Source organism: Antedon mediterranea, chromosome 4, assembly GCF_964355755.1.
Source record: "Antedon mediterranea chromosome 4, ecAntMedi1.1, whole genome shotgun sequence".
Taxonomy (NCBI): Eukaryota; Metazoa; Echinodermata; class Crinoidea; order Comatulida; family Antedonidae; genus Antedon; species Antedon mediterranea.
The window spans coordinates 17,223,224-17,367,402 of NC_092673.1; the positions used below are offsets into that span (position 1 = coordinate 17,223,224).

At 33.6% G+C, this 144,179-nt stretch overlaps 3 protein-coding genes and 2 long non-coding RNA genes across 6 annotated transcripts; all 5 read left to right on the top strand.

Annotated features, from left to right (window-relative positions):
- The first annotated feature begins 9,086 nt into the window (after window positions 1–9,086).
- LOC140046073 (uncharacterized) lies at window positions 9,087–89,655 on the top strand. The gene is made up of 3 exons (XR_011844729.1): window positions 9,087–9,174; window positions 85,924–86,109; window positions 89,569–89,655. It is a non-coding gene; the product is annotated as an uncharacterized lncRNA (long non-coding RNA).
- LOC140046600 (uncharacterized) lies at window positions 17,833–34,026 on the top strand. The gene is made up of 18 exons (XM_072091293.1): window positions 17,833–18,026; window positions 19,320–19,467; window positions 19,871–19,956; window positions 20,309–20,373; window positions 20,654–20,738; window positions 21,734–21,891; window positions 22,497–22,586; window positions 22,718–22,897; window positions 23,050–23,307; window positions 23,627–23,821; window positions 24,511–24,705; window positions 24,899–25,204; window positions 25,369–25,440; window positions 26,128–26,341; window positions 28,817–28,861; window positions 29,505–30,044; window positions 30,324–30,381; window positions 31,048–34,026. Exons 2-17 carry the CDS (start codon window positions 19,400–19,402, stop codon window positions 30,341–30,343), a joined length of 2,577 nt encoding a protein of 858 aa, XP_071947394.1. The 5' UTR covers window positions 17,833–18,026; window positions 19,320–19,399; the 3' UTR covers window positions 30,344–30,381; window positions 31,048–34,026.
- On the top strand, window positions 36,292–69,304 carry LOC140046790 (uncharacterized). Of its 2 annotated transcripts, none has more exons than XM_072091521.1 (11): window positions 36,292–36,332; window positions 58,797–58,949; window positions 59,532–59,587; window positions 60,302–60,395; window positions 61,898–62,008; window positions 62,201–62,305; window positions 62,460–62,747; window positions 63,553–63,660; window positions 64,212–64,319; window positions 64,922–65,006; window positions 67,528–69,304. In XM_072091521.1, the coding sequence occupies exons 7-11, from the start codon at window positions 62,625–62,627 to the stop codon at window positions 67,581–67,583; spliced, it is 480 nt and encodes a 159-aa protein (XP_071947622.1). In that variant the 5' UTR covers window positions 36,292–36,332; window positions 58,797–58,949; window positions 59,532–59,587; window positions 60,302–60,395; window positions 61,898–62,008; window positions 62,201–62,305; window positions 62,460–62,624; the 3' UTR covers window positions 67,584–69,304. The 2 variants fall into 2 exon arrangements, with proteins under 2 accessions (XP_071947622.1, XP_071947623.1); XM_072091522.1 differs by having other exon boundaries at window positions 58,797–58,944.
- A 29,855-nt stretch (window positions 89,656–119,510) lies between the features above and the next one.
- On the top strand, window positions 119,511–120,993 carry LOC140047981 (uncharacterized). Its single transcript, XR_011845009.1, has 3 exons — window positions 119,511–119,553; window positions 119,770–119,862; window positions 120,979–120,993. It is a non-coding gene; the product is annotated as an uncharacterized lncRNA (long non-coding RNA).
- A 4,435-nt stretch (window positions 120,994–125,428) lies between these two features.
- LOC140048055 (uncharacterized) lies at window positions 125,429–135,132 on the top strand. The gene is made up of 9 exons (XM_072093060.1): window positions 125,429–125,456; window positions 126,906–126,950; window positions 127,588–128,127; window positions 129,066–129,128; window positions 129,441–129,554; window positions 129,776–129,874; window positions 132,906–132,930; window positions 133,634–133,665; window positions 133,965–135,132. Exons 3-9 carry the CDS (start codon window positions 127,596–127,598, stop codon window positions 134,027–134,029), a joined length of 930 nt encoding a protein of 309 aa, XP_071949161.1. The 5' UTR covers window positions 125,429–125,456; window positions 126,906–126,950; window positions 127,588–127,595; the 3' UTR covers window positions 134,030–135,132.
- Window positions 135,133–144,179: the final 9,047 nt, after the last annotated feature.

Below are 144,179 nucleotides of genomic sequence, written 5' to 3' on the forward strand. Positions count from 1 at the left end.
ATTTCTCTGTTAATTGCTCGCGAATTTGAGAGTAACAAAACACACTGAATAAAACAACGAGCTCAAACATCTATTCATAATTTGTTTCACACTTTAATTCTGTTTTGGCCGCGTTAGGCCCCGTGTCTAAACTAGCCTAGGCTAGGCCTACTACTACACAGTAGGTCGTTGTTAGCAGGCCTAATTAAATATTTTAATTTTTAGAAGTTAGTGTACCATATATTTCGGTGTAATAAGTCGCACCTGTGTATAATAAGACGCACCCGACCCCTAACTGAGAATAAAATATCGGTATTTTGTATATCGTCGATGTATAAGACGGCCGCGTCCAGCCTCATCAAGAAGGGAAGTCCCCCATTCCGTCAGTTCTTTCTAACTTGTTATGAATGAGTTTCGCACCCGCAACATCGAGTGCATGATGACCGCACGTGTGTGTGGGCTAGCCTCGCTCGATTCTTTTATCGAGAGGCGCACGTTTTCACGGACAATCGTATTCGATTAGTATCTATGTATCCTAGAAGTGTGTACCCTAGGTCTATGCTATAATCAACTGGAGAATATACTAGTCGAATACTGTGTACACAATGTGGTTGCCAAGAAGGGCTCGCTCGCGCTGGGGGTACGACGGTCGTGCGTATAACTATAATACTATTCCAATCGTAAACGTCGTTTTCAAATGAAATTTTATCGGAGCGCCTAAAACAGCTCCATAATGAACAAATCTTTTCATCATACTTGAAAACTAGCAGGTTGCTGTTACGCTAGTACACTGTAGCTAGGCTAGGCCTACTCTTTAGACTTTAGTAATACTAATAGGCCTAGGCTAGGCCTTACCTTAAAAAGCCCAGGCCTACCCAATGAGGTGGCGATCTGTGTGTTGAGGCATTTATGTTCGGTGTATAAGACGCACCCTTAATTTAGAGGTTAAATTTGCGTGTCAAAAGTGCGATTATACACCGAAATATACGCTACGTTATTATTTTTATTGTTTCATCCTCGCACACTCGATTTTTACACCTTTTCGGCCAAAAAAAATTATTAAAAAAACTTTTTTTTTAAAGCGCCCTCAACGTAAAAAAAAAACTTTTTCTTATTTCCGCCCCAAATTTTTGGCAAAATTAGGGGCGGCGGATGACAGCAAACAAACTATTTTTTTTTTTTGCCCTAATATACCGTCCACCTGGAAGTTGTATTGACCATTTTTCTGAATCACTAGACAGTGTTCTAAGTAAAATTGATTCTGAAAATAAGAAGTGTCACATTATGGGGGATATAAATATTGATCTAATTAAATATCATAATCATCCCAGCACTGGAAATTATCTTGATCTACTTCTTTCACATTCTTTTTATCCCACTATATCGAAACCTACCAGAATAACTACAACAACTGCCTCTCTAATTGATCACTTTTATACCAACCAAACTCATTCTAATATTTCCTCCGGTGTTCTTATTACAGATATTTCTGACCATCTTCCCATTTTTTAACTTATTCATGATGACCAATGCCATTATAACAAGCCTACTGATAGACAGTCTCCCCGCATACAGGATGTTAATGCCTTTTGTAATGACATCATAAACGAAGATTGGTCTGAAGTTTATAACGCCACACCTAATCTCGCTTTTGACACATTTTTATTAAAATTCTATAATATACATGATAAACATACCACCTATAAATCTGTACCCAAAACTAAAATGTCTAAACAACCATGGATGTCGCCTGGTCTTAAAAAATGTAGTAAAAAAAAGCAAAAATTATACAAAAAATTTATTTTATCACAAGATCCTAATCGCAAACTAACATACACAAAATATAACAATATGTTTAATAAGCTTTGCCGCACTGCAAAAAAGAATTATTTTTCTTTACAATTTGACACGGTCAAAGGCAATCTTAAAAAAACCTGGTCCATTATTAATTCTGTTTTATCCCCTAATAAGTCAAGTCGAAACTATCCCAAACAACTTACAATAAATGACAATACCATTACATCTGAAATAGATATTTGTAATCAATTTAATAAATATTTTTCTCAAATTGGCACTTCACTTAAAAATGCAATGCCAGATTCCTTAATTAATCCAAAATCATATCTTCCTGATCCCCTTCTCCATTCTTTCTTTATAAATCCTGTAACTGAACATGAAGTGATGATAATTATAAATGATCTTGATCCAAAGAAAGGAGGTGGCGATGATAGAGTTACACCATACATTATTAAATTGATTTCTCCATTCATTATTAATCACCTTACGTTCTGTATTAATTCATCTTTTTCTTCAGGTAGTTTTCCCAATTATTTAAAGTTAGCAAAAGTTATTCCAATTTTCAAGAAAGGTAGACAAGATATACTTTCAAATTACAGACCCATTTCACTACCTTTTCCAAAATCATTGAAAAATTAATGTACTCCCGTCTCTATGAGTTCCTGGATTGCAATAACGTACTCTTTGCTCATCAATATGGTTTTCGTAAATCTCATTCCACTTCACATGCAATCCTTGATCTCATAAATAATGTAACAAACTCCTTTGAAAAAAGACAATTTTTGTTATCTGTCTTTGTCGACTTATCCAAGGCCTTCGATATTATAGATCACCGTATACTTATTAATAAACTTAACAATTATGGAATCAGGGGTATTACCTTAAACTGGTTTCGTAGTTACTTAAGTATGAGGAAGCAATATGTCTCGTTTGGTAATTGTATATCACCAGAGGAAGAGATGACATGTGGGGTGCCACAAGGGTCGGTTCTTGGCCCTCTCCTTTTTTTAATTTACGTAAATGACTTATCCAGAGTCAGTGACACCCTCCATGTCATCTCCTTTGCTGATGACACTACACTATTTTTTTCTCATTCAGATTTAAAAGTTTTATTTTCTATAGTTAATAATGAATTGTCAAAATATAATGACTGGTTCATCTCAAATAAACTCCTTATAAACTCCATGAAACCAATTACATTCTTTTTCATACACAACGTCAATCGTTAGACCTTACTGATTACAATATATTTATTAATGGAGATAACATTAAACAAACGTCAGAGACTATGTTCCTTGGTGTTTTAATCCAGGAAAACTTGAGATGGACCAGTCATCAGAATCATATTGCAAATAAAATTTCTAAAACAATTGGGATTATAAATAATCTTAAGCACACTTTTCCCCGGCGTATCCTTCTTTCATTATATAATTCTTTAATTTTACCTCATCTTTATTATTGTAACATTATTTGGGCTGCTGACTATCCATCACATCTCGATAAACTTAATAAGCTGATTAAGCGTGCTATTAGAAATATTACTTGTACGTCTCGCATTACTCCATCTGAACCTTTATTTTATGAACTTAAGTTACTGAAGTTAGGTGATATACATAAATTGCAAAGTGCCTCTTTTGTCTTTCAATATTTTTCTAACAATCTTCCTTCTCCCATGATGAATTTATTTAACACTGCTGATTTCAACCATGGTCATAATTTAAGAAGTACTGTTCATAAGTTTCAGTTAACTATTCCTTTTGTAAGATTAACTAGTTCTTCCCACTTTATTTATGTTTCTGGCCCTTTAATTTGGAATCAATTAGATACTAGTATTGTTAACTCTTCCTCTCTCCCAACTTTTCGTAAAAAACTTAAAAGTAATTTGTTATCATTGTACTCAAACTAGACCTTCAAACTGTTTTTGTCATGACTTTTTTTTATTTTATTTAATAATTATATACAAATGTATTTTTTTCTTTTGTTTATGGGTCTTGCGTGACAAGTATTCTCTTCTTGCAAGAGCCTCTATTAATGGTATTTTTTGTATTTTCTCATTATAAATTATCATTCTTTTTTATTGTATTGTTATACCATTGATAGAAACTAATAAATGTTGAATTATTATGGCCACACGAATGTAAAATATAGGATTTTTATCTTTTTCGTTATTGCTCATCACATTCAATGGAGTTTTCTCCAAGATTTTAAAATTGTTTAGGTCAATCAACTATCTTTCGCATGAGTTAAAAATATTTTAATTTTTATGACGTCATCATGTCTAAAAATGTAAATAACGTGGTTCACTTATTTTCATCTTTACAGTAAATTTCAATCTGTTATAGCTCGTAAGAATAAAAAGTGATAATCATGATTAAAACGTTTTCTGGAAGCTATTGGATTGTAGATACGAAATCATGAGAACATTTTGCCAATTGGATATTGTGACATCATCATATGACCAGTTAAATAAAAAAAGTTGTGTTTTCGTCTTTTGCGTCATAGTTCACTACATTTCAAAGAGTGCGTATCAATATTTCACGTATTCAAATTTCTTCTACACTTTAATATGTTGTTGCTAAGATAATTTCCTTCCGAAATTGCTACCTTCGTGTTTCATTTTGAAACCATCAACATGTTAAAAATTTGAATAAATAGCGGGTCCCGTAATTTCACCTATTCTACACTGTATGTGATAATGATATGTATACAGATTATACTGTGTATAATATGACACAAAATAACAGAACGTAATTTATTTATTTTTCTCTGTTCTGGGTTGACCAACTAGCATTGGTCTTTCCGTGCTTCCTTTTATAATTGTTTTGTCTTCTTTGTTATGTATATGGCTGAAATTGAATAAAAAAAAAAAAAAAAAAAATTTAAAAATAAATAATGCCATAATCTTTTTCTGTGTGCAATATTCCAACATATGACGTGCACGTGGCGTTTGTCGTGCGGATAACTAACTCTTCAAAGTGACGAGTTTCATGTCTAGTTTTTATATTCATATTCATTAAATCAGCCATCATAAATAGGCTAAGTGTAGTTTCATTTACAACATAATAATGATATTTAAACCTATTTTAATGAAATATCCACTTTGGTAATATTTATTATTTATCAAAAAATCTTAGATATCAAAAATATCCTATAATTTGTTTTATTACATATAGTCTATGTGATTGGTTGAAACTGCATCACATGACTACCGCTGCGAGGATCGTAAATCGTATATATCCTCGAGTACGATGATATTGACTGAGTAATTTTCGCGTAATTATCGTGTCCCTGTCATTCGTTTCGTTTCGTTTATTTATTTTTTCCACTCACTAAACATATAAAACCCAGCAAATTCTCGAGTGCGATGATATTGACTGTAATTTTCGTGTGGCAACACTCGCGTCATCTACTGAGTCTTGAACTCGCGATGAAATTGTCATTCCATCGCAAGACAACGCCTCATGTACTGCGCCACGGAACTTGCTTGAAGAAATTAATCAACTAAACTATTTAAACTATGCATACATAGCGCCTTCATTTGTTATTAGTCCTCCCTAGATGTGATGAAAGACCGTTTGTGATTGGTCAGGGGTTTCGTTAGTAGCCGGCAACCGGCGCATTTGACCGTCTACTTTGACATTTTCGCCGGCTACTTTCTGTCTACCTAGGCCTACATGGCGCGAGTACTTTTATTAATCAAGAACAATACGTACGTGTTTGTTGTATTTATTACCTTCTCGCGACGACACGATGATGATGGATTAAAATAGGATTGTAATTAAATATTTAATCAATTATTTTACCATGTAAAGGGACCTAAAACTCCCTGTCTTTCTTTCTTTCTTTCTTTCTTTCTTCATCAATCATCAATCATCAATCATCAATCATCAATCCCCAGGATTCACATCAAGCGTCACGCTTCCGTCCCCCCGATTTTTGGTAATTGACACCCTAGATGGCCGGAAATTCATGCTGAATGACACCTCTAGTTTGGTCGGAAACGACACTTATAGTGCACTACCTACTTTTACGCGATAAGAAAACAATTTTTCGTTCATTACGAATGTCAGGGGGAAGTCCCCAATGACAAAAAATAGGCCTACTCGTCAGTAGGACAACTCTAATTGGCCGGAAACGACACTTAATAGCGCTAGCAAACAGTAAAACGATCGTAGTGTGAGTTTTTATATTATTTTAACAGAATATTTAATTTAACTTTACAGAATTGTGCTTTGTTTTATGACAATTACAGGAATAGCAATACTTTGTTTGGAAATGTTGGTTCATGGCAACCCAGTTGCATCCATTGAAGTGTTTCTCAACTATTTTATTTTTACAGCAAAAATTGCAATACAATAAAATTACAGATTTTAATTCGAAATTCAGAGGCTTAAAAGGTAATCTTGGTGAACACTACAAGGGTGATCACTATCTTTTGCTCAAATTCTGCCTAAGTTATCACTTACCTTTCAGGCTTTTCATTTAATAGCACATAAATTGTTCAATAAACTTGTGTTAAAATGTTAATATCAAACGTACTAATGTCTGTTGTTGGAGAGTACAAAGGTCACAGAAGTTAGGCTGCTGAATATCTTGTAGTACTAAGTATATATATATAGGCATATTTTGAACTTTAAAGGTCACTTCTTTTTAAAATTGAAAAAATGGATTGACACAGTTATTGCGCATCAGTTTTTTGCACGCAGTATTTTATTTATGCATTATGAAAAATGGAAAAAGTGGCTACCCTAAATCTGATTAAAATTGCCTCAAATGACGCTAGAACGCGTTGCTTCCAGGGGCTTCGCCATCTGGACCCCCACCGGGGGCCCTTGGCGGCCCCTCCCTGACACCCAGCCTAGAGAGAGATTAACCAAATTATTAACCAAATAACTGATACGTTTTTCTGATACTCACAATTGCCTACAGGGATGTTTTTGCCGTTTTTTTAGGGTGTAAAGTATAGCAGCCAAACTGAATGGCAGCCATTTGTTGTGTATTAATTAAAGAAAAGTCATAATTGCCGTTTGGGAAAATGAATCCACAAAACAATGTTTCCAGTTGTTGATCTTTCAATCAATTATTATGAACAAAATAATAATCTTCATTCAGTAACGCCAGCATACAAGTCATCTTCATTCAGTAACACCAGCATACAGGTCGTCTTCATTCAGTAACGCCAGCATACAGGTCATCTTCATGTAGTAACACCAGCATACAGGTCGTCTTCATTCAGTAACGCCAGCACACAGGTCATCTTCATTCAGTAAAACCAGCATACAGGAGTCATCTGCATGCAGTAACACCAGCATACATCTCATCTTCATTCAGTAACACCAGCATTTATACAGGTCATCTTCATTCAGTAATATGCAGACATACAGGAGTCATCTCAGGGCTCGAAATTTACTTTTTTTTCGACTAGCAAACTTTGCTAGTTGTAAAAAAATTAACTAGCAAAATCAGCAGCATAACTAGCAATCACAATTTTTTTCGGTAAAATAGTTAAATTCTACATAAATCTGAATTTATTTAGGTGTAGACCTAGGCCTAGCTTTTAGGTGTAGGCCTAGCTAGCTAGGCAAAGCTGTAGTAGTAGTAGTACTCTTTTTAGCCAAATTAAAAAAAGATCAAGACATGCTTTCATGCTAGCCAAATCATGGTCGTTTCGGCCTATGGACGATTCGTCCCACTTTTTTTAGGTTGAAACATCAAACTTTTAAAATTTGAAGCGGAACAAAATTGACTAGGCCTATGTATAAAATATTATTGCCGATGAAAAAACTGAGTTTTATATTGTTTATATCCAGACGTAATTAAAACATTAAATTTAATTGCCACCGAGCGAAATTGGTAGGCCCTAAACTAATCCGTCCAAGCTACGCCCGCCGTCTCTCGCGCTCCACTCGTACGTCTCTATCCAGGAAATTCACTATCGCACGAGAGAGGCATGATGTTGGAATAATAGTGGGCTGATCAATAGTTTGAAAACAGCTTACGGCATTTCTTAAGTGAATTTTTATTCAACGTATTCTTCTTTGATGAATCCTTTGCCCATTGCAGTGTATATCCATGGAGTATACTCCATGGTATATCAGTAATTAAAGTTGTGATGCGAAAGTGTGTGTAATTTAATTCCACAGGTAAACAATAGGCATAAGCAAATCCATCGCACAAACAACAGGTACCTCGTGGTGTGCCGAGGAGACGTTCTTCTCGAGCGCGAGATCATAAACAAAATTGGAAGAGTCCATTAAGTGGGGGGTGTTTACTATTTACGAATCTATTAAATACGCGCTTTGACCACTGTGTAGGCAAAATATTTATTTCGTTAAATCCCTAAATTGATAATCGCGTATTCTGTAATCACGTGACTGATGATGTAATCCTTAGCGACGTACTAAATGCACATGCTTTTGTGTTGGGGGAAAAGCTTGCTGTTTATAATGCACATCGTTAACAACTATGCTACCACATGATTCACGGTGCTATTCGCGTTTCCTTGACGTAAATTGGCGGCGTGTAAATGAAACAATTGTTTTCACCAAATTGGTTCCTATTAGCCGTTGTCGACATAGCGATTGGCGGCTAGCGTGGCTAAGCTAAAAAGTACGTATTTTTTCAAAATTCACACTAGCAAACATTTGCTAGTTTTGAAATTTTCAACTAGCAATTATCAAGAATCTACTAGCAAAATGCTAGTTTGCTAGCGTGAATTTCGAGCCCTGCATCTTCATGCAGTAACACCAGCATACAGGTCATCTTTCATTCATTTAATGCAAAGGTTTCTGTCTGATGGAATTATGTTTTACATTTCATATTTTCAGAAGAGAATGTGTAGGCTTACTTTTACACTAGAAGCTGTCGGCATTAATAATTGTTAAATGAAGACACTGTATTTTTGCAATGGAAAGGTACGTTTTTAACAATTATTTCAAACAAAAATAACCAGCTCCAATATGTGTTGATATTATTGAAATATGTAACTATTAAAAACAAATTAAAATGTTTGAATAGTTATATTGACATACATATATATAACATACTTTATAATCAGAATTTATAGTTCAAACAAAAAGAAAACACTTTGATTTTAAGATATTCTTTTGAGAAAAATACTTCAAACTTTCTTAAAAGATTATAAAATCCAAAATTATTTCTTTCTTTCTTTAAAAATTATGAAATCATAAATATTACAATTAAAGCGCTTATTCTCATTAAATATAATAATAATAATATTTCCATCAATCATCATTCTCATTAAATACACGGGTATAAATGGATTATTTCTTACATTTTAACAGGAAACATTTGGTAGAAGCTTTGTCAAGGAATGATTTGAAAACAATTAAACAAATCTGTAAGACGCAACCAGATCTTCTGAAATCTATCAATGAGGTATAAAAACAGATATATTTTTATAATATTATCAAAGAAGAAATTCTTTTCATTAAAGTTTAAAATTATAGAGGATGTAATTTTATTTAATAGTTTAAAGCTTTTTTACTTAATGAATTACAATTCTTTTGCATTATCACACTGATGATGGAGGTATAACCTGCATATACTGATTAACCACATTAGGCTAAAAATAATAATATAAATACACACTGATGATGGAGGTATAACCTGCATGTACTGATTAACCACATTAGGCTAAAAATAATAATATAAATACACACTGATGATGGAGGTATAACCTGCATGTACTGATTAACAACATTAGGCTAAAAATAATAATATAAATACACACTGATGATAGGGGTATAACCTGCATGCACTGATTAACAACATTAGGCTAAAAATAATAATATAAATACACACTGATGATGGAGGTATAACCTGCATGTACTGATTAACCACATTAGGCTAAAAATAATAATATAAATACACACTGATGATGGAGGTATAACCTGTATGTACTGATTAACCACATTAGGCTAAAAATAATAATATAAATACACACTGATGAAGGAGGTATAACCTGCATGAACTGATTAACCACATTAGGCTAAAAATAATTTGCTAGTGTAATAGGCTAACATTCTATAGATATGCTGTGGTAAACCATTCTATTTTGTTCTACTCATTTATTAATAATGATAATTATGATTATTTACCACAATATTTAGCAGCAATTGTTGTTGTTTGTATTGACAAAAAACAAACAATTTCACATAATGTCTGTTGTCAGTATTTATAAACTTCATTATGATTCCTTTCCAGTATGGTGACACTCCATTACATTCATATCTGGTGATTGGATATACACCTACCTTAGAAATAGTGACGTGTCTCATTCAGCATGAGGCACCATTAGCATTGCAAAATAAGGTAATGTACAGGGATTTGCTAGTGTAATAGGCTAACATTCTATAGATATGCTGTGGTAAACCATTATATTTTGTTCTACTCATTTATTAATAATGATAATTATGATTATTTACCACAATATTTAGCAGCAATTGTTGTTGTTTGTATTGACAAAAAACAAACAATTTCACATAATGTCTGTTGTCAGTATTTATAAACTTCATTATGATTCCTTTCCAGAATGGTGACACTCTATTACATTCATATCTGTGGAGTGGATATACACCTACCTTAGAAATAGTGACTTGTCTCATTCAGCATGGGACACCAGTAGCATTGCAAAATAAGGTAATGTACAGGGATTTGCTAGTGTAATAGGCTAACATTCTATAGATATGATGTGGTAAACCATTCTATTTTGTTCTACTCATTTATTAATAATGATAATTATGATTATTTACCACAATATTTAGCAGCAATTGTTGTTGTTTGTATTGACAAAAAACAAACAATTTCACATAATGTCTGTTGTCAGTATTTATAAACTTCATTATGATTCCTTTCCAGGATGGTGACACTCCATTACATATATATCTGTGGAGTGGATATACAACACCTACCTTAGAAATAGTGACGTGTCTCATTCAGCATGGGGCACCAGTAGCATTGCAAAATAAGGTATTGTACAGGGATTTGCTAGTGTAATAGGCTAACATTATATAGATATGCTGTGGTAAACCATTCTATTTTGTTCTACTCATTTATTAATAATGATAATTATGATTATTTACCACAATATTTAGTAGCAATTGTTGTTGTTTGTATTGACAAAAAACAAACAATTTCACATAATGTCTGTTGTCAGTATTTATAAACTTTATTATGATTCCTTTCCAGAATGGGAACACTCCATTACATTCATATCTGGGGAGTGTATATACACCTAACTTAGAAATAGTGACGTGTCTCATTCAGCATGGGACACCAGTAGCATTGCAAAATAAGGTAATGTACAGGGATTTGCTAGTATAATAGGCTAACATTCTATAGATATGATGTGGTAAACCATTCTATTTTGTTCTACTCATTTATTAATAATGATAATTATGATTATTTACCACAATATTTAGCAGCAATTGTTGTTGTTTGTATTAACAAAAAACAAAAAATTTCACATAATGTCTGTTGTCAGTATTTATAAACTTCATTATGATTCCTTTCCAGGATGGTGACACTCCATTACATTCATATCTGGTGCATGGATACGCTATCTTAGAAATAGTGACGGGTCTCATTCAGCATGGGGCACCAGTAGCATTGCAAAATAAGGTAATGTACAGGGATTTGCTAGTGTAATAGGCTAACATTCTATAGATATGCTGTGGTAAACCATTCTATTTTGTTCTACTCATTTATTAATAATGATAATTATGATTATTTACCATAATATTTAGTAGCAATTGTTGTTGTTTGTATTGACAAAAAACAAACAATTTCACATAATGTCTGTTGTCAGTATTTATAAACTTCATTATGATTCCTTTCCAGGATGGTGACACTCCATTACATTCATATCTGTGGGGTGGATATACACCTACCTTAGAAATAGTGACTTGTCTCATTCAGCATGGGACACCAGTAGCATTGCAAAATAAGGTATTGTACAGGGATTTGCTAGTGTAATAAGCTAACATTATATAGATATGCTGTGGTAAACCATTCAGCAGCAATTGTTGTTGTTTGTATTGAAAAAAAACAAACAATTTTACATAATGTCTGTTGTCAGTATTTATAAACTTCATTATGATTCCTTTCCAGGATGGTGACACTCCATTACATATATATCTGAGGAGTAGTTTTGTTTTGATTTAGATATTCATTTATAAGTCAACTATAATTGTAATGTGTTGTTGTTGTTTTAATATTTCATTTGTATCTGGATAGTATCCAAATATTATTTTCTTTGAAAGTTTATAGTAAAACTATTTGTTGTTTTATATTATGGCTCAAACATTTTAACACATCTACCTACTGTTCCAAAGTAAACTTTTATTCAATTTATCTCTCTCTCTCTCTCTCCTCCATCTTTCAATGTTGAAGGAGGTAGACTATAAACAGCAGCACTCAAGTTTTGGTTTGGATACAGGAGTTATAGGTGGCGCACTGTACAAGTTGATTTCATTTATTAGCAAATATTAATTTCTATTCACGTCCTAATTTACAACCAATGTTAAAAAATAGTAAATCTATGTGTTATCACGTGATGCTCTTTCATCCAATCTCTAGATGGTAAATGTTTGAGCAATGACTGTATGTATGTGATGCGTATTAAAGTGTGTTATATTGTATATCAATAATTTCTCAAAAACTACTAATAGTAACTAAACCCATTTTTTTAATAGGATGGAAATACACCTGTCTCTGTTTTAGAAAGTAACAGGCGGATCGGGGACCAGAGAAAAACTGAAATTTTAAACTTCTTTAAAAGTAAGTGAAGTTTTAATTATTAAAATTTTGGAATCAACTAGTTTTCATTACAAACGATAAAGATTTGATTTCTTGTCCCAAATGAAGAAGAATGTCCAGATAAAGAAAATTAACATTTATGATATCATTCACAGGTTCAGATGGCAATAGATTAAATAATCCACTGGGATTGTAGTAAACATGGAAGTTGTGATATGTTGCAAGATGTAAAAACCTTATTTTTTATGATTTGAAAATTGCAAATAAATTAGAAAAATTATTTTGCCATTACGATAAAAATACACAAAAATGCAAACTTTAAAATTCCTTTGAATTAACAATATTGAATAAATTTGGCCACACTTTTTTTTTATGGAACGTCATTTTTCACATCAAATCAATCTCTTTATTCATCAATACATCAAAACAATTATACATAAACAAATTAAAGATGTGAAGATGAAAGGGACCTCCAAGAAACCCAAAGGGACTTGTGATAAAAGGACCACTATAAGCTAGTTACAAAAAAAACATACAAAAAATAAATTAATAAAATTAATAAAAATCCTGTATAGACAAATACACGGGATGCGCACTGTTAAGGAATATTTGAACTTTATTAATTGCATATAAATGTAAATGTAGAATTTTTTTTTTTTAATGTAATCTATTTTATATATACCGTAGTTCCCCGGGTATAATCCCACCCCCCTTGTACGTGAAATTTTCCCGAATTTGGGAGGTGGGACTATACCCGGGGATTTTCCGGTGCATGAACTGAAAATGACAATATTTCTTCTGGCTACGATTTAGGCTATCTAAAGCTTCCGATGTAGGCCTAGACATTAGACTGCCAGGTCATCTAGGCCTAGGCGGCCTAATTGGTCTATGCCTACTGTATAGATTTTCTCCCAGATTTCTACTTAAAAAATACCCTAAAATGTGATCTGGGCCTGGCTTCCTAAATAATATCGACATAACTCATACGAGTTCTCCGTCTCTCCCGATTCCCCACGCTCGAGCTCTGTGCAAATCGCATGTTGTTGCATGTGACACGAACTACAGTACTGCTCCGGTCGGTATAGATGGCGGTGTTTTTTTTTATGGTAATCAAGCATGCTGCGCAGTAGTGTAAACAAGGCATGCAGTATGTACACGGCGAGCGAGTGTGCGGCGAATGCATGATGTACAGAACACGAAGATCGGGGCGATGATATTAAGGTTGTATTCAATTTTACGATGGCCAATGTTTGATGAGTTTTAAAGGCCAGGTGCGGGCAAAAAATTTCTATTGATCATACATTCCAATAATTATCGATCTATAGTTTCCCTTATGTTTCATATTTTTTGGGATTTTATTTGTGTTACACAAGCTTGTTAAAAATAAGCACTTTCTTATCAGTGGGGGGATAGTTCAAATTACACAGTAAAATCTCTATTCTTTTATACACAAATTTTGTAAATAGAGAGGCATTTTAAAAAGCTATGAGAAATAAACGGTGTGGTAAAAAAAGTTATCAGATGACTAAATATAGGTAATATAACTTGAATATTACATTTCTGATATTTTTATTCAACTTCAGATTTTTATTTTCATGCTATAGCAAAAATTAACCACCGTATATCCACCACTTTTTTCACCGTCTAGGGAGTCACCAGACATGTTATTACATTAGGTTAACTACCTAACTACTGAAAAAAGGTCTTCCTGGTTTTTATGGAAGAATTTGGCCAAATTTTGTATTTGACCATATTAAGGGAAATTCATGTTTTTTCGTCTTGATTTCTGTTACAAATATTTGATTTATGTACAATTAACCAAATATTATATTTAAAATTCATGCCTGTACCTGAGCTTTAAGTCAGCCGAATTCAGAGAAATTACTCTATTTTTGGGTGAGAATTTCTTTTAAAAAAATCCTAATGATAAATTATACACTGCGACTTTGCCCGGGGATATGCTTGCGTGCGAAGGTAATCGTAAAGTCGGGGGTGGGATTATACTCGAGGTGGGATACCCGAGGAACTACGGTAATGGTATTATTTAAAATACAAACAATTTACGATAGGAGGAGATAAATATTGAATTTAACAAGGCCATATAGATGTCTGCAGTCGCTTGCTCAAGTTAGTGTTTACCAACCGACCGACATAGTGAGTTGTAGAGTGGCGTTGCACGTGACTAAAAATCTAATTTTCTTGTTAAATCCCATTTTTTGTTTCCACAATGAATGAATTTTCTTCACATACTTTTAAGCCAGCTTAAGAATACTATTTCTCTGTATGTAAAATTAAGCATCATACATAATGTATTTTACCTTGGCTCCTACAATTGTATTATCTTACGACTTACTTCCCATGCAAATAGGCACAAAATATTAAGTAATATTTGAGCATAAACGCTTAAATAATTTTAAAAGTTGTTATAAATTAATGAGCTCAGTAGAGTACTTACACACAGAATAATAGAATATTGCATTCATATTTTGTTTCTTTTTCTTCCCAACTTTTTGTTACTTTTTTCTGGGAGCCTAGGCTTAAAGTTTTATACTTTTAAGGTTTCCTTCCACACATACTATGTTTTATTAATTATTATCTTACATGTTTATATAATTATTATTTTATGTATTTTTAATATGTGTGGAGAATATTTATTCAATATCTATTGAATATTGCATAAACAAATTGAATTTAATTGCAAATATTTATCCTTGGCTTGGTGTAGGCCTACTATAAAAGGTTGAGAATACAGAACCAAAACTGATAGTAATGTATGACAAAGTGAACAAACTTTTATAGAAGGAACTTTCTTAGCCAATACATACAAGATTAAACCATTAGGTAAGAGTTAAAAATCTATTTCAAAGACCCATTCCCTACAATTTTCGAGGTTTTGTAAAAATAATGCAATATTACTTTAAAAACATTAAACCAGGTTATTCCTTGTCTAAGATGTACGTTTTATGGTAATTTATGATAAAATGAGAGAAACAATGTACTCGCAGTTTATTTATTATTATATAGTTTATTAAAATCATTAATAAACTTATATTATATATTTGATACTTTCTGATCGTACCAGACGTAGCGATAGCCAGTGGAACAAAGCAAATCGTTAACTTGTTTAGCCCAACAATGTTCATTTTTATTAGTTTTTCTTAGTTGAAACGTGTAACATTTAAAAGGAAATCTATTTTTATCCATTTCAGTGATTTGTAACCAATAACGAATAATAGAAATAAAGCAATCAATGTTTAAGCGTAGTCTGCTTAATTCTGATCTAACAGCCACGCTGGGTGCGCTGTTTCCAATGCCTAAAATAAATCTTGAAAAACGTGTCTGTAAATGATCAATTGGTGATAAATTCGAAAAGCCCCATGTCTCACTCCCGTAAATTAAAATTGGTAAAACTTTGTCAAAAATGTGTTTCCATATATTCTCTGGTAGGTATTTTGTTTTGCTATTAATTGATTGTTAGTACGTACGTTATTTGCTTTTTGAAAATTGTTTTCAATTGTGTTATTCCACTTACCATTTGAATTGAAAACCACTTCCAAGTAAGTATACGATTTAACAACTTCCATTTTAATGTTTATGTAATACTGTACCATTTTTCATATTTTCTTAATTTTTCACCTTTTTTAAATACCACTATTTTTTATTTGTTTACATTTACACTAAGACCCCATGTGTCACAAAATATTTCCAATATAATTATTAAATTTTGTAAGCCTTTACTGTGTCTGCGAATAGTAATAAATCAGCAGCATATAGCAGATGGTTTATAAAGCAATCCCCGAATGGTATTTTTTCGTTATTTTGATTTAGCTAGTAATTCATAAATATATTAAATAGAGATAATGGCAGGGGTGACCCTTGTTGTATTCCAATTGAACATTCAAATAGGAGCGTTAATGAGTTTCTTATTTTTACATGCGCTAATAATTGGAAACTAAATAATAATATATATGACGTCATATATATTATTATTTACGCCTATTCTTAATTTTAATAATAGAAAATTATGATTTATACTGTCAAGTGTACGTTTTAGATCAACGAAGCCACTAAATATTCTACCCCTTTTTTTACGTAGATATTTTTGAATTATGCTGTTAAGAATGAAAATATTATCTAATGTGCGGAATCCCTTGCGAAAACCCGATTGTTCTTATTAAATAATGTTATTGTTTTCAGTATGGTTAGTTATTCTAGTGTTAAGGATGTTTAAAAATATTTTGCCAAGAATTGGAATTAGAGACATGCCCCTATATATATATACTGGGCTAGGCTTACCAAATATTTATTTTGTTTTCAAATTTAGCGCCAGCTGAACCGTTGCTTCAATAGGCTAAAATAGTCCTTGGCTGTACTGCTAATAACTAATTGTACTGTATATTCATTACATTGGTGGTGGGGGGAGGGGCGGTGTTCTTCTAAACACCAAGCCCTTTAAAGTATAACTAATCTCTACCAAGTGTATAAAGTGTATGTTTTACAAATATTTATATTATACAAACATTTAGAGTTTTTAATCAATTATGCAAGCAAGCAAGTATGACACATTGTACATTCTAGGCTGATGTTTAAATTTTTTATTTTTTAACAATTAATATTTACAAAAGTGTAGCGTACACACATAATGGGGAACTAACGACTGGGGACAGTGGGCACGTTTTCTGAGCGTGTTTTAGTAGGACCAGAAAAGCGCCCTTATTGTAAGTCTTTAAAGGTGCAATTCCAGGTCTATCTATATTGACAAAATTGTTTGACATCAGCCTAAACCATGGTTGGGCTCGAGTTATCTTTATTGTGTTTTGACAAACAGGTATAAAAACAAAATTGATTTCTGGTCATAAAACAGAATATAAATAAAAACATTCAAAAAGTTCAAAGCATATTGAAAACTTACAATAGATGTTTTTAATCGCATTTCCTACTGCCTCATTCTGAATCATACCAGTTATTCATTTCAGGATTACTATATTTGCACTTTACCCATTGAAACCATGCTAATCAACCATATGTTGCTATAATTTCAACGATTTAGATTCAGGATCGCTGTCAAAAAATGTTGCATTTACGTCTATATGTTTGGATGAGTTTGAGTTCCACAATTTTTTTTGGACATAATTTAAATTAATAACTGTAGTTGTTAACTGTATACATTGTAGTTAAAAATATACATTATTATTTATTATAGTATATTCAGAATGAATGATTGCTTATACACAATCACCCACAAGTGTTTGTAAGGCTTTGTATCACACAGAGCCTTTATATATAACCTTATACCATTGAAAAAAAAAGACTTTTAATATAGTGTTTTTTATGAAAATATATAATATGTAATATTTTTGTTTTGTGCATTTTTTTAGATTTACCAAGTACTACTGTTGAGCAATTTCAAACACAATTTCAGAAACAGACAAGTGACGAACAGAAAACAAAACTTCTTAAGCCAGAGAGTGGTGAGTTTAAGAATAAGACCTGCTGTATGTTTTATGATTGTATCTATATATAATTTAACAGAATTGTGATTAAAATGGGATTTCAGTAAAGAGAGAATTAGATGCTAATGTTATTTAAAAAATCATTTCTGAGCGGTACTGTAAAAAGGCGAAAAAGTGTGCAACTGATAACAAATAACAAATGGAGAGATTTTATTTATCATAAATAAAACAATTGATTGTTTCCATTTAAAATACTGTAATAATGGAATGAAGCTAGTTTGCAGATTTATGTGGCATGCTTGCTTGATTTTTGCTTGATTGTTGATTTTTAGGTTATATGCATTATCATGCGATCACGCGATGTACGCGCGATTTAACGAAATCACGTTTGTAATCATATCTTCACAAGCATGAATCACTTTTAAACAAAATTTTAAAAATAATATAGATCGTCAGAATGCTCGGGAACACGTATTTTTTATTTCATTTTCTTGAAGTGTACAGTATGTATAATATGTATGATTTGTTATGAAATTAAGAGAACAAAAGTTGATAAAGTCATCATTAATTGCATTTTAAATTTAAAAAAATTTATTTCGACAATCAAAAAATTATGACATTTTCTTAGGCCGAAATAACAAACGTTCTTCTTTCAAAATAAAAGTTCATATATTAAAGTTAAAACTATATAGTTTGACAGTGCATCGTTTTTTAACATTTTTAAAGATGCATCATAGTAAAACATTATAATTCATTGCGGTATGTAATAATCTATCTGCGCCAAAGTGGTTACTGCATAGCAAATACATGGAGGAATCTTTCTACAACTTTTAGTCAGTTGTGTATGGCTCGGTGGTCTGTGCTCGTGTCTATGGCATTTAAGGTACCGAGATCGAGTCTCACATTGGGAAAGGAAATAAGATTTTTTTTTATTATCCATATTGTTTGTTCAATTTTATTTTTTAGTGTATAGATTATACACATAATTTATAATGAAATCTAGATAAAAAGTAAGTAATGTCTTTATTATTATGTAACAATGTGGTTTATGACATTATACGCAGAGGGATCTTTGATCGGATGGTGATACCGGCTATTGTATTCGCGTTAGCAAGATCCTATATTATAAATAATTAAAGATTCTGAGAAAATCAATCAATCAATATATCTTTTAAAAATCAATTATCTTTATTTAAATCAATGCATATAACCTATAATTCGTCATAGTGACGAATTAAATTCTAGTTTTTTTTTTACTTTATTTACTCCAGATGTTGAAAAAATCTATTAAAATCTTGATTCAATTTTCAGATATTGCTGCACGTGAATTAGATTTTCAGAAAGCATACAATGAAGCCTTGAAAGATGGATCCGTCCCAGTCAATCTTGGAATGCTTAAAGTGATTGGGCAAGAAGGAGTTGGTAAAACATGCCTCATAAATGCGTGTCTTGGAAAAGAGTAAGTAGTAGTAGTAGGACAATGAAATGAACATTACAAAATATTTGTGAGTCAACTAAGAATTACAAACCAGCCAACTTTATTGATTTGTTTTTGATAAACTACCACTTTTTAAATATTGCAGTGATAGATAACAATAGTTGAATAAAAACGTCTATAAATATATAAATTGGTTTCTACAATTATCATAAAACCATCAAATTTTCTATAGAATATAGAATTTGCTTTTAGGCTTGTATTTAAAAAAAAGATCATTCGAATGGTCGGATAACTTGACTTCCTAAATGTATAATTAATGAATATATTAAAATGGTTTTGAAGTAAAAGGAGAAAAGTGCATTTTTTACAGTACCTGTACTTAAAATGACTGAAGTTCATTGTTGGTTTCAAATATTTTTGCCAGATTTGAGGAAAAGCATGTAGTTACAGATGGCATAGCGGTGATAAGAACAGCAAGCACAACATGGACAGAGGCTAAAGCTGATAGTGGTAAACATGAATACAAATTAGCATATTACTCTTCCCATCATCATACGTTATGTAACCATATTTATCAATAATTATTATCATAGACACAAACAAGTCCACAATGAAATGGAGACATAGAATGGAATTCAATAAATGTATACAACCGTAGTATGGATTCAACAGTCATATTTTCACATACATTACAATTGTTACTCTATGATCCCTTTATAAGGCACAAGTTACTGTATGTTACATTCTTTGATGATGTACTGTAATTGTAATTTTACTTCGACAGTAGTAAAATATCCAAAGTATAGTCACATATGAACGTATGTGCTGAAATAATATGTACACACTTTCTCTTTCTCTACAGGTGATCCTTCAAAACAGTATACAAAAATGGTCACTGACAAATTGAGAGCAAAGGAAACTGTAAACGTATGTCAATAATAATGAATAAAGTAGCACCTACAGGACTATTGCAAACCAGTCACTTAGGCTTTCTTTCTAAATGAATCAATGATGCATTATGAGTGGCTATTTCATTTTTTTTGCTTCAATCCTTTTAAATTTACTCTAAAAATTAATTTGGTTTTGCTTTTGAGAGTAAATAATATTAGTTTTCTCTTATATTAAATTTTAAACAATACTGTATTTCACTTTGAATAACATTTATTTCTTTTTTCTATCCATTTATTGCTTTTGTTTTATGTGTTAGATTGACATGAAACCACCTGTAGATGATGATGATGATGATGAGGATGGAATTGTTGTTGACTACAATAACCATGGCAACAATGATGGTATGTAACTTTCCATTAAATTCTAATTATTCTTACATTTTTGTAGTAAAAGCACTAATAAATAAGTTGAAATTATCAGTTTGCAATTTCTGTCATATTAAACATCTATTGTCCCCAAAAAACATGAAAAATAAAGATTATTAAAATCAGACTTTGAATAGATTATTTTGTAGTCAATCACTTCTGTAGAAAAAAAGGAAACACATACAAAATAACAAAAAATAAATGGTTAAATTCAAGCAAAAACCCATTGGCTGGCAGTCAATTTGACTATTTTTTGCTTAAAATTACAGTTTTTTAGGTAAATACATTTTTTCTCAATCCAATTTTTGGTCAAAGTGGATAACTATTAGATGACATTAAAATTGCATATTTTTCAAGGGGACATATTTAAGTTCATAGTTATTTAAAATAATATTAGATTATAAGATTATTAAAATTAGATTTTCCTATTTAATGTAACTAAAGAAGTATAAAATTATGTTATCAGATTTATCTATCTGTGTAACAATTATGGTGACGGTAATTTAGAGAAAACATGGCAGCGGCCATCCCACTCCTAGACAGTCCAAAGACGCTGTACATGCAGGCTTGATGGGCATGTTTCTTAGTTAGCAAAGTTAAACAAAGATGAACTAAAACACCTAATTAAAACCTTAGGAGGGGCTTACAAAGATGCTTATTTTTTTGTATGAATCTAGAAGAATCAAAGTGAATTCACAGTCTACACCTACTATATAATATACATAAATATATACTGGGCTTATACAAATGTGCAGATTAATAGTTTGTACATATTAAAGTATCCTTTCATATCTACCATCCCCTTTCACTTACCTTCCCGGTGCGAAAGCTCATATGATGATAATGAAGACAACTATACTCATAGTAACTTTTTAACTGACTGATTAAATATGATGAATTAAAATTTTTGAAATAAAATTATGCTTGTTACGCCGTTTGTGGAATGACCACAAAATTTGTTTCCACTACAGGTACTGATACAGCTACTCAAGCTGTTCCATTTGATACAGATCAACAATTAGATAAGGATGTAATCAAGAAAGTTGAGGAAAATAAGGAGGAGACTTTGGAAGAAACATTCAACATCTGGGACCATGGGGGACAATTAATATACCATGGTCTACATCGGGTAAGTAGGTTTCTGTATAGACTAACATGATTGTATGGCCAAGGTATAGTTGGACGTCTCCCGTTGTGCTGATCTGGTAGGCGCTTCACTGCTGGCTGCCGTTGGTCAGTGTCAGTGGTCAAGCTCACTTTTCAGTTAAGCTTGAGGACAACTATTAATACCTTTACCTTTACCCTTTATGAAAGTCTTTATTATATTAATATGTATTGTCCCCTGAAAAAATAATTCTTAAATATTTTTTTTTTAATATTCCATTTTAATGTAACATCACTTTGACCAAAAATTGGATCGAAAAAAAAAATTTATTTACCTGAAAAAATGTAATTTAAAGCAAAAAATTGTCAAATTGGCTACCAGCCAATGGATTTTTATATTTTGTCATTTTATAAGTGAAAACATTGTTTTTTTTTCGTTTTTTTTTTTCAATGGAAGTGATTAACTACAAAATAAATATTCAAATTCTGATTTAATTAATCTTCATTTTTCATGTTTTTGGGGGACAATACATCTTTAAGGTCCACATACAATTAAAAATAATATTTGTTCATATGTTGTCAAAAGGCCTTCAAGAATATTACTCAGTCAATACTTAAATATTTTTGCAGATGTTCATGACACTTCAAGCACTATATATTGTTGTGTTTGATCTCAGTAAACCATTGGATGATCTTGCTACTTTCATTGATTCATCTGGAGTAAGTATTTCTAGAGCATGGCAGCAGTAAAGTATTGTGATTGAACAAGTCTTCTAATTTATAAGAACAGTTTTTAAAAACTAAGCATTTCAAATTTAACTGTGGTTAATTGTTCTGTAATTCTTTTTCAGAGGAAATTTCAACATCATTGGACCAATCTCCAGTTCATATTATCTTACATCCTGTCAGTTTATTCTCATAGTCGTATTGTGGAAGAAGATGAGGAAAATGAAGTTGACAAACCAACTATCCTTATTGTGGGTACACACAAGGGTAAGCTTGGTAAGACTGAAAAACAGCAAAATGATGAGGTTAATACTTCTTTTGTTTCTATCTTATTATAAATAGCCACAATCAAAGATACATTGCAGTTGTAACTGTTTTTAAATATTACTTAAAATAAATTACCAAATTGACACATTCTTATTATGCGTAAACTGTTATTAAAATTATATACAAACAGGCAGAAAAGGTGTTTAAAATTATTCAAGATGTGCTTAAAACTAAACCATATGGAAATCATGTCTACCACAAATATTTTGCCATTGAAAACAGTCAACCAACTACAGATAAGAGCTTTAGTGATCTCAAACAAGTTATTGATACGCTTATGAAATCTTTAGAACAGCCTTTTCCTTTAAAGTGGATGCGTTTTCGATGTGATCTACATGATCTAAGAGGAAAAAAACAGCCCTCCTTTTCTTTGTGTCCTTTAAAAGAGGTAAATGTTATTTGTTTTGTTTACATTTTTCGAAATATTAAGTCGCAAGTATCTATCAAGTATCTAAAAAAAAAAATTAACGTTTCTAAATATAAGTACCTTTTAATTAAAAAATGTCCATAGCCTAGCCAATTAGATTACAATATCCAAAATCAAATTTTCATCTCAGATATTTGCTGCCATTGTTTTATTTATAAATTGTGTGTTTGAAAATACTGAGGTAATTAGCCATTGAAATTCAATATTTCAAACTATTTTTTCATGTAATACCCACATTTTTTATTTAATTCTGAATAATACTAATTATTATTTCTTTTAGATCAAAATTCTGACAAGTAAGAATGGTATTGTTGAAGAAAAAAACAAATCAGTCCTGCTTAACTTCTTGTACGATCTTGGTGAAATTGTTTACATGCCTGACAACAAATTATTAAGAGATAAAGTCGTGCTAGATCCGATGAGGCTGGTTGAAATTGTCACCAAATTTGTAACTGTGGTTCCCCCAAAATATCCCGTAAGTAGACTCATGTAATGTCTTGCATTGTAAAAACGTGTTGCCGTAGTATAATTACTCCTGTTCTGTGTAATTTATTATTCCTTAGCAAAGAATTTGTCATTGATAATATTTGATAGAGATGCTTAACATTTTCTATAGATAAAATAAAAGTATGCCGTAAGGCATCATTTGTAATTTACTGTAATTTTTTTACAAGTTTTAATTAGTTCACTTTTAATATTCTGCTTTCAATCTATTATAATTGAAGAACTATAAAAGTGAATAGCAAACTAAATTGGAGTCATTTCACAGTTTAACCCTTTTACTGCGTGTACCCGGTATTACCGAGTATAAACATGTCGTCCAACTGCATATAACCATCATTACCGGGTATGCCGGTATTAAACTATTTTCCTGCACTACATGTGACCTCTATATTTTTTAATATCGTCTTCTGTAATGATGTCATTAGTATGCAAATTACCATTTTTTTATCCACCACAAAAATATTTACAAAATTATCTCATTTAGTAGGTTTTTGCAATTTATTAAAAATCACCTGTCTCTCATTGTTACGCACAGTGAAAGGGTTAAACCACAATACTGTATTATACCAAATACCAACACATGGTTCATCTATATTCTAAATGCTATTTCCGTCATCCTCACAAAATACGATGCATGGTTGATAGTTGGTTTCTTTTTAGACCGCTAAATTTAGAGAATCTTTTGATAAGCTGGACAAAGGCATACTGGAAGAAGACTTGTTGCAAAAATTATGGAAAGATAGTAAAGTTGACAACGGAAAGAATTTTGAGTTCCTTGTAGCACTGATGATTCAATTAGGTTTCATTTGTGAGAGGGAGACAACCAGCAGCCAAGAAGTGGCAAGTACATCTACAGTAGGTTTTGTTTCTTTAATCTTTCATTTTATGCATGTAAGATTTGGGATAAAAAGTATTATTTTAATAGTTTGGATGTTTAATGTTCAGACAAAGTTTGAATAAACTTTCTAATGAAAATGTCTACATGATAGAGTATCTTTAGTTTGCTTAAAGTAATCTAAATGGCATTGTTACAAATTAACAATTTCAGAAATCAGTTGGAAAACGATCCTTTTTTGTGCCACTGCGACTTGCTATCAAGACAAGTAAAGTGAGACAATTACCTGATGATTCACAATCTATCAGCAGGCCTATCTATTATGACTTTGAGGGATATCTGCCAGACGTGTTGTTTCCGTATTTAATTATTGAATTCCTTAACAAATTTCAAAAGGAAGGAGTTAACCCAATACTCGCATGTAATTATGCAGAACTTTACCTCGACGAAAATCATCATGTGACTTTGTCTCTTGACAAATTTATTACTAAGAATGATGAGCGAAAGTTCTTGTTAAAGGTAATATATAATCTCTAATGTTCAATAAATATCACTAAATTATGAAAGTTAAATATTGTTTCTTAGTCTTTCCCTAATCTGTCATGTCAGAATCTACTTTAAATGCATATAAAACTAAAACTAAATTCTGATAACAAAACATTACATCTATTTTTACTTTCTAGATGGCTATTAAAAGAACAGATTCTTTTGATGAAACGAGTAATGAGGAGCCTTCAGCTGAAGCATGTAAATTGGTATGTATCTATACCAGTTACGTTATCTATCTATTTGGAGGTAGTTTATGAAAATGTCAGGTTTGCTTGATGTCTGAAAATGTCTGCATATATACAATGTATTTTAAAAACCAATTACAAATTACTTTCCAACATTGCATTGTATAGTATAATAATGAATGTTTATGAGATGGATGGTAAGAATATTTTATGAGTTGAAAGATTGACTGCACTATTTTTAACAAAGCAGAGCCGAAAATAGAGCAGTCAATGAATAACATATTCTCTCCATTCAACGAATACAAAACATTCATTATTTATTTTATAACACACCTATTTTTTATTAAATTTATCCATCGTAAATCAGTGACGAATGTTAGGTCCGGGAAGCTAGGTCATTTAAAAAGGCGATGATCCAACTTTGGACACGGAGTAGAACCGTAAACAGCGTAAACAAATTACATCCATGTTCTCTTTTATTTTTGTAATTGAATTAGTAAGTAATTTTAATATGTATCTGCCTATTAAAAGATTTATTCCCAATCAAGTTTTCAGATTTACACCATAAATCTGAAAACATTGCCTGCCTCACATTACATAAAATGTCTAACTTTGTAAGCTACTGCATCATTGATGCTTTCATATTTGTTGATATGATATGTGTTAAATTCAATTAAATTCAAATCAACATTAAATTTATATCTTTAGGTTTTGTCAACAGTTGAGAAGTCATTCGAGCAATCTAAAGATGGTGGTAGAAGAGGGATTCCATTTAAGAGATGCATTCCTTGTCGGTGTAGTGATCAATTAGACAAAAAGCATTTTCAAATTCTTAAAGATTTCCAATGCAGGAAGTTTACATGCACAGAAACTGGCAAGTCTGTTACGATGGATGTCACATGTTACAAGCGGCTGTTTGGAGGTAAGAGTCATTAAATTTATTTATTTTTATTAAGTACATTTTCAATACACTACTTTCTTCATGAAGGACTCTCACTCATCCCTAGAGCACAGGAAACTGAAAAACAAAAGGCTATTTCTGTTCTATAAACAATTTGTGACCTATTTCTGCAAAAAAGTGACATGTTTAAATAATTATAGAATAGAAAAAGAGGATACTGTACCTTATTTGAAAATAGACATATTTGATAATACTCTTCCAGTAGTAGTACAACAATCATTATTGATAATCTATACATTGTTACAACATGCTGCTATTAGCTGTGATATCTTCATTCATCTTACCAGTAGTAGTACTATCATAATCATTATTGATAATCTATACATTGTTACAACATGCTCCTATTAGCTGTGATATCTTCATTACTCTTACCAGTAGTAGTACTATCAGAATCATTATTGATAATCTATACATTGTTACAACATGCTGCTATTAGTTGTGATATCTTCATTCCTCTTACCAGTAGTAGTACTATCAGAATCATTATTGATAATCTATACATTGTTACAACATGCTGCTATTAGTTGTGATATCTTCATTCCTCTTACCAGTAGTAGTACTATCAGAATCATTATTGATAATCTATACATTGTTACAACATGCTGCTATTAGCTGTGATATCTTCATTCCTCTTACCAGTAGTAGTACTATCAGAATCATTATTGATAATCTATACATTGTTACAACATGCTGCTATTAGCTGTGATATCTTCATTCCTCTTACCAGTAGTAGTACTAGCAGAATCATTATTGATAATCTATACATTGTTACAACATGCTGCTATTAGCTGTGATATCTTCATTCCTCTTACCAGTAGTAGTACTATCAGAATCATTATTGATAATCTATACATTGTTACAACATGCTGCTGTTAGCTGTGATATCTTCATTCCTCTTACCAGTAGTAGTACTATCAGAATCATTATTGATAATCTATACATTGTTACAACATGCTGCTATTAGCTGTGATATCTTCATTCCTCTTACCAGTAGCAGTACTATCAGAATCATTATTGATAATCTATACATTGTTACAACATGCTGCTATTAGCTGTGATATCTTCATTCCTCTTACCAGTAGTAGTACTATCGGAATCATTATTGATAATCTATACATTGTTACAACATGCTGCTATTAGCTGTGATATCTTCATTCCTCTTACCAGTAGTAGTACTATCAGAATCATTATTGATAATCTATACATTGTTACAACATGCTGCTATTAGCTGTGATATCTTCATTCCTCTTACCAGTAGTAGTACTATCAGAATCATTATTTGATAATCTATACATTGTTACAACTTGTTGCTATTAGCTGTGATATCTTGTAAAGTGGACACCTCCTATAACAGAAAGGGACACTCAATTGGCACTATTAGCTGAATCCGTCATAGTTTAGTTTAGTTATAATGGGAAAGTTTAGGCGATGTGCCTTTTTAACCCCATATCAACTACATTGTGTCGATGCGATTCTTGAAGGTGTTAGTGGTCTCAGAATTGACAACGTCGGCTGGTAAACTGTTCCAATGGTTTATTACGCGTTGCGAGAAGGTATGTCTTCTACAGTTCAATCCTTTATGGAAAGTAGGCTTGAAAAATCTCAGGTGATGCCCTCGAGTAATTCTGCTAATGTTACTTCTCATTTGGAAGAAGTCATCCTTGGCTACACCCTCGAAATCTTTAACAATTTTATATGCTTCAATCAGGTCACCTCGAATTCTTCTGTCATACAAGGTTGTTAGGCCAAGAAGCTTTAAACGATCTTCATATGAATATGAACGGATACATGGAACTAATTTAGTCGCACGACGTTGTACTCTTTCAATTACATTTATGTCCTTTTGAAGATACGGATTCCATACTTGAACACAAAATTCGAGATGTGGGCGTACATAATGCTTGTAGATGACGTTAAAACAATCCTTATCCATATATACGAAAGTCCTTCTGATGCTTCTTAAACAGTTCATGGCCCGCTGAGACACTTTGGCACAGTGTTGGCTTGGTTTACAGTCATTAGTAATTAGTACTCCTAGGTCCTTTATTTTCTCAACTGTTTCCAGTTCAACTTCATCTATTTGGTATTTAAAATGAACATTTGAATGTTCGAAGTGCATCACCATGCATTTGCTTTTATTAAAAGCCAACATCCATTCTTTACTCCACTGCAGTGCATTGTTTAAAGTTCTTGCAATAATTGTCCATCATTTCTGTTGTTAACTACTGAGTAGATCTTTGTATCATCAGCAAATAGCTTTATATGACTAGACACATACTTTGGTAGGCCATTTATATATAATGCAAACAACTGGACACTGACTATAATAACAGACACCAGCTGAATCTGTGATAAGTGGACTCCTCTAAAATCAGATACTTTTCAATGGTGTCCACTTATACTGTAGGAGGTTCAGTTGTAATTTTTTTTTTCCAGACAAAAGTGGGCCAAAAGAAAGAAAAGGAAGAGAAACAGATCAAGGTAATGGATCAAAATATATGTTGGAAAATAAGTAGAGTGGAGAGAGAAAATAAAAACTGGTTTTGATCAGAATTGGGGGGAAACAATAATGATATATATCTCTTGGTATCTTTAGTTTAATCCTTAAACATAAAACATGCAAGACAAATAAAAATCCATAGCAGCCAAAAAAGCTGAATTGGGGATTTTTAACAAAGGCCAAATTTTTACAAATTTTAAATTTCACATACTTTTTCAAATAAATATTATAAATATTAAACAATTAAAAAATTACACATAAAAGCGAGCAAAATGCACAAAGAAGTGTTTTCTAAGAAAAAAAACATGTAAAGTCATTATTATTTAACAATTAAGCAGACTAGTGAGACATAGAAGAAGCGGGCATTTATTATATCTTGATAATGAGACACCAAATTGTCCATGCATTTTATCATATTTTAACTTTTAGTCGCTTTTTAAACTTAAGATTTTGTGCAATAATTGGTGTGTTCTATATTTAAATTTTTTTTAAATATTTTATACATATATATCGGTTTTTTATTATACTAATATTTGCTGATCTTTAAGAAGAATTTCTATTGTTATTTTATTATGATAATAGACATTTCAGTATTTCAGTAATTTTCTGTAATTTTATTTGCAGGAAACACAATGGCATATTCTGAATCTTTGAACAATTTCAGAGACCTAAAAGCTGGTCTCAGTAGGTGCTTTGATGGTGAAAGATATCATTGGATAAGGTTCCTACTATTTGATCAATTGAATGTCGGGGACCTTACAAATAAAGATTTCAATGGACATAACTTACTCAATGCACTTGAAGACAAAGGTTTCATCTCATCAACTAATGTTAACTTGCTGTTAGAGATTACAAATACATCTGAAATCCAACAGGCCAAAGATCTTGTATCAGAGTATATGAGAAACAACAACATTCTGAATAGACATACTGGTAAAGCTAAGTTGTCACCTTACAGAAAGCGACTGTTCAAGGCCCTGAATCAAGTTGACCCAGATGCATTACGTAATGTTACTGCTTACTATGAATTGACAAAATATAACTTATCAAATGTATGGGATGCAGTTCTCAGGCTTGAAATTGATGGAGAATTATCTGATGATCCAGAAAAAATAAATTGGTTTGCAGATCGTCTTAGCACAACAGCAAGTAACACACTACTTTGTATGCATTTCTACTTTATATTGTATTAAGTTATTTGTAATATTAATCTTTCATTTATAAACAGTTTAAGTATTTGTAATCTGATTAAATTTTTTTTTTTAGGTCATCAACCACGTACAATCTTTTAGCTTTTTGTTGATGGATCTTTTCATCTTTTAATATATTTTTTTCTATATTTTTAGTGATATTTTTTATTTTCTTTTTGCATGAATACATGAAATGAAATAGTTTAATTTTATTCATTAAAGTTGATTATTTGCATTAAATGATTATTTGTAGGTGATAGTGAGAAGAAGTGAGACGGCATCATCAAGTCACCAATGTGAACAAAGTGAAGGTAAATTATTCATAAATATTATGCAGGATTGGGAGATAAACATAAACATTACACGATTTTAGTATGATTATTGACATGATGATAATGACATAGAAGTTATGAGGAATACTATGAAAGGTATGATTTATACAACACAAAGAATATAATTACAATGTTGATTATTAATATAGGAATAAAATAATAAGAGTGAGTAGCTTTGTTGTACTGTAGTTGTTTCTTAAAGCTGATTATAGATAGAAAATCATTGAATTATAATTATTATATTATAACCATATTCAAACAATGATTATGATTATTAAACAATAATTATAACAATGCTGAATTTATTACTTAAAATTGGAAATGATTTTGTGGTTTTTCATGAATTTTTATTCATAAATCTTAAAATTTTAATTATGATAAGAATGCTATCTACTGAATTTATTAAATAAAATTGGAAATTATTCTGGCGTTTCATGAATTATACTGTAATCATATTCAAATAATGATTATGATTTCAACAATGATTATGATGCTAATCCACTGAATTTATTATAGTGGGAAATATTGTGGTGTTTTATGAATTTATATTTATTATTCATAATCTTAAAACAACAATTACAATTTCCACAATAATTATGATAACTGTTATACTAAATTGATTGATACTGTTTTTCATTTGTATAGATCTCTCAGAGGAAGATGAATACTTAAGTCACAGACTTAGCCCAATGATGCAATAAACATGGACATTCTATTCATACAAATGTTATTTAGAGATAAGACCATTTTAACTGTTTTTATATTTTTTTGTGCATTTATATTAGAGTCTCTAGGTTGAGATTACAGGCAAAATCAAATGACAAACATACATTTTTTTAGTAATTGATTTAAGTAAGAAGAATATGTGCTACCCCAGACCTCAATGCCATAAACGAGAGTGGATTAATAAATGAGTTGTCAACATATTGAAGCTGTAACTCAGTTGTCAATTGTGTACTCAATGTTGTAGTAGACAGTTGTCAACATATTGAAGCTGTAACTCAGTTGTAAATTGTGTACTCAATGTTGTAGTAGACAGTTGTCAACATATGTAAGCTGTAACTCAGTTGTCAATTGTGTACTCAATGTTGTAGTAGACAGTTGTCAACATATGGAAGCTGTAACTCAGTTGTCAATTGTGTACTCAATGCTGTAGTAGACAGTTGTCAACATATTGAAGCTGTAACTCAGTTGTCAATTGTGTACACAATGCTGTAGTAGACAGTTGTCAACATATTGAAGCTGTAACTCAGTTGTCAATTGTGTACTCAATGCTGTAGTAGACAGTTGTCAACATATTGAAGCTGTAACTCAGTTGTCAATTGTGTACTCAATGCTGTAGTAGACAGTTGTCAACATATTGAAGCTGTAACTCAGTTGTCAATTGTGTACTCAATGCTGTAGTAGACAGTTGTCAACATATTGAAGCTGTAACTCAGTTGTCAATTGTCTACTCATTTATATGTCATTTCACATTGAAAACCAATTGCTCTTACTATTTGAAAATGGATGTTTATATGATTACAGTTTAGATATCTAAAGTTACATAATTAGCATACACCTTTTGATTGGTAGGATATGGGAACAAAAAGTGGGGTTTTTTCAAATATTGATACAATTAGAGATGCCCCTACAATCTCAATTTTTTTTCAAAGTGTATATTGCAGTTATAAACATTTTAAAGTAAAGTAATAATTTGATAAATTAAAAAAAAATTCAAATTAATAAGGGGACGCGACAGGATATGAGGGCAGCAATTAGGTGTTTGATATAATGATACTGATGATAATAATGTTGCTATTTGTTTGTATTAATAACTATGGTAGTTATGATTAATGATCCTAAATTGTATTTAAATCAAGAAATCATGTAATAATTAGACCATGACAATCTAAATTTATTGTGACCAAGACAATCATATTTTCCACTCAACAACACAATTTGTTGTGGATAAATCTAAAAGCTGTAGGAATCACTGTATTTATAGTACAGGGATTTTAACAACACAATTTGTTGTGGATAAATCTAAAAGCTGTAGGAATCCCTGTATTTATAGTACAGGGATTTTAACAACACAATTTGTTGTGGATAAATCTAAAAGCTGTAGGAATCACTGTATTTATGGTACAGGGATTTTAACAACACAATTTGTTGTGGATAAATCTAAAAGCTGTGGAATCACTGTATTTATAGTACAGGGATTTTAACAACACAATTTGTTGTGGATAAATCTAAAAGCTGTAGGAATCCCTGTATTTATAGTACAGGGATTTTAACAACACAATTTGTTGTGGATAAATCTAAAAGCTGTAGGAATCACTGTATTTATGGTACAGGGATTTTAACAACACAATTTGTTGTGGATAAATCTAAAAGCTGTGGAATCACTGTATTTATAGTACAGGGATTTTAACAACACAATTTGTTGTGGATAAATCTAAAAGCTGTAGGAATCCCTGTATTTATAGTACAGGGATTTTAACAACACAATTTGTTGTGGATAAATCTAAAAGCTGTAGGAATCATCACTGTATTTATAGTACAGGGATTTTAACAACACAATTTGTTGTGGATAAATCTAAAAGCTGTAGGAATCCCTGTATTTATAGTACAGGGATTTTAACAACACAATTTGTTGTGGATAAATCTAAAAGCTGTAGGAATCCCTGTATTTATAGTACAGGGATTTTAACAACAATTTGTTGTGGATAAATCTAAAAGCTGTAGGAATCCCTGTATTTATAGTACAGGGATTTTAACAACACAATTTGTTGTGGATAAATCTAAAAGCTGTAGGAATCCCTGTATTTATAGTACAGGGATTTTAACAACACAATTTGTTGTGGATAAATCCAAAAGCTGTAGGAATCACTGTATTTATAGTACAGGGATTTTAACAACACAATTTGTTGTGGATAAATCTAAAAGCTGTAGGAATCCCTGTATTTATAGTACAGAGATTTTAACAACACAATTTGTTGTGGATAAATCTAAAAGCTGTAGGAATCACTGTATTTATTTTATAGTACAGGGATTTTAACAACACAATTTGTTGTGGATAAATCTAAAAGCTGTAGGAATCACTGTATTTATGGTACAGGGATTTTAACAACACACTTTGTTGTGGATAAATCTAAAAGCTGTAGGAATCCCTGTATTTATAGTACACTGGATTTTAACAACACAATTTGTTGTGGATAAATCCAAAAGCTGTAGGAATCCCTGTATTTATAGTACAGGGATTTTAACAACACAATTTGTTGTGGATAAATCCAAAAGCTGTAGGAATCACTGTATTTATAGTACAGGGATTTTGACAACACAATTTGTTGTGGATAAATCTAAAAGCTGTAGGAATCCCTGTATTTATAGTACAGGGATTTTAACAACACAATTTGTTGTGGATAAATCTAAAAGCTGTAGGAATCACTGTATTTATAGTACAGGGATTTTAACAACACAATTTGTTGTGGATAAATCTAAAAGCTGTAGGAATCCCTGTATTTATAGTACAGGGATTTTAACAACACAATTTGTTGTGGATAAATCTAAAAGCTGTAGGAATCACTGTATTTATAGTACAGGGATTTTAACAACACAATTTGTTGTGGATAAATCTAAAAGCTGTAGGAATCCCTGTATTTATAGTACAGGGATTTTAACAACACAATTTGTTGTGGATAAATCTAAAAGCTGTAGGAATCCCTGTATTTATAGTACAGGGATTTTAACAACACAATTTGTTGTGGATAAATCTAAAAGCTGTAGGAATCACTGTATTTATAGTACAGGGATTTTAACAACCCAATTTGTTGTGGATAAATCTAAAAGCTGTAGGAATCACTGTATTTATGGTACAGGGATTTTAACAACACACTTTGTTGTGGATAAATCTAAAAGCTGTAGGAATCCCTGTATTTATAGTACAGGGATTTTAACAACACAATTTGTTGTGGATAAATTCAAAAGCTGTAGGAATCACTGTATTTATAGTACAGGGATTTTGACAACACAATTTGTTGTGGATAAATCTAAAAGCTGTAGGAATCCCTGTATTTATAGTACAGGGATTTTAACAACACAATTTGTTGTGGATAAATCTAAAAGCTGTAGGAATCCCTGTATTTATAGTACAGGGATTTTAACAACACAATTTGTTGTGGATAAATCTAAAAGCTCAGGTAGGAATCACTGTATTTATAGTACAGGGATTTTTACAAAAAATGACCAAATTGATAATGATGTTATTATATTAATGATGTGCATTCTGTGTTCTGTCACCCTTTTTAATTCATATTTTGCGATATCAATGTTGTCATCCTTCATGCTGCATTTTGGTTAAAGTGTGGCCTACCGTACTTAATTGGCCTAACAATAAATATAATAAGTCAATTCACATTAATATTTTGTTCTTTCTTTTCTAAGTTTGCAAAATTACAAAACAAAACATGACAAACATATATGTGTTTGTTCTGGTTTTGCTTTTGTAATTTTGAACATATTTATATTAATAAATAACTAACATGTGCATATTATGCAAATGAGACCAGGTAAACGGAAGTGCAGAACGATGTTTAAATATAGTGAATTGAATAAATACATTTTTTTGTACAGAACTGAATTATATTTTTTATATGAATGAATTTTCTAATACCTATTTGTTGAAAATGAAATGTTTTATATTTTGATATTTGTCACTTTTAATTCAATTTTGTAAATTAAAACTCAATTAAGTATTTATGCTGCTGTGTTTTAATGTTTATATTCATATATTTTTTAATAAATACTAATGAACGAAAAGCTTTTTTTTTTATTTGTAAGGATTGTGGTGTTGTTTGGAAGGGGGAGATTTTAACATCGAGGATATCATTATACTGTATTAAAATGTACGTGCTTTGCTATTCATCGTATATTATACAAAATATCCATTCCACCAATCCAGAGAGTAATAAAGTTCTTCGATATTATCAAAGAATATATATCACAAGAATGAGTAATCCGCGATTTTCCCTGTAACAGTAATATTGTCCATGTGGTAGGGCGCCGCCATAAGTGTGGATGTATCTGGGATGTATACAACTTTTTGTGACGGTTTCACTAATCAAAGGCTGGACCACCGGTAGTATTTTCATGATAAAAAATGTTATCAACTACATGCCAACATCATGTTAAATACTATTTGAATATTTAATTGTTCGTTTTATGCAATTTATTTAGTAAAAACTGCCGTATAAACAGTTTGCTTTATCAACCGGGCGCTACAATAGCGTGACCGGGCGTGTTGGTGTTTAGGCGTTTTCACGAAGGATTGTTTAATAATATTCCTATATTTAACTTGTTTCTGGTAAAACAAATAAATGTTAATGACATTTAACATTTTTTCCTATTAATATCATGTATTTTATACTGATTTATATCATAAAAACAATACTTAATTTACCGGGCGTAGAGTAGTACACGGGCAATGGTAAAGAATAGGTCGTGCTGAGTAACGATTCGTTGACTTTTGGTGTTGCTGTGTTAGGCCTTTTTTGTGAACTAACTTAGCATGTTAGTAAATAATTGTCTGTAAAAGTGAATGTACACTAGTTTGTTAATAAATATGTATTATAAAATAGTTTACAATTGCAAAACTATTATCATAATTCTATTTAATGTGACATGTATATTATCTATTAAATTAAGTCTTATGTAATATGTATACATCCGCCCTTATGAGGGCGGGCATCACTCTCTGGAGCTCTCTGTTACAAATTTCTCATGCAAAAATCGCGGAATACTCATTCTTGTGATATATATTCTTTGATATTATGCATTACACAGCGATAATGTTACGTAGACAAAAATGGTGATTGCGCCCTCTATAAAAATAAAAGTTTATTCACCCAACAAACCACTCACAACATGTCGAAGAATGTCAAACAGAAGAAGTAAGTTTTTATTTCATTATTATCATTACTGTATCCTAGCCCTAGGCCTACCAACTTAGTACTATATTATATCGGCCTAGATAGGCCTATAGGCCTAGCTAGGCTAGTTCTAACTAGCTGGGACAGGCCCTAGGCCCTACCTCTAGCTATCAAAAAGGCTTTTAGCCCTTTAGCTAGGCCTAGGCCCTAGGCCTATTCTAAATATAGGCCTAGGCTAGACTATATATTGGGCCTAACCAGTAGCTAGTAGTAGGCCTACTATATAGTAGGTAGTACTAGTAGGCCCTAGAGGGACTGGCATATATTTTTCAATTTATCTTTCTGCATTTGAATAGTGTTCAGTTTGAAAGAGTATATAATCATAAGCATTTTAAACTTTAAATCAACAAAATTTATTATTTATTATATTATTTATTTCGAAAGTTATGAATAAAATAAGGTGTAAAAATTTGGCACCATCACTATCCTTTGTTTACATAGGAATCCCCACCCCACGTTTGTGACCTTGTACACAAATAGTCACTGGGTGAAAATACTACTAAAACACATATAAATACATTTTATGAACATATTTTTAATTAGAAAGTTGATGGTGACAAATATATATTTGCATAGTACCACATTTTGTTTGGAAATTGTGTCAAAATCACAAAAATAAGATAGAAAGTACTTATTTTATGTTTACCCTCTCCCCGGACTGCGCGAATGTCCCGGAGGAATACCCCCACCTCAGCCAGGCTGTGTGATGATGTCATCAGGGACTTCGCGGCCTAGAATTGCTTACTCACCTAGCATCAGGTGATTTAAAACCTTTTGTGATCCAATATAGGTGATATTTATGTTAAACCAAAGGCGAACACTGTTAAAATATAAATATATCTAAAATATATAAGCAAAATCCCAAAATATTAGGCATGTTTTCGATTTTTTCTGATTTTACTAACATTTCGAGCCCAAAATAAAATGTCATCGCAAAGACATGTGGGCAAAGGAATTTCAAATTTTTCATCGGAATTTTCCGGAGAAGATCGTACAGTCATTCGTTTTTTCTGAATAGCCAATCAGAGTTCGTAAATTCATGCGCAAGTTGACCCCTTTTTAACAGGTTAAGGGTCACACTTGTCTATTCCCTAAAGATGTCTGCTGCCCTCTAGTGGTTTTGCTAGTCGCTAGCTTAGAGGCTAGTAGTAGTAGCCTGTACGAATAAAGATTTGTGCAGTAGGGGGCCTATGTGCTCTGCATGCTTCGTGTTATATTATTAATTTGACCAGAAGGCCCCTGCCTGTCCTGCTTCCCAAGATAACCAGATAATCCATGACCGCGTTTGAAATCGGTCATGTTTTGAATTGGCTGCTTTTCGAATCAGTTTGTACCCAATATATAATTTATTGATATTCTGGAAAAAATGATAAATAATAGGAAGATTAAACGAGACTTACCTGTAAGTTGAAGTTTGATCACTATTTTATGAATGTGAGTGAGGTGTAAACTGAGATCCCGACACGCACGCGCACCTTCATACTTTAAATCAAACATGTCCAGAGCAATAATTTGCAGCGATAAGTATAATGATAATAGTCCAGTCAATCTAGTGATATTTAGAGGTAAACCCACCACAAATTGCAATAGTAACGAAACATTGATTTTTTCATTCCAAATGTACTTTAGAATGACATATTAAAAGTCACCGAAAATTGAAGCATTGGAAAACATTATTTTTAACATAATCTCAACAACTATATAGCGATTTTATTCCGTAAATATTTTTGGGGTAGGGGGTAACATTTATGCCCATAACTTGTGGTTTTATAATCCAATCTCAATAATCTTGATATCAATGTGTAGAATATATATTTCTTTCTAATATGCAATTTAAAAAAACAAAATACAACACCTATTTATATAACTAGAGGTCAAAAGGTTATTGACCTTTTACAAAAACTCATTTTTTTCCATAAAAAAATGATTAACTGTAATATCGTATGCCATAATTGTGGATGCATTTAATCAAAATTGTGTTTTTTCTGTACCTATCGATATATAAAATAGGAAACATGATGTTAACTAGAAGAATTTTAAAAGTAATGATGTACTATTCTTATTGAAATTGATTCTTGATCAAATGTAATGTAAACAATTTTGTGGTGGGGGTAGCGTTTATGCCTATAATCCATTGTTTTATAATCATATCTAAATAGCTTTAGTACCAATGTGCATAGTATATATATCCTACTAATATACATTAAAAAAACAATTAATACAACAGTTATACGTAACTAGAGGTCAAAAGGTCATTGACCTTTTACAAAAACTCAAATTTTTCCTAACAAAAATTATTAACTGCAATGTCTTATTCCATAATTGCCGATGCATTTGATGAAACTAGTGTTTAGAGGTAACATTTATGCCTGCCAATAACATCTAAATAACTACAAATGTTTATAATATGTATTTCTTACTCTAAAAACTAATTGATACAACAGTTGTTATGTAACTATAGAGGTCAGTGACCTTTTACGAAAACTCAAATTTTCTTAAAATAGCGTAAAACTAAATTATGTTTATTGGAAGTATTTGGTGCAAATAATGTTTTTCCTGTACCTATTGTATCGTCATGAAATAGGACAAATGATGATAGCTAGAAGAATATTGAAATTCATTAGTGGTATGTACTATTGCTGATTAATTAATGAGTCTTGATAATTTGGAATCAACTCATGATTTACTATAGATAGATTTTTGATGATTTTAGTATCAACGAATGTACGTAATGACAAATACGCAAATAGCTCTTCATCAAGTTGTATTTGTCTGATTTAGTTTGTAATTTTTGATAAAGCACATGATGGGAAAACTACAAAATAATTTTTATTGAGCTACGATGAAAACTTTTGTTACAGCGGCCAAAAATGTCATGTTTTTGGACAAAATTGAGTGTCTCATTGCAAAAAATCATTTTTATGAAATGCATTGTTGTTGTTTGTACATGTATTAGTCTAGGCAAAAAATGTGAAAAAAATGAGTTAGGGGGAGTGGAATGTTAGAGGCTGTCAACATAGCCAGATATCCTAATTAAACCCTTCTGATCACTCTAAGCCCTGTTGACACTTAATTTTTTGCCTCGTCTTGAAATGGCGGCCATTTTTCAAAATGGCCGCCATTTTTGTATAAAATGTGGATAAAATCAGATCTAAATAAGGTAGATACACAATCTTGGTGTCTAAACACATGTACTTCAGACACGGAATCCATTAGGCCTTGTTGACACTTCAGTTTTTGCCTCTTATTAAAATGGCAGCCATTTTTCAAAATGGCCGCCATTTTTATATAAAATGTGGATAAAATCAGATCTAAATAAGGTAGATACACAATCTTGGTGTCTAAACACATGTACTTCAGACATGGAATCCATTAGGCCTTGTTGACACTTTAGTTTTTGCCTCGTATTAAAATGGCAGCCATTTTTCAAAATGGCCGCCATTTTTATATAAAATGTGGATAAAATCAGATCTAAATAAGGTAGATACACAATCTTGGTGTCTAAACACATGTACTTCAGACACGGAATCCATTAGGCCTTGTTGACACTTCAGATTTTGCCTCGTATTGAAATAGCGGCCATTTTGAAAAATGGCCGCTAATTTTATAGAAATGTGCATAAAATCGGATCTAAATAAGGTATATGCCCGATCTTGGTGTCTAAACACATGTTTTTTTCAGGCAAGGAATCCATTAAATCTATAATAAATAAATTTAAATAGTTTAATTAATTAATTTTTAAAGTTAAGTGCACAGTAGCTAACATTTTTTCAAAATGGTTACCTAATTTATCTGTTCATGAAATCGAAAATCTGGAATTTGTTTTACAAATTGGTAAAGGTTTAGTTTGTATAGAGCCATGACTAGGATTTTAAAGCCTAAGCTTTTGTTGAATTCATTTGCATGTAACTTCACAGATGTTTCATCTTGACTGTGTAGGCCCTCCTATTAGGCCTACATAAACTAATATCATTTACCTCCGCTAAGGAGATATATGTAGTCTATCGCGTACCCAAATTATAAACCCCACCTGGATTTGAACTATGTCAAGCTAATATCTAAAGCAAAAAAATGTATCATTCAACATGCTCCCTATCAGTGGATATATTTTGCCAAGTACTTCACTCAGTTTCTGAGTGCTTTCATTTGTTTGTCTGTTTGTTAGCAGGATTACTCAAAAAGTTATTGCAAGATCTTTACCAAAATTAGGGTTAGATAGATATGTGGTCAAGTTCCACTCCATTACATTTTGGAGGCAATCCGGACCACGGTCCCAATTTTGGACCACTTTTTAGTATTATTTTCAGACCTGCTATTTTTAAGAGATAGGAGAGAATTTTCAAAAGCCGGCGAGCAGTCTTAAAGTAAAGTAAACTGAATCTGCATTTTCTCGAGAACTACTTGTCCAAAAAACTTTTTTAGATCTGATTTTATGCATATTTTATATAAAAATGGCGGCCATTTTTAAAAATAGCCGCCATTTCAAAACGAGGCAAAAACTGAAGTGTCAACAAGGCCTAATGGATTCCGTGTCTGAAGTATTTGTGTTTAGACACCAAGATTTTGTATCTACCTTATTTAGATCTGATTTTATCCACATTTTATATAAAAATGGCGGCCATTTTGAAAAATGGCTGCCATTTCAAGACGAGGCAAAAACTGAAGTGTCAACAAGGCCTAATGGATTCCGTGTCTGAAGTACATGTGTTTAGACACCAAGATTTTGTATCTACCTTATTTAGATCTGATTTTATCCACATTTTATTTAAAAATGGCGGCCATTTTGAAAAATGGCTGCCATTTTAATACGAGGCAAAAACTGAAGTGTCAACAAGGCCTAGTGGATTCCGTGTCTGAAGTACTGTACATGTGTTTAGACACCAAGATTGTGTAGCTACCTTATTTAGATCTGATTTTATCCACATTTTATACAAAAATGGCGGCCATTTTGAAAAATGGCCGCCATTTCAAGACGAGGCAAAAAATTAAGTGTCAACAGGGCTTAGAGTGATCAGAAGGGTTTAATTAGGATATCTGGCTATGTTGACAGCCTCTAACATTCCACTCCCCCTAACTTGATTTCTAAGCATCTTTTCAGATTTTTGTCCTAGACTATATATATATTTATATGAATTATGTACATTTAAATTGGTTGATCTACCCCCAAACGTATAAGGTATAAACAATGAGTGTGAAATGTATACATGTTTAACTTTTTTGTTGTTTTCATTATTGTAATTCTGTCCGTCCAAAATGTCCACTCCGACACGTTGGCTTATATCCAGAGCAAATAAGTAAGCAAGTCTACTGTTTTTCATCTATATACAACACTAATAAGATTGACCATACATTAAAACTTAAATAATATATTTAACTGACAATTTGGCTGAATGCCGGGGAATCGAAATCTGTCCGTCCAAAAAAATGTCCACTCCGACACACCTCATAAACTACTATTAATTTTTATGTTAATAATATAAAAAGTTGAATATTCATAGCAAAAATTATAAGCTGACATACTACAATTAATATAATGTACATATAATGTCTCTAAACCCAAGTAATTCACTGTAATGCACTCTAATATGGTGTTCACACAATGTCCACTCCGACACACATATTTGATCAAAGTAAAATGGCTGATTTTTTAACAACTATGAGACAATGTTATTGTTATTTTATTTATATCTGTTTGTGTCATTGATATTTAAGTGAAAATAATCTTGTTTAACTGTGTTTTTAGTATTATAAACGAGCCACCGGCACCTGCTTCGAGGTGGCATTTTAGCCTCTCAGAAAATAATTTTAAACTAGTTAGTTGAAGCCACCATGGCAAAAGTTATGAATTACTAATAATACTGGTTGTTATAGGTGATCAATTTAAGTATTTAATGCAAAAACAAAACACACAAAAAATTTAACATGTTTAATATTGAAGTTTTTCATGTCCTGTTTAATATGTCCAAAAATTGTCCACTCCGACACATATTAACAATCCTTGTTTTAACGACATCTTTTTATTTAAAGTAGGTACCAAATATGACCACAGTAAACTTTATAAATGCCAACTGATGGTTTTATGGTGTTTGGCTATGATAAGACCATTATTTTTTATATTTGGATAAAACGTTTGTTAAAATTCTCTGACAAATTCAATTTTGTTTTACTCAGATGATGTTTTGGACATGGTCATGAGTGTGATGTTTTGGACATGGTCATGAGTGTTATGCTTGTACAATTTTTTGTGACATGTACTAATGCATAAAATAGCAAATTGAATTTATTGAACATGCTTAATATTAACAAGTTTTTAATTATTTATACTGTTTATTCAAGTCCAAAAAATGTCCACTCCGACACAAATTAACAATTCTTGTTAAAAGACAGTTTTTATCATGGTAAAGCTTAAAAAGTACAAAATGTTAACACTGTACACTTTAGAAGTGCCAACTGTGGTTGGTTTTAATGTGTTTATGGAATAGTAGGACCATTATTTTTTTCATTTGGATAAAACGTTTGTTAAATTCTCTGACAAATTTAATTTTGTCTTAGTCTTACTCAGATGATGTTTTAGGCGTGGTCATGAGTGTTATAGTTGTACATTTTTGTTTTGTGTCAATTGGTGTCATGTACTTATGCATAAAATAGCAAATTGAATTCATGCTTAATTAATATAATAACAAGTTTTTAATTTATTTATACTATTAAGTGTTATTCATCTCCAAAAATGTCCACTCCGACACAAATGAACAATCCTTGTTAAACTACAGTTTTTATCATGGTAAAGCTTAAAAAGTACAAAATGTTAACACAGTAAGCTGTAGAAGTGGCAATTAGTTGGTTTTATGGTGTTTGTAGCTATATAATACCACAAATTTTTTATTTGAGTCTAATGTGAAAATGTCCGGATAGTTGTAGCTTTATAATATTATTTTTTATTAAATATAAACATGTATGTTTCAAAATTAATTGAAAAATATGTAAAAAAAAGGACTTTGAATTTTTGACCCTGAGAGACACTTGCGGCCTAGGTTACTGTGAAATTGCCCATATTGTTTAATCCTTCAAATAGAAAAGGACTCACAACTATGTCATCAGTATCACTTTCTGGTAAAATGTACAGGGATACTACCACCTGACCCGCCTTACCATGTGCGCCGTCTTTGGTGGATGAGCCGCTTTCATAATCATCAAAGACTATGATGGCAGATCAATATTTTTTACAGATCGCATCATAAGTCTCTACACTATTCCATGGAATGCTGTGCAGTAGAGCACTACCATCTAGAATGTAGGCCTACTGGACATGATTCAGTGAGTTGGATGTGTTAGACTATTCATTGTTTCCACATGGCATCATGTTGGTTTATTAGCTGAAAGTATTGTAAGTTGGTTGTTTCAAAAAGTACTGGTGGATAACAAAGTTCATGCTCAAAAACTTCCTTGTTGTATGTCACCTCGAGTCTCCTCTGGAACTGTAGGATCGATGCACACATATTTGCCTGTATGTACTTTATTGCCAGGATCTTGAATACATTGCAAGACTTTCTGGCCTAACATCCGTCCAAAGTATTCAATGCTTAATACCACATTGCCAATATTCCAAGTCACCTGCAGTAACTCCCGTGTCAATGGTATGAAATCTCGTTGTAACCAAATGGATTTTTTAATTGCTATTGTGTTCCTGACGTGTGGCCATAAGTTCTTATGTTGGCCGCTGCTGGAGTAACGCCCTGATACTATTGCGAGGCATTACATTCAGCGCAGATTTGGTCTGGATGTACTCATTCCTAAATCTCTTGTCAAACCTCTGGTTTTCTTTGAGACTTCTCATAGAAACCTTTTCAATCACCAGGTCTGTTGACAATCCAGCCCAGATGGAGGTCATGGAGGTCATTGTCAAACTGCTGTTGAACATCTTTGTATTTCTACTGGTTAAATAATCGTTAAAATACTTACACATCCCAATATAAATACTGTAACCAAAAACAAAATGCCATCTGGAAAAAATGGAATGTAGATCATCCAGAAGCAACAGGAACAGGAACTCATCTGCATCTTGAGCTGGTCATGTGTATCACTTTGGACTGAAATGTTCACCCCAGGGTATCCCTGTTTGTATACCATTGTTGTTTACAGCGAAAACAACATTTTTAGCCAAAATTGACACATTATGTTGTGTTTTTCCGCAAAAATGACATGCTAAATAAAATGTTATGACTATAAGTTTGATATCACTGAATAGGAAATTTAATAAACTTTCGGATGACATAAATCACACTTGTATATAATGTATTTCAAATGGTTAAATATATGTAATTAATGGGGCATATTAATTTTGACTTAAAATGACCTTTATTGACCTCTGACCCCTTAACCCAATGCTTGGATTTTCGGTGACTTTTAGTATGTCGTTCTACACTTTATATGGAATTCAAAAATACCTGCTTTGTTACTATTGCAATTTGTGGTGGGTATATCATTAGATTGACTGAACTTATAACCTGCCTTGTTCTATAATATAATTGTTTTACTTGGGGTGGGTTGAGGCAGGCAGTTTACACCTCACTCACATATTCATAAAATAGTGATCAAACTTCAACTTACAGGTAAGTCTCGATTAATCTTCCTATTTTATTTCATATACGTTCGCTGTAAACTGAGATGTTTAAAGCCAACTCTGGAAACATGTTTGAACTGTAAACCAAATAATTGACGGAAATGTTAGTTTCAATAAAACAACTTTATTTCCAAAAGTCTACAGTCTCTCGTAATAATAACGGGCAACTTAAATATGACAACTATCATAAAGCATTTATTTTGCTTATAATCAATAGTCTAACATTTTAGGATTCTCACCCTAAAAACATCAATTAGAAAACTAAACAACAATAAACTGGTTCAAAATGCAAACAGGAGCTATTTGTAGCCAACAACAAACACAACTTTTCTCAACAGTGCCTGTTGAAATGACGGATTTTCTACAAATTTTATAGGCTTATTATAATATCTGATTAGTGTATGTTCGTTTCTCCACCCAGCTGTTTTCATTATTAAGTCAACCGGGACATTCCTTAATTTTGCTGATGAAGATGCAGCCGCTCGAACCGAATGGGCTTTAAATTTAGTTATATCTACTCCAGCTTCTGATAAACCTGTCCTTATCCATCGAGCAATTGTGTCTTTTGATGCCTCGGCATACGGTTTCTTATGACATATAAAAAATCTGTCCTTATTTTCCCTTAAATTACTAGTTTTTTCCCTGTACTTTAGAATTGTTCTGACCGGACATAGGGTAGGGTCTTCACTTTTGTGGAAAACCACCAGTTGACCTGTATTGTTTGGTCTGCTAGTTTTTAGTAAATGTACAAATGTAAAAGGTGATTGCTTCATTCTCGATATTCTTATTTAAAAATTTGAAATTATATAAGGTTTGAAGCCTACTTGAGGACAATGCTAATAACAATGCCACTTTTATGGTAAATTCTTTAAGCGATAATGTATAATTGTTCACCTTATTTTAGATAGTCTGTAACTAAGCGAACATCCCAAATTTGTGCATATTTTGGAGTCGGTGGGTTAAAATTGAATAACCCTTTCATAAATCGTTTCAGTTTGATTGATTGATTGAATTTATTTGGTTCATACATAAAATACATTATAAAATAGACGATAAATTCAAAAGACAACACCAGAAAAGTACTAAAAAACAGTTCTAGGTGTCAAACAATGGAAACAGAACAAAATGAACCAAGGATAATTAGATAAAGTTTCACATTTTTAGTGTAACTTATTTCCATCTAAGTCCTTATGTACATTTAACTGAGACAAATTGACATCTTTAAAAAAGTTATTTAAACGAAAAAGTAAACGCAATTTCATAAGAAAGAAACAAAAAGAAACATTATGTAACATTCTTAAAATATTCATTGACTTTGTGTTTAAACAGCTTAGTAGAGGTTGTGGCCTTTATACAATCTGGAAGAGAATTCCAGTTTTTTATTCCGTTGTAATAGAAGCTGGTTTGTCCAACACCATTTAGGCGAGGGATTTGAAAGTTATGTTTTCGGGATCTGGTTTCATGTTTATGGGCGGTACTTAATTTGACAAAATATGGATACATATATGGGATGGATGTTCCGTAATATATTTTATGTACATGTACAAGTTGTAACAATTTTACTCTGTTTGTTACATTCAAATAACCAACAACATTTAGTTCATATTCACCAACGTGTGATCAATTGCCTCTTCCTAAAATAAACCTTACAGCTTTATTTTGTGCTGTTTGTAATTTAATTTTAAGGTCCTTAGTATGTCCATCAAACCATGAGGTGGATCCGTAATCGTGGTGACTTTGAATGAGAGCGTTACAGAGAATTTTTGTAGTCTGATTATTTAAGCATTATATATTACGGTAAAGAAATTAGATTAATTAACAACCTAGAGTTGATTTTTTTAATTGTACTTTGCGCCATTGATGTACCACTTAAGTTATTCAATAGACTCCTTCATGTTTATATCTAAGATTTCGAGAAAGTTTACAATTTCGATTTTCGCCGTACTGATAGTACTATAGCCTAAGACCTCGTCCTTCAGCTTTATCAGGAAATCGAGGATGTGACCGGTTTTTAGCTGTTGCCATGTGATTCCCCTGATTTCACAAAAGTCTATAAATTTTGTTAACTGTGAGTTATATTTCTTCCACGTTGACCGTCTCCAGGATTGCAGAATGACGTCTGCTGCAGTATTGCTTATTCCTTTGTTGTAGCGTTCCGCCCTGATAGCCTGCAGGCAAAAAGGTTAAGTCTGTTATAAAGGGGATGACAATCATCTGAACCATGTAATGTTAAGGCATGTTTGGTATTCTTAAACCTCAGTGGTTCCCCAACCATCATTGATTGTAATTTAGGATACCAATACTGTGTTGGCCAGTTTGGGACCACCATGATAACTATGGCATTATCTGTCAATATTTTTTGCAAACATCTGCCTATAAGGCAGAATGGCGGAAAAGCATAGAGCTTGGCAAAGGACCAATTTGTAGAAATGCATCGATACCAATTGAATCTGGGTCCGGTTTCCATGATGTATATTTCGGGAGCTGTGCATTGTGCATTGTGCCTAGAAGCGAATAGGTCTATATCCAGTTCGCCGAATGTTTTAGTGATTTTTATAAACAATTCTTTGTTAAGCATCCATTCTGTCTCATCTTTAAACTGACGAGACTTTGCGTCAGCTATTATATTATCTCTACCTGGGAGGTATTCTGCACTTATCCAAAATTTGTTCTCAATGCACCAAGACCAGATGGCTTTTGACATTTTATTGCACGCAATTGATTTTGCGCCAACCATGTTGTTTATGTAAGCTACTGCCGTGGTATTATCAACCTTCAACCTTATGTGCTTAGCTTTTCTCTTACAGGACAATGCTTTAAGGCCGAAGAAAGCAGCCAGCAATTCTAAGTGATTAATATTTATTGCCCCTGTAGCATATGCAATGTCTAGGTCTTTGTTTATCCACCTTCCGCCAGTGTGGGTATGTCCATCAGTGGCACCCCAACCTAGACCACTAGCGTCTGTCTCAATTGTTAGGTCGGGGTACCCATGATATATCAATTTATATGCGTCTTTGACATTATTTTGCCACCAAAGAATATCTTCCTGTCCATTGACGGAAATACTAATAGGCCTATCGTAATGACCTTTATTTAGTTTAAGAGCTAGTATTTTCTCCTTCTCTAGTGCCCTATAATGAAGCTTTCCATACTCTACAGCAGGTAGTGTTGCTATAATTTTGCCTAAAAATTGCGCAACTTTCCTAATGGTAGTATGATTTAATAAGTATGTGTTTACTTTGAACTTTAATTTCCTCCTTCTTGTGATATGGAAGGGAAACCGTCATACTTATAGAATTTATTTCAAATCCCAAGAAGGTTATGATCTGCGTAGGATTCATTACTGATTTTTCTCTATTAATGATAAAACCCAATGGAAGGCTAGAAGTTCACTAGTTTCCCTGGCGGTACCACCGGCCAAGTCTTCTGACTGGTTTATACACAAAATGTCATCAATGTAAACCAACAGAATATGTCCTCTGCTGCGCAAAAACGCAGTTGAAGGCTTTAATAATTTTGTGAAAAGGCCCTGAGCTAAGCCCATTGGGCAATGCGACAAACTTATACAGGTTGTCTTTCCAAACAAATTTTAAATATTTATTGTCCGACTCTGCTATGGGTACAGTAAAATATGCATCTTTGAGGTCGACTAACATCATATATACACCTGGTGAAATTAGTGTCAATGCATTTCCAAACATTTCCATTTTGAAATGTTTGTATCCATGTCACATATTCATTTAATTTAGAGAGGTCTAATATCATTCTGGACCCTCCATCTTTTTTTGGCCTTGTAAAAATATTTGATACAAACTGGTCATGTCATGTTAAAACATGGCTGGTTTGACCACCCCTTTTGATATCAATTTTACTATTTGATCATCAATAGCCTCCATATCCATGTTGCTGAGTTTGTATGGATGAGGTATTTTTCCTTTTAGGTGGTAGGGTATGGCTTTATCAAACTCTAGATCGACTATTTTTTATTTTCATTACATCTAACCAAACACGTAAAAAATTAGGTTAAATATCTTCTCATCTTGCACGTACGGCCATACGCGCTAGATTGTTTACTCAAAAGTCTTTGACCTTATCCTATTCAACCTTGTTTTTGCAGTTGACCTGGGATTTGTATGTCTTCCTACGCTAAGATTATATAGTTCCACATGCTATGTGCTTTTTTCTCTAAGATATATTATTATAAGTGCCAAAAACCCGTTTTTTTCTCGATATGAGGCCTTTATTATTCAATTTTTTTAAAGAAAAAGCACACATACCATAAAAAATATCCATGTATTTAATTTTTGGAATATAATATTCCGTGAGGCTCAACTACAAAACCACCATTGTGTGATATGATGTCATCGTTAGCCAATCAAAGCTGAGCTTTCCCGTGATTATCGGCATTGGTCACGGTTGAATGATTTTGGATTCTGGCTGATTTGATTTGATTGGTGGATGCGAATCACCCGCAGCGGAAAAAACAAAAACAAAACCCGGAGGAAGGGGGCCTTTGACCTTACTATTACTATTATTAATGGCTGGCCGCTCAGGATTTTCATCCTTCTTGGATAGTTGTGTACCTGATACTTCCCCCTCCTCCAGGTCAGACACAACATGTTCGTACTGATGATGCCTATCGTAAATGTTACTCGTGAGGCTAACCACCGAGCTACTGTCATCATATTCATTGTGACAACATTTGTGTCATCAACTGAGATAAAAGGTTGTGCGTTGACTCATTTATTTGTTAAGCAGCCTTCGTCTCTTCAACCGCTCAAGGTTTTCAACCCTAGCCTCATAGTTTAGGCCTACTCCGACCTGTTGATTAAGCTGCAGCACGTTAGTACATGATGGCCCGGCGATAGCAAAAGCATCGCTATTGCTATGCGTATTACCTTCTTTAGGAGGCCTAGTAATAGTACAGCTAGACCCAGCCTTTCTGGCCTTTTTTGGTGGGCTTAGCCACCGTATGCTGTACAAGTGAAGTTATAGCTGCAAATGTTACATTTCCAGCAGAAATCTCCAGCACATCTTCGTGTATTGCAAGTGATTTTTGTTTCATGATCGTTCGGGTGCACGCCGTCTCCAAACGATGGCGCCGATATGAGGGTGCACGTGCGCATCAGGATCTCAGTTTGCAGCGATCGTATATGAAATAAAATAATGATATAGGCCTAGGCCTACATTCAAAAATTTATAAATTTTATAAAATTCATATTAATTTCTCATTTTTTGAGGATTCTTCCCACATTTTTTTATGTTTTTTACTTGCTGTATCCCAACACTTGCATGTTTTGTTCATAAATAAAATTAACAGTTGACAGAATATAAAGTGGATGTGTAAACAATACGCACCTCGTGAAAAGTGCAGGTAATTGTTTATTTGTTGAGTTTGTACGTTACATCCTTATAGTGTCGCAATACTGGAGACCATTAACTGATATACGTAGATTTTAAAAGTGGAATCCATGGGCTTTGATCAGTAAAAACACATACGAAGATGAACCAGCTGAAGTAGTCGAAATGTGCAGCTCATCCAACATGAAAATGACATTGTTAATGATACCTTAATAACAATACATTGCCCATGTATTTTGGTCACTGCACCGCTTTTGCACAATTCAAAGTTACGAAAAGAATTCCTTGCTCAAATTGTAAATAATATTGCTGTGTTTTTTAATGAAGTTAAACAGCCTAAATAAATTGCACAAGAAAATCTGTTACACAACATAATGAGGAACATACATGAAATCCCTATAATCGCACAGCCAACCACTTTACTTTCCAAACATGGTAAATGCTCCTCAACAAGAGGAGTTGTGTGTGATTTGTATGCTAGTCCTGGGTGGGCTATTACACCATTGGAGACCTTAAAATCTAAAACATTGGCATTTCTACTATACTAGTGGTACAGTACAGTAACTCACTGCCAGTTAGTAATCTACAGTAAGTTCTGCGTTTGTATCGTGAAACATTTGAAGTGCCACAGGGTGGTTTGAGGGACTGAAAATATTGGAATCAGTAATTTAAACCAGGCCGTTTTATTGGGTGTTTATATTAGTTACAAGTATATTACATTCCAGTTGATGAAGTAATTGGTGTTAATGTACTAAATAACTAGATATCAATATCAATCAATATGTTATTACAAAATAGAACAAAAAAAGTAATTACAAGCATTTTTAAATAAATCAGTCTAACTTTAGGCATAATACTGTGCATGCATCAAGTACTTTAGTACACTTTGGACATTAACAATTTAATAATTATCATCGTCAAATTGACTTTCCACAATATTTTGTCAATTTTTAATATTCTTTTTTTCTCTAAGTTCATGTCAAGCAATTTCTGTAACTATTTCATACACATCTGTCTAATGAGTGTTCTTTTTTAATTACTTATCCTAATTTAGTAAATGTTAACTTCAGATATTTGGGTAGTGTAGGTTCTAGAATTATCTAATTACTTAATGTTAGTAAAAAGATAACTGGTATAGTAGATCGGAATGCCCGATAATTATAAAATGTATACACACTAGCTTCTATTATGTTGACTCACGCAAAGGCAGCAATCGTCAGGTTTTTATTCAATCAATGACAATCAGTAATTTGCATACATATTTACATGTGTGACTAATCACTACAATTGCCACAGTGGCGTTTCATACATAAAAGCACAAAATCAAAACGCTGACTGGTGGACTAACATAAAAAAAAAGAGAATAACAACAGACTTGGGGAAAGTCTAATATTTGGGCAACTAATCTTTGTATTGATATGTTGTGATAAAATGGTATTAGTATAAAAATATTCAAAGTTCATCCTATTTATTATCACTTTGGTGTGTACAATATTGACTGATTGACTATTGACAAAGTTTATTATCACTGTGCGTAAATATAACCAAAAAAATGTAATTGTACCGAACAGTAATAAACTGCTGTGTTCTAGTAATACTATCTTTGTTGAACATTAGAATATCTCATATTTCACAGAGCAATGTAGGCCTAAAGACAGAAATAAATAAATAAGTATTCGTTAAAAAACAAAGTATCTCTTTATTATATGTTGAAGATTCACACTGAAGACATTAGTAATACACTTTTTTTTATAAGAAAGCACATTTATCAAATATAATCAGAATGGATGATAAACTGCTGCTGTGTATTGACAAGTTTACTGTATTCATTATCACTGTGCAAATATAATATCTCATCAGAATTAATGCGTCATATCATTAGCATCACTTCCTAATATCATAATCACTATTATAATTATATATACCAAAATAGAGATTGTAGTGTTGTACAATGAAATCTGTGGTGTTTAATTGGAATAATTAGTCATTGCATTATCTTTATTATCATTGTTGAACATTGAAATACAATGCTTAAATTAAATCTCTAAGATTATCTAATAACAAATTGTGTAGCAGGAACTCAATAGATAATAATTATATAAATTTAAAAGTTAATTTTCTGTATAAATGCACTTATATTGAACTTGTTATAATTATCAACATAATCGGTTACTTTTAACTAATTGGATTCATTAATCATTGCATTATCTTTGTTGAACATTGAAACACAATATTAAATCTCTAGTTAAGATTTTTGATAACAAATTGTGTAGTAGCAGAAACTCAATAAATAGATTACCGGGGCGTTTATTCAGGGGAGGCATTTATTTTTTTTGGATGTAATTTTTGGTAATGTGTATAATCAAATAAATACCCCAGATATGAAAAAATACAATATAATTTATATAAAAAACTGAACTACACTAAAAATTGTATCAAAATGCTTGGTAAATTGTAGATCATGTCAATCAATGAATTCTACTACAAATAGAAATGTGTTGTAGAACAACAATGCATGCAGCGGGGCGTTTATTCAAGAAAATAAATACCATATGGCATTTATTCAAGATGATGTTCTATTAATGTTTATTTAAAGCATGGCATATATTGGAATAAATAAATTAGTTAGTTTTCTGTATAAATGCACTTATATTGAACTTGTTATAAATGGTCACATCAGTGTCACATTATCAATTTCATATCTCATACATTTTTACTAATTGGATTCATTAGTCATTGCATTATCTTTATTATCTTTGTTGAACATTGAAATACAATGCTTAAATTAAATCTCTAAGATTATCTGATAACAAATTGTGTAACAGAAACTAAAAATAATTAGTCTATATCGTGCCTAGCTTACCTGGATAAACCAACATAAGCCTCTCTCTCCGACAAGAGGTAAACATTACGAAAAGAAGAACATTATTAACATTAATTTTTCCCCACCCCCGTCGGATAATGGATCAGTCCGCCACCAGTACGCCCTCAAGTGAGACACACCCACTTATCATCGTCATCATTTCTTTTCGTAACGTCGTTGTGTACGTACGTCTTTTTCTGAACACATTCCTGGAATTCCTGAGGAATTTGCGATAAAGACTTTTATACTGTAGACTGGAAGAGAAGAATAGAGCAAGAAAACGAAGCTAAGTGTAGTAGATCGTTATCTTGTGGTTGGATACGTTTAGAATCGTTACCCTTGGCTAGTTGCCAGGAGTTAAAATTTAGCGTTGTAAGCCGTTATCCAGTGTGTTTCACCTGGATAGAAATACTGGAAGATCTTTTGTTGTTCGTTAGGCTAGTGGGTAGAAGTAGGTCTGTTAGATCACCATGCCTAAGCAGGAGTGTGTTAAATGTAGGGGTCCCCGCTCTACCGTGAAGTGGGACCGCCACTTGGAGTGCATACATTGCCGCACGTGTACCGAGTTGTCGCCGTGCGATGTTTGTGTCCGCTGGACACCGTCCAAGTTCAAATCGCTCCCTAAGCCTAAGGAGCGCACGGAAGCTGTACCACCTCCGGAGGTGGGTACCGCCGATACGGCAGGCCCTCCTGCCGTCGCGCCGGAAGTTAGCCTTCCAGATATGCCTGCACCGGCTGCGGCCTCTGCGGTTCCGGGGGTGAATGAGATTTCTCCGGGGTTACTGCAAGCCATTGTTGCAGCTGTGAGAGCTCTGCCGAGGGATGAGCCTGAGGTACCCTCTCAGATTAGACCTCCTCCCCATATTCCATACATTGATGTTGGCCCACAGCAGACCTCGTTTTTCGATGGTTCGTCCGTCCGGCAAAGGGATTACGATAGTGACAGGACGATGGCCTCGCTCTCTGACGATGATAGAGATAGCTTACGAGAGCAGGCCGGGCCAGGGGAGGAAGGTCTGCAGGCGCTAGTTATGCGGACGGTCCCCGCGGTGCTGTCCTTTCTCGGCGTCGATTTCACGTATCGCGAGCCTAAGCATACTCCTTCGTCTAAGCGGTTTTCCACTTTTGGCGTACGCACGCCCTTTAAGAAGGTATCTTCGTGCCCGGTTACGCCTCTCGATCCAGAACTTGTGGAACGTGTGGAGCTGATCGCTAAAGAGTCCAAGATTCGTAGGCCTATGCCTTATAGCCTGTCATCGGCTTTTCCGGTGCCGCAGAAACAATTCGAACTGTACATCGCGGCGCCGAGCGTCCCGGAGGCAGCGAAGGAACGGGTCCGTGAGGACCAGAACCTGGACCCGTCCAGGACTAATTTTTTGAAGCCTTCGGAATCCCGGACAGAGGACGTCCTTACGTCCGTCGACAGGGCCGCACGCGAGACGCTTAGAGCCGCCTCTATGGCCGGGTACTTGCTATCTTTTCTGGCTGATCCAGAACATCCGCCCCAGGGCGATTCGGACGTGATAGCTCTACTACAGCAGATCATGGGCCTGGTTGTTGATCAACAGGCAACGATCTCATTATCTGCGGCCGCGGCCCGTCGCGTTAACGTCTTGGGTGCAACTGACATCGCACCGACCGATTTCCGTAGGTTTACTACGTCTGACTCCTTCGGGGCGCAGGACTTGTTCTTTGGCTCCTTCTCACAGAAGGAGGATAAATGGGCTCGTGAGAGGGAAGCTCGTCGGGAGACAAGAGCGCGCTTCCCGCAGAAACGCCGAGCTAGCAATTCACGCTCAAGGACAGCCGCACGACCGCCGCCTGTCCCTGCTGCTCCTCAGCAGATGCAGCCTCCCCCGCCGCCACCGGCTCAGCCTATGCAAAGTCAGGCTTCTACATCAAGACAGGCTTCACACCCCCCTCGCGGAATGCGAAATAGGGGTGCCAAAGGCGCCACCAACAGGAGTGGTCGCCGGTATTATAATGTGAAGCGCCGGTGACGGCCCGGGGACGCCCGTCCCTCCAAGCGAGGGCGGGCAGGTGGGGGGTCGCTTGAAACGGTTTTCACGGGTTTGGGAGACCCTGACCACAGACAGATGGGTTCTCTCCACCGTGACACACGGGTATCGTATCGAATTCTCGAGCCCTCCGGTGAGCGGAGGTGCCCGGCACACGAGGATTCCGTCAGAGCCGGAAAAGAGTCAAGCGCTCATGACGGGCCTCGAAGCACTACTCCAGAAAGGAGCTGTGGTGCATGTTCGAAAGGAACAACTTACGATCCCGGGACACGAGTCCACCGTTTTCCTCGCCCAGAAAAAATCGGGCGATTGGCGACCCATCCTAAACCTCAAAAGTCTGAACAAGCGGTACATCCGGCCCCGCAGGTTCAGGATGGAGACTGTCTCATCTATCCTGTTGGGGCTAAGACGAGGGGACTGGGCAGCCACAATAGACTTGAAAGACGCGTACTTTCACGTGCCTATTGCGCAAGAACACCAGAGTTGGCTGCGCTTCCGCATTCACGATCAGGTATACCAATTCGTAGCTCTGCCGTTCGGCCTCTCAACGGCCCCACGAGTGTTTACTCGTCTAGTGAGAACCCTGGCGGCGTTCTTTCATCAACACGGCATCAGAGTGTTCATGTACTTAGACGATTGGTTGATCGTGGCCCAGTCCAGGGACCAGCTGCTGAGCAGCTTATCTTTTGTCCGCCTCGTGACGGAACAAGCAGGGTTCATAATAAACGAGGAGAAGTCATGTCTTCTCCCTTCTCAGAACCCTCTGTATCTCGGAGCCCAAATAAATTTGGTTACGGGCCGTGCGTGCCCATCCATCGAGCGTGTGGCCAAGGCAAGAACTGCAGTGCTACATCTTATCAATGCTCAGGCTCCGACGGCGTACGACTGGCTACGCACCTTGGGGTCACTGGCCAGCTTCGTCGCCCTCGTTCCGTTCTGCCGGTTAAGGATGCGGCCTCTACATCTGCACCTTCTGGCAGCATACCGCCCAAGATCAGACTCTCTACACAAAGTGGTTCCAACGAATGCGTTCATTATCTCGCATCTCGAATGGTGGCTCGTGGAAGACAGGTTACTTGTGGGCACACCTATACAAAGGTCAATTCCGGATGTCCGTGTGGAAACGGACGCATCCGAAGTAGGCTGGGGCGGTCACATACCGTCTCCGGACATTCGCGTCTCCGGCCTCTGGTCGCCCGAGGAGACGCGCGCCCACATCAACCTGCTCGAACTTTGGGCAGTCGAGCGCTCATTGGAGGCTCTTCTTCCCCATCTGGCAAATCGCCATGTTCTCGTCAATTCCGACAACACAACCGTCGTGGCATACATAAACAGGCAAGGGGGTACACGGTCCCCCACGCTATGTTGCCACACGTGGACGTTGCTAATGTGGTGTATAAGACACAACATCCAACTGTCAGCGGCCCACATTGCGGGTCGTCTGAACATAGTGGCGGACGCACTGTCCCGTCCACTTCTACGTCCTACGGAATGGCGTCTTCTTCCAATAATCGCCACCCAGATCTTCAACCACTTTGGGCGGCCCCATGTAGATCTGTTTGCGACGTCAGGCAACACGCAGCTCCCGACGTTCTGCAGTCGATATCGGGATGCACATGCGTGGGCGGTGGATGCCCTGTCCATACCATGGGACAACCTTTGGGCATATGCCTTTCCACCGATTTCAATACTGCCACTGGTCCTGACGCACATTCAGCGCCATCAATGCCGAGTCCTACTAATAGCGCCGTATTGGCCCAGGCAGCCGTGGTTTCCACTGCTTCTGGGCCTTCTGTACGATCAGCCGTTACGTCTTCCGATTCGGAACGACTTGCTGACGCAGGGCCGAGCTCGGTTTGCTCTACCGAACCTCATATCCCTCGACCTGACTGTATGGCCATTGTCAGGGATCGTTTCAGAGACTCAGGCATTCCAGATGGTCCGGCCGCCCTCGCGGCGAAATCCCGACGGGAATCCACTCTTGCTGTCTACAATAGCCGATTAAAACACTTTTTCGAATGGTGCAAGCGCCAGAAGACCGACCCTATGAAAGTGACTTTGGGCCAGGTCTGCGCTTTCCTACATTACCTGTTTGAGTCAGGTCTGCAGGTTCGCACCGTATCCGGCTATCGGTCTGCCTTGGCTGCAGTAATTCCGAATTTTAAAGACGGCTCGACCATCTCTTCATCCCCTGCAATTTCCAGTTTGCTTCGCGGGATGTTTCGAGAACGGCCTCCTACCAAGGCCCTGATTCCACGTTGGGACGTCAATGTCGTCCTAGCCGCTCTTATGCGTCCACCCTTCGAGCCCCTGAGTAGGGCATCACTTTACAACCTGACTCTCAAAACTGCCTTTTTGATTGCACTAGCCTCGTGCAAGCGCAGAGGTGAACTGCATGCTCTTTCTCTGGAGCCAGGGCACATCAGGTTTGAACGGGGTGGCGCGCGGTTGGTTTTTAGGAAAGATTTCCTTGCAAAATCTCAGACATTGAACTTCTCGCCGCCGACTGTGTTTATTCCCACCATTGCTGCATATTCAGGGGTTGAGGAAGACAGACTTTGGTGCCCGGTGCGGGCACTAAAGTTTTACATCAAACGCACAGAGTCCATTCGGGTCTCAGCGTCACATCTGTTCATATCGACAGTTGCACCCTTCCGACCGGCTGCTCGGTCGACGCTGGCAAACTGGGTCGTGGCAGCCATCCGGGCTGGTTACGACTCCACAAATACGCCTCCTCCGGCACATATGCACCAAGTGCGTGGCATAGCCGCTTCATGGGCGCTGTTTGCTGGGGTGCCCCTTCCAGACATCCTGCAAGCGGCATGGTGGCGATCACAGTCCACCTTCACATCCCACTACCTGTCGGATACCTCCGCAAACCAGTCTACGGTGGCGGCTTCAATCTTGAAGCCCAGACACTAGGTATGTATGACAATGTTTACCTTGCCTCCCGCCTCCGACTAGACTCTAGTCCGGTGCTACACTGGCTTATGTTGGTTTATCCAGGTAAGCTAGGCACGATATAGACTACACAAACCAACAGTGGTGTTGGTAGTCTATGAGTGCCGCTTACCTGGATAAACGCCCTCCCTACCGTCCCCTCAGGCAGGTGGTCTTGAGAAATGATGACGATGATAAGTGGGTGTGTCTCACTTGAGGGCGTACTGGTGGCGGACTGATCCATTATCCGACGGGGGTGGGGAAAAATTAATGTTAATAATGTTCTTCTTTTCGTAATGTTTACCTCTTGTCGGAGAGAGAGGCTTATGTTGGTTTATCCAGGTAAGCGGCACTCATAGACTACCAACACCACTGTTGGTTTGTGTATTTTATTAATTTCCTGATATAAAAATAATTGTTTTATTAGTTAATGTTGATACTGTGACACTAATGTGACCATTTATAATGATAACAAGTTCAATATAAGTGCATTTATGCAGAAAACTATCTGATAAATTTGAATAATGAGGGTTTGTTGAAGTAAACTGACAGATACAGCGATATAATATAATTTTGTATTTAAACAGAAGATAAGTAAATATCACCTGCTTGTTTTACAACAGGAATAAGGCTATAAATGTTTGGTTTGGTGTTTTGATGTAGTACTGCAATATCAGACTGCTACTAGACCAGTGGATGGAAGAATCTTGAAATCCATAGCTGACAATTGTAATTTTTTGGTTACCAACAACTTTTTATAAATTCATTTGTGTGAGGTATATATTTTTTTAAAATTTCAGTAGATCTACCTGATTCCCAGTGCTGTATCTGCACATACTATCTATTTCTGAAGTATCATAGGAATATTTGGTAATACAGCATCACATGTGGTGCCTGTATCGTGTAAGGACGTTAAGGGTTAGGTTACTCTAGATACATGTGAAACACATGTGATGTTGTATTACAAAATATTCCTGATTCTTCGGAAATCGATACAGATACAGTACCGAGAATCGGCTTGTAGATTAGTGATGTTAATTCTTGTTACAACTATACATTATTTGGGCTGCTTTGTGAAATGCGTATTAGACTCAATACTCAAATATGCCTCTTCAAAGTTAGCTTGGATATTGCTCCTACTAGATGTATGTTGATATAATGTATTAATCCTCAACAAGTAAACAAAAGCTGTTGAGTGATAATGTGTTTGTGTATGTCATGATCTACTGTATAAACACTTTTTAACAGGCCTACGCAGTTAGTTAAAATATACTGTTTAAATCTAAATGCCCTAAAAAAATTATTTCAGTTAGATATTTTAACAGGAGAGATTTAATGTTTACTATTTTTATTTTAAGAGAGGCATAATTGACTTGATTGGTAAATGAAGACGGTGTATTTTTAAAATGGAGAGGTATGGTTTTCAAATTTATTTAAAATACAAATAAACTAACTTTCAATTATTTGTTGATATTTATTTTACTTTTTAAAATTTAATTTTTATGGTGCTTTTAACAAAGTGTCAAAAAAAAAATATATATAAAAAGACCATAGAGATGTATTGTCCTCCAAAAACATGACAAAATGAAGATTAATTAAATCAGACTTTAAATAGGTTATTTTGTAGTTTTAATAAAGTAAATCTCTTCCATAGAAAAGAAAAACAAACAAAAAAATGTTTTCACTCACAAAATAAATGTTTAAATTCAACCAAAAACCTATTGGCTGGCTGGCAGCCAATTTGACTGCTTTTTGGTTTAAATTACAGTTTTTTCAGGTAAATAATGTTTTTTTCTATTCAATTGTGGATAACTATTATGTGACAATAAAATGGCATATTCAACAAAAAAATGTTTATAATTATTTTTTCAGGGGGACAATACATCTTTAAGTATGAAAAAAATTCAAATTTAAACATGCAATCAGGCCTGTCATGAACAGTGACATTATCTGGCATTCATTTGGTCATCTCACTTTCTAGATCACAAGAGATCTTAAGTTGACTTTTTGAAAGTGTAAGTTAGGTTTTCTTACAGTACAGGGCAATTTCTATATTATTTCAATATAGAAATAGGTAATTCCAAACCTTTTAGGATAATATTGAAGTTTATAATTTTCATTTTGACAGGAACAATTTAGAACAAGCTTTGGTCAGGAATGATTTGGAAACAGTTGAACGACTTTGTAGGACGCAACCAGATCTTGTGAAAACTATCGATGAGGTATAACTAAATATAATCAGACTTTGAATAGGCCTTGGCAGTTTTAATAAGTTATTCACTTCCGTAGAAAAAAAAATTATTTCTCTTTTACTAAAAACCATTGTCTGATGGACAATTTGACGATTTGTTGCTTAAATTACAGTTTTAATTTTTTTTATGATCCAATTTTGGTCAAAGTGATTTGAACATTCTTTTAAATACAATTTTATGAAATTCACATTTTTGCTATTACTACTTTTGCTTTTTCATTTTCCCTCTTTCCTTTTCTATATTAAAAAATTTGTATTTAACACTTTCACCGCCAGGCATTCAATACAGGAAGTACCCCTCACCGCCAGCCATTTTAGATAAATTTACCTGTTTTTCAAAGCTCATAGCAAAGGTGTTTGTAATCAGAATAACATGCAATATACACTCAAATAATGAGATAGAAATAAACTTTCCAATGGTACCAAACACTTTATTGAAATAAAACTGCAATACCACATAATTGTACAAAAAACTTGGCTCACTTTTAGCACTTTAGGCTCAATCGGAGAACAAAGCAGAGATAATGAGGATTTTAGCCTGGCTGCACCGTCTGTCAGTGTCACGATTCTCAACCTATTCTACAAACTAGCCTAGGCCAGGCTAGCTAAATTATCTCCAATTATTTATTACATTTTATAAACAACATTTAGGTACAAATATACCATCACCATCTGGGGATAATAAATACTCATTTTCAGAGTCAGAGTCGGCAAATATTTCTGCAATTGCTTCTCCGCCTTGAGCACATTATGTTGTTTACGGATAGGAGGCCAGCTGGGGTCAATGGCACTAGGGGTTAATAAAGTATCAACATATTTGCGGTCCAGATCGATTTGGATGTTGAAATTTCTATATGCGGTCCATATATACCTGATCTAACAAATTGTGCAATAAAAAGCCAAAGACGGAAATTTCCGTCTTTGGCGGTCTGGCGCTGGGCATTGAAAGACGGAGATTTCCGTCTTCAGCGGTGAAAGTGTTAAAGATGTATTGTCCCCCTGAAAAAAATTATTATTAAAACTTTTTTGTTGAATATGTCATTTTAATGTCACATTAAAATAGTTATCCACTTTGACCAAAAATTAGATTTAAAAAAATATATTTACCTGAAATAACTGTAATTAAAGCAAAAAATAGTCAAATTGGCAGCCAGCCAATGGATTTTTGGTTGAATTTAACCATTTATTTTGTCATTTTATTTAATAATTTTTTTTTTCTACGGAAGTGATTAACTTGATTAAAAGTACAAAATAACCTATTCAAGTCTGATCTAATTAATCTTCATTTTTCATGTTTTCATGTTTCTAAACTTTACTTAAAATGACCTCAGTGATAATAACTGATAATTTATCAATAAAGATGACAAAATTAAGATCATTTACTACAGTACAGTACGTTATTTAGTAATTGTTGTATTGACAGAAATCCAATTTCACACAATTTCTGTTTTTATGATTATGATTCCTTTACAGGATGGAAACACTCCACTGTATGTATATTTGAGTGATGATCTAATTAACCCTACTTTAGCAATCATAAATTGTCTCTTAAATCATGGTGCATCAGCAACATTGCAAAATAAGGTAATTTACAGAGATTTTCTATCATTTTCTACCATTTTCTACCATTCTATTTTTTATTTCAATAATGACGATTAGAATTAGAATTGTTTACTAAATTACTGTATTTAGCAGTAATCGTTACTATATTGACAGAATAAACATCATCTGTTGTCAGTATTATTTATAAACTTCATGATTATGATTCCTTTACAGGATGGAAACACTCCACTGCATGTATATCTGAGTGATGATAGACAAATACAACCTACTTTAGAAATAGTGACATCCCTTGTTGCATCAGCAACATTACAAAATAAGGCAATTTATTTTCTTTGAATAATGACAAGATTATTTTTTACATTATTTAGCTGTAATGGTTGCAATAATTTCCATTGACAGAAAACAAATTTCACATTATAGCTATTATTATAGTATTTATAAACCTCATATATTAATAATGATTTCTTTACAGGATGGGAATACTCCATTACATGTATATCTGAGTGGTGAATTTAATCATACCTTAGAAATAGTGACTTGTCTTGTACAGCACAGTACATCAACCACATTGCAAAATAAGGTATTTTAAAATTTTTTGATTTTTTGTCTGTTTTCAGTATTTATAAACTTTATAATTATGATTTCTTTACAGGATGGGGACACTCCATTACATGTATATCTGAGTGATGGATTTAATCATACCTTAGGAATAGTGACTTGTCTTGTACAGCAATGTACATCAGCAACCATGCAAAATAAGGTAATGTACAGAGATTTAGATCTGTTGTGGTAAACCAGTCTATTGTTTAAAAAATGACAATATTATTTACTAAATTACTTATCCAATAATTGTTGTATTTAAAGAGAAACAATTTCGTTCGCTTACCCTCTAGGAGTTCACAAAAACATGACCACGACCCAGGAAATCAGAAACCCGGGTCAGACCTATGCATATTACATATGATTACTGAATTAGACATTTCATGAGGGGTACCCAACTTATGTACAAAAACCAAAATATAGCGACCTGGGTAGTAAAGCTAGTTTTATTTTTTGGAAGTAACAGAGTTGAGATGGGTTACAGAAATGCTGTTTAGGACTGTTGTTATGACATCTTGATGACGTCGTAAGAATGTTAAAATGCAGGTTTTTCTTGAGCATAGTAAAATTAGCGATATTACAGAAAGTATGATTAGGGAAACAGAAACTATAATATTTGGCAGTGTATGAGATTTGAGCCTGCTACTGAGAATAAGTACGATGAGACGCGAAATATCATTTATTAATAATTATATCTACTGACCACACACATCATAAGAATATAATTTTAGAAGTTTTGCAAATTGATAATGTGTTACCTAAAACATAAAATAATAGACTTTATGGTACACAGGAGGGAAAGTCAATGCATCAATCACTGAGTGGTTATGTTATGTGCAATTTGAATGACTTGCACAATTTGAAATTGCTTATTTTCTTAAGTATTTGATTATCAAAACACATTTTACATATTACAGATGTCTGTTATCAATATTTTAAAAGTCATGACTATGATTCTTTTACAGGATGGAAACACTCCATTACATGTATATCTGAGTGGTAATTATGACCCTACCTTAGAAATGGTGACATGTCTCCTAAATCAGGATGCATCAACAACATTGCAAAATAAGGTAATTTATAGGAAATTGTCAGTGTAATAGGCTAACAATCTATATCTTCTACGGTAAACATTCTCTCCCCCCCCCCCCCCCACTCATTTTATCATAGGCCACAAGAAATTCTATTGTTTCTGATGTTATTCTATAATTTGTTAATGTTATACAATGTTAATTTTATGGTTCACATCTCATCAAAAGTTCTCTAAAATGTGTGGCAATTTTGATACCTTTTATACCCCCTTTGCTCATAGGGTGTACAATTTGTATATTTAATTCTCTGACACATATCATTATCTCTATGATTCATTGTACAAAATTAAATAAATTATTGAGGTGCCCATACACCATATTTGTAGTGGGCCCTTTTAAGCCTCAGTTGAATTACACAATCAAAAATGGCAACTCCTGTGGCAGGCCATTGCTCAAATAAACTGGATATTTTGTGGAGAACATTTGATATAGTCCACAATATCAACTTTCAAAATGTTTACTGCTATTGCAAACAATTCACATAATGTCTGTTGTCATTATTTATAAACTTTATGATTATAATTCCTTTCCAGGATGGAAACACTCCATTACATGTATATCTGGGTGATAGATATCACCCTACCTTAGAAATGGTGGCTTATCTGAAACAGCATGGTGCACCAGTAACATTGCAAAATAAGGTAATGTAAAAAGAATTGTCAGGACAATCAGCTGCGGAAACATTTTTTTTGTTTCGTTGTTTATCAATAATGGCAATTATTATTATATTATTTAGATTTACATATGTGAACTTTATTCAATCAATCGTACATTTGTTTAGGTGTCTAGAAAACTCAGATCTCGAATATACCTGAGTTTTCTAGATCTAGAAAACTCGGATATCTGACTTTTCTAGTTCCAAAATGGAGTTTTCTAGACACCCCATTTTTTTGGTATTATAATGGTAAACATAATAAAGTGTATTTACAGTGATTTTTACAAAAAAAAAATTAATTATAAAATATATATAGTGATTATTTACAGTAATGATAATAATAAGAATGAATTTAATTATATTGACTATTATTTTTTTCGGTATTTATTTATAATGGTAACCATAATAACGTGTATTTACAGTGATTTTTACTTTTAATAGAAATAGTAAATACTATTCTCGTCTAAATTTAATATTTTGTCCAACGCAGCCAATGATGCTCTATCAACCAATCACTAGACAGTAAATGTTTGAGCCATGATATGATACTGTATCAATTAAAAAATATTCTGATACTCATTTTTATAGGAAGGAAATACACCCATCTCTGTTTTGAAAAATAACAAGCAGATACAGGACCCAGAAAAAAATGAAATTTTAAATTTTTTTGAAAGTAAGTGAAGTTTTAATTATCAAGATTTTGGGGTAAACCAATTTTCATTGCAAAGGACAGATGTTCAATTTCTTTTTCCAATGCTTTGATAAACTGATTTTGAAAATGTTCTCATACTGATCATATGATGAGCTCTGTAAAGGTTGTGCATGTGTAAGGTATCCATGCATTGTGCTATTGAAAAACTCTTTAAACTTATAGAGAATCATTGTGAGGATGTATGTAATTTAATTATAATTTCTGAACCATGCCTTATGTAGATGTGAATGAATTATGCACATTTACAGGTTTGATAGTTTTCTTCTTTCATTAGCATTGACTATAATCACAAATGATACAGTCATTAAAAATACAATTCACGGGGTAGGGGTACAAAAACGGTTTTTAGAGTCAAAGTAATATTGATGGATAATATGGTGCATAATTAGCAAGCAAGGTGATTGTTTACAACTGGAAATGTTTTGTGATCGATTAGGAGCTACCTGTTTCAGAGCATAGATTTCATTTTTATGAGTTATTATAGGGGTCAAAAGGCTAATGATGACCTCTCAATAATTTATTTTGGGATCAATTGCTTACCCTGACCAACCTGTTTCTGTGTATAATCATCAATGCACTATGACGAAGAAGAATGTCCAGAATCCAACTACAAAACCAACATAAGGTATATTAGGGACTTTTAGATTTGAGTGAACGTGAACTAAATCCACGTGCGTCCACATGGGTCGTAGTCGACTGTTACTCGTCGACAGATATATGAACGCAACCTTTTTTGACTCCGACCCCATGATCCTATTTTGGTAATTCTCGCGACCCAACATTGCGTATTTGAGCCACAGACCCCCCCCCCCCCCCATGTTAAGTGACACCTACTGTATAGATGGCCGCAAATGGTACTCTTGCACGTAAAAATCCATATAAATGGCACCTCTAGTCCACTATAATAATAGTTGCTCGCAATTGGAAAAAGGATCGTATCCTACTTTTTCCGCCGGTAAAGACATTTGTGTTCAATGCTAACATCCCGAACCATAAAAAGTCCCCCTCCCCTGGCTAGGAACAACATCGCTATGAGTGTAATTTGAGAGGGACCTGTTTCTATTGAATGTTAATTGTAAATGTTCCCACCGCCGGTACATCAAAGGATGCACTTCAGTCAAGTTACACACTCATTGCAAACTACAGAACATAGTGTCATAGAACCAGTTGGTAGATTATTAAATCCACATCCTAATGGGGATTCCCCACTTGTATATTAGCAACAAACTATGCGTCAAAAGCGTCCATTGGCCCGTTGTCGATTCCCAATTGTGTGTACGCTACTCGCCTCAACATAGGGAAAAACTGTAGATATGTAAAATATAATTAGCCTTTGTAGATTCTACAAAACTGAGAACATTTCACATCTAGATCAGTTTATACTTGCTAAAAAGTTTCAGTATCTGAAACATTCACGATCCATCAATTTGTTTTCGCGACTGAAACATTGGGTCTTGACCCATACTGTAGGTTGCGGAACGGCGGTTTAGATTAAGTGGACATTTATGTTGATTACATTAGCTGGCGATAATAACTACATAAGCTGAAAGGCAATTTTTGTTAATACATTAGCTGTTAACCATTTGCTGGTAGCTGGTGTTGATTTTGTATTCAAATAATTATTATGATTATTGAGCTGTCGAAAAAAAATTAATAAATCCAATGTGCTTTATAAAAAATAATACTATAGAGTTCTTGCACTCGGGTATTAATAGAATATTTCAAAAGTTGTAACTTGAAAGTTTTATACATTACTGTATGTGAATTGAATTGATATTCTACAGTGAGTGTACTGTATGTAAATGAGATTTCTAGCATACTGTAAAACATGGAAAAGAAGCCCATAGGCTTTTTTAGGACTCCTGGATGGGCGTCTTTTTAAGATATATGATAATATGATCAGGATGATAATGACATAGAAGTTGGTGATATTGAGGATATTACTCAAAAATTTAGGATTTATAAAACAAAGAATATAATAACGTACCTTATTATTATAGGAATAAAATAATTAGAGTGAGTAGGTTTTTGTTGTTGTTGTTTCTAAAAGCTGATAATAGATATAGAAAATATTATTATATTATAATCATATTCAAATAATGATGATTATTAAACAATACTTATAACAATGCTGAATTTATTACTTGAAATTTGAAAATGATTTTGTGGTTTTTCATGAATTTTTATTCATAAATCTTAAAACAGTAATTATGATAAGAATGCTATCTACTGAATTTATTACAAGAAATTGGAAATGATTTTGTGGCGTTCCAGGAATTATACTGCAAACTTATTCAAATAATGATTATGATTTCAACAATATTTATGATGCTATCTACTGAATTTATTACATTGGAAAATATTGTGGTGTTTTATGAATTTATATTCATTATTCATAATCTTAAAAAAACAATTACAATTTCCACAATAATCATGATAACTGTTATACTAAATTGATTGATACTGTTTTTCATTCGTATAGATCTCTCAGAGGATGTTGAAGACTTAAGTCACAGACTTAGCCCAATGATGCAATAAACATGGACGTTCTATTCATACAAGAATTAGACAAAGTGTTAAAGTGTTGAAAACTGGTACCAGTACAATCTACCTGTTAACTCTTTTATCTGTGAATTGAGTAGCGATTTGGTTGCGATGTAATGTTAGCGTGTCATACTAAATTTCCCCTTGTTTTATGAGAAAGTATCCCCTGAATAGGGGTGTCCTAAAGAAGGGATTTACTCCAGTAGTAAAGAGGAGGGATGTGTCCCCTGAATAGGGTTGTCCTAAAGAAGGGGTTTGCTCCAGTAGTAAAGAGGAGGGGTGTGTCCCCTGAATAAGGGTGTCTTAAAAAAAGTGATTTACTCCAGTAGTAAAGAGGAGGGGTGTGTCCCCTGAATCTGGATGTGTCCCCTGAATAGGGGTGTCCTAAAGAAGGGGTTTACTCCAGTAGTAAAGAGGAGGGGTGTGTCTCTTGAATAGGGATGTGTCCCCTGAATAGGGGTGTCCTAAAGAAGGGGTTTACTACAGTAGTAAAGAGGAGGGGTGTGTTCCCTGAATAGGGGTGTGTCCCCTGAATAGGATTTCAGTGTACTAAACAGTACATGAATGTTGGTAACAAAGAAAAGACGACAAAACAAATACTGGAACATTTACAAAAAATAACAGTAGGTCTACAAGCATGTGGGTATAAAACATTGCTACTGTTCCTGTTGCAGACATTACATATTGCTATATTTAGAGATAAGACCATTTTAACTGTTTTTATATTTTGTTGTGCATTTATATTAGAGTCTCTATGTTGAGATTACAGGCAAAAATCAAATGACAAACATACATTTTTTGAATAAGAATTGATTTAAGTAAGAAGAATATGTGCTACCCCAGCCCTCATGCCATAAACGAATAATATATTAATAAATTAATTTTAGATTATAATTAGAATGTCTTGAGGAACAAAATATCTCAACTTAAATAATATGCCTATTTTCTTACATTTTGAAATAAACTATGAATATTATTTTCCCATGAAAGAAATTTATCAAACAAGACTAAGTTTCTCTACTTCATTTATTACATTCTATCCAATTAAGAGATCCAATTTTGTTTAAAATGTTCCTTCTGTTTTGAAAAATAATTTAAAAAAAATAAAAATAATCCACTCTTGATTCCCCTTTTTATAAAAAAAATATTTTCCCCTGAAGGAATTCAACCTTGCTTGTCAAATGAAACGACAACATTATAGTACAGTACAGTAAATGAACTGAGATTAGATATTAATTCAATTTTTTTTTTAACTTCAGAGAATATCCAGTTAATTATATAGTTTTATATGCAGAATTACAAAACCAAAAATATATGCAAATGAGACCAGGTAAACGGAAGAACAGAATCAGAGCCATATATATAAAGTCGTAACTATATATATATGGCTCTGAACAGAATTAAATCCTTGCACCCTCTAATCCTTCCCCTTACCACACTAGACATAGACACAACTGTTAAATCTCACTGTGTTACTAAACGCCACTTCTCTAGCCCAGTTCCATATTTGATCCGATTATTAAACAAACAATGCTTAAATCTAAATTAATGTTTGATTAATTGTTTATACAGTAGTGTTCAATTTTTTTGTACAGTACTAAATTATTATATTTGTTATGAATGAATTTTATAATGTCTATTTGTTGAATGAATATATTTTGATGTTTTTTCACTTTTAATTCAATTTGAATTAAACTCAATTCAGTATGCTGCTATGTTTTAATGTTATTCATATTTTTTAATAAATACTAAATTATGAATGAAAAACTTATTTGTTTATTTGTAAGGATAGTGTTTTTTGAAGGGGGAGATTTTAACATCGAGGATATAAAATTATACGTTCTAGCTATTGTTAAAAATGTATTGTATATTATAGGAATAATAATATCCATTTCAACAACCCGCTGGAGGTCGAGTAATAAAGTTCTTCGATAATATTGCAGCGATAAAAATATGTAGACAAATTGTGATTGCGCCCTCTATAAAAAATAAAGTTTTATAAACATCACACGCATTTTATACAGAAAGAATGTCCGAAACAAGAAGTAAGTTTTGTTTCATTATTATCATACCATATCATATACGGAATTCTTTATAATGTGTTGTTTTAATAGCAGGTCTTTTTTTGGATCTTATATTCGTATCCTAGGGCTAGGCTATAGGCCCTACCTAGCTAGCTAACAAACTAGGCCAGGTCAGGTCTAGGCTAGGCCCTAGAATAGTAGGGCCTAGCTAGGCCTCTACTACTACTACTAGCTCTAGGCCGAACCATCTACGTACTACACTACTAGGCCTAGGGGCGCTAGTTCCGTTTCGCACCTGTCTTTTATTTCGACTCCAAATGTGTTAAAGAACTTTATCCTGAATACCACACTTTAGAATTAGGCCTAGACCTCATCCATAAGTACTTTTACAATGGAGAATCACAGAAAAAGTAACAAATATATCCTTTAAATCGATGAAATATACAGACATGTTTCTTGCATGTGGTTTGTGAATTTCGCACACTCCATGTTCAATATTGACATTTCTATGGAGCGCCAAAAGAGCAACTATAATAGAGGGCTAAAAAGGCAGTGGAATGCGCATATTTAATGCATCTATTGGTGAAAATTACGTTCAATTTAAATATATTTTATCAATGTTAATACAACTAAACTGTTGATACTGTACATGGTTTTCGACAAATCGACAAATTCATCATCATAAGATGTACTGTAGGTTATATACCTCAATGATCTAAATAATATCCGTTGTAGTCCTGGACATAGACCAATTAGATGCTGATTTAGAGTCGTTTAATAATGTTCTTTGAAAACAGCACATTATCGCCAGTAACATGTAACAATTGACAAAAAATTGTGAATTAAAACGTGTATTTCGTAAATAGATGCATTAAAAGTAGACGCATTCCACTGAATTTTTAACCCTCTATTATAGTTGCTCTTTTGGCGCTCCATAGAGACGAAAAAAATGAACTTCGTGTATGCGAAATTTGCGAACGGTGTGCAAGAAACACGTCTGTAAAATCATCAATTTAAAGGATTTACTTGTTACTTTTTATGTGATTCTTCTTCATACAAGTACTTATGAGGCTCCAATACTAAGGTGTGGTATTCAAAATAAGTTTGGAGTCGAAATAAAACAGCTAGGGCCAGGCATGGCCCAGGCGATCGGGGAGCCCAATAATGTTGTAAGACGATTGGGACAAGAGACGATCGGGCACAAAATAAAAATGTAGGGTCTCACAACTAAATGACAACTCAAGTCAAACAAATGTTTGTGCTCCCGAAGCCATCTTGCAGAGATGACCAGCTGAGAGTAAAAACGGAGAATATATAACAAGAATGAGTAATCTGCGACTTTTGCATTAGAAATTTGTAACAGAGCGTGGATGCCCGCCCTCATGAGAGCGGATGTATACAGACTAAAGAAGACTTCATTTGACAGTATATTATGTCATATTATTAATAGAATTATGATAATACAGTAGTAGAACCTTCATTTTACGTACGGTACGCGTGAGACCAAAAGACATACGTAAAACATGGGATTCGTAAAATCCAGGTTGACCTTAAATTGACCCCAAATACGTAGATTATAGCTAAAAAGGCTGCCATGTTTGCCTACAGTACTTGCACAGCATGCATGTGGTCACTAGCTAGGCCTTGCCTAGACTAATCTAGGCCAGGCTAGCAGGCCTAGCAAGATGTGAGGCCTAACTAGAAAAGTGCAGTATATACAGGCTGTGCGATGTTTAAATAAAAGTTTTAAAAATAAAATATCAATGTTCTTGTATTTTCCATAATAAAAACAGTCAGTGCTGTAGGTGGAATGCACATGTGTAGCTGAGTTCCTCACACATCCATGGCTTTGTGCTTGTTGTTAAATTGCGCCCTCAATGTAAGAAAATGATGATGTCATCAGTCATTTTAAGCGTACATAAAATCCAGGGAACATAAAACAGAGGTTCTACTGTATATTTAAATTTGATTTCTTTTAATTTAATTTATATTGTTACATGTTTATGTCTCGTCATATTTTTGTGAGGGTCCCTAATGGTCAGCTTCGGCTGGATGGACCACCCTCATAAAATATTGTTGAAATAAAAATAAATAAATAATGCATTTTATAAAACATATTTAATAGCAAACTATGGGTACATTCACTTCTACAAAAAATTATTAAAGATGTATTGTCGCTTGAACACAAAAAAATGAAGGTCAAAATATTCTAAATTTAAATTGGCCATACCAAAGTAATATTAAAGTTATTCACTTTAAGTTGAAAATTTGAGCCAGAAACAAAAATTTTACGTAATTAACAGCTAAATTAATTTGATTACATTTCGTCTGGAAAATCGTCGCGAGCGAAAGTAAACAAAGATTTCAAACCTTGAGTATACATTTGCATGATGCTAATTAGGATTGTTTACAACTTTTCACGGTTGAGAAGATGGTGTTTTCACACAGATCGCGATGAAGTTTTATGATTATGCATACAGAGGAGCCAAATAAGCGCGTTGCATGAGATATGTTTTGATCGAAAACTTTGACTTCCAGTCAAAGTTATTTTTTGAACCAAAAAACATCTGTATTTCAGTTAAATGATTTTTTTTTCTACTAATTTTTGGTGAAAGTTAATAACTATTATGATACTTCAAAATGACCCACTTTTTTCGAAATCTTTTTTTTTTTTTTTGGAATTTGACAAAGGGACAATACAACTTTAAATTAGTTCACAAAGAAAGACCGAACCACAACAACAAACATCTACCAAGCGTTACTCAGCATGGTCTATTCTTTGCTGCGTAATAATCTATGCCTGGTAAATTAAGTAATTTATTTATGATATATATATGTTACATTTAATTAATATTTATTTTTTCTACTAGAAACAAGTTAAATAGATATATTATTAAACTATCCTTCGTGAAAACAAGTCAACAACAATCTATCTGCTATGCCAGGGCTAGGTAGTGCCATTGTTAACCCACTCACTATAGTTCATCCTCATTATCACTTTGGTAATAGTAGTGTACAATGATTGACAGAGTATTGACATATTTCATTTTATTATCACTCTGTGTAAATATAACCTAAATGGTAATATTACAGAGAGTTATAAACTGCTGTGTTCTATTTATTATCTTTGTTTAACATTAGAATACAATGTTAATATTAAATCTATGGTAAAGATTATCTGATAACAAATTGTATAACAGGAACTCAATAAAACAAAACAAACTAATCATTAATAACAATTTCTACCCTGGTTTTCTGTATAAGTGTTATAATGAACTTGTTATCATATAAACTGTCTGACCAGAGCAATATGTAAAAAAATATATTTAGATTATAAAGATAATAAATGTTTGCTAAAGTCTTATGACTGAACCAGACCAGATCAAATGTGAGATAACAAATTACCTACAGTCTTTAATATGACTATGTATAGTCCCCTGAACCAGACCAGATCAAATGTGAGATAAACAAATTACCTATCAGAGGTCCCTGTAGCCCAACAGAAGATTAACCAAAAATGAAATTTCAAATAAAACCAATTTTGACAAATATAGTCAGGGCCGTACACAGGATTTTATTTGGGTGGATGCTGATTAATATATTTTGGACCATTTTCATAATATTGATTGAAGACGATAAGACCCTATAAAATGTGGACCTTTTGCAATTGGGGGGGGGGATGTCATCCCCCCCCCCCCCCTGCGTACGACCCTGATAGTGACCCATGAAACCCAAAAAAGAGAGCACATCAACCAGATCTAACATGGGATACCACATAAGACTAATTCAATTCAATTCAATTCAATTCAATTCAAAATTCTTTAATCATCCCACACGGGGCAATTCAAATAAAAAGGTCTGGATTAAAATGATCTTACAAAATATACAAAATATCACAATACACAGAACAAAAAAAAAAAAAAAAAGTCAAGTCAAGGTTCAAGAATTTAAGAGTCGAATAGCCACTGGCAAAAAAGAATTCCTTTTCCGGTTTGTTCTACATGCCGGGCATCGAAAGCGACGCCCATGATTCATGAGCTCGAAATCACTGAACAAGGCATGGTTAATATTTTTTAGAATAGCTCTACTTTTTTCTAGAGTTTGCATGTCACAGAAAGAAGATAAGCTACGAAGTTGACAACCTATTAATTTAGAACTTAAGTTAACAATTCTTTGTAGTGAGTTTTTCTCTTTGACCCTAAGACTAAAAAACCAGCATATAAAGGAAAAAGTTAAAACGTTCTCAATAAAGGAATTATAAAAAACCCTAAGAATTACTTTATCGACATTAAAATGGTTCAGCTTCCTTAACAGATAAAGTCTCTGGTGTCCTTTCTTTACTATTGCCTCTGTGTTTAATTCCCAGCCGAGATTGTCCTCAAATATAGTACCTAGGTATTTAAAGGAATGGACAATATCGACTGGTTCGTCATTTATAATGGATACCCGGGGGTTGCGTCCTTTCTCCTTCCTAAAATCTACAATCATCTCCTTGGTTTTGGTCACATTGAGTTCCAAGTAGGAGTTTCCACAAAATTGGATAAAATCATCTAAAGCGGAACCATGGCCGTCCTGTGAATTTTGAAGGAGAGACAGCAAGACAGTGTCGTCAGCAAATTTAACAAGATGACTATTGTCCTGTTTGCTGCGACAGTCATCCGTGTATATAATATACAGGAGAGGAGAGAGGACGCAACCCTGGGGGGATCCAATACTTGTCATACGTACATTCGATTGTCTTTGGTTAACTAAGACCCTCTGACATCTGTTCGTAAGAAAACTTATAATCCATAATACAAAATCACGTTGAAAACCAAAATTCGAAATTAATTTGTTTGCTAAAATATAAGGGTGCATGGTATTGAAGGCAGAAGAGAAGTTGGCGAATAACATTCTGGCGTGAGATCGAGGCAGTTCAAGGTGCTTGTACAATGTGTTTAATAAAAAAAGCTTGGCATCCTCAACACCTCTTCCAGACCTGTATGCAAACTGCAGTGGATCGAGTTTAGACTCTACAACAGACGTGATGTAGGTTTTAACTATCTTTTTAAAGATTTTCATAACAAGAGATGTCAGCGCAATAGGGCGCAGATCATTCAGTTGTTTTATGACAGTCTGTTTAGGAATAGGTTTTATAATCGATTCTTTCCAAAGATTAGGAACTACACACTGGTTTATAGAGGTCTGGAAGAGGTACCGAAGGACACCACTGAGCTGATCCGCACACGACTTTAATGTTCTGCCCTCAATACCATCGGGACCAGAACTCTTATTTACATTTATATTCCTGAGTAATGTTCTAACATGATCCTCAGAAATAATAATTTCATCTACATGCGGATCATTATTGCCAACAGTGTCGTCTTTTAAATTGTGTTTTTCAAACCTAGCAAAGAAGTCGTTTAATCTATCTGGCAATGCCTGGTCATCAATACCCTCTACATTTATTTTATTTCTTTGTGTTTTATCAGCTGTGTTTATAGACGCCATATGTTTAATTCCTTGCCAAGCACTACGAATACATCCACTACTAAACTTATTTTCAATTTTTCTCTTATACATGTCTTTAGCCTTACGGACAGCTACTTTAACTTCTTTATTTATTTGCTTATTATCATGAGTGGTGCCTTGGTAAAAAATCCGTTTTTTCTTATTTAATATGTCTTTCAACTCTTTCGTAACCCACGGCTTATTATTTGCAAAAACGACAACCTCTTTTTTCGGTATTACTGAATCAACACAATAATTTACATATGATGTTATAACATCCGCCATTTCGTTTAGATTTGGTGACGACTCATAAAATACTTGCCAATCAGTGCATTCAAAACACCCTCTTAAACGTTCGATACTGTCCAAAGTCCACAATTTAACAGTCTTGACTATTTTGTCCTTCCTCTGGATAACTGGGACATATTTTGGAATCAGATTCACACAATTGTGGTCCGACGCACCAAGCGGTGGTAATGCCACGGACCTATATGCGCTTGGAACTGTACCGTAGCATAAATCTATTGTTTTATCTTTACGAGTAGGGCAGGTTACATATTGGTGGTATATTCTGAGCACTTTACCAAGCTTGTGTTGGTTGAAATCGCCCAATATGAGCCTGGGTGCATCAGGTGACAATGTCTCCAACTTGTGCGTATTTTCAGACAAGATTTCAGCTGCTCGTGTAGAATTAGCCTTTGGGTGTATATACACAACTGTAACAAATAACTGTGGAAATTCCCGCGGACAATAGAATGGTCTCAGTGAAATTGTCAACAATTCAATATCAGGTGTACATTGCTTATCGCGAACAATAGTTATGTTGCACCATCGTTTGTTTACAAATAAGCATACACCACCGCCAATGTCTTTTCCGGATTGTTTTGTCCTATCTCCTCGAATTAGGGTGAATCCATCAATTTTGACACTTTCATTAAGGACATTTTCGCTCAACCACGTTTCTGTAAAACATAATAGATTGGCTTCTCTAAAAACCCTATCATATCGAATATTTGTCCAAACCTCATCCATTTTATTTTTTAATGACCGAACGTTTGCCAAAACAATTGTTGGCAAGGGTAAGCGATATTTATTTTTCCTTATCCTCTGTCTTTCTCCTCCTTTCTTACCCCTCTTTCTTCTTTTATGTCTGCTATTATTGTCGTAGTTGTTTCCTTTGCTAATTATATCTAGGCTTAGGCGTGTTACATCTTGTATTGTGTCGCTCTTCGATCTAAGGCTTAGCAGCGCTTCCCTGCTGTAGACCAGTCTACCGTGACCGATACCATCGACGCTAACACAAAAAACACAACATCGTATGAACAGTAAAAGTGACAAAACTCCACAAACCACGTAATTAGATCCACAATACATTCTTACAAGTGTCAATCAACAAGATTACTCCAAAAAAGTTACTAATTTAACAAAAATCGAATTTAGATCACAACAAGAATCCAGCCTTAGACATCGCCACTGAGCAGCGCCAGGTATTCATTGTGAATACCTGTTTTAACACCCACTTAGCGTATGTGGACTTGTATCAGAATGGATGACACAATTGCAGTAAATGCATAACTAAACAATTAGTTAATGATATGACTAGAAACCTACTTAAACAAATTAATTTCAAAAAAATAAAAGTTACAGTTATTTGGCAAATATAATTTGTTATAAACTAGAAATCTAGTTAGTCAACAGCAAAGTAAAAGATTAGGTCTCTTTAGAATACAGTGTGTGGTATTATGTTTGGACACTAAGAAAACTAGAAAGACACTCCGAGAGTGCATACCTCCGCCTACTGTGAAATTCTCCTACATAAGATTTCTCCGGTAAAAAAGAAATATATATATTATATTTGTGTGTGTCTAAATGCTGTTTGTGATTTAGGCTAATTTCACTACACTAGATGGCACGCTCGCTTCGCTCGCGTACCATCTAGGTCGTGCCCACAGATGGTTCTCGAATACACAGTATTTCCAGCGAGAAAAAAATGGAGATTTCAAGTGTACGTACCGCAGGACTATAATACATTGTCGTTTACAGAAACGAATAAATATACACAATGATTTATGTAGTCAACCAAAATTAGCACCCTGGGAATTACTTCCGAGAGAGAGAGAGAAACAAAATGAGTCAAAATTTTTTATTTGGACTCATTTAAACAAACCCAATTTGTGTTTTGTATGTAACATTAAGGGTTGAGGGATGGGGGAAGAAGATAGGTACAAAGAGGAAACATTTTAAAATATATTCTTATCCACTCAGTAATGAAATATTGTTTTTAATGTGTTATAGGCCTATAAATAATATACCACTAAATACAGTAAAACATTTACGATTTGATACGGTACTTTGTTAAAACTCTCACTGTCATAGTCGATTGAAATAGTAAAGTACATGTAACGATACACCACTACAACGTTTATATATTTTTAAATTATTAATTAATACAAACGTTGAGAAGCAACTGTCAGTAATAACGTTTATTTATTTGTATATTATATGTTTATAATCTAACAGTAGGGCCTACCCACACTCACAGTAATAAAGTTTATTTGTATATATTTTTATATTACATCTAAAGCTCGAGTCCCACGATCGGGTTTTTTCTTCCGTCTTCCAAAGGGACTTGTATTGATTGATAGGACGTCAGGAGAAGAGTGTTGCAATCCCACAGTCATTTCTTCACTTGGTCACTAATGACCTACTTTTTGAATAGAATGTCATAAGCTTGCAATTTAGGGACAATCTTTGTATATTGTAGGTATTCAAGGATTGACCTTGTCAACCATTGTGTAAATACTTTCTCTGCTCTCTGCTTTGCTATTCTATTTATCATTTAGAATTCAATTGTGATATTGTATTCTTAATACAAATCAAAATGGATTTAGTGTTACTTTCGAAAGTTTTGATCATTTTGTATATGGTAAGAGAACTAAATAAACGCAAGCAGAAGAAAAAACGATTGCAAAAGAAACGCAGTGTGTGGGTGAAAACATGGATACAGCGGCAAAAATCCCATGGAGCATACCATGATTTAATAAAGGAACTGGAAGTAGAAGACATAGAAAAATATAATAATTTTATCTATAATTATATATAAATATATAATATATTATGACTTTTAATAACACTTTATAATCTTTGTATTCCATTCAACTCCTAACTAAAGTTATTTCAGGTATCTATAATCAAAAGATATATAGTGAACTATATTATATCTCTCTGCTACAATATTCAGATGTTGATCCCTACCAAGCCAAATTCCTGCCCATCTGATTGGCTATTGGTGTAAAAAACTGGTGTCAGTTTCGTTAATAATAGGACATGCACTAAAACTTATAAGTCACTATTTTCTCTCTTTTATACACAAGGGAGCAGTTAAAATAATAGATTTGACCCTAAAGGTGACTGGAAACAGGCACTTTCCATCAATCAATACAGTGTCCCTTTGGAAGACTGAAGAAAAAACCCGATCGTGGGACTCGAGCTTTAACAGTACCAACACTCACAGTAAGAAATTTGCGATTCAAATTGCCATCAAAAGTGGTTAATACCTTAACAGTATTGTACAGCATTGCAATACTATTTATGTTTATTCTCCAAGGGGGCCCATAAATCTAAATCTATACCTCTATGGTTAAACCAAATAATTTGGAATGTTTATTTGTATATTATATGTTTATAATCTAACAGTAGGGCCTACCCACACTCACAGTAATAAAGTTTATTTGTATATATTTTTATATTACATCTAACAGTACCAACACTCACAGTAAGAAATTTGCGATTCAAATTGCGATCAAAAGTGGTTAATACCTTAACAGTATTGTACAGCATTGCAATACTATTTTTGTTTATTCTCCAAGGGGGCCCATAAATCTAAATCTATACCTCTATGGTTAAACCAAATAATTTGGAATGTTCCATTCATCACAAATCAATACATTTGTAAAAACGTATATTAAATGTATCAAAATAGTATTTTTTAAAGAAAATCGGCCTGTCTTCAACATTATGATGCTGTACTCGAACTGTTCAACCGGTTTTCAGCTATTAAAAACAATTATCGTAGGAGGAGATAGGAAAATGCGAAGCCTCCTCGCATTTTTGTGGCGGGTATTTTTCAAGATGGACATCCATTAGACAGTGTATACCACGATCGGAAAACACCCCTATTTGGGGCAAATCGTTGAACCTAAATTCGTTTTAACCGTCAATAACTAATTATCTAACTTAATTTAATTAGTAAACAGGGTTACATCAGGTGGTTAAAATCAGTACCGAAAGTACGAACCAACTTTATATACCATCGAGTAAAAATTCTAGAAGTAAGGCGCGATTTACCGAATTTTGCCCTTACGTAAATTTATATATAGAAGCATGTGTATGCGAGTTTGGTTTAATGGCTATGTAACAAGTCTTTCAATTAACAATAGCTTCAGTTGACTAACAATAGAACAGCAACGCGAAAATCAAACGAGTGAATTTGAAAAGAAATAGGTTTTTTAAACTACTCGCATCAAAAAACGTTGTACAAAAATGAAGTTTTTTGGAAAAGTAGTTCTCGAGAAAATGCAATTTTAGTTTATTTGTTACTTTAAGACTGCTCGCCGGCTTTTGGAAAATTCTGTCCTATCTTTTAACACTAGCAGGTCTGAATAGTATACTAAAAAAGTGTTCCAGAATTGGGACCATGGTCCCAAATGGTCCCAACATTTAGTGGAATGGTCCTTGACCACATATCTATCCGTATATTCATTTTGGTAAAGATCTTGTAATTACTTTTTGAGTAATCCTGCTAACAAACAAACAAACAGACAGACAAACAAACCCAGGCGATCGATTACATATACCTCCTTGGCGGAGGTAAACAAGTTTTTATGGAAAATCTTTATAGCCTAAATACTTTTGGGGAATTAGAAGGTGATCCATGCAAACTACACAAGTTTAGAAGAAAATAAAATGCAAAGGCTTTGCCACTATGGCTATGTCGAAAAACACCCTTATGACATTTTCTTTAAAGAAATTTAATTTCTTAATTGTAGAAACAAACCCATTTTGAGTAAGAAATAGAAAAATGTGAAACTAGAGAAATAAAAGAGGATAAATTATGTTTTTTAATAATTTTTCTGTATAAACATACCCAATGTTTGACAATTTTATAGCTAAAACAATTTTTGTCAGATATTTTTCTTATGAAAAAAAGTACTGTAATTGTTCAGTAAGAGTTGATCAGGAATTGTGTTTCATTTCGGAATCCTTTTAGCCATGTTTGTTTTTGTACTTGAGAAAAATGTTATGCAGATTGTCAACAAGCTTAAAACATTGAGAAAAACAAGGGGCCTGATTATTATTAATGACCGTTGTTTGCCTGTTGCCCCTAGATACAGCCAAACAAATCCTATCAAAATCATTATCGTCAGTTTAATATTAACTTTGTATTTAAACAAAAGATAAAGTAAAAATCATCTGATTGTTTGAAACATGTATAAAGGTTATACAAATGTTTGGTTATTGCTTTATGATCCATTTATTAATAGACTAAAATGCACTGCTTCCTCAGGGCTGTTAGTCAGGGTATTTGTGTGGGGTATTGTACTACCTTACTTTATGATCCATTTATTAATAGACTAAAATGCACTGCTTCCCCAGGGCTGTTAGACAGGGTATTTGTGTGGGGTATTGTACTACCTTACTTTATGATCCATTTATTAATAGACTAAAATGCACTGCTTCCTCAGGGCTGTTAGTCAGGGTATTTGTGTGGGGTATTGTACTACCTTACTTTATGATCCATTTATTAATAGACTAAAATGCACTGCTTCCCCAGGGCTGTTAGTCAGGGTATTTGTGTGGGGTATTGTACTACCTTACTTTATGATCCATTTATTAATAGACTAAAATGCACTGCTTCCCCAGGGCTGTTAGTCAGGGTATTTGTGTGGGGTATTGTACTACCTTACTTTATGATCCATTTATTAATAGACTAAAATGCACTGCTTCCCCAGGGCTGTTAGTCAGGGTATTTGTGTGGGGTATTGTACTACATTACTTTATGATCCATTTATTAATAGACTAAAATGCACTGCTTCCCCAGGGCTGTTAGTCAGGGTATTTGTGTGGGGTATTGTACTACCTTACTTTATGATCCATTTATTAATAGACTAAAATGCACTGCTTCCCCAGGGCTGTTAGTCAGGGTATTTGTGTGGGGTATTGTACTACCTTACTTTATGATCCATTTATTAATAGACTAAAATGCACTGCTTCCCCAGGGCTGTTAGTCAGGGTACTTGTGTGGGGTATTGTACTACCTTACTTTATGATCCATTTATTAATAGACTAAAATGCACTGCTTCCTCAGGGCTGTTAGTCAGGGTATTTGTGTGGGGTATTGTACTACCTTACTTTATGATCCATTTATTAATAGACTAAAATGCACTGCTTCCCCAGGGCTGTTAGTCAGGGTATTTGTGTGGGGTATTGTACTACCTTACTTTATGATCCATTTATTAATAGACTAAAATGCACTGCTTCCCCATGGCTGTTAGTCAAGGGTACTTGTGTGGGGTATTGTACTACCTTACTTTATGATCCATTTATTAATAGACTAAAATGCACTGCTTCCCCAGGGCTGTTAGTCAGGGTACTTGTGTGGGGTATTGTACTACCTTACTTTATGATCCATTTATTAATAGACTAAAATGCACTGCTTCCCCAGGGCTGTTAGTCAGGGTATTTGTGTGGGGTATTGTACTACCTTACTTTATGATCCATTTATTAATAGACTAAAATGCACTGCTTCCCCAGGGCTGTTAGTCAGGGTATTTGTGTGGGGTATTGTACTACCTTACTTTATGATCCATTTATTAACAGACTAAAATGCACTGCTTCCCCAGGGCTGTTAGTCAGGGTATTTGTGTGGGGTATTGTACTACCTTACTTTATGATCCATTTATTAATAGACTAAAATGCACTGCTTCTCCAGGGCTGTTAGTCAGGGTATTTGTGTGGGGTATTGTACTACCTTTACTTTATGATCCATTTATTAATAGACTAAAATGCACTGCTTCCCCAGGGCTGTTAGTCAGGGTATTTGTGTGGGGTATTGTACTACCTTACTTTATGATCCATTTATTAATAGACTAAAATGCACTGCTTCCCCCAGGGCTGTTAGTCAGGGTATTTGTGTGGGGTATTGTACTACCTTACTTTATGATCCATTTATTAATAGACTAAAATGCACTGCTTCCCCAGGGCTGTTAGACACAGGGCATTTGTGTGGGGTATTGTACTACCTTACTTTATGATCCATTTATTAATAGACTAAAATGCACTGCTTCCCAGCAGGGCTGTTAGTCAGGGTATTTGTGTGGGGTATTGTACTACCTTACTTTATGATCCATTTATTAATAGACTAAAATGTACTGCTTCCCCAGGGCTGTTAGTCAGGGTATTTGTGTGGGGTATTGTACTACCTTACTTTATGATCCATTTATTAATAGACTAAAATGTACTGCTTCCCCAGGGCTGTTAGTCAGGGTATTTGTGTGGGGTATTGTACTACCTTACTTTATGATCCATTTATTAATAGACTAAAATGCACTGCTTCCCCAGGGCTGTTAGTCAAGGTATTTGTGTGGGGTATTGTACTACCTTACTTTATGATCCATTTATTAATAGACTAAAATGCACTGCTTCCCCAGGGTTGTTAGTCAGGGTATTTGTGTGGGGTATTGTACTACCTTACTTTATGATCCATTTATTAATAGACTAAAATGCACTGCTTCCCAGCAGGGCTGTTAGTCAGGGTATTTGTGTGGGGTATTGTACTACCTTACTTTATGATCCATTTATTAATAGACTAAAATGTACTGCTTCCCCAGGGCTGTTAGTCAGGGTATTTGTGTGGGGTATTGTACTACCTTACTTTATGATCCATTTATTAATAGACTAAAATGTACTGCTTCCCCAGGGCTGTTAGTCAGGGTATTTGTGTGGGGTATTGTACTACCTTACTTTATGATCCATTTATTAATAGACTAAAATGCACTGCTTCCCCAGGGCTGTTAGTCAGGGTATTTGTGTGGGGTATTGTACTACTGTACCTTACTTTATGGTCCATTTATTAATAGACTAAAATGAATTGCTTCCCAGCAAGGCTGTTAGTCAGGGTATTTGTGTGTGGTATTGTACTACCTTACTTTATGATCCATTTATTAATAGACTAAAATGCACTGCTTCCCCAGGGCTGTTAGTCAGGGTATTTGTGTGGGGTATTGTACTACCTTACTTTATGATCCATTTATTAATAGACTAAAATGTACTGCTTCCCCAGGGCTGTTAGTCAGGGTATTTGTGTGGGGTATTGTACTACCTTACTTTATGATCCATTTATTAATAGACTAAAATGTACTGCTTCCCCAGGGCTGTTAGTCAGGGTATTTGTGTGGGGTATTGTACTACCTTACTTTATGATCCATTTATTAATAGACTAAAATGCACTGCTTCCACAAGGCTGTTAGACAGGGTATTTGTGTGGGGTATTGTACTACCTTACTTTATGATCCATTTATTAATAGATTAAAATGCACTGCTTCCCCAGGGCTGTTAGTCAGGGTATTTGTGTGGGGTATTGTACTACCTTACTTTATGATCCATTTATTAATAAACTAAAATGCACTGCTTTCCCAGGGCTGTTAGTCAGGGTATTTGTGTGGGGTATTGTACTACCTTACTTTATGATCCATTTATTAATAGACTAAAATGCACTGCTTCCCCAGGGCTGTTAGTCAGGGTATTTGTGTGGAGTATTGTACTACCTTACTTTATGATCCATTTATTAATAGACTAAAATGCACTGCTTCCCCAGGGCTGTTAGTCAAGGGTATTTGTGTGGGGTATTGTACTACCTTACTTTATGATCCATTTATTAATAGACTAAAATGCACTGCTTCCCCAGGGCTGTTAGTCAGGGTATTTGTGTGGGGTATTGTACTACCTTACTTTATGATCCATTTATTAATAGACTAAAATGCACTGCTTCCCCAGGGCTGTTAGTCAGGGTATTTGTGTGGGGTATTGTACTACCTTACTTTATGATACATTTATTAATAGACTAAAATGCACTGCTTCCCCAGGGCTGTTAGTCAGGGTATTTGTGTGGGGTATTGTACTACCTTACTTTATGATCCATTTATTAATAGACTAAAATGCACTGCTTCCCCAGGGCTGTTAGTCAAGGGTACTTGTGTGGGGTATTGTACTACCTTACTTTATGATCCATTTATTAATAGACTAAAATGCACTGCTTCCCCATGGCTGTTAGTCAAGGGTACTTGTGTGGGGTATTGTACTACCTTACTTTATGATCCATTTATTAATAGACTAAAATGCACTGCTTCCCCAAGGCTGTTAGTCAGGGTATTTGTGTGGGGTATGCAGTAATACGATAGTTTAGTTTAGTTCTGTAGTTATAATGCTTTATATTTCACATGACAGAAGATTGTAAAAATCTGTTGAATCAGTAAGTTTGTCTAACCTGCATAACATAATACCACACTCTTTTTGGTAGAAATACACCAGGAGTAGATCCAGGATTTAGAGGGGACGGCTAATAATAGACTGGGGAAAGAAGCCTAGAGAAAGAAGCCTAGGCCCCATGGTTCTAATCAAAATTTTAAAATGTCCTCTTTCGCCATGCTTTTATAAAGTCTCCCACCATTTAATTTTTATGATTTCGGACCTCCACATACTAAAATGGCAGTGCGAAATAACACTTTTGGTTTTTAATAATAAATGATATAATTATTAAATAAAGAATTGTTTATCTCATAATAAATATATTTAATTTAAAATAAAGTTCTGTTCTTATTATCCATAATTGTTATTTTAAAATATTTTGTATAAAGCTGGTAGATTGCTCACAATAAAATACAGACAGTAGTTTTTGTTTCATTATGCAAAAATATGATTTTTTTTAAATTAATAATTTTTTTTAAATTAATAATTTATAATTAGGTGATACATTTAATATCTATAGCTTCTAGTGCATTCTTTATACAAATACCAATTTCTGATAAATAAAATGAATGTGATGTGAAGTAGGATTGGCTTTCCCATGGATATCTTTTTTCCTTCTTGATATACCTTAGTACCAATAATTAACCAGTATATAGGCCAATAAATAATATTATCAATAATATTATCACAACATAAAATGGCATAGTAGGCCTCTATTAACCAAACAGAGCCTCCTAATTAGCCTTAATATAAATTGTTTTTTATACCTAAACAATTCCTGGTAATCAAAATACACATTATTATCCTAAAGCACAAAATATTATTAACAAATATAGCCACGACACTTTATTAATTTTATTTAATCAGCAAAGCATCTATTATGAATTAAAAATACACATAGTTATGTGATGTTTTGTTCCAAAATCAATAAATCTTATAGTGTACAGTACAAGCGCAAGCAAGTACTTCTGTACACTTTGCACATCAATAATTCACCATCAAATATGCAATTACATTTTTAAAAATATAAGAAAACGTTTAAAGTATTTGTTGCTCCTAATCTATACTTTACATGGATTAATGGAGATAATTTTGAAAAAGTTTGAACTGTATATCACTTGACTTTGAAGTTTAACCCAATGTTGTGACTCTTTGTATATGGCACTAGCTCCGCTCATAATTCATTCGTTTGCATTGGTCGAATATGAATTATGATATCTTCCTAACACTATCTTTGTTTAAATGAAGTTTGCAAACGATAGATAGGTAAACAAGACTTATATTTTCTATTATAGGCTAGCATGCAAGATTGATTAGGAAGTCATGTGATGCACAGAAGCAGTGACAATTATAAACACCTTATAGTCAAGTAGCGTGTTTATGTAGAGCTTTTCAGTCGAACTGATTTACCAGTGGATGGAGGATTGTTTCCAGGGTAGGGTACCAACAATTGTGTTGTTCAGATTCAGTTGTATTGTAGTGTGAGTTTTTATATTATTTTTACAGAATATTTAATTTGACTTTACAGAATTGTGCTTTGTTTTATGACAATTACAGGAATAGCAATACTTTGTTTGGAAATGTTGGTTTATGGCAACCCAGTTGCATCCATTGAAAGTGTTTTCTGACTATTTTATTTTTACTGTACAGCAAAAATTGCAATACAATAAAATTACAGATTTTAATTCGAAATTCAGAGGCTTAAAAGCTAATCTTGGTGCACACACTACAAGGGTGATAACTATCTTTTGCTCAAATTCTGCCTATGTTATCACTTACCTTTCAGGCCTTTCGTTTAATAGCACATGAATTGTTCAATAAACTTGAGTTAAAAGGTAATTTCAAACCTACTAATGTCTGTTACAAAGGTCACAGAAGTTAGGCTGCTGAATATCTTTGAACAAAACATGTCTGACGTGAAAATAAAAAAAGGTATATTAGTCTGATAGTACAGTGATACGCCCGTATTCTTTAAACCAGACTGTAGTCGTAGTTCGAACTTCGACTTCAAAAAGTCCTAGTACGAGCTACGGTCTCAAGCCCCCCTTGCCAGGGAGACTAGCTTTCCCACCAAATTTTTGTCGGGGAATATAATATACACATTGTTCACGTTCACTTCGTAGCTTCAGCACCTAGAAAACCGCGACGTTCAATTGACCGTGAGTACGTCAGAGGACTATTATTATGCCCTATGCATTCATTATTGCTAGCGATCTAACTACTAAACAATAGGAATGCACTTGTCTGGCCTTTGTACGAATCGTTCGCGTTACTTTGTGTACTGTGTATCGACGTACGCTACAGCAAAAACAAGTTATGTTAATTATTCGTATGTTCACCAATTTTTTAATTTACAATTAACCCTCTGTACCGTGGGACACCTAAAATAAATATTTCATACATTACTAAACAAAAAACATGCTATTTTCGCTTAGCCAACAACATCTTATTATAGTTTAGTTATTAAGTTTTTAATGTCCTGTATGTCATGAACTTCTCACCATACTCAAAGTCCAGATGGTAAGCATACATACTTACGAGGTATACTGATTTTCGCGACTGAAAATGGTCTACGCTTGCGGACACACACCACCCACCCACCCCAATTAACCACTTTTTTAAGCCTCTAGGCCCGATGTTTTCAAATTATAAGATGCAATTTTTGAAGACCTGCAGGTCTAGTTTACAAAATTTTCTTAGGTACTTATAAATTTCATTTCATATTTTGAAGCACAATAAGTGCATTTTCCAGGACCTATAACAGCTCTAATTTTCAAAAATGTCTTAGCTCAGTTCCTGCCTGTGGGTACGTTTTACATTTGTGTATATTTTCTATGCTACAATATACTCGATAAATATAGGCATATTTTGAACTTTAAAGGTCACTTCATTTTTAAAATTGAAATGGATTGCCACAGTCATCATTGCGCATCGGTTTTTTGCACGCAGTATTTTATTTATGCATTATGAAAAATGGAAAAAGTGGCTACCCTAAATCTGATTAAAATTGCCTCAAATGACGCTAGAACGCGTTGCTTCCGTGGGCTTTGCCCTCTAGACTCCCTGGCGGCCCCCTTGCACCCAGCCTAGAGAGAGATTAACAACATTTTTGACCAAATAACTGATATGTTTTTCTGATAGTGATACTCACAATTGCCTAGAGGGATGTTTTTGCTGTTTTTTTGGGGTTTAAAGTAAAGTGGGCCAAACTGAATGGCAGCCATTTGTTGTGTATTAATTAAAGAAAAGTCATAATTGCCGTTTGGGAAAATGAATCCACAAAACAATGTTTCCAGTTGTTGATCTGTCAATCAATTATTATGAACAAAATAATTTTTTAAATATTTAAAGATGAGACCATGGCCAGTTTAATATCAACTTGGTGATAAACTTAGATTTTACAATCGTACAATGTACACAATAGGCTTTATTTGTTTAACAAGTATAACAGTTTAAAAATCTAAAGTATAATATGTTGTAATGCTAGCACAGGAGTCATCTTCATTCAGTAACGCCAACATACAGGTCATCTTCATGCAGTAACACCAGCATACAGGTCATCTTCATTCAGTAACACCAGCATACAGTTCATCTTCATTCAGTAACACCATCATACAGGTCATCTTCATTCAGTAACACCAGCATACAGGTCATCTTTATTCAGTAACACTGGCATACAGGTCATCTTCATTCAGTAACACCAGCATACAGGTCATCTACATTCAGTAACACCAGCATACAGGTCATCTTCATTCAGTAACACCAGCATACAGGTCATCTCTTCATTCATTAACACCAGCATACAGGTCATCTCTTCATTCAGTAACACCAGCATACAGGTCATCTTCATTCAGTAACACCAGCATACAGGTCATCTTCATTCAGTAACACTGGCATACAGGTCATCTTCATTCAGTAACACCAGCATACAGGTCATCTTCATTCAGTAACACCAGCATACAGGTCATCTTCATTCAGTAACACCAGCGTACAGGTCATCTTCATTCAGTAACACCAGCATACAGGTCATCTTCATTTATTAACACCAGCATACAGGTCATCTTCATTCAGTAACACCGGCATACAGGTCATCCTTTATTCAGTAACACCAGCATACAAGTCATCTTCATTCAGTATACACCAGCAAACAGGTCATCTTCATTCAGTAACGCCAGCATACAGGTCATCTTCATGTAGTAACACCAGCAAACAGGTCTTCTTCATTCAGTAACGCCAGCATACAGGTCATCTTCATTCAGTAACACTGGCATACAGGTCATCTTCATTCAGTAACACTGGCATACAGGTCATCTTCATTCAGTAACACCAGCATACAGGTTATCTACATTCAGTAACACCAGCATACAGGTCATCTTCATTCAGTAACACCAGCATACAGGTCATCTTCATTCAGTAACACCAGCATACAGGTCATCTTCATTCATTTACACCAGCATACAGGTCATCTTCATTCAGTAACACCGGCATACAGGTCATCTTCATTCAGTAACACCAGCATACAGGTCATCTTCATTCATTTACACCAGCATACAGGTCATCTTCATTCATTAACACCGGCATACAGGTCATCTTCATTCAGTAACACCAGCATACAGATCATCTTCATTCAGTAACACCAGAATACAGGTCATCTTCATTCAGTAACACTGACATACAGGTCATCTTCATTCAGTAACACCAGCATACAGATTATCTTCATTCAGTAACACCAGAATACAGGTCATCTTCATTCAGTAACACCAGAATACAGGTCATCTTCATTCAGTAATGCCAGCATACAGATCATCTTCATTCAGTAACACCAGCATACAGATCATCTTCATTCAGTAATGCCAGCATACAGATGCAATTTAATTGTCGTAGCCTTTAATGCAAAGGTTTCTGTCTGATTAATTATGTTTTACCTTTCATATTTTCAGAACAGAATGTGTAGGCTTACTTTTACACTAGAAGCTATCAGTATTAATAATTGTTAAATGAACACACTTTATTTTTGAAATGGAAAGGTACGTTTGTTTTTTATTTCAAATCCAACAAAAATAACTGTAACGGTTAAAAACAAATTAAAATGTTTGAATAGTTAGCAATACTTTAAAACTTTCTTAAAAGATTATGAAATCATAAATATTACAATTAAAGGGCTCATTCTCATCAAATATAATGATTATTTCCATCAATCATCATTTTCATAATATAATGTAATAATTCATTATTTCTTACATTTTAACAGGAACAAATTAGAAGAAGCTTTGTTGTACACGTGTGATTTGCAAACAATTAAACACATTTGTAAGACGCAACCAGATCTTGTGAAATCTATCAATGAGGTATTTAAAACAAGATGTACATTATTTTTATAATATTATCAAATAAGAAATTTAATTAAAGTTTAAAATTATAGAGATTGTAATTTTCTTTATTATTTATTATAACATTTTTTTATATAATGAATTACAATTATTTTGCAATATCACACTAATGATGTTGGTAAGACCTGCATGCACTGATTAACCACATTAGGCTAAAAATAATAATATAAATACACACTGATGATGGGGATAACCTGCATGTACTGATTAACCACATTAGGCTAAAAATAATAATATAAATACACACTGATGATGGAGGTATAACCTGCATGTACTGATTAACAACATTATGCTAAAAATAATAATATAAATACACACTGATGATAGGGGTATAACCTGCATGCACTGATTAACCACATTAGGCTAAAAATAATAATATAAATACACACTGATGATGGAGGTATAACCTGCATGTACTGATTAACCACTTTAGGCTAAAAATAATAATATAAATACACACTGATGATGGGGGTATAACATGCATGTACTGATTAACAACATTAGGCTAAAAATAATAATATAAATACACACTGATGATGGGGGTATAACCTGCATGCACTGATTAACAACATTAGGCTAAAAATAATAATATAAATACACACTGATGATGGGGGTATAACCTGCATGTACTGATTAACCACATTAGGCTAAAAATAATAATATAAATACACACTGATGATGGGGGTATAACCTGCATGCACTGATTAACCACATTAGGCTAAAAATAATAATATAAATACACACTGATAATGGGGGTATAACCTGCATGTACTGATTAACCACATTAGGCTAAAAATTATAATATAAATACACACTGATGGGTATGGCAAGCCTCAGCTGTCTGCAGTATTCGAAATATTATATTATTATATCATTTTCACGCTACATCACAAGAGAGGACTCAATCAGATATAAAGCAAGCAGCAATTTTAGGACTGAGAGACTGACGTTTTGCTAAAATGCATACTCGACTATAGTTTATAGGTCCCAGCTGCTGGACCCAAAAAACGTCTGGGAAAAGTGTCTATGAGGGCTCACGGTTGAACGATTTTGGATTCTTGCCCTTTGATTGGTTGACTTCAAGGCAAATGGTTTAACCTAAATTTGTTATCGTATCTAGCTTAACTTAATTATGATATTAATTTCATTGGGTGTTAAAAATCAGTACCAAAAGTATGTACCAACTTTCTCTTCCATTGAGTATAAATTCTAGAAGTTGCACTTAATTTACTGAAATTTCTCATTACTTATATGTAAATTCATTAAACTGCTTATTGGCCTCATATTGTTAACATCTAAACATTTGTTTGTACAATTTTATGAAATATGTATTTTATTAATGTTCAAATTTTGTGATTGATATTGTACAGTAAGTAGATTTTAATGATTACTTACATTAAGTAATAGGCTAACAATCACTAGATCTGATCCATGGTAATATATTATATTTTGTTTTCATTTTATCAATAATGATAATTAGGATTTTATCACATTATTTAGCAGTAATTGTTGTTGTTTGTATTTACAAAAAAAACCAATTTTACATAATGTCTGTTGTCAGTATTTATAAACTTCATTATGATTCCTTTCCAGAATGGGAACACGCCATTACATTCATATCTGGGGAGTGTATATACACCTACCTTAGAAATAGTGACATGTCTCATTCAGCATGGGACACCAGTAGCATTGCAAAATAAGGTAATGTACAGGGATTTGCTAGTGTAATAGGCTAATATTCTAAAGATATGCTGTGGTAGACCATTCTATTTTGTTATACTCATTTATCAATAATGATAATTAGGATTTTATCACATTATTTAGCAGTAATTGTTGTTGTTTGTATTAACAAAAAAACCCAATTTCACATAATGTCTGTTGTCAGTATTTATAAAACTTCATTATGATTCCTTTCCAGGATGGTGAGACTCCATTACATTCATATCTGGGGAGTCTAAGCCTATATCCACTTCCCTTAGAAATAGTGACGTGTCTCATTCAGCATGGGGCACCATTAGCATTGCAAAATAAGGTAATGTACAGGGATTTGCTAGTGTAATAGGCTAACATTCTATAGATCTACTGAAGTAAACCATTCAATGAGAGAAAAAAGTAAGCACATTAACAAAAATCAAATTTGATTAAAACAAACCAAATAAAAAAATAACTAAATAGTTATATATGATTTATGATAACTGATTTAAAGTGTACAGCTACCTATCATATAACATAAATCTTTAATTTTCTTAATGAACAATTTTTTTTATATATTCAGTTATTAATAAACAATTATTGACAATGGTCTAATTAATTGTAAATATGAAATAAAATGCGACAACTACTAAACAACTAAAAATGTTTATGTTAAAAAAATTAATAGAATCTGATTTTAATAAAAAATAATTATTAATTAATAACCTACTCCCTCCCTTACCTTACAAAAAATGCTTCTGTCAGTCTATCCAGCTAATTATAAACATGGCCTTAAACTGCATCTGGAGATCTTTTTCCAACCTAGGATATTTTTGTGCAAACATTTTGCCACAAAAGGAAGAGAAATGTAAATAATATTTAGCCTTTAGTTAGTGGTTTCCAAAATTTAAAATGTTTGAGCAATGCAATTTAAAAAAGAAAGCTAATATGAAATTATTCTGTTCAAACTGAATGCTTTAAGAACAGTTCCGTCTCTTATCTTATGACTTTTCGGGGAAAAATGACATTATTAAAGTTGCTATATAAAATTTGATACTAGTAAGTGTCAATAGATGGTTCTTAAATACATGACCTTTGATAAATAACTGAAAATTGCACTGTACACAAGGCAAATAAATACAGATATGATGGAATTTATGTAGTCAAATATAATTTTCATCCTGAGAATTACCTTAATTTTGTTTATTGCATGGCATTGTTCACCAAATTCCTGTCTTGGTACAATTGATGATGGGATGGTATAAGGCTTCATGATATGATATGATCTTCATCGAGGCAAATGATAAATTTGTTTTGATCGTCAATATAGTACACTGGTTTTCATTAGGTGTTAAAAATTAGTACCGAAAGTATGTACCAACTTTCTCTACCATTGGGTTAAAATTCTAGAAGTTGAACTTAATTTACAGAAATTTCCCATTACGTAAATTTATATATAAATTCATTAAACTGCTTTGTGGCCTCATATTTTTAATATCTAAACATTTGTTTGTACAATTTTATGAAATATTTATTTTATAACGTTCAAATTTTGTGATTGATATTGTACAGTAAGTAGATTTTAATGATTACTTACATTAAGTAATAGGCTAACAATCACTAGATCTGATCCATGGTAATATATTATATTTTGTTTTCATTTATCAATAATGATAATTAGGATTTTATCACATTATTTAGCAGTAATTGTTGTTGTTTATATTAACAAAAAACCCAATTTTACATAATGTCTGTTGTCAGTATTTATAAACTTCATTATGATTCCTTTCCAGGATGGTGAGACTCCATTACATTCATATCTGAGGAATGTATATAGAATACATAGCTTAGAAATAGTGACTTGTCTCATTCAGCATGGGACACCAGTAGCATTGCAAAATAAGGTAATGTACAGGAATTTGCTAGTGTAATAATAAGCTAACATTATATAGATATGCTGAAGTAAACCATTCTATGAGAGAAAAAAGTAAGCACATTAACAAAAATCAAATTTGATTAAAACAAACCAAATAAAAAAATAACTAAATAGTTATATATGATTTATGATAACTGATTTAAAGTGTACAGTTACCTATCATATAACATAAATCTTTAATTTTCTTAATGAACAAAAAAATCTATTTTTTTTTATATATTCAGTTATTAAATAACAATTATTGTCAACGGTCTAATTAATTGTAAATATGACGTAAATACTAAACAAATAAAAATATTTATGTTAAAAAAATTAATAGAATCTGATTTTAATAAAAAATAATTATTAATTAATAACCTACTCCCTCCCTTACCTTACAAAAAATGCTTCAGTCAGTGTATCCAGCTAATTATAAACATGGCCTTAAACTACATCTGGAGATCTTTTTCCAACCTAGGATCTTTTTATGCAAATATTTTGCCACAAAAGGAAGAGAAATGTAAATAATGTTTAGCCTTTTAGTTAGTGGTTTCCAAAATTTAAAATGTTTGAGCAATGCAATTTAAAAAAGAAAGCTAATATGAAATTATTCTTTTCAAACTGAATGCTTTAAGAACAGTTCCGTCTCTTATCTTGTGACTTGTTGGGGAAAAATGACATTATTAAAGTTGCTATATAAAATGTGATACTAGTAGTGCCAATAGATGCTCCTTAAATACATGACCTTTGGTAAATAACTGAAAATTGTTTAAGTACAAAGCAAATAAATACATATATGTTGGAATTTATGTTGTCAAATATAATTGTCATCCTGAGAATTAACTTAATTTTGTTCATTACATGTTATTGTTCACCAAATTCCTGTCTTGGTACATTTTATTATGAGATGGTATCAGACTTCATGATATGATTTTCATTAAGGCAAATGGTTTAAACTAAACTTGTTATCGTTAATATCGAACTTAGCCTAATTATGATATTGATTTCATTGGGTGTTAAAAATCAGTACCGAAAGTATTTACCAACTTTCTCTACCATTGAGTATAAATTCTAGAAGTTGCACTTAATTTACTGAAATTTCCCATTACCTAAATTTATATGTAAATTCATTAAACTGCTTATTGGTCTCATATTGTTAACATCTAAACATGTATTTGTACAATTTTATGAAATATGTATTTTATTAATGTTCAAATTTTGTGATTGATATTGTACAGTAAGTCGATTTTAATGATTACTTACATTAAGTAATAGGCTAACAATCACTAGATCTGATCCATGGTAATATATTATATTTTGTTTTCATTTTATCAATAATGATAATTAGGATTTTATCACATTATTTTGCAGTAATTGTTGTTGTTTGTATTTACAAAAAAAAAACAATTTCACATAATGTCTGTTGTCAGTATTTATAAACTTCATTATGATTCCTTTCCAGTCTGGTGACACTCTATTACATTCATATCTGGGGAGTGGATATAAACCTACCTTAGAAATAGTGACGTGTCTCATTCAGCATGGGGTACCATTAGCATTGGAAAATAAGGTAAATGTACAGGAATTTGCTAGTGTAATAGGCTAACATTATATAGATATGCTGAAGTAAACCATTCAATGAGAGAAAAAAGTAAGCACATTAACAAAAATCAAATTTGATTAAAACAAACCAAATAAAAATAGTTATATATGATTTATGATAACTGATTTAAAGTGTACAGTTACCTATCATATAACATAAATCTTTAATAATAATAAATGAAAACTTATATAGCGCCGGTATCCTCCACCCATGTGGCGCTCATGGCGCTTTGTGCATTAACAACGTGCGAGAACATCAGCGAATAGCGACGTCTTTAGGTTGGTCTTGAAACTGTTTAGACTAGTTGAGCATTTAACTGTTGCTGGTAAGCTGTTCCATACACTTGCGGCCGCAACGAAAAAAGATCTCTGACCCCACTGATTTTTCGCTCTACGCTCTTGAAGAAGGTTTTGTGACAATGATCGTAGGCCTCTGCGGGATGATTCGTAACGATCCACAAGGTCAGATAAATAAGCAGGAGCACTGTCATTTAGGATCTTGAATACAAACAACGCAAGTTTGTACTTAATACGTTGTTGAACAGGCAACCAATGCAAATCCATCAGGACAGGAGTTATGTGAGCGTTTGATTTTGTATAAGTTACAATTCTAGCTGCCATATTTTGCAAGCGCTGCAAACGTTGTATTTGAGATTTTGGTATGCCAAACAACAAGGCATTACCAATGTCAATTTTAGAAGTGACAAATGAGTGTACAATCAATTCAGCTGTTTTCTTGTTAAGATTACCGCGAATACGACCAAGGTTCCTAATCGATATGCATGCTGCTTTGGATACAGTTGTTATTTGTGCTTCCATAGTGAGATTACTATCCAGCATGATTCCCAGATTCCGGACCACCGATGAGGGAGCGATGTTAGAGTTTCCGATTCTGAAATGTGTGATGTTGATTTTGGAGATGTTACCTTTAGACCCGACGATAATAAACTCTGTCTTTCCATCATTCAACTTTAGGTAATTTGTTGTCATCCAATTGCGAACATCTTCTATACAGGCTTCCATCTTACTGATTGCTGCAGCAACATCCCTTTCCACTGGATTTACTGACACATAAATCTGTGTATCATCTGCATAGAAATGGAAATGTAGACTGTGTTTGCGAATAATGTCACCAAGGGGAAGCGTATAAATGGAAAACTGGCCAGGACCAATTACTGACCCCTGTGGTACACCATATTCCAGGCAAGCTTCATCTGAGAATGCATCATTGATACAGACTAGCTGACGTCTTCCTGTAAGATATGACTGGAACCAGTTAAGAGCAACACCATTTATGCCAATGCGATTTCTCAGACGGGTTATCAGTCTTCGGTGATCAACTGTATCAAACGCTGCTGACAAATCCAACAACACCAATAGCGTTATTTTCCCATCATTCATTCCTTGTAACAAATCATTCTGTACCTTTAAAAGGGAACTCTCCGTGCTATGACATGCACGATATGCCGACTGGTAATTCTCATTTAAATTATGCTTTTGAAGATATGGAGTAATGCGTGATGTCACTACACGCTCCAGAGTCTTTCCAAGAAAAGAAAGATTCGACACCGGGCGGTAATTTTTCAGCGTGTTATGATCCAAGTTTTGCTTTTTTATTAAAGGACGAACGTGAGCAATTTTCAGTTCATCTGGCACTATGCCGGTATTAAGAGAATGGTTAATGATTTCCGTTATTATTGGAACGACTGCGTCTATACACTTCTTCAGTATAGAAGTAGGAACTGGATCTAACCTGCATGATTTTGTTGGTGATTTCATCAGAATGTTGCGGATCTCATCTTGAGATGCTGGTGTAAATGTTGTGAGATGCTGATGAACAGCTGTCACAGGCTCATTAAATGACATGTCATCAATCTTGAAGTCGTCTCTGATGAAAAACTGACAGAACCTGTTCGCAAGATCTAAGTCAGAAAGACTATCTGAGAGAGGTGATACCTGGCGATGATGAAGGAGTTGGTTAACAATTTTAAAAAGTCCTTTCTGATCTGCTGCATGTTCTTCACACAAGCCAATGTAGTAGTTGGCCTTTGCCTTTCTTACCATGGAATTTACATTCCTCTTCTGTGCAATGTAAGCTTGACGATCTATTTCCAGATGAGAGATTCTCCATTTCTTTTCAAGCTTACGCTTTGTTCTTTTCTCAGCATAGATGTCACTGTTATACCAACTAGTGTTTGGTCGGACCTTTACTGTTCTCTTTTTCGGTGGTGCGTGTTTGTCAAGAAGTTCACTCAAAGTGGTGACATATAGTCGTACTTTACTTGATAAATCAAGATTTGAGAGCGAAGTTCCGAGATCAGACTGTGTGATATCTTTACATAATGTCTCAAAATTTATAGCATTCCAATGACGAGTTTCGATGGATTTAGTGATTACGGGTGGCTTCTTGATAAGGAGATTACATGTGATTGCATAGTGATCTGATATACCATCAATGACATTAAGGTTTGAGAAAACAGGAGGATCAGATGAACGAGTGATCAGCAAGTCTAATGTATGACCATGTCGGTGTGTAGGTGTAGACACATGCTGTTGAAGACTGCTTGCTGCAAGTAGATTCCGAAAATGAATTGCATCTGCATCATTTGGCATATCCACATGGATGTTAAAGTCTCCAACGAATAGTATGGGAGCCGGCTTCAATACATAGTGATCAACCAAAGTTGAGAATTCTTCAGTGAAAACATTTAGACTGCAACCCGTTGATTTGCTTTGAGGACGATATACTGCTACGAGGAAAACTGAGGATGCATTGCTGACTATTTCCACATTTAGCAGTTCAAATGATTTTGGTAATAATCCCGTGTCATAACATTTAACCGCTATGCTTTCCTTGTAAAGAAGTGCAACTCCACCACCTCTTTTAGTACTAGCACGGGGAGCATGTTTGAGAGAGTATCCGTTGGGTGTAATATTTCCTATAACTGATGTGTCTTCTGGTTTAAGCCACGTTTCCGAAAGGGCAACAACATCCAGATTATGTTCGATAACGAAATCCACAAATTCTGTTGTTTTGTTCCGAACGGATCTTGTATTAATACAGCAAAATGTAATATTGTTTTTAGATAAGAGAGAGTTTGATGATAAGTCCGGAAATGATAGATTGTTTTTAGTGTGTTTGTTTGTTTGTTTGTCACGCCCAGCTCTTGTACCACGCCTGGTTTTTCTTTTTGGCCTCCTTGGTAATAGGTGGATACTACAGCTACTGGAGTTCAACTTAAAAGATTGTATAATTAAGCAAGATTCTTCAGGAAGTTCACAACTGTTATTGTTGTTGGTTACACAGCCCTGTAAACCATGAAGAAACTCAGAGCTATAGCTAATTAGCATGACAACAGCAGATCTTCAAGCATGAGGTGTACAAGGTCATTTACATAACAATATGCACAGTCAGATTGAAAGTACAGGGCTAGCTTCCCACTGATGCTAGTAGACCATTGTTCTTGGGCAGTGATGAGTTTGAATTAAAACAATAAAGGCACAAGCAGGGCCTAGCTGAACTTCAGGAAACAACAAGAAAAACAACTGCGATTTACTCCAAGATACGATTATTTCCACATAAGAAATTTGTGAATATATGGTGCTCAATTTGCTATTCCAGCATCCAGTAAAACTTATTTGATGAAAAAAACCATCTGCAAACAGATACGAAGTTGTTATGCACAGAGCAATATAGAGCCGCCACATGGGCGCTGCAACACTCCTCCTCTTATTTAAGTTTCTTAATGAACAAAAAAATCTATATTTTTTTATATATTCAGTTATTAAATAACAATTATTGACAATGGTCTAATTAATTGTAAATATGAAATAAAATGCGACAACTACTAAAGAACTAAAAATGTTTATGTTAAAAAATTAATAGAATCTGATTTTAATAAAAAATGATTATTAATTAATAATGTGCTCCTTCCCTTATCTTACAAAAAAAATGCTTCTGTCAGTCTATCCAGCTAATTATGAACATGGCCTTAAAGAAATCCTTTTCCAACCTAGGATCTTTTTGTGCAAACATTTTGCCACAAAATGAAGAGAAATGTAAACAATGGTTTGTTAGTTTTCAAAATCTAAATTGTTTAAGTAATGCAATTTAAAAAAGAAAGGTAATATGAAATTATTCTTTTCAAACTGAATGCTTTTAAGAAAAGTTCCGTCTCTTATCTTATGACTTTTTTGGAAAAATGATTAAAATTAAAATATAATATACTAGTAAGTGCTCACAGATGCTTCTCGAATTCATGAACTTTGGTAAATAACGGAAAATTGCACTGTACACAAAGCAATACAGATATGATGGAATTTATGTAGTCAAATATAATTGTCATCCTGAGAATTACCTTAATTTTGTTTATTGCATGGTATTGTTCACCAAATTCCTGTCTTGGTACATTTGATGATGGGATGGTATCAGACTTCATGATATGATATGATCTTCATCGAGGCAAATGATAAATTTGTTTTGATCGTCAATATAGTACACTGGTTTTCATTTGGTGTTAAAAATTAGTACCGAAAGTATGTACCAACTTTCTCTACCATTGGGTTAAAATTCTAGAAGTTGAACTTAATTTACAGAAATTTCCCATTACGTAAATTTATATATAAATTCATTAAACTGCTTTGTGGCCTCATATTTTTAATATCTGAACATTTGTTTGTACAATTTTATGAAATATTTATTTTATAACGTTCAAATTTTGTGATTGATATTGTACAGTAAGTAGATTTTAATGATTATTTACATTAAGTAATAGGCTAACAATCACTACCTGTAGATCTGATCCATGGTAATTATATTTCGTTTTCATTTATTAATAATGATAATTAGGATTTTATCACATTATTTAGCAGTAATTGTTGTTGTTTATATTAACAAAAAACCCAATTTCACATAATGTCTGTTTTCAGTATTTATAAACATCATGATTATGATTCCTTTCCAGAATGATGACACTCTATTACATTCATATCTGAGTAGTGTATATCCACCTACCTTAGAAATAGTGACGTGTCTCATTCAGCATGGGACACAAGTAGCGTTGCAAAATAAGGTAAATGTACAGGGATTTGCTAGTGTAATAGGCTAACATTATATAGATATGCTGAAGTAAACCATTCAATGAGAGAAAAAAGTAACCACATTAACAAAAATCAAATTTGATTAAAACAAACCAAATAAAAAAATAACTAAATAGTTATATATGATTTATGATAACTGATTTAAAGTGTACAAATCTTTAAGTTTCTTAATGAACAAAAAAATCTATTTTTGTTTATATATTCAGTTATTAAATAACAATTATTGACAATGGTCTAATTAATTGTAAATATGAAATAAAATGGGACAACTACTAAACAACTAAAAATGTTTAGGTTAAAAAAATTAATAGAATCTGATTTTAATAAAAAAATAATTATTAATTAAAAACCTGCTCCCTCCCTTACCTTACAAAAAATGCTTCTGTCAGTCTATCCAGCTAATTATAAACATGGCATTAAACTACATCTGGAGATCCGTTTCCAACCTAGGATCTTTTTGTGCAAACATTTTGCCACAAAATGAAGAGAAATGTAAACAATGTTTTGTTAGTTTTCAAAATCTAAATTGTGTGAGTAATGCAATTTAAAAAAGAAAGGTAATATGAAATTATTCTTTTCGAACTGAATGCTTTTAAGAAAAGTTCCGTCTCTTATCTTATGACTTTTTTTGAAAAATGAATTCTCGTTAAAATATAATATACTAGTAAGTGCTCACAGATGCTTTTTGAATACATAAACTTTGGTAAATAACTGAAAATTATACTGTACACAAGGCAAATAAATACAGATATGATGGAGATCTGATCCATGGTAATATATTATATTTTGTTTTCATTTATCAATAATGATAATTAGGATTTTATCACATTATTTAGCAGTAATTGTTGTTGTTTGTATTAACAAAAAAACCCAATTTCACATATGTCTGTTGTCAGTTTATAAACTTCATGATTATGATTCCTTTTCAGGATGGTGACACCAGATCTGATCTATGTTAAGATATTCTATTTTGTTCTCATTTATCAATAGTTAACAATTAGGATTATTTACCACATTATTTAGCAGCAAAAAACAATTTCACATAATGTTTGTTGTCATTATTTATAAACTCCATTATGATTCCTTTCCAGTATGGTGACACTCCATTACATCCATATCTGAGGAGTGGATATACTGCACCTACCTTAGAAATAGTGACGTGTCTCATTCAGCATGGGGCACCAGTAGCATTGAAAAATAAGGTAAAGGGATTTGCTAGTGTAATAAGCTAACATTATATAGATCTGCTGAAGTAAACCATTTAATGAGAGAAAAAAGTAAGCACATTAACAAAAATCAAATTTGATTAAAACAAACCAAATAAAAAAATAACTAAATAGTTATATATGATTTATGATAACTGATTTAAAGTCTACAGTTACCTATCATATAACATAAATCTTTAATTTTCTTAATGAACAAAAATATCTGTTTTTTTTATATATTCAGTTATTAATTAACAATTATTGACAATGGTCTAATTAATTGTAAATATGAAATAAAATGCGACAACTACTAAACAACTAAAAAATGTTTATGTTAAAAAAATTAATAAAATCTGATTTTAATAAAAAATGATTATTAATTAAAAACCTGCTCCCTCCCTTACCTTACAAAAAATCAGTCTATCCAGCTAATTATGAACATGGCCTTAAAGAAATCCTTTTCCAGCCTAGGATCTTTTTGTGCAAACATTTGCCACAAAATGAAGAGAAATGTACACAATGTTTTGTTAGTTTTCAAAATCTAAATTGTTTGAGTAATGCAATTTAAAAAAGAAAGGTAATATGAAATTATTCTTTTCAAACTGAATGCTTTTAAGAAAAGTTCCGTCTTTTATCTTATGACTTGTTTGAAAAAATTAATTCTTGTTAAAATATAATATACTAGTAAGTGCTCACAGATGTTTCTCGAATGCAGGCCCGTATCCAGGGGGGTGCGTTGGGTGCAGACGCACCCCCCCCCCCCAAGTCCCAAAAGGTCCACTATTTCCTCGGTTGGTATTTTTTCTTGTCTTGTTTAACTAAAGACAATATCATTATATATATACAAAATTTACATTATCAATTTTATACAAACAAAAATATGTTAATATAAAATGAAAAAATACGGTAATTAAATTACGGAATCTGAAATGACTACAAACTTGATGTAAAACATGCGCAGTCGATCATGTGACGACAAGCAATAGCTTAGCGCTTCATGTACGCGGCGGTACGCGGTAAAGTGTTTGCTGGAAATAAATACAGACAACCGGCGGTAAAGATAGGTAGCTGCTGCCAAGCTCATATCTTATAACACTACGCGCCCAGTAAATCATCCATGGACGCCATTCGGGCGGACAGGTTATTTAAATTGTGATTTAAATGTAAATGGTTTAAATTTTGCGGTCCGCCTCGAAGTATCTGTGGTTAACCATCTTGATGAATGATTCATGGAAAAGGGAAGAAATTATGTACACAAAGTAAAATAAAAGTTTCTTTGGGATCTGGACACTTTCCGATTAATTCTGTGTGTTTACATTGATATGTTTGGTTAGACAACTTCGTTCTTTAACCGAAACATCGTGGATATTGCCTTGACAACGAATTTATTCCGGTTCAAATTTGTCCGCCGGAATGGCGTCCATGGATTACAAAGGTCTCACCCAGTTACCTATCTTGTGCCGCGTAGCGGCGCTATAGTATCTTTGGTGTCTGGAAATACAGACACTATCGAATACGGCGCCTAAACATGGGAAGGAAGGCCAACTCAGACAGCGGCGTACGACGCTGTCTGAGTTGTCCTTTAAACATCATGAAAGCGTTAAGTTCTGGTGTCCATCGTTCAGCTAGCCCAAGCCACAACAAAGAGTCTTAAATCAGTCTTTAGAACGTCAAATAACGCAAATTTTACCGGGGCCTTCGGCCCCTGGACCCTGCCCGGCGGCCCCCTGGCCCCCAGCCATTGTTACTCGCTTCGCTTGCACCGCCCCCCCCCCCACCATTATAAATGCTGCATACGGGCCTGGAATACATGAACTTTGGTAAATAACTGAAAATTGCATTGTACACAAGGCAAACATATACAGATATGATGGAATTTATGTATTCAAATATAATTGTCATCCTGAGAATTACCTTAATTTTGTTTATTGCGTGGTATTGTTCACCAAATTCCTGTCTTGGTATATTTGATGATGGGATTGTATTAGGCTTCATGATATGATTTTCATTGAGGCAATATGGTTTAAACTAAATTTGTTATCGTTAATATCTAAATTAGCTTAATTATGACATTGGTTTCATTGGGTGTTAAAAATCAGTACTGAAAGTATGTACCAACTTTCTCTACCATTGAGTATAAATTCTAGAAGTTGCACTTAATTTACTGATATTTCCCATTACCTAAATTTATATGTAAATTCATTTAACTGCTTATTGGCCTCATATTGTTAACATCTAAACATTTGTTTGTACAATTTTATAAAATATGTATTAAATTATTAATGTTCAAATTTTGTGATTGATATTGTACAGTAAGTAGATTTTAATGATTACTTACATTAAGTAATAGGCTAACAATCACTAGATCTGATCCATGGTAATATATTATATTTTGTTTTCATTTATCAATAATGATAATTAGGATTTTATCACATTATTTAGCAGTAATTGTTGTTGTTTATATTAACAAAAAACCCAATTTTACATAATGTCTGTTGTCAGTATTTATAAACTTCATTATGATTCCTTTCCAGGATGGTGAGACTCCATTACATTCATATCTGAGGAATGTATATAGAATACATAGCTTAGAAATAGTGACTTGTCTCATTCAGCATGGGACACCAGTAGCATTGCAAAATAAGGTAATGTACAGGAATTTGCTAGTGTAATAATAAGCTAACATTATATAGATATGCTGAAGTAAACCATTCTATGAGAGAAAAAAGTAAGCACATTAACAAAAATCAAATTTGATTAAAACAAACCAAATAAAAAAATAACTAAATAGTTATATATGATTTATGATAACTGATTTAAAGTGTACAGTTACCTATCATATAACATAAATCTTTAATTTTCTTAATGAACAATCAATTTTTTTAGTATATTCAGTTATTAATTAACAATTATTGACAACGGTCTAATTAATTGTAAATATGAAATAAAATGCGACAACTACTAAACAACTAAAAATATTTATGTTAAAAAAATTAATAGAATCTGATTTTAATAAAAAAAACGATTATTAATTAATAATGTGCTCCTTCCCTTATCTTACAAAAAAAATGCTTCTGTCAGTCTATCCAGCTAATTATGAAAATGGCCTTAAAGAAATCCTTTTCCAACCTAGGATCTTTTTGTGCAAACATTTTGCCACAAAAGGAAGAGAAATGTAAACAATGTTTTGTTAGTTTTCAAAATCTAAATTGTTTGAGTAATGCAATTTAAAAAAGAAAGGTAATATGAAATTATTCTTTTCAAACTGAATGCTTTTAAGAAAAGTTCCGTCTCTTATCTTATGGCGTTGCCATTTACCTACACCAGAGATTTAAATATATTCTTCGCCCTGATTTATCATTTATCATTACTAATGGTTCGGAATCTCTTTTCATTGAAATCGATGCACAACCCAAAAACATAATCCTTGGAGTAGTATATCGTTTGCCTGAATTATCCATTAACACATTTAATAAAGATATCTCTAATTTAATTGACACCATTAATAATGAGAAAAAAACAGCATATATTTCAGGAGACTTTAATATTAACTTGTTAAATTCCAAAAAACATAAAGGTACTTCTGATTTTGTTAATACTTTATTTCAATCAAATTATTATCCTCTTATTACTAGGCCAACTAGAATTACGCGTAATTCTGCAACTTTAATCGACAATATTTTTTGTAATAATCTATATGATAACATTTCTTCCGGAATTCTATATTCGGACATCTCGGATCACTTTCCTGTTTTCTTGTTAGTACATAAATCAGAACCTCTCCAACACCTGAAACCTAAATCAAAATATATATACATAAAAAAAGTCAATGATATTTCAATTTCTGCCTTAAGTAATGATTTGTCAAATGTTGACTGGACTAGTATTTATAACTCCAATGAACCCAATGAGGCATACGCTTTATTCAACGACATATTTAGTACATTATATAATAACAACATTAAAACCACTCGTTCCAGACGCAATATTCGGAAAGAAAAAAAACCTTGGATAACTAAATGCTTAATTAAATCTATCGACAAAAAACACAAATTATATAAAACATTTCTTATATCTAAAAAGCAAAAGGACAAAGATAAATATGTTAAATATCGAAATGTACTTACCAGAATCCTTCGTACTGCCCAAAAGAATTACTTCAGTGACAAATTTGAATTCCATAAAAATAACATCCAAAAAACCTGGCAAACAATAAATGGAGTCCTTGGCAAGAAATCTCGTAAACCGTTTCCTTCTCACTTTATTAACAATGACATTGAATTAAATAATCCTCAACAAATTGCAACTGAATTCAATAATTATTTTACTAGTATAGGGCCAAATTTAGTTAATAAAATACATGTGTCGGATAATGATAATTATACTTCTACCCTACCTCGTCCATGTGTGCACTCTCTCTTTCTTAGTCCTGTAACCGAACATGAAGTTGTCAGTATAATACTTTCCCTCAAAGATAATAAATCTCCTGGGTTTGATGGGTTTTCCAATAAAATTATTAAACGTGTTTCTAATTTTATATGCAAACCCTTAACTCACATTTTTAATACTTCTTTTCAAACCGGTATTTTTCCTGATTCTTTTAAAATAGCTAAAGTCATCCCTATCTACAAGAAAGAAGATCCTCATCATTTCAATAACTACAGACCAATCTCCCTACTTCCTTGTTTCTCAAAATTAATTGAAAAAATAATGCATAATCGAATTTCTTCCTTTTTAACTAAACATAACATTTTATTTAAAGGCCAATATGGTTTCAGGAAAAAGTATTCAACAGATCTTGCTTTATTAGATATTTTTGACAAAATTACAATTGCCCTGAGTAAAAATGAGTTTTCTGTTGGCATTTTCCTTGATTTATCTAAGGCCTTCGATACTATTAACCACGATATTTTAATTCATAAACTTTCAAATTACGGTATCAGAGGCCTTCCTTTAAAACTAATTAAAAGCTACCTTTCCAATCGTGTTCAGTTTACTTCCTTAAATAATTTTAACTCTTCCTATTCCCGTTTAACCTGTGGTGTTCCCCAAGGATCGATTCTTGGACCACTCTTATTCCTGATTTTTGTTAACGATATACCAAACAGCTCTAAATTACTAAATTTTATCTTATTTGCTGACGACACAAATATTTTTTTCTCTCATCCTAAATTAAATACCTTGTTTAAAATTGTCAATGATGAGTTACTTAAAGTTTCAAATTGGCTCAAACACAATAAATTAACTCTTAATACATTCAAAACGAACTATATAATATTTTCTAAACGTAAAATTTCAAATTCTTTAAATGAACAAATATACATTGATAATAAAATGATCAAACGAGTTAATGAAACCCAATTTTTAGGAGTAACCATAGATGCCTCTCTGACTTGGAAACTACATATAAATAAAATCAGTAATCTAGTTTCTAGAAATGTTGGAATATTGAACAAATTAAAACATATCTTCCCTCAAAAAACCTTATTAACCCTTTATAATACTTTAGTTTTGCCTTACCTTTCTTATGCCAATTTATGTTGGGCAATTACTCTAGATAAATTTAATACGTTATGCCCCTGGACAAGTCTAGAGAAAACTCAAATTGACCGCCTTTTTAAACTACAAAAACGTGCACTTCGGATTTGCGCGGGAGAATCATTTAGAGCCCATACAAAATTACTTTTTAAAAGATTTAACGTTTTAAACATTTATGATTTAAATAAATTACAAGTTGCCTCATTTATGTACCGTTTATCTAACAATTTACTGCCTTCACATTTTAATGCTTTATTTACAAGAATTGACGAACGCCATTCCTATAAAACCCGATCCTCTGTTAACAATTATATCCTTGATAATTTAAATGTTAAGGCTCGACGATTTTCTATGTATTATTTTGGTCCCAAACTTTGGACTTCACTCTCAAATGAACTTAAACAGAAATCTTCCTTTTCTAGTTTTAAATCTAATTTCAAACACAAAATGGTGTCAGAATATGCTACATAAATTTTCGCCGATCTTTTATCCTTATTTATTTGGTGGTGATACATGGCATTAAATCCTTCACCCTGGTATTCAATAATCTCCGCTACATTGTATCGTTATACTTGTTATTATACCATATTTAATTATATTTCATATTGTACTCTAATTGTTATCATTATCCCTTTTATCATATATTATATAATTGCCTGGTTTATCTTAACTTCTATAATTTAAATTTTTTTTATTTCTTTATTTTATGTACTTTCACTATTATATATTTATATTTTAGTCTACTCTGTAGCAATGTTAGTATACTTAGGCATACGGGAGTCACGACTTAAAGTTCAGTGAACTTACTGTGACTTCCATCCACCCACATTTAATATATGTTATGTTATGTAAATGTAAATGATATATATATATATATATATATAAGTGAGTGGAAAAAATAAATAAACGAAACGAAACGAAACTTTTTTGGAAAAATGATTTCTCGCTAAAATATAATATACTAGTAAGTGCTCACAGATGCTTCTTGAATACAAGAACTTTGGTAAATAACTGAAAATTGCACTGTACACAAAGCAATACAGATATGATGGAATTTATGTAGTCAAATATAATTGTCATCCTGAGAATTACCTTAATTTTGTTTATTGCATGGTATTGTTCACCAAATTCCTGTCTTGGTACATTTGATGATGGGATGGTATCAGGCTTCATGATATGATATGATTTTCATTAAGGCAAATGGTTTAAACTAAATTTGTTATCGTTAATATCTAAATTAGCTTAATTATGATATTGGTTTCATTGGGTGTTAAAAATCAGTACTGAAAGTATGTACCAACTTTCTCTACCATTGAGTATAAATTCTAGAAGTTGCACTTAATTTACTGAAATTTCCCATTACCTAAATTTATATGTAAATTCATTATACTGCTTATTGGCCTCATATTGTTAACATCTAAACATTTGTTTGTACAATTTTATGAAATATGTATTTTATTAATGTTTACATTTTGTGATTGATATTGTACAGTAAGTAGATTTTAATGATTACTTACATTAAGTAATAGGTTAACAATTACTAGATCTGATCCATGGTAATATATTATATTTGTTCTCATTTATCAATAGTTAACAATTAGGATTATTTACCACATTATTTACAGCAGCAAAAAACAAACAATTCACATAATGTCTGTTGTCAGTATTTATAAACTTCATTATGATTCCTTTTCAGTCTGGTGACACTCCATTACATTCATATCTGAGGAGTGGATACGCTACCTTATCAATAGTGACGTGTCTCATTCAGCATGGGTCACAAGTAGCATTGCAAAAAAAGGTAAATGTACAGGGATTTGCTAGTGTAATAGGCTAACATTCTTTAGATCTGCTGAAGTAAACAATTCAATGAGAGAAAAAAGTAAGCACATTAACAAAAATCAAATTTGATGTAAACAAACCAAATAAAAAAATAACTAAATAGTTTATATGATTTATGATAACAAACAAATTTAAAGTATACAGTTACCTATCACATAACATACATCTTTACTTTTTATATGTTCAGGTGAATCAGTATAATTTTGTTTACATATTTTTGACCGTAAAACAAATATAAATTGCTCCTATGTAGCTGTAAAGATAGCAACGATTGACAATGGTCTAATTAATTGTAAATATGAAATAAAATGGAACAACTACATTGACTAATAATAAAACAACAAATAAAAAAATGTATGTTAAAAAAATTAATAGAATCTAATTTTAATAAAAATAATTATTAATGAATAACCTGCTCCCTCCCTTAATTTACCTTACAAAAAAATGCTTCTGTACATCTACCCAGCTAATTATGAATATGGCCTTAATTAAAGAGATCCTTTTCCAACCTAGGATCTTTTTTTTCAATTATTCTTTTCAAACAGTCCCGTATCTTTTGTGGAAAAATGATTCTATAAAGTTGCTAGTTAAAATTGAATATACTAGTATTAAGTGCCCACAAATGGTTCTCGAATATATAAACTTTGAGAAATAACTAAAAATTGTCCAAGTCACACTGTACACAAAGCAAATGAATACAGATATGTTGGAATTTATGTAGTCAAATATAATTGTCATCCTGAGAATTACCTTAATTTTGTTTATTACATGGTATTGTTCACCAAATTCCTGTCTTGGTACATTTGATGATGGGATGGTATCAGGCTTCATGATATGATATGGTTCTCAAAACTACTAATAACTAAACCTATTTTTTTAATAGGATGGAAATACACCTGTCTCTCTTTTAGAAAGTAACAGGCTGATAAGTGACCAAAGAAAAACTGAAATTTTAAACTTCTTAGAAGGTAAGTGAAGTTTTAATTATTCAAATTCTAGGATCAACTAGTTTCATTGCAAACGATAAAAATTTTACTTCTCGTCCCAAGTGAAGAAGAATGTCCAGATAAAAAAAATTAACATTTATGATATATCATTCACAGGTTTATTATAGATTATATAATTCAGTGGGATAGTAGTATACATGGAAGTTGTGATATGTTGCAAGATGTAAAAACCTAATTTTTTATGATTTGAAAATTGCAAATAAATTCGAAAAAATATTTTGCCATTAATACGATAAAAATAACACAAAAACGCAAACTTTAAAATTCCTTAGAAATAAAAATATTAAATAAATCATTTTTCAAATCAAATCAATCTCTTTATTCAATACATCAAAACAGTACACATAACAAAAATAAAGAGATTTTAATGATGATGATGATTTTAAGATGAAAGGGACCTTCAATAAACCCCAAGGGGCTTTTGATAGGAGGCTTTACTTTAAACTAGTTACAATAACCTGACGGGGGACATGCATTGTTAATGAATATTTGAACTTTATTAATTGCACATAAATGTAAATGTAGATTTTTTTTTCTTTTTAATGTAATCTATTTTATATATAATGCTATGTACAATTGGTATTCGCATTCAAGGCAAACAATTTACGATAGGAGGAGATAAATATTGAATATAAAAATCTAATTTTCTTGTTAAATCCCTGTTTTTGCTTCCACAATGGATGAATTTCCTTCACACATTTTAAAGCCAGCTTAAGAATACTATTTCTCTGTATGTAAAATTAAACATCATGCATAATGTATTTTACCTTCGCTCCTACAATTGTATTATCTTATACCAGGAGCGGATCTAGTCATTTTTATTTGAACTTTATTAATTGCATATAAATGTAAAATGTAGATTTTTTTTTTAGATTGTCGATATGGGAGATAACATCTAAAGCGTTTTGGTCGGTCGATTCAATTGTCATATAATTATCTAAATATATGTTGATATAAAGTTTGCGGTACACCATGTATATAAGTTTTGAAAAGAACTGTTGAGTTTCTCGACGTTTCAATCAATATTCTTTGATCGTCGTCAGGAGAGAGAATGCAGAAAGTCCATGAAACTTGGAATATAAGTGGAATATGGTATCTAAATATATTTGGTTTTAAAGCCTGTTTTCTTGTCGATGTAACGTTACAGCGAGTTTCGTTGATTTGCGTTGAGTTTTCAAATTGTTAAAGTTGAAAAAAATAATAACGATGATCGATCCGGATAGGTAATATTTACACATTTTTACATAATCGCGTTCATAGTTTCTTGGATCTCGTGAGCGTTGAAGTGACACGCGGATGTGAAGTTTTGCAGAACCAAGACCGTCCACAGCAGTGGGGGCGCCAGGATTTCCCCGACGGGGGGGCCAAATTCCCCGACGGGGGGGCCGAATCCCCCCACGGGGGGCCGTACGCGCGAAAGCGGGGGTGGGTTTGGGAGGGGGTATGCCCCCTCCCGAGCCTCAAAAAATTTTGAAAAAATAGATGCTTACACACTGTTTAATAGGCTAGAGCAACTGTTTCCATTACATTTAATAACAATGTCACATAATAATGTAAATTTAAATAAATCTTTCCTAAATACTCTAATACGGATCTTTTTCGACGAACTAATAATAAACTTTGATCCGAAAATGCCTCGATAGTGCATGTGTTTAGTGTACGACTGTGCTTTGGTGGTCTGTTAACCTCAGATATACCCTATAGCCGGGTGAATAACTCAATGTAATTTAGTACCGTATACAATGATGATTGCCGTAATCGCCGTGTCTATAACACAAATCAATAAAATGCCGTTTTTTCGGCCGTGTACATAGAACAAGACATTTCATGTTTATGTTATGCCTTTGAAATAATAATAAAAGAACATCATGTTTATCGTTTTTTTTATCGTTTATACTGTATACCATTATATAAAAAACCTTCATACGCGAGAAAAAAGTTCACGATATTACACTCTACTCTGTACAGGGGTGTAAATATACAGGTCCACGCTAACGCTTGCACACGGACCAGGGCGGAAAATGGTGTATTTTTTGGAGAGTGATGACGTCAGCATTCACACGAGGAGCGAGCTAAGAAAACGTGATGCTGGTAGTGGGAGTGCATGTGTTTTGAAAATAACTCAGTTGTGGGTATTTTCCGAAGATTTTAAATTGCGTTTTCTTTTTAGACTCTTGAATTAATAAATAGTTATTTCACTATGTAGGCCTATTTACACAACTATAGCTCTAGCCTACTCTTCTTAAAAAGAGTCAAGTGCGTCGAATCCGCGTCTAGCGACGGTCACGGGTTTGGTGCATCTTTTTTTTCCCTTTAGAATTAAGGGAGGTGGCTAGCCACCCTATTCACCCACCTACCCTAGATCGAGATTTATGCGCGAAAAGAAACGTGACCAGACCCTGTTTTATGGTTCGGGCCAACCAACCGACAGCGGACATATACGCGGTACACCAAGGGTTATTGGTAAATTGAAACAATTCGTAAACTGAACCGTGAGAACATAACTCGTACCTTTATCCCTGTATGAACGTACGTCGATGCGTAGTTGCAAATGAATTTGATTTTCGCCTGGAATCTGAAAAATACACATTTTGGTCCCTGGATGTATGTCGACGCGTATACCGCAGTGAGCCATGAAAGATTCGTACAAAGAGACACCGCCAGACAAATGCGTACCACATCATACCGTTTACTTCGCTGTCAGTATATCGTACGTACGTCAAAAATGGAATGCCGCAGTTACTTAAAATATATAGTAGTACACTTAATATGGTTTTATTTTTTACCAGAAAAGAAATGATCATATTTTTCTCCCCGACAAATATGACCAATACTCCCCGACGGGGGGGCCAGCTTTCCCCGACGGGGGGGCCCTGGCCCCCCCGGCCCCCCCGCTGGCGCCACCACTGGTCCACAGCAGCCGTGGTCGAGTGAAAATTGAAAAAGTTACAGGTTTTGATGCTTCAATCCAGCCTAGGACACTTATTAATCTAGGCTTTACACTAAAGACACATTAAATTAAATTGTTTTTATATTTTAATTCACAAACTGTGATGACATAATTTGTGAATTATTTGATTGGTCAGTTGAAGTTGAATTCAGGTCAATGATTAAAGATTTTAACGTTTTTACCTCATCTTCCTGTAAAATTGTTGTATGTAAATGGGTGGCGTGTCAATGACATTTAAAAGAATATAAAAACCCCCACACCCCCCCCCCCCCCCCCATTTTTCCCTGTATACAACTCCCAAGCAAATTGTACAATGCAAAGCAATACATAATATTTGAGCAGTTAAATTATTGAAAAATACACACAGAATAATAGAATATTATACAGATATTGCCTGCTTAGAGGTTAAATATAAGATTTGACATCCCCGAGGGAATGTTCGAGGGAATATATATTTCCCGAAGCGCTGGTTCTCAAGAACATAATATCATTCCCAAGGGGTTGTCAAATCATATATTTTACCGGTATAAAAGGCGATATCTGTTATATTACATAGCCAACAACAAGTTGAATATCTACTGCTGGGTCGGCGTTAGCTAGGCCTCCTTTGTAATAAGCCTGACTAGTTAGGTTTTGCATTCACCTTACCTTGCAAAGAATAATATACAGATAATTACTAATTAATGATTCCTTGGCAATAAAATATTCACTTAGGCCTATGTCGTTTAAATTAACAGAAGAATTTTCATCAATAAGCCTACATTAATGATAATAATATTATTATCAGGTAGGCCGCAAAAATAATAATTCGTCTTCTTCGAGGAGCCGAATCACCGGATGTTCAGCGCGCCGTTGTATTGTGATGATGGACAAATCATCGAGAGTTCAAGTCTCAGTAGATGACTTTTGTTTATTTATCGCCAAACGCGAGTGTTGCCACACGAAAATTACACAGTCAATATCATCGTACTCAAGAATTTGCTGGATTTTATATGTTTAATGACAGGGACACGATAACTACGCGAAAATTACTCAGTCAATATCATCATACTCGAGGATATATACAATTTATGATCCTCGCAGCGGTAGTCATGTGATGCAGTTTCAACCAATCACGTGAACGTATTTACATAGGCTAATTAATTTCTTCAAGCAAGTTGCGTAGCGCTGCGGGTAAAACGTTGTCTCGTGATGATGTGGGCTAATCTTCGCGAGTTCAAGTCTTAGTAGATGACACTAAAGTTACACCGTCAATATCATCATACTTGAGAATTTTATTTATTTTTTTTTTATTTTATTCAGTTGACAACCAACAGCAATGAAACCGCCACTAACAGGTTGAATCTAAACATGATAAACTATAATAATACTCAAATAAGCAACAATAACATAAACAAAGATTGGAACATTATAGAGATTGATTTTTAATTAACCTGCAAACAAAAATGTAACTTACTACGCCAATAAGGTTGATGTTTATATGCCACAACTCTACAGATCACACATAGACCGATGTAATGCGAATAATGTATTTTAATAACAGTCAATAACTCAATACAACAACATGGAAATCAAAGCAACAACGAATGAACAACGCCAGCCCATGAGGGCGCACTGGCGCTATCAATCAAAACTCCTAAATCCCTTTGAAAATTAACATGGATTTTATATGTTTAATGACAGGGACACGATAATTACTCGAAAATTACTCCGTCAGTATCATTGTACTCGAGGATATATACGATTTACGATCCTCGCAGCGGTAGTCATGTGATGCAGTTTCAACCAATCACATTCACGTATTTACATAGGCTATATAATATAAATAAATATTTAACTATGGCTTGGTGGTACTGTTAGTAGGACTAACTAAAAAGGGAACCATACCTAAATGTGAAAGTTGACAAACTTTTATAGGCTAAAACCAATCATATAACACTTAAGTCCAATTATGCGCAATTGCAGTTGAGTTTTACAAGTAGTGTTAAATGCAATTTAACTTCAGTGGAAATAGAATGTACTGCACTTAAGTCAAATGTATTGCACTTAAGTCAAATGTATTATACTTAGTTGAATACAATTGTACTTCAATGCAATGTATTGTATCAAGGTAAATTCAAGGTATTTGTCTTAAGTTTAACTTGGAGGTAACTGATAAAATTGCTTGCCATAGCAGTGATGCTTCATCTTTGGTTCGCAGATTGTTATTCTTATACTGAATTCTATGTGTATAATGTTAATATATGTTGTGAATTTTCAATTATGTATACAGTTCAAATATGAGTGGGATATTCTTGTTTTTGTATACTGGTCCCCCTTCCACAATACTTGACCCCTCTCAAATTTAGCATTAGATGCGCCCCTGCTTCAATAGGATCAAATCCCCCTTGTCGTTCCCCCTCCCCAATGATCGGTGTCATGAATATTTAAAGTGTTGCCAAGCTGACGTGACTTTTTATATAGTTCTTTTATTTTAAAAATTATATGTAATTGTTTTGTTTTTGGTGGTTTTTCAGATTTACCAATTTTTGATTGAGTGAACCCCACCCTGTCTAACTCCATTAGATACTGTAAATGGAATATATATGTTGTACAGGAGAGGGGACATAACCCCACCCTGTCTAACTCCATTATATACTGTAAATGGAATATATATGTTGTACAGGAGAGGGGACATAACCCCACCCTGTCTAACTCCATTAGATACTGTAAATGGAATATATATATTGTACAGGAGAGGGGACATAACCCCACCCTGTCTAACTCCATTGGATACTGTAAATGGAATATATATGTTGTACAGGAGAGGGGACATAACCCCACCCTGTCTAACTCTATTGGATACTGTGGATTGGAAACAGAGTTACCCCAATGTATCACAAAATGTTGTTTCTCATACCAACATTTGAGCAATTTAACAATACAAAGATTCATACCATTGTTAATGAGCTTACTATGAAGAGTCCACATTGATTGACTTGATCAAAAGCCTTACTGGCATCTAGAGAGCAGGCAAAAACTGGGCTACCATTTCTATTGTAGTAGTCAATGACATGTTTTAATACAAAGATACAAGACATTCATTTCTGTGAAAACGAGAAATTGTCATTATATCTATAAACACATTATATTAAAAAATGTTGAAGAGCCAATTGGAATTGAATCCAAATGGGAAAAGGAGTTTGACAACAAACTTAATTGGAAAAACCTTTTCTCAAATTTACACGCCTGTACAAATGACACTAAGCTAAAAAATGTTCAATTTAAATTTATTCATCGTATAATTTATACAAATACAATGCTCTTTAAGATGTCAAAGGTCGATTCACCAATGTGTAGTTTTTGCAAGGAAAAGCAGGAAACACTGCTACATATGTTCTTTGAATGTGATCTGGTAAAGAAAATTTGGGAAAATGTAAAACAATATATGTATCGAAATATCAACAATAACTTAATTATCACCAAAGAAAGTATATGTTTTGGTTTTGGAAAAACACACAGTGATGCAAACATTTTAATTTTAATTACAAAGTGGTACATATTTAGTTGCAAAATCAAAAAACAATTACTTAATTATAATCATTTATTTCACATTTACCAAAAATACAAGGCAACCATATTATTAGCAAAATGATTATTATTAAGTGTATTTTTGCGATACATTATTTTTTTTTCTTTAATTTCATTACTCTCTTATTTTTGAGAGAGTATTATATCATTTTAATAGTTACGTTGCCTTTATATATTAATTTTGTATTATGTATGTGATGAAATGAAATAAAAAAATTTAAAAAAAATAAAAAAAAAAGTATTTAAAATGCAACAATAAGTCTAAATTTAGAATGATGATTGTAATAAATCAAATTTTGTATTAAAAAAAACGGTAATCAGACATTAACCATCCATGACAATAACTAGCTAACCGTACCATTGTTAGAGTATGGGTTGGAAACAATGTAGGTGTTGGCTTGTTTTTTATCTAGCACTACAATACACTTTGGTTACATTGCTGTAGTAGTTCCTAAAACACCTTAATTCTTCTGCATATCAAACGGAATATTCTTATTTCGAATATCGGTTGGGTGGTTTTTTTTTTCTCATTCTCAAAGATTTCCTCATCTTAATTTGTTTATTGTTTTATTATTAAAATTCCAGGATAAAATCACTGGTCAAGTTTTTCTATACATATCTGGTTTCTTTTTTTATTGAAATAATTATTGTATGTTTTATTTGTTATAGGTGATGTTGAGACATCAAGGTATCATCTAGGTAGGTTATAAAGTTAATTATGGTAACTTGACCAGAGGAATGGCATGAGCCAATACTAGATGCAGGGGCTGCCATAATGGTCAGCCCCTGTGTTGATTTAAAATGCCTGATGGAACCCCTTCATATATACAGCACTGATATTCCTAGATGGTCTCCCATCCAAGCTCCAACCAGGTCCAACATTGCTTAACTTTGGTGATCAGACAAGAAAACCAGTGTTTCAACGTGACAAGGCCATATTATATGTAGTGAACAAACAGACTACAATTTTTAGAATTTAATTAATACAATAAAGGTTTATGGTAATTTCCTCAAAGTTGCAGGCATCTATAACTACACTTTGCCAGCACGCCTATGAGACAAGGACTTTTAAACCATGATACTTTATAGCAAATATATTTACTTTAATTTTTAGCAAATTTGTTTCATCCCATGCCGGTACAGGTGTTCCTTCCAGTACAGCTGTGTCTTCTGGTGCAGGTGTGTCATCTGCTGCAGGTGTGTCTTCTGGTGCAGGTGTGTCTTCTGGTGCAGGTGTGTCTTCTAGTACAGGTGTGTCTTCTGGTGCAGGTGTTTCTTCTGGTGCAGGTGTGTCTTCTGGTGCAGGTGTGTCTTCTAGTACAGGTGTGTCTTCTGGTGCTGGTGTGTCTTCTAGTACAGGTGTGTCTTCTGGTGCAGGTGTTTCTTCTAGTGCAGGTGTGTCTTCTAGTGCAGGTGTGTCTTCTAGTGCAGGTGTGTCTTCTGGTGAAGGTGTGTCTTCTAGTACAGGTGTGTCTTCTGGTGCAGGTGTGTCTTCTAGTGCAGGTGTGTCGTCTGGTGCAGGTGTTCTTTCCAGTACAGGTGTTTCTTCTGGTGCAGGTGTATCAAACCAAGGCATTAGGCAAGGTAATAACACTCTTTAGTTACAGTACTACTTACATTTATAAAAATATATGTAATAAATTTATGCTTATTTTAAAAATAGGCAGACACACTGCAACATTTTCACCGGAATATGTGACCTACTATTCCCATGAACGAAGACTGGAATTGTGTTATATTGATCAATCTATCTGACTGACTGTAAATTGAACCCAAGACATGACTTCGAGTTTTAGTTGATAGAAGATTGGAGTATTGTTTTTTTTATCATTATCAGTGCTGTCATAGTTTTGCACAATGTATCCCTAGAAATCACATGGTTTAATAAGATATATATAATATATAATTATTAATAACATTAAAATGGTTAAACATACTTGTTGATGGTATTAATTTCTTGACTCAATTATTAGTGATATGTTGAGTTAAAAGTTATGGTTACTCAATAATAATATAATTGTTTGTTGCAGAAACAAGAAATCCATTGGAAGACAACTTCAACAAGTTAAATTACATGAAAAATAATTTTAATCGTTAATTACAAGAACAAGATCAGTATTAATTTAACAGTGAAGTACTTTTGATTAGCAACAAACAAAATCTTCAAAATATATTTAGGAACCATATCGGCACGGTAACTTTCATATTTTCTAGGCCTCCAACAAAATATGATCGCGACGAACCACATACTTCATAGCGTGACAAGAAAGTGCTAGGCCCTCTAAACATTCAATCACGTGGTGAATTTCCGCATCTCCCATTGTCGCTATGGTGTGACGTAGTTCAAGTCGGACTTGCGCGAGGAAAATAATGTAATTTGTATACGGCTGTAAATAAAGATGATTTTCATTATTATAACATATACCAATGTATATTTAGTTAAGCTAATATAAAAATAGATATTTCATTCTTCAATATCTGGCCAATATAACAACTCAATGACTGTTAAATTTTTTATAAACGTTTAAATACCATTTAGTCGGTGATTTAGCCTGCCCCCTTGAGGACTAAAAAAATTGATCAAAATCCGTCTCGATTTAGTCGAGGTTGGCCGATTTAGTTGAAGTTCGGTTTATGAATTAAAATGACGTCATTTTTAAAGTTTTAGCTCAAACTAGAATACGGGCGTAAGTTTGTTGGAATTCAGTATAACTAAATTCTTCTTCATATTATGGTTCTACATACGATACAACACACACTGACGTGAAATTATTTTACTAATATTCCAACAAATATTACATCTTCACAGATGAGCAAGATGATACAGAGACCACTACACAAGAAAATGAACAAGGTACAGTATGATTCATTTTACTAACAACATTGAATTGAGCCAGAATTAATTAAGTTAACCTGTTGAAAATGGAAACATAACCACCACCAACCTATCAGTAACATGTCAACAAAAACAACAAAGTTTTCTGTATTTTTGTTAAACAAAAGTAACAAAGCAATTAACATCAGATTCACAGAGTACTGTTAATGAGGAATCTCAATCACAAATGAAGAAAGGGATGATTGAGGAACAGGAAACAAAACTTGAAGAAGAGAGTGGTGAGTTAAGGATCATAAATGAATTTACTTTTTATTTTATTTCACCACCACACAAGTCAAGTCAGTTACAAAGTTGAACAATAGAAAATGATGAATAGACATTTATTTAAACATATAAAACTTAATCAAAATGTCCTATGTCTTAAGCTGACATTTAATATGCTGTTCACTGTATACTAACAATAACTGTCTTTTCGGGATGTTTTTATTGACCAGAAGTGACAAAGCAATCAGATTCATCAGATACTCTTAGTGATGAATTTCAAACACAAGTAGTGGAACAGGAAATTGAACCTGAACCAAAAAGTGGTGAGTCTCATATTAGTTGTGTTATTATATGGTTAAAATAACTTAAAATGTGATGTTATAGTATTGATTTCAGCTAAACATTTATTCAAAAAAGAACGACTTTAAACAGAAATAGAAAAATATGCTAAATTAATACATTTAAACGATTGATAAGGTAAATAACTTATTTAACTTATTTAACTAATCTTTAAAACAACATGTCTTTTATTATTAGTCAAGAATAAAAGATGATACACTAAACAATATCTGCATAAATGATATTTATATATAAGTTGCTGTGACACTTACAGGCCACCGTACTTTGATCACACAAACAAAACATATTCATTAAGGTCAGCAATGTATTATCAGGGAAGAGTTAAATTACAATTTAACTCTATTGTAATTTAACTCTTCCCTGGTATTATCAACAAACTTAAAAATAAGAGATAGTTCTCAATCCAATGTAAATAGAACAGTCTATATTTCATCAAAGAACATATTGTTAATCCTATTTTGATATGCTTACTCTATAAATTGAACAACAGATTATTGGCGAATTTCTTTTGCTGTTGGTTGGGTTTGGAAATTAAAAAAAAAAAAATGTGATTGGGCAAAGCTCTCTGTGAAGCTGTCAACATCTTTGAAAAATAGGTTTCGGGGCTCAACTAAGTATTTGCTGTCCCCTCTATCTGGGAAAATTGGCCGTTGGTAGAGAACAAATTTGAAATTTGCTTTGTTACTTATAAAGTCGCAAATTAGCATGCAACATACAAATACATTGCAAAATTATAACAAATTGATATTAATTAATGATCAAATTAGGGTGTGTTACATTGTATAGGTCCATGGTACAGGGCTCAGGTGACAGGCCTTTACTTTACTTGCCAACTAATGTTTTTTTTTTCGTGTATCAATTTTCTAGTTTTTTATTGTAATATGGTAACCTAATGCTATTTTTGTGTAATATATTTATAGACCATAAATCAATTTAAACAAATGAGGTTCTGCACAGTAAATGAAGATGATAATGGATGAAAATGTATTAGAAATTTATGTTATTGTGTTTGATTGTGTTGAGTAATGAATAATCAAATCCTTGTGATATTTAATTCTTAATACTGATACTCATTTCAGATCTGCAGTCGCCAGAAAATGACAGGTAAGGAGTATAATGAGTGGCACATTTATCACAGTATCTATACTGATTATTTATAATCACCAATGGTTAGACCAGCACCCTGCTAGTTAATTGTATGCCCTGAGATGATAGTCTGGAAGGGATATTATTGCTATCACTTGTGTGTCTATCAGTTCAGTTGTATATATTAATAACATAACCTGTTATTACAACCATAAAGTTTAACCATAAAAATAGTGTTGAAACAATTTTACACAAAATCAAGAATAACAAACATCAAAAGAACTTTTAAACCCAACCACCAAATAATAATAATGAAACAATCCTGGTTTCATATAGAATTACATTCTGCATAAACTTAACGGAGGATGACGGACCTTTTGTCCTACCAATATTTTCAATTTCAGTAAAATATATGCCACACTTCCGTTTTGGCCGACAGACTCCCATATTTATACTTGTCTCCTTATGCTCCTGGTTTTATATTCTCCCGTATTACAAAGATAACTGAACTTAATGTGTTGCTTTCTGCAATAAAATATAAAAAAAAAGCTCAAAACACATACAAATTTATGATATTTAAGTCATAATTTATTGATCCCCTTATTGAAGGGGATTCTTTTCGCATAGCCATCATGGTACCAATTGCTCCTTGCATTTCAGTAAAAGGAGTGGGGAGGGTTTGCTAGACCATAAAACCCTCCTTCTTACGAGTCTGTTATCATTATTATAGGGAGTGGGGAGGGTTTCTGCTTACGAGTCTGTTATTTTGCTAGAACCATAAAACCCTCCTGCTTACGAGTCTGTTATCCTTATTATAGGGAGTGGGGAGGTGTTGCTAGACCATAAAACCCTCCTGCTTATGAGTCTGTTATCCTTATTATAGGGAGTGGGGAGGGGTTGCTAGAACCATAAAACCCTCCTGCTTACGAGTCTGTTATCCTTATTATAGGGAGTGGGGAGGGTTTGCTAGACCATAAAACCCTCCTGCTTACGAGTCTGTTATCTTTATTATAGGGAGTGGGGAGGGGTTGCTAGACCATAAAACCCTCCTGCTTACGAGTCTGTTATCCTTATTATAGGGAGTGGGGAGGGTTTGCTAGACCATAAAACCCTCCTGCTTATGAGTCTGTTATCCTTATTATAGGGAGTGGGGAGGGGTTGCTAGAACCATAAAACCCTCCTGCTTACGAGTCTGTTATCCTTATTATAGGGAGTGGGGAGGGTTTGCTAGACCATAAAACCCTCCTGCTTACGAGTCTGTTATCCTTATTATAGGGAGTGGGGAGGGGTTGCTAGAACCATAAAACCCTCCTGCTTACGAGTCTGTTATCCTTATTATAGGGAGTGGGGAGGTGTTGCTAGAACCATAAAACCCTCCTGCTTACGAGTCTGTTATCTTTATTATAGGGAGTGGGGAGGAGTTGCTAGAACCATAAAACCCTCCTGCTTATGAGTCTGTTATCTTTATTATAGGGAGTGGGGAGGAGTTGCTAGAACCATAAAACCCTCCTGCTTATGAGTCTGTTATCTTTATTATAGGGAGTGGGGAGGAGTTGCTAGAACCATAAAACCCTCCTTCTTACGAGTCTGTTATCCTTATTATAGGGAGTGGGGAGGAGTTGCTAGAACCATAAAACCCTCCTGCTTACGAGTCTGTTATCCTTATTATAGGGAGTGGGGAGGAGTTGCTAGAACCATAAAACCCTCCTGCTTACGAGTCTGTTATCCTTATTATAGGGAGTGGGGAGGAGTTGCTAGAACCATAAAACCCTCCTGCTTATGAGTCTGTTATCTTTATTATAGGGAGTGGGGAGGAGTTGCTAGAACCATAAAACCCTCCTTCTTACGAGTCTGTTATCCTTATTATAGGGAGTGGGGAGGAGTTGCTAGACCATAAAACCCTCCTGCTTACGAGTCTGTTATCCTTATTATAGGGAGTGGGGAGGGGTTGCTAGACCATAAAACCCTCCTGCTTACGAGTCTGTTATCCTTATTATAGGGAGTGGGGAGGGGTTGCTAGACCATAAAACCCTCCTGCTTACGAGTCTGTTATCCTTATTATAGGGAGTGTGGAGGAGTTGCTAGAACCATAAAACCCTCCTGCTTACGAGTCTGTTATCCTTATTATAGGGAGTGGGGAGGGGTTGCTAGACCATAAAACCCTCCTGCTTACGAGTCTGTTATCCTTATTATAGGGAGTGGGGAGGGGTTGCTAGAACCATAAAACCCTCCTGCTTACGAGTCTGTTATCCTTATTATAGGGAGTGGGGAGGGGTTGCTAGAACCATAAAACCCTCCTGCTTACGAGTCTGTTATCCTTATTATAGGGAGTGGGGAGGGTTTGCTAGACCATAAAACCCTCCTGCTTACGAGTCTGTTATCCTTATTATAGGGAGTGGGGAGGGTTTGCTAGACCATAAAACCCTCCTGCTTACGAGTCTGTTATCTTTATTATAGGGAGTGGGGAGGGGTTGCTAGAACCATAAAACCCTCCTGCTTACGAGTCTGTTATCCTTATTATAGGGAGTTGGGAGGGGTTGCTATAACCATAAAACCCTCCTGCTTACGAGTCTGTTATCCTTATTATAGGGAGTGTGGAGGGGTTGCTAGACCATAAAACCCTCCTGCTTACGAGTCTGTTATCCTTATTATAGGGAGTGGGGAGGAGTTGCTAGAACCATAAAACCCTCCTGCTTACGAGTCTGTTATCCTTATTATAGGGAGTGTGGAGGGGTTGCTAGAACCATAAAACCCTCCTGCTTACGAGTCTGTTATCCTTATTATAGGGAGTGTGGAGGGGTTGCTAGACCATAAAACCCTCCTGCTTACGAGTCTGTTATCCTTATTATAGGGAGTGGGGAGGAGTTGCTAGAACCATAAAACCCTCCTGCTTACGAGTCTGTTATCCTTATTATAGGGAGTGGGGAGGGTTTGCTAGAACCATAAAACCCTCCTGCTTACGAGTCTGTTATCATTATTATAGGGAGTGGGGAGGGTTTGCTAGAACCATAAAACCCTCCTGCTTACGAGTCTGTTATCCTTATTATAGGGAGTGGGGAGGGGTTGCTAGACCATAAAACCCTCCTGCTTACGAGTCTGTTATCCTTATTATAGGGAGTGTGGAGGGGTTGCTAGACCATAAAACCCTCCTTCTTACGAGTCTGTTATCCTTATTATAGGGAGTGTGGAGGGGTTGCTAGACCATAAAACCCTCCTGCTTACGAGTCTGTTATCCTTATTATAGGGAGTGGGGAGGGGTTGCTAGAACCATAAAACCCTCTTGCTTACGAGTCTGTTATCCTTATTATAGGGAGTGTGGAGGGGTTGCTAGACCATAAAACCCTCCTGCTTACGAGTCTGTTATCCTTATTATAGGGAGTGGGGAGGGTTTGCTAGAACCATAAAACCCTCCTGCTTACGAGTCTGTTATCATTATTATAGGGAGTGGGGAGGGTTTGCTAGAACCATAAAACCCTCCTGCTTACGAGTCTGTTATCCTTATTATAGGGAGTGGGGAGGGGTTGCTAGACCATAAAACCCTCCTGCTTACGAGTCTGTTATCCTTATTACAGGGAGTGTGGAGGGGTTGCTAGAACCATAAAACCCTCCTGCTTACGAGTCTGTTATCCTTATTATAGGGAGTGTGGAGGTGTTGCTAGACCATAAAACCCTCCTTCTTACGAGTCTGTTATCCTTATTATAGGGAGTGTGGAGGGGTTGCTAGACCATAAAACCCTCCTGCTTACGAGTCTGTTATCCTTATTATAGGGAGTGTGGAGGGGTTGCTAGACCATAAAACCCTCCTGCTTACGAGTCTGTTATCCTTATTATAGGGAGTGTGGAGGTGTTGCTAGACCATAAAACCCTCCTTCTTACGAGTCTGTTATCCTTATTATAGGGAGTGTGGAGGGGTTGCTAGACCATAAAACCCTTCTGCTTACGAGTCTGTTATCCTTATTATAGGGAGTGGGGAGGGGTTGCTAGAACCATAAAACCCTCCTGCTTACGAGTCTGTTATCATTATTATAGGGAGTGGGGAGGGGTTGCTAGACCATAAAACCCTCCTGCTTACGAGTCTGTTATCCTTATTATAGGGAGTGGGGAGGTGTTGCTAGAACCATAAAACCCTCCTGCTTACGAGTCTGTTATCCTTATTATAGGGAGTGGGGAGGGTTTGCTAGAACCATACTTACTTACGAGTCTGTTATCCTTATTATAGGAAGTGGGGAGGGGTTGCTAGAACCATACTTACTTACGAGTCTGTTATCCTTATTATAGGAAGTGGGGAGGGGTTGCTAGAACCATACTTACTTACGAGTCTGTTATCCTTATTATAGGGAATGGGGAGGGTTTGCTAAAACTATAAAACCCTCCTGCTTATGAGTCTGTTATCTTTATTATAGTTTTACTAATGTGTACACATACATTTTTATTTTTAGCCAGAAAGAAAGCATACAGACATTTGTCAAAGGTAATTTTCTTAATCTTATGTTGGTGAGTTAAGGATCATAAATGAATTTACTTTTTATTTTATTTCACCACCACACAAGTCAAGTCAGTTACAACGTTGAACAATAGAAAATGATCAATAGACATTTATTTAAACATATATAACTCAATCAAAATATCTTATGTCTTAAGCTGCTATTAGCTTTGATATCTTAATTCCTCTTACCAGTAGTAGTACTATCAGAATCATTATTGATAATCTATACATTGTTACAACATGCTGCTACTAGCTGTGATATCTTCATTCCTCTTACCAGTAGTAGTACTATCAGAATCATTATTGATAATCTATACATTGTTACAACATGCTGTTATTAGCTGTGATATCTTCATTCCTCTTACCAGTAGTAGTACTATCAGAATCATTATTGATAATCTATACATTGTTACAACATGCTGCTATTAACTGTGATATCTTTATTCCTCTTACCATTAGTAGTACTATCAGAATCATTATTGATAATCTATACATTGTTACAACATGCTGCTATTTAGCTGTGATATCTTCATTCCTCTTACCAGTAGTAGTACTATCAGAATCATTATTGATAATCTATACATTGTTACAACATGCTGCTATTAACTGTGATATCTTTATTCCTCTTACCATTAGTAGTACTATCAGAATCATTATTGATAATCTATACATTGTTACAACATGCTGCTATTAACTGTGATATCTTTATTCCTCTTAGCAGTAGTAGTACTAGCAAAATCATTATTGATAAACTATACATTGTTACAACATGCTGCTATTAGCTGTGATATCTTCATTCCTCTTACCAGTAGTAGTACTATCAGAATCATTATTGATTATCTATACATTGTTACAACATGCTGCTATTAGCTGTGATATCTTCATTCCTCTTACCAGTAGTAGTACTATCAGAATCATTATTGATTATCTATACATTGTTACAACATGCTGCTATTAGCTGTGATATCTTCATTCCTCTTACCAGTAGTAGTACTATCAGAATCATTATTGATAATCTATACATTGTTACAACATGCTGCTATTAGCTGTGATATCTTCATTCCTCTTACCAGTAGTAGTACTATCAGAATCATTATTGATAATCTATACATTTTTACAACATGCTGTTATTAGCTGTGATATCTTCATTCCTCTTCCAGTAGTAGTACTAGCAGAATCATTATTGATAATCTATACATTGTTACAACATGCTGCTATTTGTTACAACATGCTGCTATTAGCTGTGATATCTTCAATCCTCTAAACCAGTAGTAGTACTATCAGAATCATTATTGATAATCTATACATTGTTACAACAAGCGGCTATTAGCTGTGATATCTTCAATCCTCTTACCAGTAGTAGTACTAGCAGAACCATTGATAATAGCTGTGACATCTTGTAAAGTGGATAAATATTTTTTATTTTATTTGCAGACGAAAGTTTGCCAAAAGAAAGGAGAGGAAGAAAAACGGATCAAGGTAATTGATTGAAATATGTTGGTAAATAAGTAGAGAGAGAGAGAAAATAAAAACAAATTTAATATTTACAACATCTCAAACTGGTTTTGATTAGAATTGGGGGAAACATCTCTTGGTATCTTTATTTCATTTTAATCCTTAACCATAAAACATACAAAACAAATAAAAATCCATAGCAGCCAAAAAAGCTGAATTAGGGATTTGTTACAAAGGCCAAATTTTTACAAATTATAAATTTCACATATTTTTTTTCAAATAAATATTATAAATATTAAACAATTTAAAAATTACACATAAAAGCAAGCAAAAGGCACAAAGAAGCGTTTTGCTAAGAAAAAAAACATGTAAAGTCATTGTTATTTAAGAATTAAGCAGACAAGTTAGATATAGAAGAAGCGGTCATTTATTATATCTGGATAATGAGACACCAAATTGTCCATATAATGCATTTTATCATATTTTAACTTTTAATCGCTTTTTAAAGATTTTGTGCAATAATGTGTGTGTTCTATATTTTAATTTTTTGTTTTTTATCGTACTAATATTTGCCAATCTTTAAGAAGAATTTCTATTGTTATTTTATTATGATAATGGACAAATAAAGCTTTTCAACATTTCATTAATTTTTCATTTGCAGGAAATACAATGGCAGATTCTGAAACTTTGAACAGTTTCCGAGACCTAAAAGGTGGTCTCAGTGGGTACTTTGATGGTGAAAGATACCATTGGCTGAGGTTCCTACTATTTGATCAATTGGATGTCGGGGACCTTACAAATAAAGATTTCAATGGACATGACTTACTCAATACACTTGAAGACAAAGGTTTCATCTCAACAACCAATGTTAACTTGCTGTTAGAGATTACAAATACATCTGAAATCCAACAGGCCAAAGATCTTGTATCAAAGTATATGACAGACAACAACATTCAGAATAGACATACTGGTAAAGCTAAGTTGTCACCTTACAGAAAGCGACTGTTCAAGGCCCTGAGACAAGTTGACTCAGATGCATTACGTAATGTTACTGCTTACTATAAATTGACAAAATATAACTTCTCCAATGTATGGGATGCAGTTCTCTATCTGGAGAATGATAAACAATTAGTAGATGATTTTGACAAAATACAGAGGTTTGCAGAACGTCTTGGTGGAATAGCAAGGAACATACTACTTGGTAATGGTATTTAATATTCTTACAAAACTATTCCAAAGTTAATTGTAATGTAACTCATGTAATTCATATCTTTCATTTGTTTTAAAATTTTACATGATTTAATTTCAATCATTGTTTATATACTATACAAGTTGATAACGTATTGATTATTTTATTTATTAACTGATTATGTAGTCAGTCAATAGTGGGAAGAAAGAGACTGAATATGACAAGATAGTGATAATAAAGACATTGCAATACTAATATAGGATAATGTCATAAACACAAAAATATGTTGATGAAGAATTTGGAATTTTGTAATTTGGAAAACTGATTATAGATATAGAAAATGTAACTCAAAATTGTGTTTGAAAATTGTAAATACTGGACTAACTAACAACAACAACAACCCCCCCCCCCCCCCGCCCCACTTTTGGCTGGCTGACCCCTCCCCTGGGGGTAATCTATAAGAAATTTAGAAAAATGAAGCTGCTAGGTCTCCGGAAATTGCACTTATACATTGATATGATACAAAATTACCATGGTTGGGGTTGTTGGGGGTGAGCTAAGAAAATTTTGAAAATTAGAGCTGTTAGGTCCCCGGAAACTCTATGGTTGGGTCTGAGCTAAGACAATTTTGAAAACTAGAGCTGCAGCTCTACAAAAATTACACTCATACATTGAAAATGGTGGAGGGAAAATTTGAAAATGTGAAAAATTCATATTATTAAATTATCTGTTTTAAAAACAAATTCACTGAAATAAATGTAAATGTTTGTGTATATTAAATGATAAATAAGTTATTGCCATCGGTCACAATTTAAATTCCCATGTTATTAAAATAATACTAATGACAATGGCAGTAAAATAAGAAATAATTGATTATACTTACTTGGATAAAACATGCAAAATTGTATTATTTCACAAGATTCCAAAAAAAACCCTACTTTTTTTCACAGATGTGCAAGATGGTTCAGTGACCTCTGCATTACCACAGTCTGATATCCAAGGCAGTCAACAAGGTATGATCCACTGGTTAATTCCAGAGGTTAATCATCTAAGTGGTTACATTTTGAAATAAAACTTAAAAGACATATAATATAACTGTAGCACATTTTGAGTTATTCAAACTGTATACATTTTAGATGAAAATGTATAGTTATGTTACTCTCCAAAATGAACATAAAATGTATAGTTATGTTACTCTCCAAAATGAACATAAAATGATGAACATAAACAGTCATTTATTTGTGTGTCACTCGTACAAAATAAAAAGCTTTGTCATTAATTTGTAATGTATAACTAACTGTCTTTTTTGTATTTTTGTTGAACAGAATTAACAAAGCTATTAGCATCAGATTCACCAGTTACTGTTAATGAGAAATTAAAAACACAAATGAAGAAAGTGATGATTGAGGAACAGGAAAGAAAACTTGAAGCAGAGAGCGGTGAGTTAAGGATCATAAATTAATTTACTTTTTATTTTATTTCGTCACCACTTAACAGTGACACAAGTCAAGTCAATTACAAAGTTCAACAATAGAAAATGATGAACATATTTAAACATAATTATATAAACAAAATCCAAAGCAATCTTAAGCTGGCCTTCAATATACTGTTTAACGTATACTAACAATAAATGTCTTTTCTGGATGTTTTTATTGACCAGAAGTGACAAAGCAATTTCCATCGGATTCATCAGATACTCTTAGTGATGAATTTCAAACACAAGTAGTGGAACAGGAAACTAAACCTGAACCAGAGAGTGGTGAGTCTCATAAAATATTAGTTGTATTATTATGGTTAAACTAACTTTAAATGTGATGTTATAGAATGGATTTTAGCTACATTTTTTTTTTATTTCAACATTTATAAAAAAAAGAATGTCTTTAAACAGAATTAGAAAAAAATGCTAAATTCATACATTTAAACGGTTGATAAGGTAAATGACTTATTTAACTAATCTTTAAAACAACATGTCTTTTATTATTTAGTCAAGAATAAAAGCTGATACACTGAACAATATCTGCATAAATACTGTCATGATATTTATATATAAGTTGCTGTGACACTTACAGGCCACCGTACTTTGATCACACAAACAAAACATATTCATTATGGTCGGCAATGTATTATCAGGGAAGAGTTAAATTACAATTTAACTCAATTGTAATTTAACTCTTCCCTGGTATTATCAACAAACTTAAAAATAAGAGATAGTCCTCTATCCATTGTAAATAGAACAGTTTATATTTCATCAAAGAACGTATTGTTAATCAATCATATTTTGATATGCTTGCTCTATAAAATTCAACATATCTGCATAAATACTGTCATATTTATATATAAGTTGCTGTGACACTTACAGGCCACCGTACTTTGATCACACAAACAAAACATATTCATTTAATGGTCAGCAATGTATTATCAACAAACTTAAAAATACGAGATAGTTCTCTATCCATTGTAAATAGAACATCAAAGAACATATTGTTATCTTAATCTATAAATTCAACAACAGATTAATTATGATTGGTCAAAGCTCTCTGTGAAGCTGTCAACATCTTGAAATTAGCATGCAACATACAAATACATTGCAAAATAATAACAAATTGATATTAATAATCAAATTAGGGTGTGGTACATTGTGTAGGTCTATGGTACAGGGCTCAGGTGGCAGGTTTTTACTTTACTTGCCAACTAATGTTTATTTTTTTCTTGTATCAATTTTCTAGTTTTTTATTGTAATATGGTCCCCTAATGCTATTTTTTTGTAATATATTTATAGACCATAAATCAATTTTTAAAAATGAGGTTCTGCACATTGAATTTATGGTTTTCAGGCCCGTAGCCAGGGGGGTTTTTTGGGTTTGGGCGAACCCCCCCTTTTGCGCGAACCCCCCTTTTACCAGCGAACCCCCCCTTGAAAAACAAAGGCCCCACTTCCAAAATCGTGCAATTAATTATCAATTATATCAGATTTTTTAGTCATTTTACTTCTATTGACTATGTTTAAATCGATCGAATATACAGATTGTCCGATGTCAAAGTCGCTGCTGAGCGTGAGATCGAGAGAGATGATGATTATAAATATGACAGAAAAATGGACTGACCAATCGCGTGCTTCGGCCGGGCTTTTCGGAACGCACAAGATCACGTTCAGTTCAGTTCAATCTTTTTGGGGATTTTTATTTTTTTCCTGGAAATATTTTTCATTAAACCAAAGAATTTCACTGTGTAAACTTGAATAAAAATGGTGCTGAGTTAAATTGGTACGTGTACGTAGGCCTACCGTATATTTCGGTGTATAAGACGCACTTTTGACACGCAAATTTGACCTCTAAATGTTACCCTAATTAATTTAATTACCTACTAATATTTAAATTAATTAAAAATAGTGTACTACTCTGCAATGTAGGCCTAGCTAGTTACTCACTCCTGTCTAACCACAGTGTGATAACAAGTTTATTGAATTTTTAGTTAAGGTAAATTGTCATCCTCAACTGTATTAATTAATAATATTACAGTACGCATTAGATATTCTACCCAGGCCTAGTAATACTCTCTGAACTCGCGGGTGTGTATTCTAGCAGCATGCAGCATCACAGCGCAACACATTTATGGAAGAGTCCATTAATTACGGTGGTGTCACATTTTAATTACACAATACCGGTAACTATTTCCCTTGATCACGGTGGTTTATTTTTATTACATCTCTATGTCAACAATCACATAATTTTATAATCATGTAGGCAATAGTTCGTATGTCAAGCGATATCTAAAAGAGTGTGTTGTTATTGTGTTAAGTAGCTTCCCCTAATCTCATAGTGTATATGGCCAACAGTGCTGGCCACCAGGCAAGGAGCACATGGTTAGTGCTCTCCTCTCCTCATATTGCTGTAATGCATGCATGGAAATAGGAAAGATTTTCATATAGGCCTACCCAACATGATATTCCTGGTTCATTATCAGCCCAAAAAACTGAACATCATTTGGATTGATTTTATAATGGTCATACACACAATAAGAAGGTATATATTTAAATAATATGAAATTAAAGTTACTTAAATAGACATAGGCTAGCCCTACTCACACAGTGCATCGTAACTGAAACAATATGGGGATTTCCCTTTTCATTGAACGTTCAGTTGAAGTAGAGACTGATTACAATGTAATAAAGGCAATCAAACAAAATTATATCATTTGATTATAATAAATATGTCTCAAATATCGTTGTTTTATTATTAAAATACCATTGAAATAAGTGCGTCTTATGCATCGACTACATAAAAAATACTAATATTTCAGTCTCCGTTTTATGGGTGCGTCTTATACACAGGTGCGACTTGTACACCGAAATATACGGTACTATTTGTTTTTTATGTTTATAGGATAAGAAATTATTTAAGGGCCTAATATAATATACTTTTTTGCAACAATAAAGCTGTATTTCATGATCAGTACTACTAACTTCCATAATACTGTACTATATAATTTCTCTGCATAACTCAGATTTTAGTAGGTAAAAAATGTCTCTGTAAGCTTATTAAAACAACCGAAATTTCTCTGAGAGCCAAAGCTTCCAGGGGCCTTCGCCCCCTGGACCCCGACCGGGGGCCCTTGGCGGCCCCCTGGCCCCCAGCCTACAGTTGCTCGCTGCGCTCGCAAAATACTTGGTGTCAAGAAAACCCCCCTCTGATGCATTCTGGCTACGGGCCTGGTTTTGTGATTGATTGTGTTGAGTAATGAATAATCAAATGCTTGTGATATTTAATTCTTAATACTGATACTCATTTCAGATCTGCAGTCGCCAGAAAATGACAGGTAAGTAGTACTGTATAATGAGTGTATCACAGTATCTATACTGTTTATTTATACTCTCCAATACCATAGAGTTAGACCAACTAACTAGTTATTAATTGTATGCCCTGAGATGATAGTCTGGAAGGGATATTATTACTATCACTTGTGTGTCTATCAGTTTATTTGTATATATTAATAACATACCATGTTAATACAACCAAAGTTCAACCATAAAAATAGTGTTGAAACAATCCTGGTTTTATATAGAATTACATTCTGCATAAACTTAACGGTGGATGACGGCCCTTTTGTCCTACCAATATTTTCAATTTCAGTAAGATACATTGCTCCTGGTTTTATATTCTCCCGTATAATACAAAGATAACTAAACTTTGATGTATATGTGTTGCTTTCTGCACTAAAATATATTTAAAAAAAGCTCAAAACACATACAAATTTATGATATTTAAGTCATAATTTATTGATCCCCTTATTGAAGGGGATTCTTTTCATATAGCCATCATGGTACCAATTGCTCCTTGCATTTCCTGATTTTGATAATAATACTGTAAAAAAAGGGTGGGGGGGGGGGAACCCTCCTGCTTACGAGTCTGTTATCTTTAATATAGGGAGTGGGGAGGGGTTGCTAGAACCATACTTACTTACGAGTCTGTTATCTTTATTATAGTTTTACTAATGTGTACTTATACATTTTTATTTCTAGCCTGAAAGAAAGCATACAGACATTTGTCAAAGGTAATTTCCTTAGTCTTATGTTGAAACCGAATAAAATAAAATCAAGTCATGAGTCTTAAAAAATTGAAATGAGGCAAATCAAAGAAATGTATTTTTTTTCACTTTTAAAACTATAAACAAAATAATTATCAATAACAAAAATAATTAAGTTCCAACAAATATAAAAGTTGTAATTGTAGATTTTAATTTTGAAATGTAATAAACACAAATAAAATATAATGAAAGAACTGTAAAATCTTGAAAGCTCACAACAAATTTAAGGTGTTTAAATCAATTTTTTTTTTCACTTTTTCTTTCAGAGAACTGTGGCTTGATAATTTGTTGTATTGTAGTTGTGATATTGGCATATATTTGGGCTTTATGATGTTTATAGAGGATATATTGTTATGCAGATAAAAATGTCTATTTTTTCAATGATGGGATTCTATCTTAGTACCACAAATAGTATAGACTGTTTCACTGCACACCAGGCCATATGAATACCTGAAGAAATCTGAGTTATGTTGTAAACCACTTTGATACAGATAGATTATTACATACCACAATAAACCATACTTTTTAATATGCCATCTTTAAAAATTAAACAAGTGAGATCTTCTTAGTAGAATACTCGCAGCTTTAATATATCAACATTATTAAAGAAAATAGGTTAACATTATTTCTTATCAAATTTAGTTTTAAAACCTTTTCAGTACAATTCCGATCAATTTGATACCTCATAACTCCTGGAGGCCAGTATCTCTCTATACTTACCAACCTCCATCCCTCTTCAATCAAATCCTTCCCAGTATAAATTTCAATTCAACAACTTCATAGTGAGAGACCAAGCCAGCGATATATAGCTATGATGGGCCTATGGTTTAAGTACTTTGTAAACTGTGTAAATGAATAGGTGTAATATTGGCTAATGATTAAAATATCTAATTTTTAATTACCTCTGCCCCAGCCTTTATCCTCTCCCCGTCCCAGCCACAATCAACAAACCTTAACGCCTCCCCAGGACAGTTAAAATGTAGTAACTGTTCCCAGTACAATTCCAATCATGTACCTTATTAACGCCAGTATCTCCGCCCTTCCCCTCCCAACACAACCCGTAATGGGGTGATGTGTTTCCAGTACAATTATGTTGAGCCATCGTTTTCAAATGTAGTTTAAAACATTCCCAGGATAGGCCTACACTCCAAACTCCCAACCGCTTCCCAAGGATAATTAAAATACTTTAAAAAGTTTCTACTACAATTCATTGCGGTAATTTTGATACCCCATATCTATGGTTACGAGCAGAAACAAACATCAAAATTGCGGAAAAGTGGGGCATTTTCACCATATTTTGGCCCCTAACTTGGATCCAAAATGGCAGATAATGTTCAAATATAGTTTAAATTGAGGTCATTTTGTCGAACAAACATTATAAGTGGAGAAAAGTGAGGGATTTTGATCTTATTTTGGCCTCTAACTTGGATTCGAGATGGCGATTCAAGATGTTCAAAAATAGTTTAGATCCTTCCCAGTACAATTGCAGTCATTTTGATACCCCGCTATGAATGAAAAAATATTTGTATAATGAAACAGACAAACAAACATACAAACTCTCACTTATAATATAGATTTGTAGTTAATTTTAAATCATTATAAATAAATACTTGTATAATTGTCATTAATTGTATATTGTAATAATATATTTGTAAAGAATTTTAATACATCTTAAATTATAAATATAAATATTTAATATTTATCTGTGTAAATTATTATTTTTTACATTGTCATGTTGAGGACCCCTTCTGAAACAACTATCAAGCTTAAAGAGGGTGGGGGGGTGTGAGATTACACTTATCAATTCTAACAATTGATAAAATGCTTTTTAAATTTTGAATTTAATTTAGCAATTATTTCATTCAGCCATTACGATAAATACACCCGTCCATACAGTGATGAAATATCGGTATCATTAAGCAGTAGGACAATCTCGCCGAAAACGAGGCAGTTGAAATCTATGGATCATATAAGATTCAGTTTAATGTAGGTTTGTGTTTGCTGATACAGACCAATTGCTCAATTTCAAAATTTAATGGAAAGTAGATGACAAACAGACAGACATACATACTATTTTGTTATGTTTACAGTTTAGATACCTCAAGTTGTACACAATTAGCACACATATTTAAATTTTGTTTTCTTCAAGTATTGAAACACTGTACTGTATTTAGTTAAATTCCTCTACAATCTTATTGTGTTTTCATTAGTGTATATTGCAGCTATGTTGATAAGAATGTGTTAAATGAAAACATTTGGTCAAATATGTATTTGATATGTTTTTGTTGATAAGAATAGTACTGATAATGTTGGAAGAATTTCATCTGGTTGTGGAATAGGTATTACATAAAATTTCTTTTTGAACAACCAAAAATAGTATAAGCGAACTTACAGTACGTTTCGAAACCTATCAGGAAAATGAAGGATAGGTTTCGAAACGTACTGTAAGTACGCTTATACTATTTTTGGTTGTTCAAAAAGAAATTTTATGTAGTACTGATAATGTTGAAATTGTTTGTGTTGTCAACAATGATAATAACAGTGTAATTTTAATCAAATCATGTAATAATTAGACACATGACATTCTAAGTGTATTGTGACCAAGACAATCATATTTTCCACTCAACAACACAATTTATTGTGGATAATTTAACCCACAAGTTGTAGTTGTTTACAGGTACAATTGATAATGATAACTATTAATGATACAAATTTATCGATCTGTGTGAACTGTAATCTTAAAATGTCTGTTTAATTCATATTTTGCAATGTCAATGTTTTCATTCTTAATGCTGCATTTTGGGTAAAGTTTGACCTACTGTAATTAATATAATACATATCATAGTTCAATTCACAATAACATATTTGTTTTTCTTTTCTAAATACAGTAAATGAACAGAGTTTGAATAGTAAAAATAAAGAGGCAAAATACCTAGGAACTGGAAGTAGTCGGAAAGTCTTCCAATTTTTTTTTTAACTTGAAAGAACCAGTTAATTATATAGTTTGTTAAAGATGTATTGTCCCCCGAAAACATGACAAATAAATTTTAATACAATCAGATTTTGAATAGGCAATTTCACAGTTTTAATCAAGTTATTCACTTCTGTAGAAAAAAAATCATTACAAATAATTATTTCACTTATAAAAAGACAAAAGAAATGGTTAATTTCAACCAAAAACCATTGTCTTCCAGACAATTTAGGTATATTTTGCTTTAAATTAAATTTTTTTGGGGGGAATTTTTTTTTTTTTGGTTTGTTTTTAGTCAAAGTGAATAGATATAAAATATGTGATATTAAAATGGCATACTCAAAAAAAAAATTTAAACAATTATTTTTTTAGGGGGACAATATATCTTTAATTAATGCTTTTTATATGCAGAATTACAAAAACAAAACGGGACAAACAAATATGCAAATGAGACCAGGTAAACGGAAGTAAATAATTAAATCCTTGCGGCCTCTAATCCTTCCCCTTACCATACTAGACATAGACACAACTTTGTTGAATCTCACTGTGCTACTAAACGCCACTTCTCTAGCCCTGTTCCATACTTGATCCAGTAACGAACAATGCTTAAATCTAAATGAATGTTTGATGAATGATTGTTTATAGTGTTCAATTTGTTTGTACATTACTAAATTATATTTTTTTATGAATAAATTTTATAATGTCTATTTGTTAAATGAGAAGTTCTATATTTTGATGTTTTTTCACTTTCAATTCAATTTTGTAAATTAAAACTCAATTCAGTGTTTATGCTGCTATTTAATGTTTATATATTTGTTAATAAATACTAATGAATGAAAAACTTATTTGTTTATTTGTAAGGATAGTGTTTTTTTTTTAAAGGGGGAGATTTTAACATCGAGGAGATCATTATATCAAATTGTACGTGCTCATTGTGTATTATAGGAATAATGTTCATTTCACCATGGAGAAACTTATCCATGATTTCACCAACCCGCCGGAGATTGCAGCAGTGATAAAATATGTAGACAAATTGTGATTGCGCCCTCTATAAAAAATAAAGTTTATCACACCCACCACACGTTTTATACAGTTTCAGAAGAATGTCAAAAACAAGAAGTAAGTTTTGTTTCATTATTATCATACCATCTTTATACTGTATTGTTTTAATAGCAGGGCTTTTTTGGATCTTATATTCGTATTATAGTCTATAGGCCCTACCTAGCTAACTAGGCCAGGTCTAAGTAAAGTATCTAGGCTAGGCCTACTACTATACTAGCTAGGCTTAGGCCTACTAGCCGGTCTAGGCTTAGCCATCTACGTACTATACTACTACTTGGCCTAGGGGCGCTATTTCCGTTTCGCACCTGTCTTTTATTTCAACTCCAAATGTGTTAAGGAACTTTATACTGAATACCACACCTTAGAATTAGGCCTCATAAGTACTTTTACGATGGAGAATCACAAAAAAAGTAACAAATATTAAATCCTTTAAATTGATGAATTTACAGACGTGTTTCTTGCACACAGTTTGTGAATTTCGCATAGGCCTACTCCATGTTCAATATTGATGTTTCTCATCTCTCTCATCTCATATCATAGCCTATTTCACCCACTGCTGTGTTAAGGCCGCCTCCAGCTGTTTCCATTTAGTTCTGTTCCTTGCCAATCTTTCCTACCCATGTTGCTGTTTCCATGTACGTTGTTATGTCGTCACGCCATCTTTTTTGCCGTCCTCTTCTTCTCCCTGTCCTCGGCTGCCATTCATTCAATCTCTTCGTCCATCTGTTGTTACTGATGTTTCTATGAAGCACCAAAAGAGCAACTATAATAGAGGGCTAAAAAGGCAATATAATGCGTATATTTAATGCATCTAGGCCTATTGGTGAAAATTACGTTCAATTTCAATTTATTTTGTCAATGTTAATACAACTAAAATGTTACTGTTGATACTGTACATGGTTTTCGACAAATTCATCACCATAAAATGTAATGTAGGTTATATACCTAAATGATCTAAATCGCTGTTCCGCAACTAGGGGGCGCGACCCAAACCGAAAAAAATTAATAGGTCGCGAAATTGTTTCCGATACTGAAACTTTTTTATCAATTATACACTGATCTATATGTGAAATGTTGTCAGTTTTATAGAATCTACAACACTGATTACATTTTTATCTACAGTTTTTGGCTTGGTTTGTAAGATCAAATACGCAATGTTGGGTCGCGAAAATTCCCAAAATAGGATCATGGGGTTGTGTATGCGAAATTCGCTAATATTGTACAAGAAACACATCTGTAAAATCATCAATTTAAAGGATTACTTTAAAGGGTTACTTTTTATGTGATTCTTCTTCATACAAATATTTATGAGGCTCAATTCTAAGGTGTGGTATTCACAATAAGTTTGGAGTCGAAATTAAAACAGCTAGGGCCAGGCCTAACCTTCTATCTAGGCCTACTAATCTCTCTAGTCTCTTGTACTAGGCTAGACTAGTTATGGGTGTAATAGACGGTTGATCGGGATCACAGACAATCAGGCCCAGGCGATCGGGCAGCCCAATATTGTTGTAAGAAGATTGATAAAAGAGACGATCAGGCACAAAATAGAAATGTACGGGTCTAAATGACTCTCACAACTCAAACCAATAAACAATTTTTGTGCTACCGAAGCCATCTTGCAGAGATGACAAACAGTTGTGACCAACTGAGCGTAAAAATGGAGAATATAATTATATATCACAAGAATTAGTAATCTCAAAGAATATATATCACAAGAATGAGTATTCCGCGATTTTCCCTGTAACATTAATATTGTCCATGTGGTAGGGCGCCGCCATAAGTGTGGATGTATCTGGGATGTATACAACTTTTTGTGACGGTTTCACTAATCAAAGGCTGGACCACCGGTAGTATTTTCATGATAAAAAATGTTATCAACTACATGCCAACATCATGTTAAATACTATTTGGATATTTAATTGTTCGTTTTATGCAATTTATTTAGTAAAAACTGCTGTATAAACAGTTTGCTTTATCAACCGGGCGCTACAAATTGGTTTGGTAGATTGGGATGTGGTTTTCAATGACAAATCAGGTATTCAATCGTGGGACGAATTCGAGCATATTCTTGCGAAGAATATTGATGAGTGTATCCCGATGAGGAAGGTTTGCCACGGAAGAAAACCTCTTTGGATGAACAAAAAAATTGAAAAGCAGATTGCCAAAAAGAATAAATGTTGGAAACAGTATGTAAAGGCCAAGAGAAAACAAAAAGTATGTGTGTCAGCAAAATGGTCGAAGTTTGTCCAAGTAAGAAATCAAACAGTAGATCTGATTCGATGTAGTAAATCTGACTTCGAAAATAAAATAGCAATTGAGATCAAATCTAATGAAAAGTCTTTTTGGAGGTATCTCAGTTCTCAGATCAATATAAAGTCTGGTATACCCAACTTAACTGATAGTAATGGAAGGCATGTGTCTGATGACAAGGATAAGGCTGAGTTGCTAAACACGTTTTTTAGTAGTGTATTTGTCGATGAAAATTTTTCGAATGTACCGGCTATTGATGACATTTCAGAGGATTTTTTATCTCAAGTTGACTTTCCTTGTGACGAAATCTTAAATATTTTATCAACGTTGAATATTACTAAAACAGCTGGACCTGATGGTATTCACCCACGCATCTTAGTCGAACTAAAGGATATCATTTGCTATCCCCTCCATATTATTTTTACGAAATTGTTTCAAGAAGGAGCCGTCCCTAATAGTTGGAAACGGGCTACAGTGGTACCGATTTTTAAAAAAGGAGTGAAGTCTGACCCAAGCAACTATAGACCTGTGAGTTTAACTTCGGTAGTTGGTAAAATTATGGAGAGAATTATCAGGAAGGAATTATTGGACTTTCTTGAACATCACTCACTTATTTGTTATGAGCAATTTGGTTTCCGGCAAGGTCGTTCCTGTGCTTTACAATTACTTGATGTTCTTGAAAACTGGTTTTCTTATTTTGATAATCAGGATTGTTTTGATTGTATCTACCTTGACTACAAGAAGGCTTTCGATAGTGTGCCTCATCATAGACTCCTTCTGAAAATGAGTGCATTGGGTATTAGAGGTAAACTTCTAAACTGGTTTCAAGAATTTCTTAACGATAGACAACAACGGGTTAGTGTCAATGGATGTGTTTCAGATTGGGCTGATGTTCGTAGTGGTATCCCGCAAGGAAGCGTCGTTGGACCTGTTCTTTTCATTATGTTTATAAATGATTTACCTTCTGTTATTTCCTCCTCTGTACGCATGTTTGCAGATGATACTAAATTGTATAGAGTAGTTAACACTGTGAATGATGCTCAAGTTCTACAAGAAGATTTAGAGAAAGCATGTGACTGGTCTGACAAATGGCAATTACCTTTTAACGAGGGTAAGTGCAAAGTAATGCACTTTGGGAAGAAAAACAACAAACATCTGTATGCCATGCGTGGTTTCTTATTGAATGAAGTTGATCATGAAAAAGACCTCGGTGTTACTATTGACTCTAAACTTGTTTTTAATGTACATGTGGCAGATGTAGCAATGAGAGCAAATCGGAAGTTGGGCATGGTATATCGAGCTTTCAAGTTTTTAAATATGGATGGGTTTCTTCGTTTATATAAAGCTATTATTCGTCCGACCTTGGAATACTGCAACGTTGTTTTTAACTCGCTACATTGTAAGGAGGAAGACCTATTGGAAAAAGTCCAAGAACGTGCCACCAAGCTTATTTTTTCCATTCGTCATTTACCTTATTCAGAAAGGCTGAAAATTCTCAACCTACCTACTCTCGCATACAGAAGGCAAAGAGCTCATTTGATACAGATTTTTAAAATTTTACATGGAGTGGATAGTATTTCTGCTGATTCTTTTTTTGAGCGTGATGAAGATGTTAGAACACGTGGTCATTCTTTTAAATTAAAATTTAAGTTCTCACGCACAAATTGGATGAGGGACTCATTTGGTCGAAAAGCTATTATATTATGGAATTCGTTATCGGAGGATGTAGTAGCTTCAAGATCAACCAATCAATTTAAGTCCGGTCTTGAACGGGCATGGTCCAACCACCCTCTTAAATTTGCGCCATATTCAAGAGTTGATGTAATTATCAAGAGGGGCTTATAGGCATAGCCTAGCCTCGACTCCGGACCCAGCATTGCTGAGCTCCGGAAACAAGTAAACAAGTAAGTAAGTAAACAAGTATACAATAGCGTGACCGGGCGTGTTGGTGTTTACGCGTTTTCACGTAGGATAGTTTAATAATATTCCTATATTTAACTTGTTTCTGGTAAAACAAATAAATGTTAATGACATTTAACATTTTTTCCTATTAATAACATGTATCTTATACTAATTTATATCATAAAAACAATACTTAATTTACCGGGCGTAGAGTAGTACACGGGCAATGGTAAAGAATAGGCCGTGCTGAGTAACGATTCGTTGACTTTTGGTCTTGCTGTGTTAGGCCTTTTTTGTGAACTAACTTAGCATGTTAGTAAATAATTGTCTGTAAAAGTGAATGTACACTAGTTTGTTAATAAATATGTATTATAAAATAGTTTACAATTGCAAAACTATTATCATAATTCTATTTAATGTGACATGTATAATATCTATTAAATCAAGTCTTATTTAGTATGTATACATCCGCCCTTATGAGGGCGGGCATCACTTTCTGGAGCTCTCTGTTACAAATTTCTCATGCAAAAATCGCGGAATACTCATTCTTGTGATATATATTCTCTGGTAATCTATAGAATAATAGAAATTTGTAACAAAGCGTGGATGCCCGCCCTCATGAGGGCGGATGTATACAGACTAAAGAAGACTTGATTTGACAGATATTATGTCATATTAAATAGAATTATGATAATATATATAAATTTGATTTCTTTTAATTTAATTTATATTGTTAAATGTTTATGTCTCATCTTGTATTTTTGTGAGGGTCCGTAATGGTTAGCTTCGGCTGGATGGACCACCCTCATAAAATATTGTTGAAATAAAAATAAATAAAACATTTTATAAAACATATTTAATAACAAACTAGTGTACATTCACTTCTACAGAAAATTATTAAATTAGTTCACAAAGAAAGACCGAACCACAATAACAAACATATATTATCCAAATAGCATTTAATATGATGTATTGTTAGCATGTAGTTGAACATTTGTTATCATAGAAACATTACCGGTGGTCCAGGCTTAGATTAGTTTAACCGTCACAAAAAGTTATATACATCCTGACTTATGGTGGCGCCCTACCACATGGACAATATTACAGACAGGGAAAACTGCGGATTACTCATTCTTCTGATATTCTTTAGTAAAACAAAAATAACATGCGTTTTTAGGGGATTTCAGGATACCATGTTAATTAAAGAATCGTACCTCCTGAATGGAGGATCGTATTTAAAACCGCACTATAAAGATTGTCTGACCACCTGTTGAAATACATCCCATATGAATCAAAGAAGAATACATTCTGGTCAAGAGGGCCACATAAGCATTAATGCTTTAAGTCTCTAAAGGTAAATCCAGGACGAGGTAGTTGATGACAATCACTATCATCAGGCCTAAATATTGGTTTAAGAGGATATCAGTCACCTTTAATTTTGGTATTCGTATGGCACTCCACAATCTATCTGCCATGCCATGCTTTTGATTATTTTGAACTAGGGTTAGGTAGTGCCATTGTTAACCCACTCACAGTTCATCCTCATTATCACTTTGGTAATAGTAGTGTACAATGACAGAGTATTGACTAAGTTCATTTTATTATCACTCTGTGTAAATATAACCAAAATGGTAATACAGTCAACTCTCCCAATACCGGACTCTCTGAAAACCAGAAACTCTCCCAATACCAGACTTTTTTTGAGGACCAAAAGGTCCCAAATTTATTTTTACCATTAAAAACACATTCCGAATACCAGACTTTCCGGAAAACCAGACTTATTTGGCCGGCCCAAAGGTGTCCGGTATTGGGAGAGTTGACTGTAGTACAGAGAGTTATAAACTGCTGTGTGTTCTATTTATTATCTTTGTTTAACATTAGAATACAATGTTAATATTAAATCTATGGTAAAGATTATCTATAAACAATTGTATAACAGGAAATCAATAAACAAAACAAACAAATCATTAATAACAATGTTAATATTAAATCTGTGGTAAAGATTATCTATAAACAATTGTATAACAGGAACTCAATAATCAAAACAAACAAATCATTAATATTAATAACAATGTTAATATTAAATCTGTGGTAAAGATTATCTATAAACAATTGTATAACAGGAACTCAATAAACAAAACAAACAAATCATTAATAACAATTTCTACCCTGGTTTTCTGTATAAGTGTTATAATGAACTTGTTATCATATAAATTGTCCGACCAGAGCAATATGTAAAAAAATTTATTTAGATTATAAAGATAATAAATGTTTGCTAAAGTCTTATGACTGAACC

Bases quoted from the DNA above. Each gene is read 5' to 3' on its own strand.
- LOC140046600 (XM_072091293.1), top strand. From the start codon at position 19,400: ATGCTTAAAGTGATTGGGCAAGAAGGAGTTGGTAAAACATGCCTCATA. The intron at 20,374-20,653 runs GTATGTCAATAA...TTTATGTGTTAG, and splicing joins GAGCAAAGGAAACTGTAAAC to ATTGACATGAAACCACCTGT. The intron at 28,862-29,504 runs GTAATGGATCAA...TTTTATTTGCAG, and splicing joins AGGAAGAGAAACAGATCAAG to GAAACACAATGGCATATTCT.
- LOC140046790 (XM_072091521.1), top strand. From the start codon at position 62,625: ATGATTTCTTTACAGGATGGGGACACTCCATTACATGTATATCTGAGT. The intron at 62,748-63,552 runs GTAATGTACAGA...ATTCTTTTACAG, and splicing joins CAGCAACCATGCAAAATAAG to GATGGAAACACTCCATTACA. The intron at 64,320-64,921 runs GTAATGTAAAAA...TCATTTTTATAG, and splicing joins CAGTAACATTGCAAAATAAG to GAAGGAAATACACCCATCTC.
- LOC140048055 (XM_072093060.1), top strand. From the start codon at position 127,596: ATGGCAGATTCTGAAACTTTGAACAGTTTCCGAGACCTAAAAGGTGGT. The intron at 129,129-129,440 runs GTATGATCCACT...TTTGTTGAACAG, and splicing joins TATCCAAGGCAGTCAACAAG to AATTAACAAAGCTATTAGCA. The intron at 133,666-133,964 runs GTAATTTCCTTA...TTTTTCTTTCAG, and splicing joins CATACAGACATTTGTCAAAG to AGAACTGTGGCTTGATAATT.